We start from the raw sequence: 144,179 nt of genomic DNA, 5'->3' as shown, positions 1-144,179 counted from the left end.
AGGATCAGGTGTTTGAACCTTGCAGGTCAACATACACCTTCATGGCTGATATTAACGGTCAGGGCTTTCACGTTTACAATTAAAGGACTTCAAAGAAATGAGGATGGTTGGAGAGAGGTTGAATTTGACTGAATGAAAAACAGGAAAAGAGTAACTTTGTCAAAAGGTTTACTAAGCCAGTGTTAAGGGTTTTAAATTAGATTGTTGGAAGGTGGAGATCAAAGCTCTAGGGAAGCTGAGGAACAGGAAGCAAGGAGGAATTGACCAGAGGACAACATGATGGGGAAGGTTCTTTCACTTGCTTGGAGAAAGCAGAGCAACCAAGGGCCCAGATCTAGTGTCTGCAGACAAACAAACATAACAACAAAAAAAAAAGATCCAAACACAACAACCATAATAGGAATCAAGAGCTTGTATGTAGTCATAGTGACATGATAATAGACACATTTTATCATAGGAACATGGTAGTATGGTAAGACTGCATGGGTGGAGTACTTACATGGCTACAAGGTCTTTAATATATGGAAGTAGCTGCAAGTTGCACACTTGCCCAGAGCTTCACTATGAAGTGGGTAAATTTTAGTCAGATCAGAGGGAAGGTCAGTGAGGGAAGTGTAATGGTAGATGACTGACGGATCCTGTTGTTCAGAGCTGGAGAAAATTACATACAAGGAGGGGGTGAGGGACCCATTTTTGCTGAGTTTGGAGGGGTTCAGGTGAAGGAAAGACACAGTGCTATCTGCATCTGGCTAGCAGGCATCTACAGAGAAGATAGACATTATTCCCAAGCTGCACACTGAAAAGATGAGAAGCAATGGCAGGGAAATTCTGACTGGATTTAAAGAAAAAATTCTTCACCTATAATGGTGGTCAAACACTGATCGGGTGCCACAGGAACTCTAAAATCTCAATTATTAGGCATATTCAAAACTTAGATGGACAAGTCTGTTTAGTTAGCCTTATTTCAGGCAAGTATTTTGACCACTTGGCTACCCAAAGTATTTTCCAACCTAAATTATTCTACAAATCCGTATAACAATGACACCCAAACAAATGATATAATCTCATGGGGGGTGAAAACAGCCAGTCCTTGTAACTTTCTGTAAACAACTATCAGTAAACAAAACTGCTGTCACTAGATTTTATTTAACTCTATATTTATAATTCTTAACTAATCATAAGCAACTCTTCAAATTTAATTGGTTTACTTGTCATGAAATCAGTATTCAGATTGCAGTATTCACAATTATTTTATTATTATTCTAAACAGTATCTTCCTTTATTCTGAAATTCTAGTATGTAGGAAGTTTCTGTTCTAATAGATCCTAGCAATAATTTTACAAAAGTAAAGTTTAAATTATTTAATTTTACTGTTTAACAAGATAATTTCTGGCATTTGGTCCAAGCAAGACTCTATCCATAACCAAATGAAAAACCTTATAAATTAGACCGCTATTATAGAGATGGAATAAATACTTTCAAGGAGTTGGTGTTCACTGATTGTTACAGAGGAATCATGAATGAATAGCTAATGAATATCAAATTTCCACACAGATAGAGTTAAATGAAATAATTGTCATGTTTACTCCCTAATTATTTCTTGGTCATATAGTTGTAATCTTGTGAGCCTAAAGCAATATTAAACTAAGGTAAGAGTGAGTCTCTGCATTGTTGTAGGGTTCTCCAGTGGAGTATTTAAGTTGGAAACTCTGAACCAGTTGACAAGTACTAGATTGCATTAAACATTTGCTTGTGTTTGCATGGACTTTCCTTGAATTCTGAAGTTTGCCAGAGAGACATATTTGGTGTCAGTGACAGTTGCACAATGCCACAGCATAGGAGCCTTTCTCCAGGCACCAGATGGATGGTGTATGGACACTGCCACCCATGATGTGTGCTGGCTGGAAGTCGTGTCTACTCAGTGAAGCATCAGTTCATATATGAAGGTGACAACATGTGAGTGTGAGTGTGGTGTGTTAAGTTAGACACTGTTCGTGTGAACTAAAACATTAGTAATAAAATTTGAAATTATAGTTGTAATGCTGTGTGACTCAAATATCACTTTAGTTCAATTACTCTTTTGGTTCCAAATCAAGAGTAAGAAGCTTCTCAGATGGCTTAAGGCGTCTAGGTTTCAGTCTCAAAAGCAGTACAAATGTGCTAATTTGGCACAAAACCAAAGTGAGGACAGTTTCAGACAGTTGTTTGTACTGAGTCCTTTTAACCAGTTCTAGGCTGACTAGCTAGTTCAATTACTGCCGAACATTACATGATCACCTTCCTAATCTGCAGTGCAAAGACACTTCTACAATACTCAAAGGGGAAAAAAAAAAATCCCAAAAACCAAAAAAACCAGACCATATGCTGGAATCTACTTTTAGTTTGTTTGTTTGTTTGTTTTTAATTTTCAGGAGCATTCTCTGTTCAGAATAGGCACATTTACATCAAATTACATATAATTGTTTCCTTCCCTTGCTTTAGAAATTCCTATTCCTGGTAAATTTTGCTGAGCAAGATGAGTTGTTGCCCAACTCTAACACTGTGATCACTCAGAACAGCAAACTCATCTATGTATAGCCAGAATGAATGACTTCAGGTAGATGACAGATGAAGACATTGTAAGAATTTGGCTTAGATCCAGGACAAATCTGAAGGACTTCACAGTGACTCATCAGGCTGATTCCTTGTTGCCATTACAAGTTTAGTGTTTTTTTTTCCAGATTGCTCTGAGTTTTGTTTATGAAGAGAAGTCCTCTTATTTGTATTTGAGATTTTATTTCACTGATTCAGCACACTACTAGCCAATGTGAAAGTCATGTCCACATGAAGCACTTGGTGAGGAAAATTATCTAAACAGTAGTAGATAACAGCAGCTCACATATTTGATGAATAATAGCTTTATATAAAAAATCAACACATTCATATGCTGTGATTGTGGACATTGTGCAAAGCATACATATAGAGTAATAAAACAAGAAAACATGAAAAGAAAATTAAGGTATTTTCATATGTCTGACAAAAAAAACAGGATGTAATAGCTTCTTCCCATTTAGAAATACTGATTTGTTTACATATCAGTTTGTGAACTCCTGTGGTTGCTCTGTATTTTGACAGCATTAAGTGTTAGTATGTTCAGGTTTTAATGTTTATTATCACAGGTAAGGAAAGATATTCCTTGTTGAAAGAGTGAAAAATATACCTGTTGGATTTGCTAGTGAAAACAGATTATTTGTGTGCTGTGTTCTCTAAACTCACCAGGGCTAGTAATGTCAGAAGGTTGTGTACAAAAAGCAGGAGTAGGAGGTATTTAGTGTAACACAAGATAATGTCCCAAAAAGTAATAAGAATAATAGATATTTTAAAAATGCAATCTGGATATCAGCAAAAATACTGTGACATATAATATTCACTTACAGTAAGTTTTTGAAAACATCTTGTTTGACAAATTTTAAAAACAAGAAAAGAAAAGTAATCTTGATAAATGTACTATTGCAGAAAATGATTGTTTGCAGGAAGAAATCACTAGTCGTGTCTACCATTGAATTTCACTTTCATAAACATGAAGATCTACCAGGATATTTTCTAAAAATCATGGAAAAAATAAGCTACAAGAAATTAACAGTTTTCAGAGATACTTTTGACACTTTCTTTCCAAGCTGGTGAAAGAAACTGTGGGAGATGGACTGAAACGTGACAGTTGCACTGTAACTGTCAAGATCTAACCAAAAAATACAGAAGAATACACTAATGGCTGTGAACCACAGTTGTCAGAGCAGCTTCAGCCAGTCTGTGCTAATAACTGAGCAGGTACCCCGCAGTGGTGACACCATGCTTAATTTATTGAGCAACTACCACATGTAATAGGTTACCACCATCACCCTGCAACTGTGGAATTAAAACATCTAGACTGACAGAGAGAGATTTGTATCCCCTCCATCTTTATAAATAGCAGCCAAAAGAGCAATAAACAGCTGTCAACATGAATCTTATTCATCTGTCCAACAGCTAGCACTTTTCATGCCACTGAATAACTAAATGGGCAGGTTCTGTTCCTATGAAGCATTTAAAACAATTTAAAGAGGTTGTCATTCTGACACTTTAAATCAGAACATATCTGTTGTTTACACTGTGTGCGTTAGTGCTTGTGTATGTGTGTGTATTTATCCCTATATAAAGATAAACACATGCATACTTTTACCTCTCTCAACTTTCACTGAGTTTTTTTTCAGCTGAATAGATTATTTGCTTCCTGGCCAGCTTTGTGGTTCAATTTCACTCCAAAGGAAAAAATAATGGCTAACTTACAAAACCAATGAATTTAAGATGCAAGGAAGAAATGTTTATGAACAATGTCTTCTGCTACTGATAGGGAAAGAGGCAAGAGAAAGGTATTATAGTCTTATTTTAGTCATACACATATTAAACAGACAGCAAGAAGACCAAGTTCCCCAGTTATCTTTAATGGGGGACCAATATTGTTTTCACTGAAGTCAACATGAATAGAAGTATAGAAGAATAGAAGATAGAAGAGTATGGAAAGTAATGTAAAACGTGGAAAAATGTTTATTTATTTTTTTGAAATGTGATTATTTGCTTTCTATCAAAGAACTAATATATGCAGGACCCTCAACATATCCAATGCCTGATAATCAGTTTGTGACATCGTATTAGAGACAGACCATGAAGATACCAATAAATGGATTCTCACAATCTCTCCTATGCAGTCAAAAGAAGTCAATGTGCAAATCAGTCCTCTTCCTTATCACCTGCTGGTTAGTCTGACAGTGAGAATGGAATCAATTACATTTAAACAACTTTGAACAACCTCATGCTTCTTCCTTCTTCTGACACGTCTTCGATATTGGGTTACTCCACTTTTTGTGGCACTAATGTTTGTGTTCTGTAGTCCATCCTCAATGCTCATAGAGTCATAGAATCATAGAATGGTAGGAGTTGGAAGGGATCTTTAAAGATCATCTAGTCCAACCCCCCTGCAGAAGCAGATTCACCTAGAACAGGTAGCATAGGAACATGTCCAGGTAGATCTTGAAGACCTCCAAGGAAGGAGACTCCACAACCCCACTGGGCAGCCTGTGCCAAGGTTCCATCATCATCACAGTGAAATAGTTTTCTCTTATATTTAAGTGAAACTTTTTGTTTTCCAGCTTCATCCCGTTATCCTTTGTCCTGCTGCTAGCTACAAGAGAAAAAAGGGATGACCCAACCTCCTGACACCTACCATTTAGATATTTGTAAATGTTAATAAGATCTCCTCTCAATCTCTTCTTCTATGGACTAAACAGTCCCAGTTCCCGCAGTCTTTCCTCGTATGAAAGATGTTCCATGAATATATCTCATTTTAAGTTAAGGTGCACAATAATGAACTCAGTGAATTTATTACTTAATATGTGTTTGAATTAGACTCTGTTCATACAAGTATATGCAGATGTGTGTGCACAGATAGCCTTAGCTGAGCAAACAGCTAAAGGAAGGGCGTGGTGCTAAAATATGATAACAACTTCAAAGTCACTGTAATGTAGGCAAGAAGGATCTTTTTTTGCCTATGTGGTGCAAAAATGTGTGAAATTGAGGTTAGAGGTATAAAGGAAGTTATTTTAACTCCAAAGAGTGTTGAGAAGTTTGCAGGGTATGAAAAAAATAACTGAACTTTGCATTTCTGCAAAATAATTGTATATCTAATTACCAAGGATTGCATAAATCTACAATTAAGTATACATTGTGATAGGAAAAAAAAAAACAACAAAACAGAACAGGTAGGATACCAAAGAAGAAGAGTAAGGTGATATCAAGAAAGCAATGATATATTCTTCAGGCAAGAATTTTTGCTAGCACCGTGACTGTGAATTCAGGCTTTGGTGTGAATGCTCAGACTCTTTTAATGAAGCTACAGGAGTGTTCTCTTCCAAACTGTACTGCAACAGTGCAATTGTGTAACCTTGTCAACACAATGAGATCCAAACAAATGAAACCTTGAAAAAAAGAACTGTGAAGTGTAGGTTCTATGTAAGGTTAATCAAACTTATTTTTGAAATGTAATCCATTACAAATACTTAAAGGCAGACAAGTAGTATGGCTATGTAACTTGATTCATGTACTGTTACTGAAATTATTGGATAACTGTAACAAAAACTCAACAACAATATTTGCCTGCCATCATAGCCAGAAAGCAATATCCTTACATACTGTATTTTCAATGCATCTACCTTTGTGTGTCTATATGTGCATGACTAAATAATTTTATGCTTTTCTTGATTTGAAATGTGAAATGTAGGATGCTTTTTCAGATTGTACAAATACGTCACTACCAGGCATGGAACTGTATTGGTTTTCTAGCAAATCTAACTGATTTTTTTCTCTATAGAGGTGTTAATCTTTTAAAGTAAATATTAAGATTAGCTGCAATTAACCAACACTGGTTTAATTGATTACAGAGCTCCACTGGTGGTAGTGTGTCAATGAACAATGCTTAAAAGACAGGCTTTAAGCAACTGCATGTCACAGAAATTCTATTTAGATGGAAGAAGCAAGAACAATCCTGTTCCCTCTCATAATATGAGGAAAAGCCTGGTGATTAACCTCCTCAAACACATTCTTGCAGAATGTTTTTTCCATGCTATTGTAAAGAGAAGAGTAGTCACAGTTGTTACTGAGGTGTAAAAATAAATGTCAGTGTCAAAGAAGCATTTAAAACTTTTCATGGTGTGATTATTCATCTTTTGAAAATAGTGCAACTAATAATTTGTTTAAAGGTAGAAACATACCTTAAATTTCTAGTTACAGTATGAAATTAATAAAAATTAATTAAAATATTGAAAGTAAAATAAATTGAGCATAATTACTTACAAAAGCATTAATGGTAGTAACAACTCTGTTCTGGGAGCACTGGCACAGGCTGCCCAGTCTGACACAGACTGGCACGGTCTCCTTCTCTGGAGGTTTTCAAAACCCACCTGGATGTGTTCCTGTGTAACCTGATCTAGGTGGACCTGCTTTAGCAGGGTGGTTGGACCAGATGATCTCTAAAGGTCTCTTCCAACCCCTACCATTCTATGATTCTATAAATGAGACTAGGGTAGAAAACTGTGTGCTTTGAATAGGGATAAGACATAGATGCACATAGTGTTAGTGATGAAAGTGAACTCAGCACTTACTCCTACAATATTTATTTTCCTTTTGTTTATGAGTCTCCACGTGGAAGACTTAGTATTTGTATACAGAGAGGCTCCACAGACTCTGCTGCTCTTGATAGTAGATACATCAATCAGCTGCATCTCCTTCTTATTGTATGCATATTTTCAACATAGAGGAGAAACTGTGGGGGCATATATATGGTACAGGTATCAAACCAGTGTGACTAATGCTCGGGGCACATGAGTTGACGGTTTTGAAGAGAGATAGGATAATCTGGAAATGGGTGTGGTAAAACAACAAGATGATGGCATACAAAGACATGAGATGTCTCTTTTGGAAGTGAGAAGTGATACTAGTTTTCAATAGGGATACTCGACCAGTGACTTGTGGAGGGATTTTCAGATAGGATAAAAATGAGTGGTGTAAATGAAAAAACAATTTCAGAAAACCCTAAGATATTGCATAATGTTATTGTTACTATTCCAGATGACTACTGTATGGAGTTTATGTGGCAAGGTTTTGTTGGAAAGGTGGGCTAGAGAGATGGCTTCTCTGAGAAGCTGCTAGTAGCTTCCGTCATGGCTGAGAGAGTCAATGACAGGTGGTTCCAAGATGGTCCCACTGCTGTGGTAGCAACAGTGGTAGTACCTCTGTGAGAATATATTTAAGACAAGGAAAAATGTAATGTTGCCAGAGAGAGGAGTAAGAAAAATGTGATAAAAACAACTCTGCAGACACCAAGGTCAGCAAAGAAGAAGGCTAAGGAGGTGCTTCGGCCACCAAAGCAGAGATTGCCCTGCAGCCTATGGTGTAGCCCATGATGAGCAGGCCCTGCCCCTGCAGCCCATGGAAGTCCACAGTATAGCAGTACAGCAGAAAGCCACCTGCAGCCCGGGGAGGATCCCACACTGGAGAAGGTGTATTTGCATGAACAAGGCTGTGATCCTGTGGGAAGTCCACGCTGGAGCAGCTCCTGATAGGATCTTGTGGCCCTATGGAGAGAGGAGCCCATGCTTGACCAGGTTTGCCATCCAAACTTATGATCCCATGGGGGATTCATGGGATTCAGTTTCCTATTCCCATAGGAAAGACTCATGTTGGAGGAGCTTCTGACAGACTGTTTCCAGTGGGAAGGGCCCAATGCTCCTGCAGAGAAAGAGTGTGAGGGGTCTTCTCCCTGAGAGAAAGGGGTGGCAGAAATGATGTATGACAAACTGACTACAACCTCCAATTCCCTGTCCCCCTGTGGCCGTAGTGTCAGAAGAAGTAGAGAAACTGGGAGTAAAGTTAAGTCTGGGATGAAAGGAGGGCTGGGGAGAAAGTAATTCTCAAATTTTATTTTATTTGTCTGTATTGTACTTTGATTTCATTGGTAATGAATTAAATTAATTTCCCCAAGTCAAACCTATTTTGCCTTTGATGGTAATTAGTGAATAGCTTCTCCCTGTTCTTTTCTTAATTCATGAACCTTTTGTTATATTTTCCCTCCCTTGGCCACCTAAGGAGAGTGAGCAACAGAGTAGCTTTGGTGGGCATCTGACATCCAGCCAGGGTCAATACACCACAACTACAAATGCAAATATGTTATATTACTACACTTTCTTTAATTATCATTCATTGAAAATTATTTTAAGTCTGAAGGGAGCACACCAGAATTTAAAACTTTCCTGGAAACTATGAAATTCATTTTCCATTACCTTTGCAGTTATCTTCTGCCAGATGGAATTCTCATTGAACACGTTGACGGGTGAGTACTCTGTAATTTTAAAAAATGCTAATGTGAGCCCACCTACTTAGCCTGCAACTTGTATTTTAAGTTGCTTTTCCTGCATCTTTCAAATTGACTTCTTGCCTACCATAGTAATGAAAGAAGACAGTATATATGAAATACACACTACAGTAAAGATAGTGTTTAGTATTGGTATGGAAATGTTCTCAATTTACATGTTTTTCCCAGGCTATAATAAAATGAAATAATAGACTGTCAATTCTTTTTAGAGGGGGAAGTGTCTCAGCCCAGGAATGACAATTAAGCCACTTAAGAAACTGATTTTCAAGGCATTCATCAGGCATGTTGAAGTCCGTAGTCAAGTTTCTTTGGTCTGTAGCCATCTGAATAAGACAGCATACTAAGCATGTACTCTCAGCTTACCAGATACAACTCTAAAATATTATTCTGTGGACCAATAAAAGTACCTAACTGGGCAGAGCAGTGCCCTGCACTTTCAGCCTGCCGTCTCCCTAGCAAGTACCTTACAGATCCATAGTCCAAATGTAATGAATCATATCCAATTTAAATTTTCCTAGCTCAGTCTATCATGTAGTATGGCTGACAGTTGTGATTCAGCTTTTTTTTAAAAACTTACTAACAACTATGTGAGTTATATTTCTGAGGTGATTGCAGAGGTTTGAGAAGTATTCTAGACACTGTACTATGAGCTAAACTAGCTAGTAGCAGAATAGATCTCAGTACAGTAAATTTTGAGGAAAAATGTACATTGCTCTAATTCAGTCAGATTAACACTGACTTCGTCAATTCGTCAAGAAAATATCTATAATATAATTTGACACTAAATAATTCAGATGGCTTAGTAGTAGATGAACAAGCTTGGTAGCACAATATGCAGGATGTTGCTTGCCTTAAAATTTGATGTACAACATATCATTACTGTTGCACATCACAGGTAACAATAACTCAGAGTGAAAAAGCTTTTTTTTTTTTAATTTCAACAAAGGGACAAGTAAATGAGAATAAAAACAATCTAAAAGGAGGGACAGATGTTCTGCTTTTCAGTCTTGACTCTCTCCCACAGGTTGTGGTTAGTCTTTTTGCTCCAAATACCCTGTTCCCTCACAAGCCTTCTGCAGGGTTTTCCTCTGTATTTACATCTTCCTTTCTTTTCTGGTCTGACATTTTCCTTTTTTCTTGCTGGAGGATGACCTCCCCCTGTTTCTATCTCTAACTTTTTAGAGTAACTATAATAAAGAGTTGAACCATATTCACATACACTCAGGTAAAATCTTTTTGATTGTATTCTTCAACACAGGAAAAGTCATTAAAGAATTAAAAAATTGACATTTGCAGAAAATATTTTATGTAATCTGATTTCCTCCATAAAAAAGATTTATTAGTAGTTTGATGATTTTCCATTCCTAAGTTTTGGTGAAATTCATTGGCACTCTGTTCTAAGATTATGCATTTACATTAGACCTTCATTTCATTAAAGTCAAGGAATGCTCTTGTAGTCTGGGTCAGAGTTTGCTAGTGGGGGGCTATAGGGCTGGCTTTTTTAAACACATTGCTGCCAGAAACTTCCCCCATAGCTGACAAGGCCAATGTCAGTCAATTCTAAGATGGACTTGCTCCTGACCAAGGCCTGGCAAATTAGTGATTGAGGTAATGCCTCTGTGAATTAACATATTGGAGAAGAAGAAGAAATTACTGAGCAGTTGCTAAACTTCAGCAGCAGCGGAAAGGAGTGAGAATGTGAGAAGATCTCCACAGACACCAAGGTCAGTGGGGAAGGAGGGGGAGGAGGTGCCCAAGAACCAGAAGACCTGTGACCTGTAGCGAAGATCACAGTGAAGCAGCTGTTCCCCTGCAGTCCATGGAGGTCCACAGAGGAGCAGAAATCCACTTGCAGCCTGTGGAGGACCCCACACCAGATTGAGTGGAGGACTGAAGGAGTCTGTAACTCTGTGGGAAGCCTGTGTTGGAGCAAGTTCAAGACAGGAGCTGGGAATACACAGAGAGAGGAGCCCAATCAGAGCAGGTTTGCTGCCAGGACTTGTAACTACTGTGGGCGACTTACATTGGAGCAATCTGTTCCAGCAGGACTATTTTCCCTGTGGATAACCTACATTGGGGCAGTTTGTGAAGAACAGCATGCTGTGGGAAGTACCCATGTTGGAGCAGTTCATGATGAACTGTAGTCTATGGGAAGAACCCAGGCAAAGTCCATCTGTAATGAACTGACCATAACCCACATGCTCCATCCACCTGTGCTGCTGTGAGAGAGACCTAGGAAGAGAGAGAGGTGGGGGGAGATGTTTTAAATTTCAGTGTTATTTCTCATTTTCCCTACTCAGTTCTAATTGTTTGTTAATAAATCAAACCATTTCTCCCTGAGCTGAATCTGTTTTGCCCATGATAGTAATTGTAGAGTGATCTCCCTGTCCTTATCTTGACTCACAAACCTCTTGTTATATTTCTGTCTCTCATGTCCAGTTTATGAGGGAGAGTGATAGCATTACTTGGTGAGCATCTGCCACCCAGTCAGGGCTAAATCACCACCTCCATACAAGATCTGGAAGATAACTTTCTTAAAGTTAATGATTTTGGTCAGTCAAATCTATTATTATAATGGCAATACACATTAGAACACTTTTATGTGGTGCACAAATATTCACCACATACTGTTTTTGCTTTTCTTTCAACAAAACAATGCTTTCTGAATTCACTCCTAAGAAAACTAGGAAGTGGAATATAGTAAATGGTTGGTACTGCATGTAGACCAAAAGTCACATTCACCTATATTCTGATTCAATTTATCTGCAATTAAAGCTATGTTAAATTCAGACTGACTATTGTGATGCAAAAAGTTCCAGCATTATTTCATCCAGATGGTTTCAAGATGATTATATGCAGTTTGCATATCATGCCTTGGAACAATTAGAAAGCAATAGCACCTATAAATATGTGTTGTATTTCCAGTTTACATTTGTTGTGGTTTGACGTGACAGCCATTTCTGGTAATGGAGAAGGGGCTGTAAAGATGGCTCCTATAAGAAGTTGCTCGAAACTCTCCCCGGCTCTGAGCCAAACCACTTCTGGGGCTGAGTCAGTTGGACACCTCCATGATCACTCCTTAAGAATAACCCAGAAGAGGAGGGTTCTTCCTATTTCTTTCTTCTTCCGTCCCTTTTTCTTTTCCAGTTGGTGGTGGTGAGAGAGAGAAACAACCACACAGACTCCAAAAGGAGGAGGTGTTGTGGAGCAGAGATTCCACTGCATTCTGTGGAGAGGACTGGTGAAGCTGACATTTGTTTGCATTTTGCTGAAGCCCCTGTATCAAGGGCAGAGACTCATTTTGCTAAAGACCCCATGCAGTGACTATGGCCAGAGAGGCCGTGTCCCATGGGACTCTATTAACAGAGATTGTAACTATGGGGAGGAACCCACAACAAAGAAGCTCATTAAAATTATGTCCAGAAGAGGCCATTTTTTGAAGAAGGGACCCTGTATCAGCAGAAGCCACAGCTACTGAGAAGAACCCACACCAGAGAAGTTTGTTAAGGACTGTGTCCAGGGGGAGGGATCCCGTATCAGAGCAGGGGAAGAATGTGAGGAGTGGTCCTCCTCTGAGAAGACAGAAGCAGCAGAGCCCATCTGTGAGAGACTGACCACATCCCCCACTCCCTATCATCCCAAGATGCTGAGAAGGAGGAGGTAAAAATATCAGGAGCAGTGAGCTGGGCCCAAGAAGAAAGGAAGGATGGGGGAGGGAGATCTTAAAGTGTTGGTTGTAATTTTCTCTATCATTCTACTCTCTTTTTGTTTTTATTCTGTTTCATGGAGGTAGTAGAATAAACTTTCCTACTTTCCTCTCTAAGTCGAGTACTGGAGTTTGTTTTGCCTGGAATCGTAATTGGCAGTGAGCCCTCCCTGCCTTTTTATTAATCCACAAAAACCTTGCTTGTCTTTTTTTACTCCCACTTCACTCTGCCATCCTAATAAGGGTGGGGATGAATGGGGGCACCGAGCAAAAACTGTTGTGGTGCTTCTGTGCTAGCTGGACCAAACCACGACAACATTACTTTTCCTTTGGATTTCTCCTTCTGTTTTAGATCACAAGCCTAAAATGTATTGAACATCCCTAGTGAAACTATTGGCAGCTTCAATAGGCTTCTGATTTAAAGATGTGGAGAGAAAAAGAAGTTTATTTTGTTTAACATTAACTGTAAGCAATTTACCTATGTCATAGTTAACTTACATCATCTCTGTCCTTGTAACCCAAGAGACAGTTTGGTATATCCCAGGTGCAGAACAAGAGCTGACAAAATTCTCTATGGTAGAGGTTTCAGTGTGGCCTCTCCTGTGCTACGCCAGTGAAATGCGTCAGTGCTAGAACTGCTATCCCACTGCTTCTCCCCTTGAGTTTAAATTTATCTTCTTCCTGCAGTGTCAGAAGAAACAAAAATAGGGGCACAAGAAAGGTTTCATACATATATCTTTCCTTCCTCTTTGTATGTCTCAAGTGTCATCAAGTCTCGCGTGGATTCCATGTGAAGAATTCTTCCAGTCAGACATGCCTTTACATGTCCCACAGATGCTGTTTGGCCTCCTGGCTGTTTAGTAGCCTTCCTGACACAGCAGACACTTTAGCTCTGTTTTTACCATGATGTCAGATACAGTTATTCTCTTTTCAACTTGACTAGAGATAAGGAGTGTTGACCTCAATAATGGCTATTGACATTTGTTAGAAACCCTTTCTGTTTGAATATATTGTGTTTTTCTCAAGCATCTGCTTCAAAGATACTTAGACATATGCTTGTGTCTTTAGTGGGTTTTTAACTTTCAAATTCATATGCTGAAACAGAAATAGTTCTAGAACTGTAATTGACAAGGGTTGGATAAATTATGAGAATCCCACTAGGAAGTTTATAGCATGTTTAGATGTCTAAAAAAAAATTTTTATCCCTGCCTTTCAATCAGTACAGACTGATGGAAACCAATCATCTTAGCATCTTAATTCTAAGACATTTTCATTGAGGACTGAATATTTCAAAACTATCAAGAGGCTTTGAAAACTCAAGTACTGTTTCACAAGCCTGCTTTGATGATCGACAACACTCAGAGGAAAAAAAGTCATCGGAATGGCACTGGTGTATATGCAAAGTATCTCATTGCCAGCATGTATTACATAAATGCAAAAAAAATTCTCAAAATTTAAACGGAGAACATTAATTAAGGCAAAAAATTCTGCTTATAAAGACTATTGGGCTTGATAATAAGGACCAATGTGCATTTATTTGATAGTCAGGGAAGTCAGTTTCTTTGTCCATGTGTAATTTCTAATTTACATTATTAACTTTTCAGTAATGTAAGCTGTGATTTGCATTTCTAGCTTTTTAATAAGATTTTTATCTAATCCTGAAATATACTGCTGACAAAACAATCCACAAAAATTGAATGCTTGCAAGGGACCAATTACATATGTGAGAATTCTTTTAAGTACTGCAAAAGCAGAGTGGACTATATACTTCACATCTGTTTCTTCAAAGTAGTTACTTCTCTGTTTGTCAGTCATCAGGAGTAGAAATCTATAATGCAATCTGTGTTTGATTTTGAATGACAAGTGATTAGTAACCACTCTGATGAGAAGTAGCATCAAAATCTAAAAACCATGACACAATATGTACAGTCAAAACATTGCCCCATTCATCTGACAGCCTCCCCTTCTCTAAATGCATCTGGAAATACTTCATCCAGGGAATGGAAACTTAAAATGAGCAAGAAAAGATCTTACCTATATTCAGCATTCAGTGAAAGTCTCTGACTGCAGAAAAGCTGTTGTGTTCTCAATTTAATAAACACTTGATTTATCTTGACATTTTTGTATTCATTATTCCACAAACATTTCATATCTTCTCTACCAGTCACTCCTGTGCATACAGGAATAGTGGTTAAAGGTATAAGTGGCAACGGGAAGAGAATCTGAACAAACTTCTCTTGTGATCATGGGAGTCAAATGTTATAACATTCCAGTGATTCCACTTATATTCAGTACATAGGTATCACTGAAATTATTTATCAGTATCTTCTCCAAAATTCCCTAACCAGAAACTAAATAATCTTTACCCCCCTGGGTTATTTACATTCTATATGCAAAAAGAAACTTTTCTGTATCCCTGTAGCACATTCATAGCAGTGATAAATTTTTAGAAAATGTCTTTAAACTTTGTGCATTGTATTTGCTAAAAGAGAATGAGACATCAATGGGAAAAACAATGTTTTGATATTACAATCTAAAATTTGAAATATTTTTTTTTAAAACAAACACTATTTACACAAAGAATCAACATTTTTTATAACTATTTTTGAAATCATAGTCTCCTTTGTTAATAAACTTATCATTTCTCTTTTCTTCTCATGATTAGAGAATACAATTAGTAGGTTTTCTTGGCATGCAAACACTGCATGTCAAAGGTGGTTTTGTTGTTTTTTTTTCTTGAAGAAAAATCTGCTTCTAAGAAAATATGATTTGTTATGTCACAGAAAGATTTGCTGTTGGTAACAAACCCATCATACTGAAATCAACACCTGTCCAATTTTGAAAAAGTGCCTGACCTTGTTTGTTTGCTTCATAAAATCACATGACATCATAATATTTCAGTATTATATTTATTCTGGCTTTCCAAAAATAGTTTTCAAATGCAAAAAATGCAAAAGAACTGATAAATTATAATTACCTACAAATGTGATGAGTCATGAGTAAAGTGTGCAGAAAAGAAGAAACAGAATATTCAAGTCCTTGAATTCACTGCATCACCATGACAATAAAAGTAAAGCTGCTGATATAGATGAGATAGAAACAACTTATGTGGAATTAAGATCTCAAATGAAAGTAAGATCTCAAATCAACCAAGACTTACAAGGGAGTGTAGTAGAATTAGTGTTTTATGTACAAAATACAAAAATTCAAAATGTGTTCCACAGCCCACAAAGTGATAAGATCTAGCCTAATGAACATTAATAAAAAAAAAAAAAAATTTTTTTTGTTTGGTAGATTTTATTTGTCTTCTCAGGGTAATGAAAAAAAATCACTAGAGTTAAGAAATACTTACTACATCTAAATGTTTAATTTAAGTTGCTGTGCTCCTTTTTCCTTGATAAGGGTACATTGACGATAATTTTTTAAAAGATTGCTTTCTTCATCAAAGAAATTAAAAAAATTAATAGAAGGCTCAAATTTTTCAGAAGAAAAATTTTACATGGATTACAAGAAACTTTTCTAATGTCTACAAAGACCTTGTATTATGTAATCTGTAAAACTGAAGCACTGACAAAGAAAGAAAAGACTAGCAAAAGCCACTGTGTATCTTCTACTGGCAGTGATTCTGTGAGTTACATCAATTTTAGAACAGTACATGCACATTATTGGACTTCATTGCTTATTCCTAATTTAGCCTTCAAATTAGAAGTAGATCAGATTCCAAGTTTGGTCAGTGCAAAATACCATACTTTTGAAGCTGAAAGCGCATGTGGTCATAACCTTTATTGTTTAACATAGCAACACAAGTAGAATTTGACCTTTAAATTAAACAATTAAAATCAAATAACAATTCTTGATTTTCTAACTATTATCTCTGCAAGGCTTATTTCTAAAGAGTTCTGCTTTTCATTCAAATTCATTTGTGTCCTTGCTCATATCCTGTAAACTTTCCTACACAATAAAATCTCCAAATGACAGTCATAATTGTTTTTCAAAGTCATAAATATTTTTAACATTTATTCAATGTAAATTAAGTTGTAGATTGCACTTAATCCTTTATAAATGTGCATAAAATGAGTAATTATTTTAAATGATCTAAAAAAATTTTTTTAAAAACACTTTTGGTTATGTGGTTATGTGTATTGTATTTATTTGTCTATTTGTGTGTATTTTTAATAGCACAAACACACCTGTTAATTTGGTGTGATCTGAAGATATTTTCCCTTTTACAAAGTAGAAATTTTCAAAAAAGTTTTGAAATTTTTATCTGAAAATTCTAAGTTCTATTTTCATTTTTATTTTTAGACAGTTATGCTACTCTCTGGTTTCTTAGTGGTAAGACGTATTTGGTACTGATACCATGATATAGTCAATGTTGCTTTAGCTGATTTTTGAGTCATCCTTTGTAAAAATGGTTTTATTATACCAGAAAACTCCTCCTTTTTAATGTTAAAAAAATAGCTAGTGCTAACTTTACACTATTCTTCAATCTTTTTATTTTATTTTGGTTTATTTTGTTTTATCTTTCATTACAGTTAGAGTAGGCACAAAGAGAGAATAATGAAATAGCTCAAATTGCAGACATAATGCAATTCTAAATGAAAAAAAAAAAAACCCTAGAATCCAGAAAGTGAAATATTCTTTTATGAAAAAAATCCCCTCTTTCATAGAAGCAACAGTCATACTTATTTTCTTTCTTAATTGTGGATTAATAAATAATAATTAAAAAAAAAGACATTTCCTTCTTAGGATGATAAGAACAAAGAATGTCCAATTAGACTGAAATCGAACTACTTCACAACAATTCCATAATGCCAGGATTTAAGTGATGATATGGAAAATGCCAGAAAATTGTACTCAGCTTTACTGTAGTTGGAAGCACCAAGTGAAACATTCTTATATTTACAGGAATTGAAGTTCATATAAAACAGTGTGCATAAAGAATCGCAGAATCTTAAGGGTTGGAAGGGATCTTGAAAGATCATCTAGTCCAACCCTCCTGCAGGACTACCTAGAGTAGGTCATACAGGAACTCATATAGGTAGGTTTTGAATGTCTCCAGAGAAGGAGACTTGACAACTCATCTGGTCAGCATGTTTCAGTGCTTCATCATCCTACAGTGAAGAAACTTCTCCTTGTGTTTCTTTGGAACCTCTTATTTTCCAGCTTGTACCCATTGCCTCTTTTCCTATTATTGGCCATCATTAAGAACAGCCTGGCTGCATCCTCCTGACACCCACCCTTTAAGTAATTGTAAACATTTATGAGATCACCCCTCAGTACTCTCCAAGCTAAAGAAGAACCAGTTTGACATATATTAGTATGATCTACTATTGAGACTTCTATAAAGAGTTCTATAAATAATCAGAATTCTCCAGTCTGTAATTAAAAACAGAGGAGAAAAATGGGGAATTAAAAGCAGGAAACATAGGAAAAGAAATGAAGAAATGGGGAATTTCTCAATTGCTTATCTATAACATGAATTTGTTATATCCTGCTGAAATCGTTACTAATAGTATGAGTGCATGGGTTAGCACTGTTTCACAAAGTACTAGTTTGGTTTTGCCATTTTTGTACTGTGTAATGATGAACAGAAGGGTTTGTTTTTATATTTCTATTTCTACTGAAGATGATTGAAAACCAATTGTCTGCCATTTTCTCTGTCTGTGGTTTTATGTGTTTAAAATGTGCAACTAACCACTTCAAGCCAGAGAGAATCAAACAAGTAAACAAATATTCCAAGTTATGCCTACGTTTCTGTGACAAAGCTAGTTCTGTATACAAAGAATACAAAGGTTTTGGAAAATGCTATGTCAATACTATAGCACATGGTAAGGTGGTATACTCTTAAAAAGAATATGTATTCAATCATAGAATTTAAAAGTGTAGGACAAATATTGGTCTAATTCAGTCTCCTGACTCAATACTCCTTCATCTCTGCTGCCTGACCTAGGGAATATAGCTTTCAAGTTCAAGTCCTGTTGTTTTCAGTTCTTTACTCTCTTGAATAACGAGGTTATAATGTTTTCTGTCAGTAGTAAAGTGGATTTATACAGGAAAGCACTTCAGAAATTGTGGAGTGAAATTAAAAAAAAAAAAGAGCAGTAACAGACGACCATTGACTACAAGGGCATTTAACAGAATTTAATAGCTAGAATCATTCTGTTCTGTTTTAGTAGTCTGATGTCTTATTTATAGTTCCACAGTAAAATATTTGGGTGAAGTTTAGAAATTAATTATTTATTTTAAACTGAAATAAGGTTCCCAACTACAGGTCCAGTTGACTGTAACTTTACTTTTGATATAATTCTTCTGAGTCTGTAACAGTATAAAGCCTGTCATTGAAGAACAACAGCAGCTACAAAAATCCAGACTAAAATTCATCTCTATCTTGTGCTTTGATATTCTAGTTTACCTTTTAAAAGACAGGTGAGATCTCTGTTGGAGAAAGAAAGCTTTGTCTTTTTTTTAATCTTTATGTTTACCTGTGCATGTCTTAAGAAGAGTTTTCTTTGGGGTAAATAGGAGATGACATTCAGAAAATAATTTAAGTGGGAGAATTCCTTCCAGTTAAAGTCTGTAGTAAGGTCATAATCTCTACCTAATTCTATGGTGACCCTTACACATCAGTGGTACTACATTTCATACGCTGTGCAGCTTTTCATTGCCTTTGGTGCCCAGATACTTCTTTTATCATAAGGAAAATGTAATGTTTCACATGTTCTCCAGAATTCGTTGGGGTGAATATACTGAGAGGTAACTGGTTGGCTGTTTTAGTTTCAGTTGTTATATGACTACATATTTAACATATGGTCACCCATTGAAAACCCCATGTTGTGATTTAATCCAGCCAGCAACTAAACACCAAGTAGCCACTCATTCACTCACTGCCCACAGTGAGACGAGGAGGAGAATCAGGGAAAAAAAAAAAAACCAAACCTCAAAGATTGAAATAAGAACAGTTTAAGAATTAAAATAAAATAAAACGTAATAATAACTATAATAACAATATTACAGCAATCATAATTAAAATAAATATGACATAACCCCCAAATTTTTGAAAAGGGAAAAAAACCTCAATAAATGATGCACAATGTAATTATTCACCACCTGCTGACCAATGCCCTAGTAGAGATCTGCACCTAGTAAAGGTCAGCTGTCCTAGCCATGCTCCCTCCCAGCTGCTTGTGTACCTCCAGCCTGCTCACTGGCAGGGCTGAGTGAGAAGCAAAAAAGACCTTACTGCTGTGTTAAGTACTATGCAGCAGTAACCAAGACATCCCTGTGTTGTCAACTGTTCACAGCACAAACGTAAAACGTATGCTCTAGAGCAACTACTAGGAAAAAAAATAATTCTATCCCAGATTAAATCAGAATGCTCTGATTTAGAAAGCACTACCTGAGTATATAAAGATAAAAATAGGTTCCCATAAAGTAAATGTTCTTTCTTTTTTTCCTCATAAAAATATACTGGCTTTCTCTTTATTATGTTGTGTAATTCATCTTTCCTTGCTATTTTTGTGTGAATTTTGTCTCAACTCAGTTAGGAAGGGCTTCCAAGATAGGGAATTTCTGTGGGCTTCCCTTTCTCTTCATAAGAACACTTAGCCCTTCACCATTTTGAGCCTTATTCATGCAAATGTTGAGTTTCAGATATTCAATTGACCTTGGTGGAGTTATTGGAGTTTCTTATTAAATCTGAGCAGGATTTCCCCATCTCTAACGACCTCACCATCTACACTGCCATCAAAATTTCAGTTGTTTATAACTTTTTTGGTCATATGTGTTGATGGTGATCACTAAACAGAAATCCTTTACCAGCTGACTGATAATGACATGAATAATATATTTCTACTCAACACAAAATTCAAGTAAATTCATAATTTTGTTACAATATAGTTACTTTTTTATAGTTTCAAGTTTTCTACAGAAGAGGAAAAATTACTGATTTTCTGAAGGTTAAGATTCAGATAACTTATTTTTAAGGATCAAACAATTTCACATAGCTTTTTAAATAGCAACTTGTGTTTCACTGGACATAAATAAATTGACTTCCAACCAAATGAGCTGCTTTCAATGGAAAGCCAAGAAATGTTATTCTAAGTACACCAGTGAGTCTATTGCATTCCACTAACAATGAAAGTAATGGTGATGAAATCCACCTGACAAATGTGATATTTATTCAAATGTAATGGGTATTTTTGTGGCATAAACATTTGCCACAGATATTTTTCTTTCTCTATATCTATTCAAGGATATTTTATGAAAATTTCATAGAGCTGACAAAAACTGTCAATTTACCACAGTATTGACATGTATTATGTGCTATATACAGATAAACAACAGAATCTGTAGGGACTGCAACGAGAAATGGTACTGTCTCTCTGGTCCTCAAGCATGTGTGCCAATGCAAAGCAGAGATGTAATCCTTGAGTCCTATGTGGTGGACAACGAGAGATGGGAAATTTAACACCTTTTTCTGTATTCACCTGGGATTTATGCCTTGCTTTCCTCCAGTAGCCCTTCTCCACATACTCCTTGACTTCACATACTACTTTACTCAAATGCTTGACAGCTCTATCCTGTCATTTAAAGGGGAGGCCAGAAGAGCACAAACTCCAGTCCTTTGGCATCCACACTACTAGTGTCTCTGTGACAGCTAGTCTCCACATTGATAGTCTGCAGAGAGTATTTTCATAGCAATATACATACACTACAGACAATGCACACAGCTTTTGAAACAGGAACAAGAAGAGATCACTTTCAAAGAAACCATGGGACTGGGCTGGTTCACATGGACAAAAGTCACGCTAACACAGGGAAAACCAGAAAGTTCTGGATTTGGGATACAACAGCAACTATGGAACCCAACAAATATTATGCTATTTGATATTGCACATATTTGGGATGTCAATACAGTGTAGAAGCAGTGCTCTGGTACTGCCAGCTTGCTAACAAATATTAGCAAACATTTAAAGCTGTGCCATTCAAACCAAATAGTAAATAAATTTACTTTGACATTTCTTTCCAAAATTTTTATTTTCTTACCACATTTTATTTATGCATCAGAACTACAAAATTTTGACAGCTTTTCAACAATGACAATGTAATTTCTACAGATGATTGTTATTTGTCTTGTTTTAGGTACACAAGAAAAACTCAGGTTTAGATTTCCCAAAGTATTTCAGTAAGCCTATGTTTCTATTTCAGTTAGGGACTGTAGCATCAGTTTGTAAGTATCTATTCTGTATGCTATTATAAAATCTATTTTATCTTTACATTTTACCATAAATTTAATTGCTATTTCATTTAGAGTAATTTCTTAAGAAAAAGGGCTATAAAGTTTAACAGGCAATGATAACTTTCTTAGTTTCAGTTAACCAAGACATGAAATTGAAATTTAATTCCTGTTATATAATTAATTGACCTTGAAACTAGAAAGAAAGGCAAGAAATTGGATGAATTTTTAAGGCAGTGTGACTTCATTGTATTTAATGTCTGGGAAATATCAGGCAGTAAGTCAGGCAATGTAGGCTATTCCTTCTTTATAGCTGTACCTAAGATAGATCTCTGTTGTCAGTTAGCCTCCCTCATCCCCTCATCTCACTGGATACAAAATCTGTAGCTGAGTACTGATTTCTTTCATATTGTACAAGGCTGAAAAGGGAAATAATAGGTTATGGCTTTTTGCTAAGTACTAACCATTTCTGCCTCTTCGGGAAGATTCTGTTTGTCTCCTAAAAATAATGTTTTTCTGTTATCTTAAAATAATTTATTTATGTACCTCATAATGGAATTATTTGTCATTGTACTTTTACACTTCATTCTGAAATATTTGAGGAAGTCACATCATCTCAGGAGACCAGCTTGGCTAAACAGGACTGTCATGATCTTCTACCACTGCATTAGTTCAAAAGTCTGAATAGAGTAGGAAAATAGGAAATAAGTCTATTTCCCAGTGAGGATTTAGTAATTGCAGAGATTTAGTGACTGTGGGCACAGACAGGGCTGAGGGACTCAGTGCCTGCCTTGTCTGAGCTTTTGTTGGCAAAGTCTCAGAGATGTCTGATTACAGGAAGGATTCAAGGAGGAGAATGACCAGCTGTGGATGATAACTGAATTAGAGATTTCAACCAATGCATGATCCCCATGGTTGCCTCTGATAAGGATGATCAATGTATTTTCAAGATCTTTATCATCTTTGAAGGCTGTGGAAATTGAAGAGGCCACTGACAACTGGGGATAAGTAAATGCTGCACCCATTTTCAAAAAAGTAGAGCAGGATGATTCAGGAAACAAGATGGATGTGATTGGGCTATCTTGCAGACACCAGTCTCTTCCTTCAGTGACTAACAGTATCTTAGGGTTTGGTTTTGTTTTTTTTCTTTTTAAAAACAATTGTAATAGCTGAAAAAATGTATTTGGCTTTCACATAAATAACTGATAGCTTTCCTGTAACAGCCATTGGCACACTAATGAGGAGACACAGATTAAAATTACTGAGTCATTTTATATATAAATCTGAAATATACTTTTGCTTATTGGTGCCACCAGTATCTTACTAGTAACCTGTTTCATTAAAGAGCAGCAGACAGATTTACACCCAGGAAGTTCCTATGGTCTTAAAACTAGTCAAGTAATTTTGGATAGAGTAATGGAAATTAGTCAAGTAATTTTTCACTTCAAATATTTCTAAAAAGAGTTGTTCAAAACCACAATATTACTCAGTTACACAGGTAAAGGGAGATCACTTTTTTTAGTTTTTTAACTGAGATTTAATAGAAAGACTACAGGACTGTGCAAATAAATAAAATGATGGATTTCTTTGTTTTCTGAAAATGAATAAAATGTAATATTATTTTTTTTAATTACTCTGAATTTTATGTGTAACAAATAGGAAAAATAAAGTCTGAAAGTCTGATTAACTATAGTTAATTGGATTTTTTTCCCAACTATCTTTTTGTTTCTTTGCTTGTATGTTTATTTTTATTCATTGTGTAAAAAATGGAATGTCAGTAAACAGTATTATTTTTTAGAAAGAGTTTAGATTCTGTCAGTGTTTTTAGCAAAACTTTGAACACTGCTTTTGAAATGCATCTCACATTTTAAGTCAATCCCCCCTAACTTTTCTTTTCATGAACTACAGCTTTCTTTCTCATCAGATTAAACCAACAAATCAGGGTATTTTTCTGAACAGCTGTAACAAAATAAAACAACATTACTTTAAAAAATGTTAGAAAAATATGAAAAATACAAGTAGTAAAGACTTTTTGATCAGTTCCTAGTCATTGTTTTCCTTGAAGAGTCTCTTCATTGGCTTTACACTTGATTAATGCAACAAAACCTAATATTATTAATGTACTATGACAGTTAACCCCAGACCAGTTTTTTCTTCATTGCCATTACCAAAGTTATTGGTTTCTGCCCTGATGTTCAGGAAGAAAGCATACCAGGGGATGACATAGACAGTACTTTGTGATGATAATCCTATAGCTATCACACTTGCAGCTCGGAAATGACACTGTTTTGCCTACTGTCTCTATATGCCTGCTTGCTTCATTAATGACAATGAACAGTTGCCACATTGTCTGTAAAACAGCTTTCACATGGCCTGAACAATAGAGCTTTACCAACCGATAAATAACTAGAGATTAAATGAAGCTGCAAGTAGTATAAGCCCATTAAACAAGTCCATAGAACCAGTATAATAAGATTTTGTGTAACAGTTATAGGTCAGAAAATGACAGTCATGAGAATAATTTTAAAACCATGAGAGATGCTGTAATAGGCTTTTTTGTATACGATAAAATAATTTGCTGTTTTATAAGACAGTAATAGCATTTTAATGCAGACTTACAAGTACTTGATGTGTCCTGCATATTTTCCAAATTAATTTAATTTGTAATGTCAGATTATAGACATAGAGCTACGAAATTATTAAGCACATGAGCAAGGTATTGACTGGATAGTTTTACAGTATGCCAAATATTTTATAATAGGCTGACTCCCCAAGAGTTGATATATCTAATTCATCATCGACAAAAACAAATGGAAGGATAGGTACTAGCTGCCTTCTGACCAGAGAGAAAAAATTGGTTCACTAGGAGAGCTACACTAAGCAACTTGCTCCTCAGATTTGAGAGTTGTGACAAAGAAAAACTCTCCAAGTGTGAGAGCTCACTGCACTTATGCTGGTAGGCCAAGAATGAGGACCAATTTAAGTTAACTACCAATAAAAAAATGTCAAGCTTCTCCACTTAAGTGAGATACGTCAATAGAAATGATAATAGAGAGATCATCGTGTATGGAGTTTGCATGACAAGGTTTCAGTTCTGGGGAGGCCTATAAGGGTGTCTTCTGTGAGAAGCAGCTAGAAGCTCCCCCTATATCTGATAGAGCCAATTTCAGCCAGTTCTAAAATGGACCCATCTCTGGCCAAGGCTGAGCCCATCATTGGCAGTGGTAGCACTTCGTGGATAACATATTTAATAGGAGGAAAATGTTGCTTTGCAATAGCAACTGCAGACAGAGAGAGGAGTGAAAATTTAGGAGAGAAATATCTCTGTAGAAACCAAGGTCAGTGAAGAAGGAGGTGCTGGAGGTGCTGAAGCAGAGATTCCCCTGCCGCCCACGGTGCAGCCCATGGTGAGGCCCTGCCCCTGCAGCCATGGAGGCTGTGGTGATGCAGAGATCCACCTGCAGCCTGGAGAGGACACCACACAAGAGCATGGATGTCCAAAGGACCCCATGAGAAGCCCATGCTGGAGTAAGTTCCTGGCAATACCTGAAAACTCATGGAAAGGAGCCCATGCAAGAGCATGTTTGCTGTCAGGACTTGTGATCCTGTGGGGGACCTATGATGGAGCAGTTTGGGCCTGCAAGAGTGTGTATATGGAAGAGACTCACATTGTAGTAATTTGTAAAGGATTGTAGACTGTGGGAATAACTCACACTGGAGAAGTTAATGGAGGACTGTCTTCTGTGGAAGGGACCCCATGATGGAGCAGAGAAAGCATGAGGAGTCCTGCCACTGAGAAGAAGGAGCTGCAGACAGTCTGTGACGAACTGACTATAGAGCTCGTTACCTGTCTCCCAGTGCTGCTGTGAAGGAGGAGGTAGAGACCTGTGTAGAAGCGAAGGGTGAGGGAAAGGTGTCTTAAGATTCATTTTTATTTTTCATTATTCTATACTGACTTATGGTTGACAAGGAATTAAATTATTTTCCCCAATTTGAGTTTGTGTTGTCCATGATGGTAACTGCTAAGTGATCTCCCCCTCCTTATCTCAACTCATGAATCTTTTGCTATGTCTTCGCTCCTATCCAACTGAGGAGGGGGAATAATAGAGCAGCTTTGGTGGGCACCTGGCACTAAGCCAGGATGAGCCCACCGTACACATTTTGAATGATATTGTATTATTTCTCTGCATTTTTGTGACTGTATGCAAGTCAAGTGGAAAAGAAAATGAATGAACACTGAGAGATCTGAGAAGCATGAGGTAAATCTCTAAAAAGCACATCTAAATTATCACCTTCCTGTGGACTTAAAAAAGCATTATAGATGAATAAAAACTCATGCAAAATGGAAATGTTTGACATTTTTTCTTTGTATAAGGTTTTTCATTAATTGATAGTGTGTGAATTTGACAAAGTGTAAAAATGAGGGAGGAGTAACCTCTGAAATTAGTAGAATTTCAGTCCTCTTATCTATTTATTTCTCTGTTATTTTCAACAAAAAATAAGTTTAAATAAGACAAGTAGATTGAAGAAAACTTTCCTCTATTTTGTTCCCGTCTCCTCCCTTCCATTGCCCTCCAAATGATAAGGAGCACCTTTCAGAATGTGCACATTGCTCAAGAAAATATACCTTTCCTCTTAAGAGGATCAATCTCCACAACTCATTTGAATTAAAAAAAAGGTTTTCATAGAAAGAAACATTTTAATTTCGTGTTTAAACTAGAGCATCTATGTGAAAGGACTGCCTTATAGAGGATGTCATTCTGAAGAAACAGAATCTCTGATATGGAATTTCTCTGTGATATAAGAAAACATGTAAAATATTTTCAAAGGTGGCTACTTTTTAATTTGAGGTTACTGGGGTATAACTTAGAAAAATATTGTGTACTTTTATCTTCAGTGTTGGTCACTGAAAACTCTGCTCCAAGCACAAAGTACTGAATCATGCTACCATGGACTCTTTGTGTCCAAAATCATTACAAACGTTTAACAAATTGAGCTTTAAACTCTCTTTGATTTAGTTCCTCTGTTGTAGAAAATGAATTTATATTGAATTTTCCATAACTTTTGAGTTCTTTATTGTCAGTATTCTAACGATTCTTATTATTTTGTTTTATTTTTTGTAAATCTCTATTAGAAGGTATCTAAAGATACATAGCTAAATGGTGGAAAAAATTTTAAGGCTATTGTATTAATAGGTGGAATATCATTTCAAGCAGTTCCTAATAGGTGTTATTTTTCAGTATTTTTCTATACCTTTGCACAAAACTGCAATTAAAAATAGAGTTAATTTATAAAATAAAATTTATTCCCTCGAAACTCTAGCCATTCTGTGATACTGATACTCTAATTCCATGAAAACCTATAAAATCTATGAAAACTGGAAATACGATGAGGAGGCAACTACAATCTGTAAATGTGCTATGCTTGAAAGATAACGTCCCACCTCATTCTTAAAAACAGTGTTATAGTGAAAGTTAATATAAACAATATTTCCAAACATACAATCAGAAAAAAAGATAGTGTAAATGTGTGATAAATCAATATATTATTTATATATAAAAGAAATTATGAGAAAAGCTGTACAAGCTCAATAGTGATGATATATTCCAGATTTCAATGTACACATGAAGAAACCAGAGAAATTCAGTGGTAAAAGATGTGAAATAAAAATAAAAGAATGTACCATACTGAGGAAAAGAAAGGTAGTTGTTTAATTTGAATAGAAGAGGATGTCCTAAAGTGAAAAAATGCTAAAAAACCTTAAAAGCTAATTACAGACTCAAGCTTTACTAAGAAGGATATCATGGGAGAGAGTCTCTAGTGCACCAATAATGGAACAAACTGCCCTGAGATTATATGAAAACATCTTTTTAAGTGATAATGAAAGTTTAATGGAATCCACTTATCCCAAATATTGCTGGAAGGAGCAACAAGAGCTTTTCCCAGATAAAAGAGGAAATAGTGAGTATGTAAAGATTTTTAATAGAAAATTATTCTTTGCATTCTCTTCTCTTCACTCTGAAGCCATCTATGTCCTTTTTTTCATGAAATCAGGTTGACCACAGTTATACAACAGGAACTAAGATATAAAAAAACAGAAAAAAATTGAATATATAATAATTTTCTGTAGATAAGTAGTTCTACTATATGCATTTAAAATTTTTAAGAACTAAACCAAAATCTTTACTCATATGTTATTCTTAAAAATAAGTTATAATACAAATTTAAAAAAAATATTTGTTTTTACACAGAATCACACAATGGTAGTGGTTGGAAGTGACCTCTAAATATCATCTAATCTAGTCATTAATACTTCCTTTTTCAGTCAGTATGCTATAAGAATACTGAAAAAATTGACTAGTTAACTTCAATTATTTCTTATAGACAGTTTTCCTGATTTCCTTTGTCTTCATTTTTTTTCCTTTCCCTTACTATCATGAAGTCTCAGAAATTCTATGTAAGTCAGGGTTTCTAAAATCATTGCTTAGAAGTAAGGAACAAGTATTGTCCCCTTTTCTCCAGAAAGAGAAAGATAGTGAGTGTCCAGGAAACTGTTTTGTTTGTGATTATTTGTTTGCTTTGTTTCTCAATGTTTTTGCTTATTTTCAAATTTCACCATTTTTTTATAGGTGTAGCTCCTTAGTGGTCAATGGGTTTTTTAGAGCACTCACATTTGATATTCCCTTCCTCTCAGATAAGATAAATGGTTAAATAAACAATGCAATCTGTGAAATCTGATTCATAATACCTTGGCTTTGGTGAGTTTTCTCTACTTCCAGGGAATATAATGACCATCTTTCACTGAAAATAAGAAGAGTAAAGTGATTAGTCTTAAGAGAGTAGAAAATCATTACAAAAATTGATAATAGTAAGAGTTAACATAATTATAGTAAATGAAATCCCACTTCAAGGATTCATATTCAAATTTATCTTATTTGAATACTGAATATTTGAAACATATTTGTGGTTTTTCTTTTATTATCAACCATAACATTGCTTGCAGCACTTCTTAGAACAAACAAGGGTTCTGTGGATTGTGAAAACACATTTGTTTGCAGATAGTTTTTTCACTTGATGACATTAATTTCCTTTTCTGAGTTTTCCCTTCTAACTTTATTCACCTCTACCCACAGAGGAAAAATTATATCTTCCCAGAACAAAATTAATTCCCTAGTCTTTCTGTTTTCCTGTTTTGTACTAAAATGTCTTTCTTTTCCTCTTCTCAAGTACATCAACTTTCTTATTGATCAAACTACATTTCTGAAATTATGTTAAAAAGGTAAGATAAATTAAAGATGAAAGTGCAAAGAACTGTATCAAGGCAACTGAATTAGAGAAGCAATCTCCTAGCTTTATCTACGAGATAAAGAATTAGGAAAAAAACCCAAAAATATATGACAGTAACATAAATATACAAAATGAAAGAATGAAGAGGTATTAAAGAACAGGGAAGTTGAAAATACAGTAACTGGAAAAGGTCATAGGAGCTGTTGGAAATTTAAACACCCTTAACATTCCTAATGGAGTGCAGGAACACCAAGGTGGTAGAGCTGCATCCTTAGAAAAAAAATCTGCAGCCTAATTTGATCTTTCCAGGTAATTATTCAAAAGTTAACATTCCTGGAGAACCTGTAAGCCTACCTAATGGAGTGTAAAGGAAATATAAAACTCACAAGTCACTTCACAGTGACTCTAACTAGTAAGCTATTTTTTGTTCCTTTTTCCATCCTTTATCACTTCGTAATCTTATTCCTTTAGCAGACTGTTTAGCAAGAGAATGTTTAAGGGGCAAGGAAGGAGGATCTGGGTTATTTCTGTTTCAGTGATGAAAATTTAAAAATTAGTGAAGATTCATTAAATATTAGATTAAAAACTTAATGATAAAATATACCTGACATTTGTATTTTGAGAATAAAAAATGCAGTTTGATAAATCATAATATAAAATCAATTACAAAAACAGTAAGAGTGGAATTAATTCTGGAAACCTCAAAACTTACGGTGATTTAGACATTCAACATGGTGGACTTGCATCTGGAATATTGTATCTAGTTCTGGGGCCTTCAGTTCAAGGATAGGGAACTGCTGGAGAGAGTTCAGTGGAGGGCAACAAGGGTGATTAAGGGAGTGGAGCATCTGTCTTCTGATGAAAGGCTGAGGGAACTGGGGCTCTTTAGCTTGGAGGAGATTGAGGGGTGATCTCATTAATGTGTACAAATACTTAAAGGGTGGGTGTCAGGAGGGTGGAGCCAGGCTCTTCTCAATGATCTCCAATGATAGCACAAGGGGCAATAAACGTAAGAGGTTTCAAAGAAACACAAGGAAAAATTCTTCATTGTGAGGGTGTTGAATCTTTTTGAGATCCTTTCCAGCCCTTAAGATTCTGCGATTCTGTGACTGAGTAGAAAGTGTCCATAGGATTTTCCATAAATCTGTTTATTGCTTCATATTAACAGACTTCCAGATTAGTCTCAACATACTGTAGGAGCTCAGAAATGACAATTTAAGGTACAGAATGTTCCTCTAGACAGTTTGGAAGTGACTTTGCAAAGTTGTACCATGTATATGACAGCGCCTTTCTCTCTCTGCCTTTGAACTCACAGAAAGGTTTTTTTGTTTGTGTCTCCCATGTAATGGTCCTCTGGATGCTGTTTTAATTTGTTTTTCTCTTTGGTAAAGTTTGATATCAAGCAGCAATTTAACTATACTCTGGACTTTTCCCTTTTGAACATCCAATTTCTTATACCTGTATATTCTTTCCAGATCTCAGATTACAGAATCCCTTGAAAGTCTTACGTCTTTACCTATGCCTAATTCTGGGCAGAAACCAGAAACAAATGCATTCATATATGATCTCCTTTAAATAAGGAATACATAGTGTTTGACAACTGATTGCAGGGAAACTGCTTCTGTAAAACTTAGTGGAACTTGGAGAAAGAAAGGGAACTGTACAGAAATTACACATGCACTTTCATTTTTTTAGCACAGACAATATTTTCCTTGATGAAGAAAGAATGACAGTGCATTGAAATTGACAACTAATATTAGGGAGTTATAGTTAAAAGAGAAGCAAAATTAAAATTCACAATGTGCGGATTAATCTTATTTAGAACAACATTTCAGTCATGTTAGGCTAAAGAAGGAAAAAGGTACATCCTTCCCCTTTTTAAAATTTTTACTCATTGTCAGTTGATGAGTGAATTTCCTCTTAAGAGCTTAAATGTTGCAGTTGGATGCTGTAGACACCTGTGTAGGTGTGAAAAAGGACCCAAGTCAATGAGTGTGAAGAAGTCAAGACAAAAAGATTAAAAAAATATAGAGAGAAGTTTAAAAACAAGCCTCCATTTTATACCATTATACTTAATTTTCAAGACTTAACTAAGAAGGTCAGTACCAAAGTCTTTCTTGTGGACAGTTAAATAGCTAGTCTGTTTCTGCATCTGTTCAGTAATACTACTGAAATTGTTCATTACAAATGTTTGGTTCAATTGACTGTATAGTGAAATGATTCATCAAAACTAAATTTTCATTAAAAAATAAATTATATACAATTTATCATCACTTGTATTCACCAATATCTGTAGATTGCTGTAATTCAACCTTCACAATCCTTTATGTTCCAAAGAAGTAATATTCCTGTATTATCTCTTGCAGTGTGTGGTGTGTCATATGAGATATTTTGGTGCTTAAGAAACCATCTGAATACTACAGCTGGATAACTTTTTTTTGATGATTTTTTTTAATTAGAGAATAAGGATTCTATAAGTAATCTAAAATTTTAGTTGAATTCAATAAAACTTTTTTTACCCCACATTTCCAAGAAAAGCAAACAAAAATCAGTTTTCAGATTTTATGGTAAAATCTTTTTATAAGAAATTTTCACTTAGCAATTTCAGATGTTAAAACAAGTATATATTTAGACTTCTTATACCAAAATGGCTCAAACCCTCTAAATCTAAACCAGATTATTTTAGTTTACTTTGAAGAAAAAACATTTTAAGTGACCTACTTTTGCTTTTGATTTAAAAAAAATTCTAATGTATATTTGTTCCCATGCATATATGTATTGATACACAATTTCATACACATATCATATACAGCTGTTTCCCATCAATTCTCCCAGTTTAACTACTTCACATTTTAAAAGCTTATAACTTTTTTATCTTATTAGATAGCATTATTTCTGAAACATCCCAAAGAGCTGATATAAATGAGGTGTCTACCTTGCTTAGATGCACATCTAAACAACACATTAGAGGACTATCTATGTTTTCAGACACTTCGCTCTATTTTAAATGTGATGTGCAAAGCAGAACACAATACACATCAACATCTTCAGAAACAGCTAATGAGAAGAAAAATAATATTATGAAATGATATGCTCTAATAATGTTGTCTTGAAATAATGGAAGGAAGAAAAGTAAGATGTGAAATTGCAGGAGGATAATGAGAGGACAAACAATATCTAAGCTCCTTAGACAAAAGGCTTGAATAATACTACGTGGGATACTTTTCAACTGAGAAGCATGACAGTAAAACACTTCGATTGTCTCACATGAGACGCATGATTGTCTCGGGGTTTTATCACATGAGAAACGCTTATACATAAACAGAAAATAAGCTTTAAGGTCTGTGTCTGTTGTAAGCTCTTCCCTCATTAAAAGCCCGATAGAAGTTTTGATCTATTGACACAGTATGAATAGAAGCTGTTAAAGATCACAGCTATTTCTGTCATTTATTTTGCCAGTAACAAAAGGAATTGGATATACAGAACACAGAAATGAAGAACAGATGGATTACTCAAGAGTAATAAATTAACATGCATACTATGAGTGGCAATGGCAAGGAATTCCACCCTGGAAAAATAAACATTCTTCTTTTCATTTTTTTCAGCCTGAAATCAACACTGAAGCTGCCAATTTAAAGGTTAAGTGGGTGATTTTCACCTTTAATTTTTTTTTTTTTTCAGTAGTTCAAACCCCCACAAGATTCATTGGCATCCAACTCAAACTTGCCATGAAAGGTCAAATCATTTTTAATTTCTCATTTAAACAAAAAAAAAAAAGTTGTGTTTTAGTTCACAAAACAAAGCTGCACAAATTTGTAGAGGCAACGGCATTATGAGTAAAATTCCAATCTTAAATAAATGGCTAATTGTCTTCAATTTTCAGTAATGATCCCCAAATAAAGTCTCAACCTGCTCTCAGACAGCTCTCTTTACTCTGAGCAAGATCTGTTTAAGTATATATTCAATTATTTGAAAATATATTTATTATTAGCAGTGTCCACATGGTACTTGACAAAATTTAAGACAATGTAGAATTTGTATGACTTCACTAGAAGTTTGTTTAGGTTTACTGAAAGAGACATTCAGTGGATTAAAGCAAAGTTCTGCATGTGTTGATTTATAAGTTTAGCTCATAGAATTTCCTTGCGAATCAAGTACATTGAAGAGTCAGTGACTTTGACAGAACTTTCTTTAAATCTCAGAATAATTTTTTTAACCACTGTCGCCATCAACACTGAATATAAAGCATTTATAGGCTTTGTAGCCTGAGATCTGATAAATCTGATTATCAGTCCATAATGGCCTTCATGGACCTGGACACATAATGGCCTCTTCCTTTCAGATCCCTGAAAAGAGTCCATTCCAGTAGAATCTTGCTGAAGAGTTTCTGCTTCATCCTCATAAAAGAAAAGGCAAGATTTTTACTTACAAATTATTCATTTTTTTCAGATAATAAAACATAACTAAAGAAAAGAAATGTGTGGAGATATATGGGCTTTGTTCTACAAGATTTTCTGTTAATGAAATTATGACTTTGGAAAAATCAAGGGCAATCCTTTTGTCTTCCTCAAAACTATCACCATTCAGATGAATAACCTGAAGAAATGACATTGCCTATCTCAAGCAGATTTTTTTTTTCTTTCCTGGGTAATTTCACTGTTGAAAATTCTATATTGTTCCTGTTCATATCCACTGAATTTCATATGTTTTTATTCAACACTGTTATATAATGATGTTAAGCACTCTTTTAAGGACTGGAGTTACAAAGGAGGACTTTCAATATAATGCTTTGTTGATGATATTTTCATAGAATCATAGAATTTAATAATTTCTTTACAATTTTATATGTTTTTCAGATGGAGAAGTGAATTGACTATTCAGGGAAATAAATTTACTTTGACATCTTTCCTTTTACTATTATTATTTTTTAAATTTTAAGCTAGATGAATAAATAAAAAAAATGAATGTAAACCTAATACCGGCTATCCTCCCAAATATTGCCTTGAGAATATTAAAATTTCCAGTGCAAAGAAAATATTTTAAAATCAGGAGAGAGAGAATAGATGGACAGACAGATAGAGAGATAGATATATAGATCATATTGTCAAATTGATGTAATTTTATTCTGTCCTGGTGAAAACCTGATGCATTTAAAAGTGCATTCCTCTTCAACTAATAGTCTGAAAAAGAGATTCTAAAGTTGACTGCTTTGTGAATGGATAGGATATTTAAGGTCTGTATTCTAGATATCACAGTATTAGGAATCAGTAGTAATTACAGATATTCAGCTGAATTGCTAAAAGTGATCAAGTAACTATTTTTCTAAAAATGTTATTGAAAGATTGCTTTTTTAATGTTGTTCTAATATTACCATTCCAAGTTGGCTCAGGGCTGTAAAATTTCCATAGCTTTGAGAATTAGCCAGCTATAAGATAACTGTCTTTGAGAAACCAAAATTAATTTCAAATATCTGAATTTATAAGGCTGAATTTAATAACTACTATTAGCGAGATTTTTACCAAAGAAAGGAGTGAAAAATCACTGTCATTAAAAGCTGTGACCTATGAAACTAAGCTAGATCTTTGTTTGAAAGTGGTTTTATTGAAGACAGATTTTACTGGAATGTATATAGTTTAATAATCTTCACCCATGGATTTTATAGTTTTACTCATCAAAGTCAAAGGTTTTGATTCTAATGTAAAGATTTGTCATGACTGCTGTCGTGGTTTTGCCCAGACGGAGCAAAGAGGGAAAAAAAACTTGACTCCTCCCTCTCCCGGCAGAACACAGAGGGGATCAGGAAAAAAAAGTAAAAGAGCCCGCGTAAGTTGAAATAAGAACAATTTACTCAGGGAAAGTTGAAAAGGAACAACTATAACAAAGATAAGGGGATATGACAAAGAAAACTGGTGAGTGACCACCACCAGGGACCTGACCTAAGCAACTGCTCCAGACAGGTGACCGAGAAACTGCGACCCCAGAAGAGAGCTCCTTCTGCCTAGCCCCTACCTATATACTGGGCATGACGTTATGATGTTATCAAATATCTGCTGGCCAACCTGGGTCAGCTGTTCAGGCTGTACCCCTTCCTGGTTTCTCATGGGAATTAACTCTATCCTAGCTCAAATCAGGACAACTGTTTAAAAACTGAAGGGATCAATTGGTTAGAGATAGCAATATGAGCTTGAATTAAATTGAGAACTTCATTAAGTATGTTTGTGTGTACAACATAAGACATAAGTTCAAACAAAGACTGTTTGCTATTTGCATTGGTTTTGACTGGAATAGAGTTAATTTTCTTCATAGTAGCTATCATGAGAGTACAGCTGGGATTTGTACTGAAGACAGTGTTGAAAACACAGGGATGTTTTTGTTGTTGCTGAGTAGGGCTTACACGAAGTCACCCTGCCCTGACAGTGAGTGGGCTGCGGGTACACAAGAAATCGGGAGGAGACACAGTTGAGACAGCTGACCTCAATTGACCAAAGGACTATTCCATACCATATAATGTTATGACCAGGATATAAAGTCGGGGGAAGAAGAAGGGAGGGGCAGATATTCAGAGGAATGACAGTTTCTCTTTCCAAGTGTCCATTACATGTGATGGAATCCTGTTTTCCTGGTGATGGCTTAACACCTGCCTGACAATGGCAAATAGTGAGTAAATTCATTGTTTTGCTTTGCTTGTGTATGCAGCTTTTGTTTTATGTATGAAACTGTCTTTATTACAACTCACAAGTATTATCATTTTTTATCTTCTGATTCTCCTTCTCATTCCACCATAACTAGCTGGCTAGATGAGGGGAGAGCAGCGAATGTCATCTACCTTGACTTCAGCAAGGCTTTTGACACTCTCTCCCATAACATCCTCATCAGAAAGCTCAGGCAGTGTGGCTTGGATGAGTGGACAGTGAGGTGGATCGAGAGCTGGCTTAATGACAGAGCCCAGCGGGTGGTGATCAATGGCACAGAATCGAGTTGGAGGCCTGTGGCCAGTGGAGTTCCACGGGGACTGATTCTGGGGCCAGTCTTGTTCAACATCTTCATCAACGACCTGGATGAGAGGACAGAGTGTACCAACACCAAACTGGGAGGACTGGCTGATTCCCCAGAAGGCTGTGCTACCATTCAGCAGGATCTTGACCAGCTTGAGAGTTGGGCAGAGAGGAACCTCATGAGGTTCAACAAGGACAAGTGCAGAGTCCTGCATCTGGTAAGGAACAACCCCATGCACCAGTACAGGCTGGGAGTTGAACTGTCCAGCACAGGGCCATCAAGGTGATCAGGGGACTGGAACATCTTTCATATGAGGAAAGACTGAGGGAACTGGGGCTCTTTAGAGAAGAGGAGACAGGGGATATCTTATTAACATTTATAAATATGGTGGGTGTCAGGAGGTTGGGACATCCCTTTTTTCTATAGTATCTAGCAACAGGACAAGGGGAATGAGTTGAAACTGGAACACAAAAAGTTCCACTTAAATATAAGAAAAAACTATTTCACTGTGAGGGTGAGGGAGCCCTGACACAGGCTGCCCAGAGGGATTGTGGGGTCTCCTTCCTTGGAGGTCTTCACGACCCGTCTGGACATGTTCCTGTGCGACGTGATCTAGATGAATCTGCTTCTGCAGGGGAGGTGGACTAGATGATCTCTGGAGGTTCCTTCCATCCCCTACCATTCTATGATTCTATAAGACAGGTATATATTTACTGCATAACAGCAGTTGAAGAAAGGAATAAAAATATGTGAGAGCAACAACTCTTCAGATGTCAAAGTCAGTAGAGAAGGACAGTGACGAGATGGACACTGGAACAGAGATTCCCTTGCAGCCTGTAATTTAGTCCGTGGTGAGTCAGGTCCTGCCCATGCAGCCGTGGAGGTGCACAGTGGAACAGAGATCCACCTGCAGTCCAGGAAGGACACAGAGTAACTAGATGCTCAAAAGATGCAATGACTCTGTGGGAAGCCTTTCTTGGAGCAGGTTCCTGGAAGGACTCGTGGACATGTAGAGAGAGGAGCCCATGAGATTTAATATCAGGACTTGTGGCACTGCAGGGGACTCGTGATGAAGCAGTTTGGGAAGAACTACAGCCCATGGGAAGGAGACATGTTGGATTAGGCCATAAAGGACTGTCTCCCAAGGGAAGGAGTCATATTGGAGAATTTTGTCATGGATTGTATCCCATGAGTGAGAACTCACACTGAAGCAGGGAGAGAGCATGAGGAGGAGCATGTGTGACAAAGATGTGTGACAAAGACATATGACTGACCACAAGCCGCATTATTCGTCCCCGTGCACCATGTGGAAGGAAGGAGGCAGAGAAAATTTGGAGTGAATTTGAGCCCAGGAAGGGAAGGGAAGGGAGGGAAGGTGTTTTAAGATTTTTTTAAGTTTTTCATTATCCTACTCTGACTTTTGATTAACAATAAATTAATTTCCCTAAGTTGTTTCTGTTTTACCTGTGACAGAAATTGAGGAGTGATCTTCTTGTCCTTATTTTGACCGATGAGCCTCTCATTATATTTTCTCTTCCCTGTCATGTTAAGGAGGGGAATTATAGAAAAATTTGGTGAACACCTGGTGTCTGGATAAGGTCAACCCACCATAGAATCTCAGATCTTTTGGAAAGGAGGCAAAACATATGCTTAACCTCAGACATCTGAGTTTGAAAATGTCTAAATACAAGTTATGTGATTGTCTGACCATTCTTATTCATAGATACAGAAGGGGATGTTCTACTTTCTGCTTAATCTAATTTTTACATATTTGCACTTGCCATTTTCTTGACAGTTACTTTATTAGTGTAGAAGTGCAAGACTTGTTTGCAAGTAATGTGTAGGTAATAGAATATTAGAGATAAAAGTGGTCTGCTGCAATCTAGAGACAGAGTTAAGTTACAGAGCAGCAGACATGAATTCAGCAGACATTCACTAGAAAAAGGTCTATCAAAGGTATATGCGCTGACATATTATGATAATAGGAGTCCCTAAATGCATCTTTAGGTTAATTTTTACAAAGAATTAAAAGCCACTGTGAGAAGATGAAGACACATAGAATACCAGTAGAATATTTTTACTCTCTCCTAATAAGATGATTGCATATTTCAAAACATCTCTTGGTGTTGAGATTTTATTTTTTTTAAACTAAAGTTGAACAAAAAGGAATCAGGGCATTGATATTTTCAGAAGATACGGTGTTTCATATCTTTTCCTTCTTTTGAGAGAGAATGTTTATCTCCGGAGGGAAAAGATGTCAACAATGAAGTAAAAAGAAAGCAAGCCTTGGAGGTTAGATCACATCCTCTCCCCAGATTTACAAGAAAAAACGGCTATTAACTCAAGGAGTTGTGGGGCTTCTGTGTATATATGGATGTTTTTATCTCCCTCACAGAAATGGACAAGCTTTATAGCTGTTACTAAAGCTGTTTCATTGAAATGTTATTTCCCATTTGTCCAATATAGTTTTGCATAGTACACCTATGCATACCTTGATGTATGAAGCTTAGGCAACTGAGGCAAATATGGTACTGATCTACAGGCCTCCCAGAACTGTCAGTTCAGAATATTAAAACTTACATTAAAGTTAAAAATATTTCTATGTCTTGGTTGTTGGTTTTGCTTTGTTTTGGTTTTGAGTGGGTTTTTTTCCTCAAAAGAGAGATTCTCAGAAAATACGGTGCAGGTAGAAATCATTCTCTGCACACCAGCATCAAGGACAATAAGGGCACTGAACAATAGGACCTACATACTTTACTAGAGCTATAACCTGCACAGCTCTTGCATGTGTTATGTATGTGCCTTGAATGTGTTATTAATCCTTTTCTTTCAAGGATAGAATGCTCCTGAATAAAGAAAAAGAAAAAAGAAAAAGAAAAAGAAAAAGAAAAAGAAAAAGAAAAAGAAAAAGAAAAAGAAAAAGGAAAAGGAAAAGGAAAAGGAAAAGGAAAAGGAAAAGGAAAAGGAAAAGAAAAAGAAAAAGAAAAAGAAAAAGAAAAAGAAAAAGAAAAAGAAAAAGAAAAAGAAAAAGAAAAAGAAAAAGAAAAAGAAAAAGAATTTATAGGGTAAACCTGGAGTTCGTACAAAATATTCCATATAAAGAGCAATAGGAAGCATTTAATAAAGTCAGAGTGTAATTCTTCTGTTGGATAAAATTATTGAATGGTACTGCAGTGACTATGTATGTAAGCCATGTAACAGCTAATATCTAGCTATGGATATTAAAATATACTTGCTTCAGAGATGAAAGCATCTGGGAAGGAACAACCCCATGAACCAAGACAGGCTGGGGATTGACCTGCTGGAGAGCAGCTCTGCAGAGAGAGACCTGGGAGTCCTGACTGAAAATAAACAAAACATGAGCCAGCAATGTGCCCTCGTGGCCAAGAAGGCCAATGGCATCCTGGGATGCATCAAGAACAGTGTGGCCAGCAGGTCAAGAGAGGTTCTGCTCTGCCTCTACTCTGCCCTGGTGAGGCCTCATCTGGAGTACTGTGTCCAATTCAGGGCTCCTCAGCTCAAGAGGGACAGAGAACTTCTAGAGGGAGTCCAGCGCAGGGCCACCAAGATGATCAGGGGACTGGAACATCTTCCTTATGAGGAAAGGTTGCGGTAACTGCGGCTGTTTAGTCTAGAGAAGAGGAGACTGAGAGGGGAATCTCATTATTATTTACAAATATCTAAAAAGTGGATATCAGGAGGTTGGGTAATCCCTTTATTCTATAGTATCTAGCTACAGGACAAGGGGTGATGGAAAGAAGCTGGAACACAAAAAGTTACATTTAAACATAAGGAGAAACTATTTTACTGTGAGGGTGAGGGAGCACTGGCACAGACTACCTAGAGAGGGTGTGGAGACTCCTTCCTTGGAGGTCTTCAAGACCCACTTGGACATGTTCCTATGTGACCCGATCTAGTGGACCTGTTTCTGCAGGGGCGTTGGACTAGATGATCTCTAAAGATCTCTTTCAACCCCTACCATTCTATGACTGTATGATTCTATGAAAGACTTGGATATGAGACTAATCACCCAGAAACCTTTTACTGTCACAGAATGGGTCATTCTGCCAGACAAAGTATTTTTACAAAAGGGAAAATTAAAAGGTAAAATTAAAGCATGCACTATGTTGTGGTTGGTTGCTTTTTTTTTTTTTTTCTCTGAAGGCAAGTAACAGCCTTTGCTTTTCTATTTCTATCATTCCACCTTTATCTGTGTCCTCTATAATATCTGGAATTCATTGACTTCTCTTCCTAAACCATCATCCAACTTGTGCTAAATCTTTTCCTTGTTGCGGATTCCTTTCTTTCAATATCTTGTTTCTTCTCTTCCAGATTTTTCTGTGAGGCTTTCTGTAACTCAGTTTATTCTTTGCCACAGGATACCTGGACTGCAGGGACTAGCTCTAACCCTTTCTGAACACTAGCAAAACAAAACAAGCCTCGCACTTGCTTTTGTTCTTGCCAGGCATCAGTGATAGTGCTAATTAAAAGTGCAGTCTGTATTTCTCATATCACTCTGTAAGCTCCTCAGGATGAAGTCACTTCTTCCACTTAAGCTCTAGACAGCTTAGCTACAATCAGATATACAAGTGTATATCTATGGTTGACAGTCATATCAGAGACAACACCTATGTTGTCATCAGCATCAAAATCATAAGACTTTATTTCCAGTTAGGCAAAATAATGTGCAGTCACAGCAGCGTAAGGGCTTTATTACTGAGTGTAGTGGGTCTGGGATGGTAGTGATTTTCCACAGCAGCTCCTGCAGTGCTGTGCTTAGTGTTGATATCAATATTATGACTACTGCTCACACAGCATCAGGGCTGTCTCTCCAGCATTCCTTCCCCCACCTTCACCAATAGCTGGGGGTGGGCATGATCTTGGGAGGGACCATGACCAGGACAGCTGACCCAGGCTGACCAAGGAGATATTCCATACCATATGATGTCAACTCAGTAATATAAACTGGGGGAGAGGAGCAGGAAGGGGAGGCAAGATTCATTTCTGGCCTTCCAAAAGCAACCGCTACGCGTACCGCAGCTCTGCTTCTCGGGAGGTGGCCGGACATCGCTGCTGATGGGAAGTAGAGAGTAACAGCTTTATCTGCTTTTACTTTGCTTCCCGCACGCGTGGCTTTGCTGCTTCTTTATTAAACTGCTTTTATCTCAACCCACAAGATTCCCATCTTATTTTCTCCCCTTCCCTGGCTTGCTGAGGAGGTGGGGGATAGAGCGGTGTGGTGGGCACCTGGCATCCAGCCAGGCTCAAACTACCACACTGAGACAGAGGTTAAATGAGACTTATATGTCATCACCACATCATGTATCTAAATGGATTAGGAAGGAACTGTCTCAGGATGATTGAAAGACATATTCATACATGGGACAGTTTTGGGTTTTTTTTCTTATGATTATCAATGGGATTTAATCCATTGCAGAAAGTGAGTTAAAGTAGCTTTTAAATACTTTAAAATATGGTGACTTAGGAGCAGTAGTAGGCACCGCTATATACATTCTTAAATACAGAAATGGAGAAGGCAACAAGTGGACTCTTCTATTAAATAGGGGAACTGTGAAAGCAGAAAAAGGTTATGCTTCAATTGAATGCCAGAGCAGCTAAAGTAAAATCTCTACATATTGTCGTTTTGCTTCTAAATAAAAGTATAAACTCCAAATAATTAATAGCAAACAAAAAATATCCATGAGTTCTTAAGAAATCACATGAAATTCTGATTGTACTCTAACTCTTGTTTTAACATAGCTGTAACTTCCTCCATGCTTAGAAAACAGTATGGATATGTGTGAAGAAAGATTTTTATATTTTTTTCCTTTGTCATGTCAGCAAAAAACAATATACTGGTTTTATGATTCTTCTATTTAAAAGTGGAACTAAGGCTATGTTTATTTGAAGTGCTTTGTATTTTCCTCTGTCTTGCAAGAGAGAATTAAGGAACATGTTCCATTTTGCCAAATTTGGAGGGTTGCTTTATTTCTGTTTGTTTAGTTTTTCTGTTTCCATCTAGCAAAAGCCTCATCAATTTCCAGCTATGTCAATGATGGCTCCTGAAGCTTGGTCACACCAGATGGTTGAGAACTTCCTCTTTATAATTCAAGTAAATAGGCATTAGATGTTATATTCATACTGTGAATGTCTTTTACACTGTGATATTTCTATAAATTAGTAGATCCACTGGATATTTTGTGTTTTCATTCTACAAATCACTGTGAGTAGCACATGTATTCTGTTATCAGTTTTGTTTTTGCCAGAGCTATCTATGATTCTGTTTAACCATTAACAGAGGTTTATGGTTCTAATAACACTACGAAAAAAATAATTTATTGAAGAATCTATATTGAAATATTACTGGTTCTTCATTAACCTTTATTTTTTTTGTATAACTCAGAATGTCTCATGTATGATAATAGGATACCTGATGACATAGAATCACAGAATGGTAAGGGTTGAAAGGGTCCTCCAGACATCATCTACTCCAACTCCCTGCTAAAGCAGGTTTACCTTGCTTCAAATGCTGGAATGATCCAACATTTAAGGTTGGAATTATGAAATAAAAATATAAAATTTATATCACTTAAAATTTATAAAATGAAGCTATTCTGTATTTAGATGTCTGTATCTCTTTCACTGATGCTCAGATAGATCAATAAAGTATACCTTTCAAACTGCAGACACTAATGAATACATAAAAATCATGTTTGAAAGAGGCACATTTTAGAGCTTTTATAGGTATCTTGCCACTTCTCACACAGTACTCACCATTTCACCACTATAGGATTCTTAGTTTTTATCTATTTTTGAAAAAATGAAATACTGACTTTATCTCCACACCTACATTCTTTTTCTTCTGTGCTTTCATACCAGATGTCATTTACTTATTCTTTCTTCTGATAGGAGAAGGGGGAAGAGAAGGAGGAGGGTGAAAGGATACACAAAGTACTCACACTGAGCTATGTGACAACAGAATACTATGGTGAAGACAGAAGAAAGAGCAGCACTTTATAGTTCATGTTTTTGGGTGGACTTTCTGCCTAGCAACAACAGTTCTGTGGGTTCAGATGAGCCTCCAAGAAAGCTCCATTTCACAAAATATGGATCTCATCTTTGCAGGAAAATCTATACTGCCTGAGGTTTGGTTACTATGCTCAAATCATGTTCTCTGTTATGTAACTGGAGCTTAAGACTGTTGAGCTCCTTAAACTTCCTAAGGCTTTGAGCTTTACCGAGAACTATCAACTGTACCTAGTATATATCACATTGCTACATATGCAGTTTTACTACAGAACTGTGGGAAAAAAGGATCTGACCTTTAAATATTGTTCACAAGTTGTCTCAACTCACCATTTTATTGCAGCATCAATCTTAAATTACTACAAAAATATTTTTGGGATAGTCAGGAATTTCAATTACTTTAACACTAGTATTTCTTTAGAAGACATTACAATCAAAGTCAAGGATATTTTACTGTTGTTTAGCCAGTCTTAATTTCTTTCACATTATTCCACTGAAATATATATATTTTACAGTGAACATAAAATGTTTTCCAGTTTCTCATCTATTGTTTGGATCATGTTGACTAGTTATTCAAAGAAAAGGTGCTGAGACTGAAAGATGTTAAACAAATGATGAAAAATACTTAAGCAAAGCAATGAAATCAAATTTTGGCTGAGAAATTATTGTGAACACCAAGTACTATTTTTCACAGAATAGGGCTCTGAGGAATACCAATAGCCAGGTTTCAGTCTGGTTGATAAAGAAGTCATTCATTTCTTTAGAGAGATTATCATTCCTCCTACAGTTGTTTTTAGTTTCTACCGTGTTTGTGTCTAACAATCTAATATCTCACACAGTTCCCTGATGTAGTCAAATCTCAGTAGAATGATTCTTTGTTTTTTCTTTTCTTTGGAAATGATTCTTCTATGAGATGTATTTCCTTTACCTCATTACTCTTTTTTGTTTAGACTAGCATTTGTCTCTTGCCAATTCTTTGATATTTTCTTTGTTATATTGCTTTTGCAGAATGACTTTATACTCTTGCCATCTGTGACCACTTTTAAAAATTGTACTGCATGCTCCCTCATAGCACTGCACTGAGTTTCTTTTTCATGGGGTCTGAATGGGACAATATTTGAAAACATGCAAAGACCAGTTGTGGGTCAAGAATGTATTCAATACTGCTTATTGCTTCACCTGTTAGTATTTCTTCACTTTTGGAAACAGTATAATTAATACTCTTAATTTTAATTCATTTTTAACTGTGGGTCTGTTACAACTTATTTTGATTATTCAACATGTAGAATACTTAAACCCCAAAAGTAACACTCCTAACTTTCACCAGTGGAGTCACAATGACAGAAAAATTGATTCTGTAATTGGAATAGCTCATCAACAGAGCATGATGTTTCTTATCTTGCTTTGGCAATAGCTTTGCACCAGTCTCCAAATCTAATGTAAAGCCAATGAAAGTATATTTCTAAGTACATGTGGTTGTGCTAAAGAAACACTGCTGCCCTATTCTCCATATTGTCTGTTTCATGTTCTGTGTGGAAGTCTGACAAATAAAAGTTACTAAGTAGCACTGTGTTTTGTGTTTGACATAAAGAGGAATTTAAATCACTAAAATATTTTCATACTGTAATCAAATATTTCTCCATATTTGAATCTAAATCCAAATGGAATCTGAATAAATTCCAAAATATTATAATTTCCTGAATAAAAAATGTTACTTTTATGTGAATTACACAGCTCTTTGTAGTCTTTTCCAACTGACAAAAATCCAAGTGGTAATTTGCCAAGCATGGATGTTTGAGGATTAAGATGGAAGGTCGAAGAGTCAGAGAAGCATAAGTTCTATTCTTTTTGTGGGTTCATCTTCTCGGTCTTCCAAGCTAACTGAAGATACGTATACCATCACCAGTGATACCTTTGGTCTATCTGTAATGATAACTGGCCTGATGTACAGGCTCTTTCAAGTATATTTCTATGCTTAACAAAACACCAAGAGATTAAGAGAAAGATGATGAAAATTTCTGCCTATGTGTCATGTTTTAAATCCTACTAGCAACTAAACATCATGCAGATGCTCACTCACCCTCCCTGCCCCTCAGTGGGATGGAGAGAAAAGCAAAAAAAAAAAGTAGAAATTGTGGGTTGAGATAAGAACAGTTTAATAACTAAAATTAATATAAAATATAATAATAACAATAACATAATAAGAATCCTATTAATAATGTGAAAAAAATAACAGAGAGAGGAAAAGAAACATAGCCCAAGGGGAAAAAAAAAGGGAAAAGTGAGTGATGCACAGTGCAATTCTCACCACTTGCAGAACAATGCCTGAACAATAATACTCCCCACCCCATATACTGGACATGATGCTGTATGGTGTGGAATATCCCCTTGGTCAGTTGATGTCAGCTGTCCTGGTGATGTTCGCTGCCAGCTTCTTGAGTTCTTCCAGCCTACTCACTGTCAGGGCAGGGTGAGAAGCAGGAAAGACCTTGACACTGTGCAAACACTGCTCAGCAATAACCAAAACACACCTCTGTTACCAACATTCTTTCCAGCATAAACCCAAATCATAACACGCTAGTAGCTACTAAGAACAAATTAAATATACACCAGCCAAAACCACAACAGAAACTGGATTAAATTGTTCTAAAGAGCATTTTTTCAGGATCTGTGTTCTTAAACAGTCCTCTAGTGACAGAATTCATGAAAGATAAAGTTGTGAGATCTGACACTCCCTTAGCAATGCCAACTGTAGAATATGCTAGTGATGTACGAGCAGAACTGAGCTGAGAAGCTTGCAGTAACTTCAGCAAGACAGTTGAGCAGTTCAATGTCTCATCAATACCGAAATCCTCCATTTTATTGTGATTTTGAAGAACAGCTCACAAAAAGTGTCTCAATGGAATTCAACTTCATCAACGTTTTAGTTGTTAAAACTACAAAATACCAAGATAATCCCAATATGTTTCTGCTTTCCTTGCCATACTTGTGTTTTCTATGAAGAATATTTGTCCTGATAAACTGCTAGAGAAGAAAGAATAGAGATACGATAGAATAGAGGTAGACTACTTTAGTTTATCTTGCCATCTACAGTCACTACTTAGCAGAGTATGTTTTCATCAGTGGTGGAAAATTCTTCTATTAATAAAATTTTTAAAAATACATTAAAAAATCAAGTTGTCCTGGAGATTAGTCTTGACCTCTTGTTACTTACGTTCAAGCAAAAGGAATTTAAATACTGTGAATATTCAGTTGGTGTCTATTATTCTAGAAGAAAAGCCTGTTCTCAGGTAGCAGGAGATATTTTACCTGTTTTGACTGTTCATCTTTTCTACTTACTGATGATTACAAATGTTTTTGAACATTTTTCTCAGTTGGGAATGCTTGAACTCAGGCTAGACAACCACATCAGAAAAATGTTTCTGAGACTTTCTTACCTTCATTGCTGTGTTTGTTACTTCTTTAGTGTCTCTGTTTCTCATCATTTGAAAGAAATTTAACTTTCCAGCAATTCACTAAGATGTTTGTGTTAACCTAGGGAACAAGTGAAACGGTGATTAGTAAATTTCTTCTAAATTTTAAAACTAAATTTTACTAGCAATCCATATTGATAACAACGTGTGAATGAAAATCTAAGCTCCTTCAGATTTTCAGTCTTTCCCTGTGTAGCTCAATGTTGAAACAGCAGGAGTATAGTAAATTGGCAAACGAACACAAAAAGCAATTATATTGACACAAAATTATTTCCCTATATCCAGCAGATTACTTCATCATTTATTCTTACAAAAATTCAGAGTGAGCATTCAGTTCTGTGTTTAATTAGACTGATTGCAGAAATTCAGAAACAACAGCGTACTTCAATAACTGTTATTCTCTTTTGTCTCATCTAAAGGTGCCCAATGCTTCTGCTTGCATAACCAGTATGTACACAAGTGTGTATAAAAAATTGACTTGTGCTGCATCTTTACATACTCCTGTGGAACCACTTGTGGCAGTAAGAATCTCTCTGAAATATTGCTCATTAAATCTTTTTATATTTATGCATAAACACGTCTTAAATTTACCTCAAGGGCTAGAATAAAAATTCACCAACAAAAGCCATTGACTTCAAAGATTTTAGAGGTCAGGCTTTCGCCACAAAGCCAATCATGTCTTTGGGCATGGGAATAGGCTATCTGGCTCTACAGTAGCGTATCACATGTTTAAATACAAATAAACATGTTAGTGCTCTGTTACTTTAGGAATGATAACTGAACAATCATTGCCCTATTCTCCTTCACAGAAGATCTTTGTCATAATGTCAATACAGCTGGTGAGATTCCAGGGGAGTCCTCTCTAAAATAGAGGACCAATGCTTAGTTTCCATCTGGTGTCTATCTTACATCTGTCATTAGACAACGTTTACAAGGTCCTGAAAATATGAAAGCTTTTTCTTATTCAATTGAAAATATTAATTTCTTATAGGTCACCTATGTGTAATAATATACTTCAATTTATCCCCCAGAGACAATGCTGCTGGCTGAAAGTTGCTGAGCACCTACTCTCCATGATTCTTACAAGAAAATGCATCATCTGTTTCTTATCTCATCAGCTCATCTCAGTTTCATAGAGTCCTCCAGTCTCTGGCATTCCTGCTTCCTACTTACAGACAATTTAGTCCCTTCTTCAGTTGGGCCTTCTTGCTCTCCATGCCAGATCACACCTGTTACAATTACTTGTAAGTTACTGTTACAATTTGAATTTTCCCTTGTATTTTAATTGTCTTTAAAAGAGTTCTGTCACCTGTCTGTTATTCATAGACATCACATATGCTGGCTCCAAGGTCTAATGATGCTTGAAACAAAACAATACAACTTAGAGCCCAAATACTGCTTTATAACTTTCAGAAGGGTCAAACAGTATCTAAAAGAAATGCCTGTGACGAGTAGGAAAGTGACAATTAGGTTCTCAGCATCTGGAAGACCCGTCTGTCTCTGAATATTCTCTTTGACAAATTGTTCCTGAATCTGATATAATTTAAAGCAGACATTGGTCCCTCCTTGCTCTAGTTTATCTGACACAATAAAACACTGTCATTCCATTTCTGGCTCATATCAAGATGATCAGTTCCCTGTCATACCATCTTGTAGCATCATGCAACACTCTCTTCTGTCTCTGTGTTTGTCCACCACTGGGGATTAATTGCCAAGAAATACTGGAGAATAACTCACAGATGTAGCAGATCCGCATCTCCTCTTTTCCAGTCACATTTCTTCTTTGAGCAAATATGTCAATTCAGCTATGCTGTGATGTCCAGTATTCTGTACTTTCATCCAAAGCCAAGAACACAGCTCAGTTTTTCCCAGCAGCCAACTCTCTATATTATTCTAAACTTAATTTATACTTTTGTACAACCTCTCACACAGGAGGCAGAATGACTAAAGGGAGAAAAAATAGTGTTATTCTCTATAATATGAAAGTAAATAATGTAATATACCCTCTTATTTGGCTCAGCCACAGCGGGATAATTATTAATTTTAGATACTTTCTGATTTCTATATATTGAATTTGCAACTTGCACATATAATACTGGAGAAAAGAATCAACTATGTAATATATCCATGTAGAAAAACTCAGAAAAAAAGATGTAAAAATCTACAAAGTACAATGCTTGCCTACTACTGAAAATTTTCTACAACCTCAGTGTTATTTTGTAGAGACAAAACCACTTCACAGATGAGTATAAATCATGCAGTTAAAGCAATATTTATATGTTATATTATTCATATGAAATGTCAACGTTGTGATTAATATTTCTAAAAAAGAACTACTTTGTGACCAAAGTGTTGTCCTGTTATTACTATAAGTAAAACAGAAATGTGACAATATTGACATTGTGAAGACTACAAAAGCTTAGTAGGTGTGCCTGCTGACACTGACAAAGGTCTTGAAAGGACATAATTAGAAAGTGAGAAAAAAAGAAAGGGATTATAATTCTGTAAATATTTGTAGGCTCTAGATTAAAAAGAAAAATCAATGATGATTGTGTTTTTGCTCCTTCCAAATCTTACTGTAAGTCCTATTAAAAAAAAACCAAGAATAAAGAAAATATTAGTGCACTAAACCTAAAGCATCAACCAATCGATGCTGATTAGATTTACAGTTTAACTGCAGTTTTTTATAGTTTTCATCTAAGCATTTTCTCCCAGATTATGTTTCTGGACAGTTCCATACAATAGGAATTGTTTTAATCTCATTTACTGACAGGTTGACTACCACCATACAATGCAATTTAACTCTTACAAAGCCCAATATTTGTTCTCTCACTAATTTATAGCAAAACTCTCTTGGTTTCAAGTGAAAAATATTGTATAGTATTTTCTCACCAGCAGTCCCTAAATTGTGAATTTTCTGATCAATTCCTATCTGCAGGGATGATTATTTACATCCTGGTAGATCTTTCATGCTCCAGCGAACAATAAAGTTATGAATTGTATACTAACAGTTGGTGTCTACATGCATCTTTTCTGAGCCTTCCGGGTACTATATTTTTTGAAGAATAACACCCTGCCCAGAAAAAAGCTCCACTGCTAAACAGAGCTGAAGAAACATTTCCCATTCTGGTGCAGTAGGTATTACTCTTGCGACATTATCTAGCAAAAGGGCAAGTGATACATACATACAGCTTATTCATATCTCACATCACTTACACCTGAGGGTCACACAATGCTGAAAGATGGTAATTAGCTGCAATTTATAACCAGGTGAACCTTGCAGAAATGACATAGTGCTTCTTCCTGAACTGCAAACAGATCTTAGCCAGATGTCAAAATTCTGCTGGCCTTGCAACTGAGACCAAAAAATCTGTTCTCCCTTTGCAGAATTTTTCCCATCAGGATTGCATCTAAAAATCTTAAAATTCTCTCTGCATCCGGAGTAATCTTACTGGAATGTTCTGAAATAGTGACATACTGTTAAATATTACTATTAAATTGTATCTCAGAATTTTGTAAGCAACATGGTACTTGAGTTTATTGTAAAGATCTGTCTAATCATACGGTAATAGAGAAGAAAAATTAATGAAACACAAAAAGTATTCGTTTCTGAAAGTAAATCAAGTCTGAAAAGATGTGTGTTAGGAAATTAATTAAAGTAGTATTCATTAAGTTTATGCAGATGTAGCTAGTATGTTGATTGTTTAAATTAGCAAAATTTTCTATCAGCAACCAAGGTTTACTCTAGTATTTCTCGGCAGCTTCTAAGCCATCCTATGCCAAGACATATTTCTTGAACTAAGCTAGACATACCTTTAAACATGTGTTTAATTGCTGCTTGCTATCATAACCAACATACTTCTTTCTGTTTAATTTTAACTTCAAATTATTAAAACAGAAGTCACATAACTCTAAATAGTGGGGAGATAAATAACTCCAACACATTCATCGATGTTCCACCATGCTCACAGTATCCCAGCTGCAGTCTCTACTCCTGATCCTTAATAATCCATAATTTATAGACAACACAACCCTTCACAACAGCTCTCTCATATCCTTGTCACCACGTGCCAACTGCCTTTTAAAGTCTCTTCATGAGCTGAAGCCATGCTACCTTATGAATGTGAGACTGCCTACATTGGCAACACCTGACCTTGCTTTACCTCCTATAGATCATTTTAGTCACAGAAAACTACTGCATGGCAATGTACAAATGTTCCAAAGATCAAAATCCAGTGATGTCTAGTTGCTCTTTATATGCTATAGGGATCCCTTACTGCAAATTACATTGATCAGAATCTTTTCAGTTATTCAAAAGAGTAAGTTAAGGATCTAATATAGTCTCAATATTACATACAAACCTGAAAGACAGTTCAGGTACTTCCTCCTATATTCTTTTGGGAGTTTATGAAGAATAAATTGTTATAACAAAATCTATGATTACCAGTGATTTTACAACCTAACGTCTTAGGATTTAAATAGCATGATTGTTTCTTGCTTGGAAATTTTTCACCCACTTTTATTAATTCACTGCTGATTTTCCTAGTTCATATGAAATATGAGAAGACAAGGATAATAAAAAAGATAAAACTGGTTATAAAAGTAGGCAAATAAGGAGAAACATCATTTCAAAGGCAAGTGATAATTTCAGATATGCTCTAGTCCTCTTTTACTGTTTCTCTGACTTCCAGTCTTAAGCTCTTTAAGGGAACACCGCTAAAATCAACACCAATTTCTTTATGTGCTTTTTTTGGTGCTAGTTTTCTTCTCAGAAAAAAAAATGGAAAGATTATTGAACGGACATGTCTTTACAACAGCTTCCCCTATCAGAACTCAAATTTTTCATACATATACCACAGACTTGATTGTTTCTTTCCTTCCCTTACTAAGTATGCCCAATCCTTCAAATGATCCAAGGTCTGCAATTTTATTGTAGAATATTTCCTGCTTTCTACTTGGGATTAGAAAATATGTGATGTTTGACCCATGCCCATACAAATTTGAGTCCAAAGGCCTTGAAAAGTTATTTTAAGATATTTTGTATGCATAAAAAATTTTTGTGGTGACATGCTTACAATCCTGTGTAGCATTTTTCATCTCAGTCCTTACAATTTGGTTGGTTGAATGGTTCAACAATTTACTGATGTCACGGGGAATCTTTAAAGAGATAAAATCAGGATGTAATAGTTGCATCGCAATGTATATACTTAGATATATCCTTTTATAGATGTTTGTGAAAATTTAATGTCAAATAGACTACAAATATCAATAAACTTTCAATTCTATGTAGAATTTAGGTCATAAATATGTTCAGAAAGAGTGTCATCTATTCAGAAAGATGTCATTTTTTTCCAATTTACACCATGGTTCAATCATTCCAATTGGAATAACTAATACAGATTCTCTTGGATTGCCAGTGATAGTGACCGTCTGCAGAAAAAAAGCATGTGCAAAAATATGTATAGATATGACACAGCACGTAAAGTTATAGACAATACAGTCTGCCTGTAAAAAGTTAATGTAACTCTGTAGAGAGAGTTCTAAGTTTTCTACAGAAGCACTTAGTCTAAGTCTCACCCAAGGTGTCCCAAAGTGGAGGAAAAAGAGGCTCAGCCCATTGACTGATCCCAGAAGTCAGTTTCCCTTAACTTGTTCTCGATAGTGTCTTTCACCAGTATCCTCCTTTTCTTTAGTCATTTTTATACCTTTGTTTTACCTTCAAGGTGGAGTTTGAGTGACTTTAGTCATAAATACCTGTATTACAATTGGTGTAAAATTCTCTCACCTCACATTTAAAGGTGATAATTCAGTGTGCAGACTCAAGAAGGAGTGGTCGCACCTTGGAGGTAGGTATCTTTTGGGCTGGAGGTGTGTTTTAGTGTGAAAATGATATTATAATGAGCAAAGTTTGCACAATGGAGAGTATTTTGTCAAATTTTGACAGACCGTTGGCTCAGGGAACCATAAGTGCTGTTTATCAATTCTAGAGAACCATCTCGTTCCCATGTATCATCACAGAGTCTGACCACAGAGCCTCCACTCTGTTCCACACTCCATGGTATTTGTAGGGGATTGCTGTGTTCTGGATTCCTCATATACCAGCAGCAGCTGTATCCACCTTGTAAGCCGCCTTGATTTTATACCTTTCCTTAGTTGGTGAACAATGTTGATTTTTAATGTCAGTTTTAATTACCAGGCCACTTAAGTAATTATAGCACACTGATGTCTGCTGATCTCCAAATAGTTTAAGATCTCCAAATGTTATCTGGCTCAACAGATTTATGCTGATTTATGGCTGCTGAAGATCTAATCAGAGTTGTATTTGGATATAGATAATATACCTTTAATGAAAGCACCAGTTGTAATTATCAAATTGAGTTACTGTATACTGTAGGAAATAGTACTGGAATTATAAAATCAAAGATTTCTGTTTTTCTCTATTATCAAGAAACAAAATCCAATAACTTCTTTCCCTGTGCCATTTCCCTGTCCTTTTCTTTCCTCTAAAAAAAAAGAGAAAATGACAAGTAAAATGGATTTGAGGTTTGGATTTTATTTTTTGCTTTAAGTCTTTAATTTTCTCTGTTCTTAGTAACTGTACTGCTTATGCTTTTTCCTTGTCCCTTGTACCATTCCTGGCTTTGGCCATGTGTGGAATGGAGGACGTGCAAAGCTGTCTGGTCAGCTGCAGCTGCTGCCTGAACATCTGCTGAATGTTGTCCTGGGATTGTATATCTTACTATCCCAGAGTAGGGCCATCTGGTCCTCACGTAAGTAAAGCTATGAGATGTCTGGAATTTCTAAAGGCACCAGAAGTGAAAAAATAGGCTAACATTATAACTTTTCTTCATATGAACAAATTATTTTGTAATATTCTTTGTCCCCACAGCCTAGCACAAAACTACAATGTATTCACTAAAGCACAGAATCCTTTAAAAGTAATTAATATAACAATAAACATGTATTCACTGTGCCATGACAGCTAGACGGCTACCTAAGACACCAACCAACTTACATGGATTTTTAAATGGTATGTGACAAATTAAGAATTTATTTTTACAACATGTTATCCATTGAATGTTGTGACAGAATTTTGTAAGAAAAAGTATGACTGAATCATCATATATCAACCACCAATCTGAATGATAATGAGCTAAAAAAAAAATTAAAAAGTGGTTTGATCAAAGATGGCTCCTGTAAGAAGTTACTCGAAACTCTCTCCAGCTCTGACTAAATTTCTGGGGCTGAGTCTACTAGACTCATCCACGATCACTTTTTAAGAAGCCAGAAGGAGGGTTCTTCCCATTCTTTCTTGCTTCTCACTTTATTTTTTCTGGCTGATGCTGGTGCAAGAAGTGGGAAGAAAGTGAAGCAACCATGCGGACCCCAAGGTCAGTGAGGGAAGAGAAGAGAAGGTGTGCTGGAGCATATAAAAAAAAACTCACATAGAATTCACAGATCATTATTACCTTTAATACTGGCAATTGTGAATGTAATGTTACAAATTCATATTATCTTACTGAACAGAAAAGAACATACTGTTCTCCATGAATTATCAGGTACAAACCTGAAAGATATCTGGCATTCTCAAGAATTTTACAGACATGCCCCATTGTATTTATGACATGTTTATTTGGATATGTTTAGGCACGGGAAACTACATGCCAGTCAGCCTCATGTCTATCCCTGGAAAAGTGAAGAAACAACTCAACTTCAATGTTGTTAATAAACATATGAAGGAAAAGATGATTATCAAGAAATTCACCAAGGGGACCAAGGCTTTTGACACTGTCACCCATAACATCCTCATCAGAAAGCTCAGGCAGAGTGGCTTGGATGAGTGGACAGTGAGGTGGATAAAGAACTGGCTGAATGACAGAGCCCAGAGGACGGTGATCTATGGCATAGAATCGAGTTGGAGGCCTGTGGCCAGTGGAGTTCCACAGTCATCGGTTCTGGGGCCAGTCTTATTCAACATCAACGACCTGGATGAGGGGACAGAGTGTACCCTCAGCAAGTTGGCTGATGACACCAAACTGGGAGGTCTGGCTGATTGCCCAGAAGGCTGTGCTACCATTCAGCACGATCTCGACCGGCTTGAGAGTTAGGCAGAGAGGAACCTCATGAGGTTCAACAAGGAAAAGTGCAAAGTCCTGTACCTCAAGAGGAACAACCCCATGCACCAGTACAGGTCGGGGGATAACCTGCTGAAGAGGAGCTCTCCAGAGAGAGAGCTGGGAGCCCTGGTTGATAAACTGAACATGAGCCACCAATGTGCCCTCTTGGCCAAGAAAGCCAAAGGCATCCTGGGATGTATCAAGAACAGTGTGGCCAGTAGGTAAAGGGAGGTTGTCCTCCCCCTCTGCCCTGGTGAGGCCTCATCTGGGATCCTGTGTCTAGTTCTGGGCTCCCCAGCTGAAGAGGGATAGGGAACTTCTGGAGACAGTCCAGTGCAGAGCCATCAAGATGACCAGGGGACAGGAGCATCTTCCTTATGAGGAAAGGCTGTGGGAAATGGGGCTGTTTTGTCTAGGTAAGTATATAAATGGTGTTAGGAGGTTGGGGCATCCCTTTTTTTCCTATTGTATCTAGTGACAGCACAAGGGGTAATGGGAAGAAGCTGGAACACAAAATGTTCCATTTAAATATCAGAAAAAAGTATTTTACATGAGGGTAACTCAGAACTGGAACAGGCTGCCCAGGGAGGTTGTGGTGTCTCCTTCCTTGGAGGTCTTCAAAACCTACCTGGATGTGTTCCTGTGTGACCTAATCTAGGCAGATCGGTTTCTGCAGAGGAACTGGACTAGAAGATATTTAAAAGTCCCTTCCAACCCCTACCATTCTATGATTCTATGATTCTATGATTCCATGTCATTGACAATCATTCTTCTCTGCCAATTTTAATGTATCAGTTGACATTTAATGGGCATTGAAAGACAGATACTCTATAAACTGAGATCTTTACTGTAGATCTCTGTACTTCTGCATATTACAAAATTTCCTCCAGTGATGGTGGAAAAAAAAGGAAAAAGAAAGGCATATTTTATTTTATACTTTCATACTAAAACCCTAGGCCTATCATGTATTGTCTTCAAAGAAAAAAAAAGGCAAAAAGAAAAGCAATTTAATACATCATATGCTTCTTACACTTTAAGTAACATCAAAGAATACTCTTTTTTCTGACAGAAGACCTAATCTGGGTGACAAAGAGGCAAAATAAAGCAGTAAAAACATCCTATACTCAGTGAAAAACTTGATTAATTTTGTCCTGAGAAAGGCAGAAGCATGTCTGGTGGTGGCTGGAGCTGGGAAGCGGAAGGAATGAGGTAATCATTAGCTTAACAGAAGCTCAGCAAATCAGCTCAGTTTCCACTGGACTAGCAAAATATAATGCATTTCTATGAGATTTGCTCTATTACTCTAGAGATCCACACTTTACGGGCTACTGACTGTTACCTACTATCACTTATCCTCTGCATTTTGGACAGAAGTGACTGAAGGGCCACTTGCTTATGCTCTCCAAGTCCCCTGAAATTTCTTAACTGGCCTGTGATTTCACTCAGTGAAGAGAACTTGATATTTCACCAGTCACCAGGAGCATAGATATATAGACATTTATGAGTGCTTTTTTTCCTAACAAATTTCTTAGTTACATCTTATTATCATCATCTATTTTTTTAAACTGGAACATGAATAATCCATCAATGATTTCAGTTAAGTGAAATGCTTACAGTATTTAAAGAGATCTGATCTTTTAATGGCTACTAAGCCAAAAGAATATAGAAAATTGGTGAATTTTCTAGCCAAATAGATTAGGAAACTAAAAATAAATATTGACTGTTCCTACTCCCTGCACCACCGCCAACCAGAAGAAGAAGGGACAGAAGAAGGAAGAACCAGGAAGAAGGTGGAGGAAGAAACCTCGTCTTCCGGCTTCTTCTTAAAAAGTGATTGTGGAGGCATCTAATTGGCTCAGCCCCAGAAGTGGCTCTGTCTCAGAGCTGGGGAGCGTTTCGAGCAACTTCTTACAGGAGTCATCTTTACAGCTCCTTCCTCCTTATCAAAAAAGGCTATCATGTAAAACCGTGACAATAAATGATTTGGAAATCTGGTCACCTTTCCATATACCTTGAAACTCGTTTCTCTACACACATTAAAAAAGAATATTTGAATTAAAATCTGTCAACTATTCAACAACACTATTGTAGTTGTACATGTTTGGTTGCCATCTCATAACCTCAATGAAAAGATAGATGCTGATCTGAATTACCATCATTATGTCACGTAATGATCTCGACCCAAAATCTGCATGAGATGAAGTCATATCCAGGTCAGACTCACCTAACATACCTAAATTAAACTCTAGGCAAATAAAATCTCAGTTGATCTCCTTTTTTTTTTGATTTTCCCTCTACCAATCATACAAATTTTCATTTAAATTATTTCAATTTCCTATTTTGGAGCATCTTTTTAAATCATTTTGAGGGGCTTAATATGGGACGAAGAGATGTTATGTTTCATAAATGATCTCTTCAAGATGTTGAATTTTCATTATAACCATAATGGTCATTTGCTATAATTTTATAGTAATGTTCTTAGTTTAATGATAATTTTAATAGTAATTTTTCAATTTGGACTCTGCTAGATATGTTTATCCCTTTAGATTAACTACTAATTATTTCACTGATACAATTCCAGTTGTACTGTCTATGGACACACCACATAAATTAAACTACTCATTGCTTCTGGAAAAAAAACCCAACACTCTAAGTTATTAATGTGTTCATTTCTGAGTTGTTGTTTATTTCCTTTCATTATAAATGATTTATGTGATTCATTAGATTGTAGTAATTATCATTTTAGACTCATGACTTTGTTATTTATGCAAGCTTTGCTGGTGCTGATGAAGTACACTGCAATATACAAGTCAGGTTTGATAAGTAGTAGGATAAGTGTAGGATAAGTAGGATAAGTAGGATAAGTAGTTTGATAAGTGTAGGATAATGAAGCCAATCAAGTTATCTTTAAAGGACATTAAAATGTGTCGCACTTTATTCCTAGATACACTCTAGTTTGATATTACAAAACAATTGTATTCTCTCTTAAGAGCAGAGGGAAACTCTTGATTTCATTACTGTATAATTTCTAGAAGATGTAAATTAGTCCTGAAAAAATGTGAACATCTGTGCTATCATCAAATTACCTTTATTGTAAAGAAGAGACTATCCAGGTTAGTGTATCAGTGCAGAAAGACATCACATGGTGCGTTACTGGACTAACCAATGATTTGATCAGTTCTCTGCTTTTTCTCTAAATCATTCAGCCGCTTTTTCCTCCCCTGCTTTCTGCTTGGCAATGTAGTTCCAGCCAAGGCTATGAGTACACATCTGAGCCTATGGTCCAAATCAAGTAACCTACTCCTTTTAGCTGATCTCCCTCCTAAATCTCAGTCCACAAATCTGAATCTGTCATTTCTGTAATACTATGCCTCAGCCAGCTCTTCTGAATGACAAAGCTGAATCATTTATTTCTCATCACACCATCTTACTCTGTTCTGTATTCCTTTTTCAGAGGTTATCGTTCAAATTTCTCCATCTTTCTTCTATTTATTCCAAATAATTGATTACCGGTTTTACATAAAAATGCAGACAAGACATTATTCCGTTGCATGCTTGCATTTGCTAATGCCTAATTTCAGACATGAAGCAAAAAAAAAAAAAAAAACAAAATCAAAAAAACGATCCAAGTGATTCTATATATAGATCCAGGTATGTATATAGAGATATTCTGACCGTATTTCTATATGGTCAGCAAGGACCAATATAGTCTTAAAATCAAAGAGAAAATGTAACTTAGATTCGGAATCTGTAAAGTGGAACATTTGTTTCCTTTGAAAGCATAAGTTTTGTATCTGAAACAGATTTGAAGGAGGAAAAACGTCTTCCTCTTAAAAATTATCTTAAGATACCAGAGGGAGATTTTGATGAGAAGATTATCAAGTAGAAACATTATTTCTACTGGGAATTCAGATTTCTTTATTTATTTTAATCACTAAAAGAAAATAAAATCCACAATGGCTTCATACTAGGAAAAGATATTTTTATAGCCTAGTGAGCTGTAGTGGAGATATTTTTTAAATTAATGTGAATCAAACTAATCAGTAGAGAAGTTAAATTTTTGTAAAGGCAATTTGGCAAAGAGTTTACAGCTCTGGCAGCAGGGGAAAGAAAAAGCAATTTTTTGTCTTCCAGTTAACTGTCTTGAGTTACAGTGCAACTGACATTTATTGTTTTGCAGACTGGAAATGTGCAATATTTATCATTATTGTTTAGATTTAAACCTATAGCTTACAGTAAGTACACTACCTGAGAGACCATGGAAGCAGAGAATATCATAAAACATTCAAAGAAGATATTCATGTTAGAACATATTAGAAGTTACTAAGAAAAGATTTTTTAAGTTGTCAGTGTAAGACAATCTCAAATGTAGTCTGTACTGTACAGATACACTCTCGTGTCTTACTTCTTAAATTGACATTTCTCTTGTCCTTGTAGACAACCTAACATCTTAGAACTAATACATGTTCTGCAGCTCCCACAGTTTCACAAGTCACACTGTGTCAGTCAAACAGAAGCATTTTCCATATACCCTGTGAGTTGTTCAGCTTCTTTTGCAGTGAATAAGACCCAAACAAAAGGAAACTGCCCTGCATCGTTGGTGGATCAGTGTTTTGTAACCTGCTTATGTATAGAAGTCTTAATACAAGTGTAGGCATTACTTTGGCTCATGAGGTACACCGGTATAATAACATGTGGGTCTATGAAGAAGGATAGCAAGATCTCTGAGGCTCTGAGGTCTCACATGTGGCAGCACAAGTCTTGTTAAGAAGCCTCTCATCTGTAGACCTTTCATTTAGCATAATATTGGCTGTGCTTTCCTCACCACCGCCTTACCTGTGTACAAGGCAGGTAGTTGTGTGGCTATCAGAGTTTGTGGCACAAATTAAAGTAATGATTAACAAATGGTTCAAGGACTTTCAATAGATACCACCCCCACCTACAGGTGGTCGGTTCTAAACAGAGGGAAGGGACACTATTCCCTGTTTGGGATGAAAGGTGCAGGGATTGTTTTTGTTTTATAATGAACAAGGGAGATCAAGCTGCAGTAGGTGAGTCACAACATGCTCTGATTATTATATCAATGTATGCTGGAAATTAAATACTTACATTTCTGTTTCTGGCTTTGTTAGCTTTTGAATAGTGGAGAAGTAGGTAACAGTTACAGCACGGAACATATCGGAAAATGGTGTGTTTGGATTCCGTTTCTCAAGAAGAGTCAATATACGTTCCTCAAATCTCTGTATAGGTAACAACATTAATTTATGTCATAAAGCACAGTCAATAGGTGTCATTCTCCATAGCTGTGTATTCAGAACATAGAGTCATTGTGTACTGAGTCTGGCTGGAAGCGAGTTAATTTTTCTTTTTTGTAGCAGTCTTCACCGGTGACCAAAACAGTGTTGATAACACACTAGTGGTTTACCAATTACTAAATAATGTTTACATGGCACCATGGCCTTTTCTGTTCCTCACTCTGCACCACCAGTAAGGATGTCAGGGATGGACAAGAGTCTGGAAGCAGACACAGTTGGGACAGCTGACCCCAACTGACCAAACAGATATCCCAGACCAAACGATGTCATGTGCAGCAAATAAAAGCTGGGGGAAAAGAAGAAAGTAGGGAAACATTTGTGGCTACAGTATCAGTCTCCTCAAGTAACTGTTAGTGTGATGAAACCCTGCTTTTCTGGAAATGGCTATCTGCCTGACAATGGGAAGTTCTGAACAAACTTCTTATTTTGCTCTTTGAACCTTTTATTAAATTGTCTTCTTCTTCGCTCATGAATAATTTTTTGCTTTTGCTTTTTTTATTCTCTTTGCCATCCTGCTGGGGGGAGTGACTGAGTAATTGGGTGTTGTTAAGCTTCCTACTTGGGTTAATGGATAACACCTGTTAATATCAGTGTATACATAACCAAATGTATATTGAATAATTGAATACTAATTACTTTGATGATGGTCCATGGGTCCTCTCTCAATTCTCCTTTGGTGTCTTAGGGGATAAAAATGAAAAACAAGAAGACTTGAAAACTATGATTTGCATAATACAGATCTTTGTGTTTTCAAGCTTGCAACCCTATATTCCTGAATTGAAAATTCAACAAATTTCTTGAAGAAGCAAAAGGTGAGAGGTTAAATTTCCTTTTAATGTTTTATCAATAATTTTAGAAGGTAAGGCTACAAGGCAGGAATGTTTTCATTTGATTAACTGAGTTGTATTTGGCTATTATGAACTTTATTTTTAATTAAACATATCATAAACCTATTGGGAAAGTTGAGTTGTAATGTCATTTGAAAGTCACTGAAATAAAGTTCAGGCATTCACTCTTGATGAGGTAATTAAATTTTTTTTTTTTTGTGTTTGTATATTTTTGCTATTGACCTCCCTGAAAACTGCAGTAGAAACATGAGTAATAATAATGCAAATAGTAGAACTTTAACATTTTCTGCTTAAGGAAGACTTTGAGAATCTTGTTAGATTGAATTAGAAAGCTTTGCAAATGAGATCATTCACATTTAGGAGAGGGGATGAGAGTGAAAGATAATATGTCTACAATGTAGTTTCCTCTTTTACTTGGTAAATTAAATTTTAGTTTTAATTTTGAAGTTAGTTCAAAGGTTAAGGTAGTATGACTTTGAAAAGGTATAAAGTCTTAATAATATACATTGCTTCATAGTTTATATCAAGTTGGTATATAATCTTTTTTTTTTTTACTTGTGAATGATATTTGTTTATATGTATGTGCACCAAATATAAATTTCTCATTCTATCATAACCTTAGCTTAAAGCAAAGATATTATTTGAACAAATAAAACAAGGAATAACTGGTCCATAGTAATGGAAAAGGAAATAACTTTTATTGCATATTTCTATATTAGATGTTTTCATTCAGTTTTTCACAATATTAAGTTCTCTAAACATTAAATATTTTAAATTGTTAAAGATTGATATTACAAGAAAATGTCATGTATTTCAATAGAAATAATTCAGTCATAATAACAATAAAGAAAAGTGAATTAAAATTGTATGTCTACCATTATTTATAAAATATTCATTTAGAGGGTTTAAAGTAGTTTTAGTATGCTCATGCCATGAAACAGAGACTAAAAGAGCAAAATCTTCAAATACAGGAAAGGCTTGCTCAGCAATTAGAATCCTGGAGAAAACAGACAGGCTTACTCGATTTGGAGGAGAAAATTAAATCAATTTAATCTTCCACTGACAAAAAGAAGATTCACTAGATTTAGAAAATAACATCTTCAAGGATCTTTGAAAGATTTTATATATATTTTACTCTCCATACTTCTTAAATGGGGACTGAGAAAATTCAGGCACATGTGAAGACCTCAAGTGATACTGAGTAGCACAGAGCTGGAGAAGATGCAACTCAGAAAAGACCTCTGCCTATCAGCCATGCTGCAAATAAAATATTTGTCTAGTAAAAGACAAATTGATAGTGGTAAGGAGTTGGCACAGTGACCAGGAGTATTCAGACTAGATAAAGTGTTAAAGGGTGAGAGTAGGATTTGTACTGGAACAACTGCAGGAAGACTCGGTAGCGGGAAATGGACATGAAAGAACGGCAGTGGTATCTACAGGTAGACAAACATTTTTTCGAACAGGTATAACTGAGTCTTGTTTATTCTTCAAGATCTGAAAGTAATCTACCTATACTTTGAAGCATCTGGAAGCCATTTATCTCTGTGACAATGTCCCTGATCCAACAGCAGTGTTGAGGGGCAGGAAGCATAAGTCCAGATATCTCAGTGTATCCATTTAGATTTCTGTACTTCTGCATGAAGTTTTCTGAAAAATGCCCTGAAGCACAAGCAGAATTAACTCTACTTTCTGAAAAAAAAATCCCAAACATTCTAAGTGTAGTTTGCAAACCTCATTCTGAAAGATGTCTTATCTTTCAGCTTTCATTCACAAAATTAGGACATGTATTTGTGATAGATTTCAATGGGCTACAGAAAGTATCACTATCCCATGGCCATTTGTCACTGCCCTGTGACTGATCCCTACTGCTTCAGTGCACAAGTAATTGAAACTAAAATTAAGGCAGATAAAAGTATTGTGACTTTACATTGATTTTAAATTCAAATCCTGTCATACAAGTAATAGAACTCAGTGGCAGACACATGAACTCCAGCAGGTAGAAGGAACTGATCTGTGGGTACAGTAGCTTCTTCCATTTCTACAGCTTTACCCACAACAATGCAATTATTTACATCACCAGATGAAGCAGCTGAAACCTTAAATTTATCAAAACTACTGATGATGTTATGTTTGGATTTTTGGGGTTTTTTTTGCAAAAAATGCAAAGGAAAGAATGATTTCTCATGAACTACTTATACTGGGAAGTCAAGAGCTTGAGTGAAAAAAGAAGCTTCATAACCTGCATAGTCTTTAACTACATGGTCATAGCCAAAAGGGGACGGAAGGAGATGCACATACAAAATGTTCTAACAAGCTCTAGCAAGTTCAAACAAGTTCAAGCAATATTATTTTTCCATAGAGGAACTGAGTCTCTTCAAGTGCTCAAAACAGGAAGATTACTGTATAGCAAGGGTTATTATTCCCTGTAGAATCTCTAGATATCTTTTCTCGAAGACTGGAAGATATGCCTAAAGAATAGGTTGTGGTAAACTGCCTTATATCAATTTCAGAGTTTGTAGACGAAGCTGTATACTTTAATGAGCTTTAATACTTCAAGTGGTGTACTGTATAAGGAGGACAATCGATATTCCTTATTTCCTGATGGCAAATGTATAAAAATGAAGACTGCTATCCTGTTACTCTCCATTCTTGCAGTTTTATATCCATAAAAGGGGAAAATTGTCATACTACATAAACATGCTCTGAGTAAAAGTTAGTAACTACAATGTACAATTATGGTAACAATATGCTATAATAAAACCAAAACAAACTGAACAAAACCAAACCAGCACAGCTCTGTAAGGGTAAAGACTAGGATTATCTCTTGAGTAATGAGAGGAAAATGTGATAATGAATATTCTATGATTATTTGAGATTTTTCCCACTAACCGATGCATCAAATTAAGAGCTTAAACAGAAATTAAGTATGACACCACAACCAGAGGCTATACAAGAATAGCTTTGTATCTTTTTTATGAGAACTCCTACAGATAAACTACTTTGAAATACTATGGGCACCAGCAAGAGAAAAGATGCAAAATGCAGATAATTTATATCACATCTGTGAAGACATAATAGTAGAGATATTTCAGACATAATCACACAGCTCTGTGATACTGTTAATCAACAGAAATTAAGCATGAAATATTTCAGACCTGCTGAGAAATATTGGTAGATTTAAGTACAAATCAAAGAATTCTCAGGTAACAGGTTACTTATCCTGGAGCACTAAGGACATAATTTTGATCTTAAATGTAATAGTTTTTATGTGCCTCCTTGGAAATTCCAATTGCTTAGACAAATCGAGATACTGATGACTAAGTTTGGATCATGTCTGATTTTGTGAAGCTTGAAGGATTTATTCCTCTGTATGGTGTTTAACATAAAGTTTTGATCTCTCTTTGGGCTTACTCTTCATTCTTATAAACTTATTAGAAGTAACCCTGTAAAAACACTCACTCTTCATTCTGAAATTTTACCCTTTCCATTTATTATATATCCCATGTGGCCTACAACACAGAAGTTTTTAACTTTGATGACAAAGTTCTTAGGATAATCAAGATTTTTTTGTTTACATATGGGAGACTGAGTAGACTGTTTTCCTGTTCTTTAATTTTGGATCTAGTCTGTGAGATTTCTATTCCTTTACCAGAATGAGCACTTTGCACATTTCCCATTCTGAAGGTTCAAACAACCATAATAAGCCAGCAAAGTTTATTTTGAGTGAAATGATTGTTAGAGACTCATACAACTCCACTTGTAAGTATTTCATTGCTCTTACTTTTTTACTTTCTTTAGCAGCCTCCTGATTGATCTTATGACCTACAGTCATACAGCATTAAATTAGTGAACTGAATTTAGTCTTTGACTTTGTGCTGTACATTGTAGAACTGCATAAAACCCAAAAAGGCTTGGTTTTTTCTTTGTTTTATAACTTAATTTATGAAAATATAGCGTAAATATCTTATAAGTCATCTTTTTCAGGCATATTGTTCATAGAATCATAACATCACAGAATTGTTTGGTTGGAAAAAACCTTTAAGATCATTGACTTCAACTTTTAACCTAACACTAAGCTCATCACTTAAACTGTGTCCCTCAGCACTTCATCTATATATCTTTTAATTTTCTCGATAGGTGGTGATTTCATCATCTCTTCTGACAGCCCATTCCAGTGTCTAACAACCCTGTCAGTGAAAAAGTTCTTCCTAATCTCCAATCTAAATCTCCCCCAGCACAGTTTGAGACCATTTTCTCTTGTCTTATGTCTCATTACTTGGGAGAAGAGACCTCTTTTCATTTGGTTCTGATCAACAAACAACACAAATGAACAAACCAACCAACCAAACCAAAACAAATATCAAAAAAATCTCAAAGAAAAGAAATCTCAAATTTCTGCATCTTATGTCTGCCAGTGAAGATGATCAATGCTTCAAAGTCTGGCATGGAGGTATGTAAAGGACCTGAATGCAGCTTCAGTTTGCATCAATAAATTACAAGAAGAACTGGAAGCATCATATTAGAGATCACAGTTAGAAAACCAGTCTCATGCTTTGTTGCTCATTAAACCCCTTTGAAAAGTACTCAAGGGATTAAAAAGTTTCAAGAATGCATTCTGATATTAGACACTATTCTTTAATATTAATAAACTCATATTAAATTAAAGTTCATAATTCAGTGAGAATTTATACTTCCCACATGGATAAAATAAATGCCTCCTAGCAATTTTTTTAATAGCTTCGTTTTGAGAGTGAATTTTTTCATGACTACTGTATCTCATAGCAGTAACTATAATAATTCTGGAGATCTCAACAGTTCAGGGTAGAAAAAAGCTTATTGGTAAATATCTGTGATATTTCTTTTTTATTCAACTTTTATGTGTACTTCTTACTGAAATAGCAGCTTTTCAGAACCACTTTTTCCTTCCCTCACCAAAAAATCAGAATTTATAAAAGTATCAACCTACAAAAACATACACATAGCGAACAATTATAAGCAGCTTAGGATACTTGAATTCAGCTCTGTCGAACCTGCCTTTTTAGCAAACAAGGGGTTTTTTTTTTAAAAATCTAAATGTAAGAAATTGTTGGTTGGTATACATCTACAGATACAGATATAAACATATACACATACATAAGTCTGTGCTTCAGAGGACCAGTTCCTTATGATCTATTTTGGCAACCACATTAAATGACTTAATGTTTTTTTCCTGAGCTTTGCCTCACACTCCAATGAACTCTTCATCTTTTTCTTCTTAATCAGGTGCATGACTTTAAGCTTGTTGTGAAAATAAAAGACTCTGGATAAAACCACATGACAAGCCATAATCCTTTTTTGATAACACAGTTTGAAGCCAGAAACACAGCTGCTTATTAAATTGGATTTTTTTCCAGTTTTTGCACTCTTTGAGTTTCTGAGTTGAATAGAAGTTGAAAGATAATTTTATAAACTTGTTGAGAAATCCAGACTGCCTAACTCTCACTAAAGGGGATAATATTTAGAAGTGAGTTGATCTAAATATCAGTCTGAAAGAGTATATCCTAATATTCTGTATCTGGAAAATTTAGGTAATAACAAGAAGTTCACATTCAAAAGCCAGTACACTACTGGAACTTAATTATCTGCAGTAGATAAAGGAGGTAAATGAACAAGGAAAAACTCCTCTTGAAAAAGTATGTGTCTTAACTCAATGGATAGTTGTAGATAAAAAAACCCCAAACTAAAACCACCAAACAACAATACACAAACCAAGAAAACCTTTTTTATTCTGTTTTTTCCTTTTTTTTTTTTTTTTTAAAAAAAAAGAATGAAGAAACCTGAATATCAGCCCCCAGCAGTGTAGAGCTTTGTTCCCATAAAAGTCAGCATTTCTGAACCATCAAACCCCAGTTCTCATTTAAATGAGAGAACACAGATTGTTTTTAAATGCTAGATTTTAAACATATTACCTTAAAACGTACTCAGTAAAAACTTGGTAGGATACTAAGAGAAAACTGTTTCTTTTCACAGAATCTCTTTAATAAGTAAGTACTCACTTTCAGTTTTTGACCCCAACCTTAAGTAGCCCTGAATATAACTAATGTCATAAATTCTCACAATCAATGAAAACTTACATTGTTGTAGTTTATCAACAATTGAGGAAAAATGACAAGGCAGGAAAGTGTGTCTAATTCAGTGAATGGAGTAGATCATATTGGGAATGCATTGTGATACATATATCCGCCTTTCCTTTGTACTTAAAAAACATTGAGAGTTGGTCATTTTTCCTGTGGACGTGAAATGCTGAACCTCAAACAGACAGGCTTCTGCAGAATTGGTGAGCTCTCGTTTGGGATGTATAGCCCAGTTAGTGGTCAGTTAAGCTGTTTCTATGGTTACAGTTATATTCAGTGGTTAGAGAGGCAACCTTCAGTAAGTATTTCACTTGAACTGAGAACATAAGTGAAAGTTGAGTACCTTCAGGGACAGCTGCTTTTGTAAGCATGGACTGATTATCAAGTGACAGGCTTTCAACATCTGTAATTTCTTTAGTCATGTTAATAAGCAACTTTCTCATTGAAAAAAAAAAACAAACAGATTTGTTTTTTCAACCAATATAACTGATTAGGAAAAACTTAACAACACTCCAACCTCCTCAGTTTACTTCCCCAAAACAATTCAGGGAATTATTTTTAAACCAATTCTTAAAGCCTTAGGAAAACAATTAAAGACAAAGATAGAATTGTAGTTTCTACATGACATGTAACCATATAATGTGTGCTATTTGATTAAATCTCAATTGGATTAGAATTTCAATAGTATTCTTTATTAAAGTGTGGTTTTGGGTAAAATCATACTCATTTTAAACTTTACTTTATGTGTGACATTAAAGAAGTCAAAAGTCTCTTTATAAATATACTTACTGAAACGTGATTCAAAAAGCAGAGATTTATACAATCCCTCTCAAAAACTAAATTAAAACCTCACATGATTTATATGAAAACGGTACCAACTATGGTGACTATATGGTACAGAAATACTAAAAATAAAAATCACTATTTAATATCTAACAAAGAGAAAACACAAATTATCTTAGTGCTAATGATATTTTTTCCTCTCACTTAAACAGCCTCTGTGCAAGAATCATACATTGCTTACCAGTGTTAAACATGAAAAAGTGTCTGTTATTATGATCCACTGCAGGAATAATGTTCGTGTCCTTCTGGGTATGCATTAGTAAGAATAGACAATAGATTTAGCATCAGAATAGTTTATCCATGCTTAATTCATCCTAGACAGAAAAGTCTTTGCACAGAAAGTATTTCTGATTGTGATGGTTTAGTTAGGTGTCCACCAAGTCAAAATCACTCCCTCTCTCAAACTGGACAGGTAAGAGAGAGAGAAATATGACAAACGGCTTGGGAGTTGAGATAAGGACAAAGAGATCACTCAGCAATTAGAGTCATAGGCAAAACAGACTCATCTTGGGGAAATGGTTTGATTTATTAAAGGAACAGTAAGAGCAGGAAGATGAGAAGTAAAACTGCCTTAAAAACACCTCTCTCTTCCCAGGACTCTCTTTCCTTCCCCCCCAGCAGCGCAGAGGATGGGGGCTTAAAGTCAGTTTATTACAGATGGGCTTTGCTGCTGCTTCTTCTCAGGAGGAGGCCTCCTCACACTTCTCACTGCTACAGTGTGGGGTCCCTCCCCACAGGAGACAGTCTCTCATAAACTTCTCCAGTGTGGTCCTTCCCATGGGATACAGTTCCTCACAAAGCGCTCTGGCATGGGGCCTCCCACAGGGGCAGCTCCTCACACCCTGCCCCAACGTGGGTCATCCACCAGCAGAACAGTCCTCAGGCACCAACTGCTCCAGCCTGAGTCCCTCACAGGATCACAAGTCCTGACAGCAAACCTGCTCTGGCATGGGCTCCTCTCTCCCCATGGGCTCCCACATCCTGTCAGGAACTTGCTCCAGGGTGAGCTTCCCAGAGTCACAGCCTCTTTCAAGCATCTACCCACTCCGGTGTGGGCTCCACAGTGGTCTGTGAGTGTGTCTCTGCTTCCCAGTGGCCTCCATGGACTGCACGGGGGCAACCTGCTTCACCATGGCCCTCACCACAGGTCACAGGGGAGTCTTTCTTTCAGGGCCTAAGCACCCTCCTCCCCCTCCTTCTCTACTGACCTTGGTGTCTGCAGAGATGTTTTCACATTCTTCCTCTCTGTTGCTGCTGCCATTTTTCCACTGTGCAGCAACTTCTTCCCCTTCTCAAATACATTATTCACAGAGGTGTTACCTCAGTCACTAATTGTCCAGGCCTTGGTCAGCTGCAGGGTCCATCTTAGAACTGACTGGCCCTAACCTTATCAGGGGAAGCTTCTGGTAACTTTCTGTTTAAAGAAGCCACCCCTGTAGCCCTCCCCATGCTCACAAAAACCTGTCCCAGGCCAAAACCACTAAACTGATTAACAATTCTGTCAAGTGCTGATACCATATCTATTCAGTGGTAGATTATGATACTCTACCTGTAGAATCTGAGGAGATACTGAAAAAAATCATTCAGAAAAGAACAAAACTAACAGAGAAAATGGTATTTTGAGGAAATATACCTACATATACAAAAGGATATGGAATCAAATAAGGAAAATATTATTTTATAATTTTGTTAGATATGCATCAAAGATACCTGTTTAAGACCAAGATCCTTTGTAAAATATCTGAATAAAGGGTCCTGTAGGACCCAGGGTACTAGACAACGGGAGACAGTCTGGAAAATCTACCCTCTACTTCGGGGCAGCTTTATACTGATGCAAAGTCTAGAAAGGCACTACAGAAATTCCTCTAACCCATCTAACAGTTGGATGATAAAAGTCCCAGAGCATAACAACCAGGGAAATCACTGGCTTGGCTTTTTTAAAGTTATTTATGAAAAAGCGTATTAAGATATCACAATACCTTATACATAAAGCATTTCATAAAAAGAATATATATAAATGATCATATATGGTTTTAAAACGTTGTATCCAGGTTTAATACAACATGTAATATATGATAAGAGATCTGACACTTTCTGCAGCACCTTATGAAAAGTATGTACCATGAGTTGAACTGTTCTTCATATTGTGCAAGGTAGATGAAAAGAAAGATGGAGAGGTGTGACTTGAAAAGGCACTTAGGAACTACAGTATGACTACTAGAGTGTATTAATACTTTGAGATCAGAGAAGGACTGTGTAAGTGTGAAGTAAATAGGTTGTCTCTTATCTCATATAGAAGTGACAGTGATTAGTAGTTACCATGAAGGTACAGAATGATACATTGCACCTTTCCCATGTAGCTTCCTAAGGCAAATGTATATATCTTCATGAGCCTTCATGAGAGTAAAATCCAGTCAACTCAAACTTTGCCTATACATATGTGCCTAATACTCCATGTCCCAAATGGTTAATCCAGCCTACTGATTTTGCAGGTTTTCCTGGCTGTGAGCTCAGATTTAGTACAAGAATTGATACAAGACAGAAATACAATACATTTCATGACTGTATCAAAGTGCATGCCATGAACTGAATTGATCTTAGAATTGTGTTGGGCAGATGAAAAGAAGGTGAAGAGGATACACGAAAAGAGGGAGAGAGATGTGAAGTGAAAAAAAAGCTTAGTAGCTATAGCATGACTGCTAGAATGCATTCCTGAAATGGTTTAGAAAAAGTAGTCTTCTCTTCTATAAAACTGCTCATTCTAGAGATGGGGGAAGGGGAGGTGTGAAAAGTGACAATATGGCCAGAACATTCTTCTGAAATGTGTTTTAAATTGTAGCACAGCTGGAAACAGAGGAGCTAGCATTTCTTGCATCCTTAATGGAAAAGAGAGACCCTCATATTAAGCAAGGTTGAATAAGCTCCCTACAGACCTTCTGTGGCTCTTGCTTGTCTCTATGGAGAATAAAAAGAACACAAGTAGTCAAGTGATTGAATTTCAGTAAGGCAAAACCTGAATTGCATATCAATGTTAGGCAATCAGAATTTTATCAGTAGCTTATTTCAGCATAAATCTTGTATGAATTTGTTTTTATGATAAACTTTTTTTTCCTCTTTTTTATATCTTAATAAAGTATTTAATTGACTTTACTGCAGCACACACAGGTACAGTAATACATACTCATGTAATACAAAGTATTGAAAAATTTAGAAGACTAAAGCTGTTCAGTCTAACCCCTTCAGAGTAAGCCCTAAGAACTTTCTTGATGAGAAGTCATTGTAACAGAAATTGGTCTTCCTAAATCCAGAAATCATACTCTAAAACGGTAGTTTGGCCATGATTCAGGTCTTTAAAAATCAATGAGAAATATGTTTCTTACAAAGGTAATTGTCTAATTATTCTACTCTAGATGGTATAGATCTTAGACTATAAGAATAACACAAAACAAAAGCTTTCATATACAGAGACCCTAGTTAGCAGAGCTGCTGTGTCAGAAGGAAATAATATTAATTGATAGTTTTGGTAGGAATAAAGCCTACCAAAAACTTACTTTCATTGAGGATGATTTGCAAAGTGCAGCTGAGAAATTAGAAGAATCTGTAACTGAAGATAGAAAAGGAATTAGAAGAGGAATGAAGTTTTTTTAAAAAAAGAAGAAAGATGAAGACTCCATTTTCATTTCTAAATAGCTAAAATGCACTGATATGCCAACAGTGTCAGAGGTTTCTTTAACTACATGAGTTTCACTAAGACTAAAAGTAATGATCACTAAGGTGAATGAGCTGTATGAAAGAGCAACATGTTGTAAAATTAATTATTTTTACAAATAACATTTTACTTTAACAAATAATTAATCATAAATAATGATTTTATAAGCTCATAGTACCTACTCAGTAAAAAGATTATCGTTTGCTCCGATGACTCTGGTGATTATTATAATATCAAGAACTTCAAATGTTTTCCTAATTTCATTTATATTAATATTTCTGATATTTTATAATATTTCTTACCTTCTGTGTGTTTGGAGGACTGTGGGTGAAAAACTAAGTGCCTATTGCCAGTAATGTTGAGTATTATTAATTATTTTATTAATTAAAATATTAATTAAGAAAATTTATTTTAAAATCCAATTTATGGATTTTAAAATTGTAGTAATATATTCTGTCTCTCAGCCTTAATAAATAAAGGTGCCAGACATGGCTTTGTAGTATAACATTTGGAATAGCTAGGCTTCCAAATACCATTACACTCAGGTTCCAGCAATATTGAATCAACACTTCTTATCAGAGCAGATATATTGAAAAATGAACCACTTACAAGCCATATGACACCCTATGTTGTTCTTGACACAGTTTTTAGATGCATTCTCTTGCTCTTTTTCTACAAATGAGTGCAATATGGTTGCGAGCAATTGTTATAGCATGGACTAAAGAAAGATACAACACTCAAGTTTCAATCTCTCCTTCCACCTTGCTTTCAGGCTATTATACATTAAATTCCAGCAACAGTCTTCTATTGACTTAATAAGAGTACAGGACTAACTGAGTCACTAAGTCTAAAAGGAAGCATGACAACTTACTTGACCCTGCCTTTAAAAAACAAGACTACAAAACCAAATAAAACCAAACAAAAACTTCACTAACTTTTAATATTGTGCCACTATTCAAGATAAGACAATGGACCTGCTTAAGTTTAGCTTGATCACCTGTGGTAGATATTACCTTCTTTATTTAGTGACCATGTGACATACAGGTAGGATCCACAGCCACATACACACTCCTGAAGTTCTTAGGACATTTCTTTCTAAACAAAAAGGCTAGATCTACCTTGTAGCTGGAGTCAGTGATATTCCTTTGTAGGTAAATAGAATATAATAGTAAGATATAGGATGTTCAAATTCCATGCCTCTACCAAGGAAATCTAAGATTGTTCTGCATGGTGAAGCCCCATTAATTCTTGAAGAATAAGTTATTCCTAGTTTCCTCCTCACAAATAAAGAGAAGGAACAATAATGAACATGATTTAACATTAATTTTGAGTTTTCTGCCCTTAGTGGTTGAATAGAAACAACTACTTTGCCAAGACTTATAGGCAATGTGTGAAGACTGATGATAATGAGGAAAAGATGCTTAACATAGTACTCTTGAAACTGAATTGATTCTTGTCAGGTCTGGAATCAGAGTTTTAGGAGTTTAAATAACTTTCACTAAAGTGCTCTAAGACAAAGGTTCCAAATTTACTTCCAAGGTCTCCTTATTTTATGTTATATCTTTGATAGACTACTTCATACATTGTGTACCTTACAGTCTCTCTGGCAATAACATCAAGTTAAGGCCATCACCCATCTTTGTGCTATCACTGTAATAACTACTGGAATTAATAAATCCATTTTCTTACAGGGATTCCCAAAATTTCTTTAGTTTAGTTTGGCTTTGTTAATTATTGACTCTCATTCTTATCTGATCTTATGAATAATGCATTTATTAGTGATACGTTAATTGTAAATTATCTTTCTGAAGAGATAAGGATGACAGTGAATTCAATTTGACAGGGAACAGGCTAGTCAGTCCTTAAAACAGACAAGCCTATTTTATAGATTGTGAGGACAGGCCAGAGATATCAATAAGCCCTTTTGTGCACTTGTAATTGACTCTTTCTGAATTGTGCCATCTGTTCTTTCTTAGGTGAATGATTGATTGACTGCGAAACATGTGATTAGTGGCTTGCCTTGCCACTGTACTGTACAAGTTGTTCCAGAGTGTGCTCTTGACAGTCACCATCTGTGAGCGTAACAAATCAAGCAGGGCCATGTTCTGCTCCGTGCCATCCTTGTAGCTGTTGGGACCTCTGTCAGGTTACTGACCTCTTTGGTCTATGGGGCTGAGGTAAATCTGAACAAAAGGATTTTTATTTGTATCTCATTTCATATTAATACTGTGACTTTCCTTACTCCCTCCCCCATTCTCTTTCTCTCTCCCTCCTTCATCCCTCTCTACTTCTTTCTCTTTCCTTCTCTCCCTTCCCTTCAAATCAATACATTTTTCCTTTATCTTTGTTTACTAATACTTTGAGCTTTGTTCTTTTTTATTGCAGTTTAATTTTTATTTTCATCATAACATCATTTCTCAGAAACAGATATCACAATAGGGAACATTTCACTTGATGCTTGAAGTTAGAAGAGAAAATGAAATTATAATGGGAGATAATAGGAAAATTTGATGGTAACCTCAGAATCACAGAATAGTTGAGGAAGGGTCTCTAGAGGAAGCCAATTGCCTACGACCATGTCCTATTTGTTTTTTAATATCTCCAAGAATAAACACTCCTCAACTTTCCTAGGCAACCTATGCTGATGCTTAGTAACCCTCACAGTAAAACAGTGTGTCCTGATGTTTATAGGGAATTTTCTGTATTTTAGTTTATTGTAGTGGGTCTGGGACGGTAGTGATTTTCCACAGCAGGTCCTGCAGTGCTGTGCTTACTGTTGATATCAATATTATGACTACCGCTTGCACAACATCGGGGCTGTCCCTCCAGCATTCCTTCCCCCACCTTCACCAATAGCTGTGAGTGGGCATGATCTTGGGAGGGACTATGGCCAGGACAGCTGACCCAGGCTGACCAAGGAGATATTCCATACCATATGACGTCAGCTCAGTAATATAAACTGGGGGAAAGGAGCAGGAAGGGGAGGCGAGATGCATTTCTGGCCTTCCCAAAGCAACCGCTACGCGTACTGAAGCCCTGCTTCTCGGGAGGTGGCCGGACATCGCTGCTGATGGGAAGTAGAGAGTAACAGCTTATCTGCTTCTGCTTTGCTTCCCGCGCGCGCGGCTTTGCTGCTTATTTATTAAACTGCTTTTATCTCAACCCACGAGATTCCCATTTTTTTTTTTCTCCCCTTCCCTGGCTTGCTTCTCGGGAGGTGGGGGGTGAAGCGGTGTGGTGGGCACCTGGCATCCAGCCAGGCTCAAACTACCACAGCCCTTTTGGCGCCCAACGTGGGGCACGATAATAGCAGATTTACATTAACTGCATTGCAATTACAGTAAACCAATGAGAGCAAAGTTCCTGTGCTGGTCACGGAGCCTTGCTGCTATGCAGCTTATCTTACACTTTCTAATGTTTGGGAACACGATGCTCCTAACATTGACTCTCGGCTGTGCTTTAACCTTAATAGCTTTGCTAAGCTGGCTATATAATTTTGTGAAGAGGATGAAAGGGCCTGGGAACATGATGGCCCAAATAATAATAGCAAGTCTCATTCTGTTACTGATTAATTTAGTGTGCTGTGGGAGCTATCTTGTGGAGGCCATGGGGCAAAGCACCTCTTTCTCCTCAGCTCGGACTGATCTAGACAATTCTGTTACACAGACTTCCCAGGTCCTTAGTCACCCTTATACGAGAGTTTTAATATTACTAATTAACATGGTTGGTATATTATATATCTTGTGGAATCTGGAGTCATCTGGGTATCAGAGAGTACAAATTTGTGATGGAAACATGTTAAAATGCCCCCTGAAGCGGCCAGTCCCTGGGTGGCAGGGTATGTGGATGAATTTAGGCAAATTCCTAGGACGGTTATCACCTCCTGTAATCTGGGATTTTACATCTGAACAGATAAAAAACCCTGCTTTACTGACACGCTACCTGATAGAAGGGTGTCTTACCTACCCTAATGAGGCCCATCAGGTTCAGGCACTATACTGGGGCCTAGCCTCTGCCTACCGAGCTGCATTCCAGTCCTCTCAGAGAACTGTGATTGAAATGGAAACACAAACGGTACCTGAGACCAACATAGTTGAGTCAGTCGCAGTCCAGCCCTCTCAGAGAACTGTGATTGAAATGGAAACTCAAACGGTACCTGAGACCAACATAGTTGAGTCAGTCGCAGTCCAGCCCTCTCAGAGAACTATGGCCGAGGTGGAAATTCAAACTATACCTGAGACTACCATGGTTGAGTCAGGGAACCAAACAACAACCACAGTGGTTGCCCCAGTAGTGAAAAAGAAGCAGTGGGATAAAAATTTAGCAGAAGCCACTTGGCTGGTCAATAGCAGAGGTTCAACTAACCGTCCTGGTCCTGCCCAAACAAAACCACTACATACTGTGGGAGGAGATAAGGTCCCCGTAGTGCACCCAGGGAAATGGCTGGGGAAGGCAGTATGGGTTGCACCTCCCATGGGAAAAGGCAAGCCCATTCGTGGGATTGTCTTTGCTCAAGGGCCTGGCTGTACTTGGTGGGTGATGAGAAAGGATGGGGAAACTCGATGTGTACCTCAAGGAGACTTAACCTTGGGGGAAAAATAACCTGTTATGTGAGTTATCTGTTGTAGATGAACTTTGCAAGAAAAACCGGACAAGTGGACAAACCAAGCCGGTGCTGGTGCCCAACACTGAACATACTGTTTCCCCTGGCCTGGATATTCATCTTGATGGATGAGACAGAAGTTATGACCTGCTCCAGTGAACATCTACAGAGGATGAAAGATATAAGAATGTTGTTTGTTTGTTTGATGCAAGATGCAAGAGGGAATACAAGAATGATGGTTGTCTGTTGAAGAGTGGGGGTACTGGTTAATGAGAGTATATAAGAATGTATATGGATTGTTAAGATGGTTTGTCTGAGCATGACATAAATGGTATGGAATAAGGGGTGGAGACTGTAGTGGGTCTGGGACGGTAGTGATTTTCCACAGCAGGTCCTGCAGTGCTGTGCTTACTGTTGATATCAATATTATGACTACCGCTTGCACAACATCGGGGCTGTCCCTCCAGCATTCCTTCCCCCACCTTCACCAATAGCTGTGAGTGGGCATGATCTTGGGAGGGACTATGGCCAGGACAGCTGACCCAGGCTGACCAAGGAGATATTCCATACCATATGACGTCAGCTCAGTAATATAAACTGGGGGAGAGGAGCAGGAAGGGGAGGCGAGATGCATTTCTGGCCTTCCCAAAGCAACCGCTACGCGTACTGAAGCCCTGCTTCTCGGGAGGTGGCCGGACATCGCTGCTGATGGGAAGTAGAGAGTAACAGCTTATCTGCTTCTGCTTTGCTTCCCGCGCGCGCGGCTTTGCTGCTTATTTATTAAACTGCTTTTATCTCAACCCACGAGATTCCCATTTTTTTTTTTCTCCCCTTCCCTGGCTTGCTTCTCGGGAGGTGGGGGGTGAAGCGGTGTGGTGGGCACCTGGCATCCAGCCAGGCTCAAACTACCACATTTATGCACATTAACTTTTTTTTTTTAATTCACTGGACACCACTGGAAATAATCTGGCTCTGCTCTTTTCACACTATTCTTTTCAGGTGTTTACAAACATTCAATCACCAACATGCACAGATTGTGGAATAAGCAGGAGGAACCAGAGATGTGGGTGCAAATGCAGGGCTATGACCTCATCGCAGTCACAGAGACATGGTGGGACAGCTGCTATGACTGGAACACAGTTATGGAGGGCTATGTATTTTTCAGGAAAGACAGGCCAAGGCCAGCAAGGCAAGGAGGTGGACTTTCTCTCTATGTGAGAGAGTAATTGGTGTGCATTGAGCTCTGTTTGGGTGAGGATGAAGGACGGGCTGAATGTTTGTGGGTGAAAATTAAGGGGCAGGATAATGTAGATGATGCTGTTCTGAGAGTTTGTTACAGGCAATCTGATCAGGAGGAGGAAGTGGATGAGATCTTCTACAAACAACTGAGAGCTGCCTCACGGTCACAATCCCTGGTCCTTATGGGGAACTTCAACCTCCCTGATATTTGCAGGCAAAGCCACACAGCCAAGGGCACACAGTCCAGGAGGTTCCTGCAGATTCTTGATGACAACATCCTGTCACAAGTGGTTGAAGAACCAACAAGGAAGCGTGTGCTGCTGGACTTAGTGCTGACAAACAAGGAGGATCTGATAGGGGATGTGAAGGTTGGAGGCAACCTTGACTGCAGTTACCAGGATATGATAGAGTTCAAGATCCTATGCAAAAGAAACAGGACATCAAGAAGGATTGTGACCCTGGACTTCAGGTGAGCACATTCATGGAGCACAGGTAAGGTGCCTGAGGACTGTAGAAAGGCCAATGTCACTCCAGTCTTCAAAAAGGGCAAGAAAGCAGACCCAGGAAACCACAGGCCAGTCAGCCTCACCTCCATCCCTGGAAGGATGCCCTGGGTGCGAGACTCTGTACTTGCCCTCGTTTAACCTCATGAGGCTCCTTTCTACTCAAGCTGGTCAAGATCCCACTGAATGGCAGCACAGCTTTCTGGTGAATCAGACAGTCCTCCCAGGGAGCCCTGGCACAGGCTGCCCAGGGAGGTGTGGAGTCTCCTCTGGAATTTTTCAAAAGCCACCTGAACACATTCACGTGCGACTTGATCTAGGTAGACCTACTTTAGCCAAGGAGGGGGATGGACTAGATGCTCTCTCATGGTGCCTTCCAGCCCCTACTATTCTATGATTCTGTGAGATCCTCCTCTGAGCCTTCTCTTTTCCACCTTAAAGAATCTGTGCTCTCTCAGCCTTTAATTGTGGGACAGATTCCCTTAATCATCTTTGTGGCCTATTGTTGGACTCTTTGTACTATGTCCACACCTATCTTGTAATGAAGAACACAGAATTGAAGTCATCACTCATGTGACCTCACCAGTGCGGAATAAAGAATCCTAGAACACATCAGACCCCTATAAAGCATCCTGGAACCATGATGTGAAAACATACAACCCTATTCTCTCTGTTGTATTCCTTGTCTTTGAGAAAAGCAAGGCTATAGACATTATCATAAAATATGGGTTCTCACATTGGCTAAACAGGCTATGATGGAATGCTTAACAGGTGTAAGCAATAACATTAGATTTCTGGATTAGACAGAAGAGTTTCTCATTAAGTTTCTCATAGTTATTAAGTATATGAAAACTAATGTTGTAATAATTAATTTTAAAAGTTGTTATTGCTAGTAAAAAAAAATTCATTATATTACTCCAGTCAATATTTTTGTTAAAAGTTTACAATTTTTCAGTTATTATTTTATAAGAGAAAAATATGTCTGTTCAAGAGATATTTGGGGCTTTTTTCTTCTATAACTGCATTTCTTTTTAAAATATAATTTGGGAAAAGGATAAGAACACTTCAAATTCATGAAAATACAAGCTTCCCTCTAATTCTCTTTCTTTCATACATTTTTTTTGCTACATAATGAAAAAACAGTGCTTAATGTAAAGCCTATGGACTGGTCAAACCTGAAACACGTCTGTTTTTGGGAAAAGGCTGCAGTATCTTTAATTAGATGTACTTGTATTGAGACAGAAGGGGAATTATATTACTGGGTCAGATAGTTCCCCAATGTTGTTTGATTACAGCTATAAAATATTACATTCTTTTAAGTTGGCAATGGACCAATTAAAATATGGACAGTAAAAAGGTATGAGCTAGAAAATAAACTCTAAAAATACCATCTTGTTAATGCACATATCTGCCTCCTCTGTAGATTCTGCTTCAGGGGTTTATTGCTGTCAATACTACTGACAAAAAGCTGTAAAACCAAAAGCTGTGCTCTATTCTGCCTTGTGCATCATCAACAAAGTTGACAGTTAACACTGATTTTAATATCTGTATTGCTGGTGGGTAAAAATGTATATCAACAAATATTCAATTGCAAGACAGCCTGGGGTCCTGTGCTGAAAACAAAAGAGCTAGAAAACACAAAAGACAGTCAGAAAATGGAAACAAAATAAAATTAAGCTTTTGCCAATATGACTTTCTTAAAGATCTTCTCTGTCTGATAGCTTACAGTTCTGTGTTCCTATAAGCCAGACTGATTAATATCAGTTGAGAGAAGAATGACCCTGCTTTTCCCTTAGCTATGTTTCTTTTCTTAGCACACTGGTACATAGAACACAAAGCAAAGCAGAATGTCATTAAGTTTACATGTTAATTTCTTCAAAAGACAGATGTTAATTCCTGTATTTTCTTTTGCAACTATTTCAAGATGTCTGTCAGAAGTAAGCAGCTTGTATTCTCTCACAGGCAACTTCACGGATAAATGTCAGAAGGTGGGAATCAAACTGAGCTGATACAAGTGTCTATGTAATTTATTCATTGACCTTTAGCTTTCCATCTTATTGAGATTCTGGTAAGGCCACACCTACTGTACTGTGTCCAGTTCTGGATTTTCCAGTACAAAAGAGATAAGGACACACTGGAGCAAGGGCAGTGAATAGATGGCCTTAAACATGATGAGAATGCTTGAGCATCTGTCATATCAGAAAAAGCAGAGAGCTTTGACTGTTCAGCCCAAAGAAGAGAAGGCTCAGGAGGCACATTAATAAGAAATCCATGTATATGAAAACCTCAAGGGGACATTAAAGACAAGGGAATCAAACTGTTCTCAGTGATACTCAGTGATATCCAGCACAATTAAAACCCTATATTTAAAAAGTATGCTTATCTGAATGTATGGAAACACTTTTTTTTTATATTGACTCAATGCTGGAGCAAGCTACCCAGGGAAGTTATGGAATCTCTTGTCTTGAAGATATTAAAAAGCTGACTGAATATGACCATTTTCAACCTGCTTTAGCTGCCCCTGCTGTTTGAACACAAAATATTGAACAAAGTGACCTTTGGATGCACCTCCAAACTCCAGGGGTTCTGTGACTGTGTTGCTTAGCAGTTTGATTTTCCAGACAGTCTATGACCATACATTAAAAGTTCTTATTTAAGAGGTATTTTCATGCTGAAGCACTCAAAGATCTCTGAATAGAAACCACTGAATGGAAAAAACCAAAAAGGAATAGGTATATGGAACAGCATATCATAAGATCATAGAATATTGTGAGTTGGAAGTGACCTACACGGACCATCAACTCCAACTCCTGACTCCATGCAGGGCAACCTAAAAGTTAAATATTTAAAAGTATTGTCCAAATACTCCTTGAACAATGGTAGACCTGAGGCTCAGACTCTGGGAAGCTTGTTCCAGTGCTTGACTATCGTCTCGGTGAAGAACATTTTCCTAATATCCAGTCTGGAAATCCCCTGATGCAGCTTTAGGCAATCCCCTTGCGTTCTATCACTTGACACCAGAAAGAGGAGACCAGCACCTTTCTCTCCATTCTCTGTCATAAGGAACTTATAGATGGCAATGGAGTCACTCCTCTGTCTCCTCTTTAATCTGAAAAACCTAGTATCTTCATCTACTCTTAACTTATGCTGTCTAGTCCTTTCACCATCCGTGTTCTCCTCCTTTTGACCCTTTCTAATAGTTTTGTATTCTTCTTATATTCTGGAGCCCAAAGTTGCACTTAGAACTTGAGGTGAGGCAGCATCAATGCTGAGGTATAGTGGGACAATTACTTCTTTTGACTGGTTATCTATATTGTGCTTAATGCACCCCAGGATGCAGTTGGCTCTTTTCATTGTTAAAGCACATTGTTGGTTCATATTGAGCTTACCATCAACCAAAACCCCCAGATCTCTTTCTGCAGGGCTGTACTCCAGCATCCTGTCTCCCAGTCTTTTCATGCACCTAGACACCCAGGATTACGCTGGCCAAGGTGCAAAATCTAGCATTTGTTCCTGTTAAATTTAGTATTATTGGTGATTACCCAGCACTCTAATCTACAAAGGTCTCTCTGTAAAGCTTCTTTCCTCTCAAAAGATCCAATGGTTCCTCCTAATTTGGCATCTTCAGCAAACTAACTTAGTGTGACCTAAGTCCCATGTCCAGGCCACTACCAAAAATATTGTAGAGAATGGACTATTGAATCAAACCCTGAGGAACACCACTAGTTACTGACTGTCAGTCAACTGTTACCTCAACTACTACAGCTCTTTCAGCTCAACTCTTCAGACAATTGTTTACCTATCATATTGTGTGGATGTTTAGCTACATGCAGGATATTTTTTTCAAGGAGAGATAGTATGAAAAGTTTTGCTAAGATCCATCCAAAAAACCCATGACTATCACCTTCCTTTCATTCATGAGGCAGGTAACTTTGTTATAAAAGTATATTAAGTTAATAAGGCATGTCTTTCCCTTAATCAACCCATTTTGGCATTGACAGATCACTGCATCACCCTTTGTGTGGTTTTCAATAACTTCCAGAATAATCTTCTCCATAATTTTACCAGAGAGATGGTCAGGACTAGGATCTTTTTTTGTGTCTTTCTTGGAAACAGGAATAACAATTGTCAGCTTCCAATTGACAGAGACATCTGTAGATTCCTAAGTTTCTCAATAAATAACTAAGGTAGATCTTGCAGTAACACCAGTGAAATCTTTCACTACCCTGCAATAAATCCCATTGGACCCCATAGAATTATATGCATTCAGTTGCAGGAGCCAATTAAAAGTCATTGGGAGTTTATAATTTCCACAGTCCTGGTCTTCCAACCCAAGGCTTCGAGAATCCCAGAGATCATAATTTGTGTTAAAGACAGAAGAGAAAAAGGCATTAATTGAGTCTGCTTTATTTTCATCCGTATTTGTGAGATGATCAACCTCATCAAGTAACAGACTAATGTTTTTTTAACCCTACTTTTGTTGTCCACATACTAAAACTCTCCTTTTTTTTTGTTATGCAGCAACATACTGGTCAGTTTTTACTCCAACTGAGTTTTGGTTGCACGAATTCTCTTCCTTCTGTAATTCTCCTGTATAGCCTGATCTTGCTTTCACTGTCCTTACACTTTCTTCTTTCTGCCTAAGTTCTGGAGGAAGTCCCTGCTCAGTGAAGCCAGACTTCTGCCCCTCTTGCTTGACTTCTGACACATTGGAATTGCCCACTTCTGCACTCAAAGATGATTCTTAAGAAATGACTAGGATATGTGAGCCCCATTACATTCAAAAAGCAGATTCCCAGAGAACCTTACTAGAGCAGCCTGCAGTCTGCTCTCCTAAAATCCAGGGTAGTAGCTCTATAGCAGATTTTCCCCATTTTGGTAAAACAGTACACATTGAAATCTAAAGGGATTCAGCCCATTGATTCTGAAAATATTGGAGTAAGTTCAGTAGAACAACTTTTGTCAATGTATTTCAGACATATTATTCCATCCTAGGCCAGTGAGTATAAAGACATCAGCATGCTTTTTCTTTAATGTTTTCATTAACACTATCTTGCTTGTCTTTACAACAGGTGTTTGCAGCTTAAGCCAATTGGGGATTGATGGATTATTTCATAAATATATCTGTGAAATTAGTTTATGATGTTTCTCCTCCCAGTCAGTTGTTGACTTCTCAACATGTCTCATATAGCTCCCAAAAGCATACCTGTGATTTATTAATTCTCCTGTGGCAATTGCCAGTGTACATTTTCTAAAGCTAGGAATTAACTATTTTCTCAGTTCTACAAAGTCATAGGTAAAGTACAGATAATTGCATTGTTCTCCTACTGTTTACGTTGCACATTAGAAAAGATCTATCTGTTGACTAACTTGAAAAGACTGCAGGAATGGTAAAGGCACAGCAAAGCTAACGGTGTGCTTCAGAAACTTGCATACGCAGCTCTGGCAGTTTCGACTTAAGATCTAATTTGAAGAAGGCAGATAAAAAGAATATAGATTCATAATATTTCTGGAATTCAAAGTTAAGGTTTAGACTCCAAAACAATATCTAAAAAACCCAGAGTAGTTGTCGACAAAAGAAATGTTAAAAAATAAAGACTTTTTTCCTGCTGTAGATAGATCAACCTTGCTGATAAGCAGCATGTTGAATCACTGCTGGAATCAGTAATGAAATCTATGACAGTTAGAAACAGGAATTTAACCAGTAATTGATCCTTTATTTTTTTTAATATTTTAAACATCAATTCTGAACAAAATATGTTGTCATCCCTAATAGAAAGAACAAGTTTCAGCTGGAATATAGAGGTTATAAATCCACCATTATTACAAACAGAAGTGTAACAATTTTTTTAATACTTCTGGCAAATTATACCCCCCTCAAAAGGGACAGGTATGATAGGACTATCTAAATTATTTTCTTAGTGGAAAGTGGCTTTTTAAAACTATGAGAAGAACTCTAAATCCTGGCCAATTTTCAGTTGTCATAGATCAAAAAATTAGGTGATCATATGATATTTTTTTCAAGTGATATAGTAAGTAATTACAGTAAGTAATATTTCTCACTGTTGTAGTCATGATTTATTTAGCTATAGCTTCCAATGTACCATCAATAAAACATAAAACTTCTACATGGAAAAAAGAGATAGAAATTATTTAGACTTACTATGAACAAAGATTCTTTTTAAAGTAACTATTTCAATATGTTATGTGAATTCAATAACTAAGCTAGCTTAATTTTTAAATCAACAGAATTAGTAAAGAACATGTAAGATAACCTTGAGCAATTAGCCAGAATTAAAGGCTGACTTAAGTTTTGTCTGTCTACATACTTTATTATTTAAGTTTTGCCAAAATTTAGATAATTTAAATCTTATTTGTATATACCTGTCAGTATAGAGGCAAAAATAACAGGTACAAATCTATTTCACTTACAGCAGAAGCTACAATGCAGAAGCAATATGGTTACCAAATAGTACAAAATCCTAAAAGGTAATTAGATAATAATATTTACTAATATGGGACACTGATGCCACAAGAAACTTACAGATGTTACATGTCACAAATACTGTTTGTACAGGTTTTTATACAGTAAAGTGAGACTAACAATGATAGCTAAAATCTGAAAGTTATTGTGAAAAATACACATGCTGTCAAGTTAAGAGGAAGATGTCCATAACTTCAATGGACTATGAACCAAAGCCTAATCAAGTTAGGTACACCACTGTCAGCTATTCCTAGATGATACAGACACTAAAAACTGTTATTTTCCTGTATTTGCCAGAGCACATACAAAGGGTCAGTAAACCAGAAGAGATCCATTTTCTCTAATTAGCTCAGCAGACTTCACTATTTTAATGAATTTGAAGTTCTAGTCTGCAGTTTTCTGGGTTTTGATCACTGTGTCTAAAATTTGAGAAATATTTGAACCACCAAAAATTGCTGAGAATTAATGATGAAATATATCTCTAGTTTACTTGAAAATGAAAGACTTTCTTATCTTCAATCAAGAAGAAATAGACCCTTTTTTAGCCGATATGCATCAGAAAATATATTACTTAGAATGAATGTACAAGTCTCTTCTTATTTTGAAGGATTATTTCACTGCCTCTTATTGCATACAGTGTAATTCTGCAAAGACTCTGAAAATTGTGACTAAAGTCAATGAGGCTTCAAAAGGTATGTAGATGTTTCTATGGTACTAATGAATGTGGCATAAACCATTATCTTTTAATCCCATTTTCCTCTCTACCCTTGGGTTCAGAAATTCTTTTTAAATGGTCCTTTTCAGAGCTAATTATGAAAAAACATCTGCAGAGCTAAACATGAAAAAAATCCTTTATAATTAATATTTAAAATTCTAAAAGGCAGTCTAGATATTGCCACTATACTTTGTGAAGGAAACCAGACTCCTACCATGCTTTTCCTAATTATTCCTATTTCTATAGATTTCTGTACATCTATTTCTTTAGATCTACTCTGTTTTGCAAATTGAGACTCTTGCAACACCTGCAATATTGGATCCATAAATAAAACAATAATTTGTTGATTTGAGTAAATTTCTAGTTTTAACGGAAGAGAATTCAGAGTATGAAGACTAAGTCTCTGCACTGTTGCTGGTCTGTTGAGGAAGTTTTTGACAAGTTGCTATGGAGTCTATGTTTTAATTTTGTCATTTGAAGAAGATAAATAGTGTTGCTTGCATCACAAGTTTGTCACAGAGTGTTTTTATTATGTGAATATAAAAAGCAAGCTACCTGGATGGTGTTAATTTTAGCACATTCAAAGGGGAGTTCATTAATGGGTTCTGGCAGATAATAGGTGAATTAACTATTGAGTAATTCTTACAAGAGACTTATTTAGACAGAAAGCAGTTTCATGATGGGTAAAATGTTATGTCTTTCTACCATGCAATGCACAAATCAGTGTGGATATTGCACTTTCCATGGTACCATGCAAGAAAATGCTTTCAACTCATTTATATGCTCTTTGGGTCAAATACTCCAATTAGGACATTTGTGGAAGTTAACAATATGCAATGAACAAATGACAGCATCTGGTAAGCATAATTATTGTATCTCTGGTAATAACAAAATGGAAGAGAAAATAGTCTTTTTATCCTAACAGTGGTTATAGTCTCAGTCATTAAGAAACAGGAAAGGTATTGATATAGAGTGGCTATCTTTGAAAAGAAAGTAAATTAAAATAAGATGTCTTTCAGGTACATCAGCAGCAAAAGGAAGATTAGGGGGAACATGGGCCTGCTGCTGAACACAGAGGGTGCCCTGGTAACAGAGAATGCAGAGAAGGCCGAACTACTTCTTTACAGCGAAGACTAGCTCTCAGTAAGCCCAGTCCAGCAAGGATAGTGCTGGACTGCACAACAGAGGACTTGCCCTTAGTGGATGATGAAGAGGTTAAATACTTGTGGAGCAAGCTTAACACTCAGACCAATGTATCCTGATGGGATACATCCGAGAGTGCTAAGGGAGCTGGCTGATGTGGTTGCTAAGCCACTCTCCATCATTTTTAAACATTCATGGAGCAATGGTGAGGCTCCTGAGGACTGGAGAAAGGCCAATGTCACTCCAGTCTTCAAAATTGGCAAGATCAACTCGGGAAAATACAGGCTGGTCAGCCTCACCTCCATCTCTGGAAAGGTGATGGAACAAATAATCCTCAGTGTTGTCACTAAACATATGAAGGAAAATATGGTTATCAGGAGGAGTCAACATGGATTCAAAAAAGTGAAATCCTGTTTGACCAGCCCGATAGCCTTCTACGAGTGCATAACTCGCTGGCTAGATGAGGGGAAAGCAGTGGATGTCATCTATTTCAATTTCAGTTAGGCTTTTGACATTGTCTCCCATAATATCCTCATCAGAAAGCTCAGACAGTATGTCTTGGATAAGTGGACAGTGAGGTGGATCGAGAGCTGACTGCATGACAGAACCCAGAGAGAGTTGATCAACAGCATAGAACTGAGTTGGAGGCCTGCAGCCAGTGGGGTTCCACAGGGATCTGTTCTGGGGCCAGTCTTGCTCAACATCTTCTTCAGTGACCTGGAGGAGGGTACAGAGTGTGTCCTCAGCAAGTTTACTGACAACATTAAAATGGGATGACTGGCTGATTCACCAGAAGAATCTCATGAGGTTCAATAGCAAGTGCAGAGTCCTGCACCTGGGGAGGAACAAACTAATGAACCAGGACAGGCTGGAGACTGACCTGCTGAAGAGTATCTCTTCAGAGAGAGACCTGGGAGTCCTGGTTGATAATAAACTAAACATGAGCCAGCAACGTGCTCGTTGCGAAGAAGACCAATGACATTCTGGGATGCATCAAGAAGAGTGTGGCCAGCAGATCAAGGGAAGTTCTCCTCCCTCTCTCCTCTGCCCTGATGAGGCCTCATCTGGAGTCCTGTGTCCAGTTCTGGGCTCCCCAGCTCAGGAGCGACAGAGAACTTCTGGAGAGAATCCAGTACAGGGCCACCAAGATGATCCAGAGGACTGGAATATCTTCCTTAGGAGGAAAGGCTGCAGGAACTGGGGCTGTTTAGTCTAGAGAAGAGAAGACTGAAGGGGGATCTCATAAGGAAAACTATTTCACTGTGAGTGTAAGGGAACACTGGCACAGGCTGCCCAGGGAGGTTGTGGGGTCTTCTCTGCAGTTTTTAAAAACCTGCGTGGACACATTCCTGTGCAACCTGATCTAGGTGAACCTGCTTCTGCAGGGGAGTTGGACTAGATGATCTCTAAAGATCCCTTCCAATCCCTACCATTCTATGATTCTGATTCTATGAAAAGATGGGAGGGGTAAAAAATGATGAGGAATTATCAAGCAGTTATTCTGTCTGTCACAAGGCAGAGAGTGTGAACCAGATATCAAATATTAACTTCAAAGTATAGATGGGACAGTAAGGAAGATTTAAAATAAAACCAAAATAAAATGAAAAAGTAAAACTAATTAAAAAAAAACACCAGCAAACAACCCAAAAAATAGAGCAAATTCAAATTTATTTCTTTAATGGGGCAGCTAGAGTAGTGTTATAAGAGAACAAGAAGCAGAAATGAAAGTGACATATATAGCTTTTGACACTCCATCCTTCCACAGAAACATTAAAACTACCCCCATTCGCTTTCAGTCACTATAAAAGCAGATGTGTAATAGTTTAAAACATTTCTACAGAAGTGCTCTAATTTGTATTCCACAAAGGCCTTCAGCTTAATCCTTTGAAACATTTTTGTTAGCAACCTGAATGATTAACACTTAGAACATCCAGAAATGGTAAACAGATGGGTAGTTGCAAACACTCTTTAGGACAGGATGAAAATCATTTTGATAGAGTGGAGAAAGGTTTGAGATCAACACAACAATATTTAACAAAAGCAAGTGTTAAGGACTACACTTTAGATGTAAATAAATATGAAATTAGGAATATATAACATACTGATAACAACATCATTGTCTAGATGGGACTGCAGGCTTAGTAGAAGTTAACAACTCCATGTTCTATAAGTGAGGCAAATATTCGGAGCTGTGCTAGTAAGGCTGACAGATAGAAAACACAGGACATAATAGTTCTACTAATTGTGATTACAGTTTAAGAAAGCTTTCATAAATTTAGGCTTCAGGAGAAGCAAGACAATTGTTTTAAATTATCTCAAAAGGCGTATTATTTGGGCAAGGAGCTTTATTTAGAACAAAAGAAAGTGATATAGAAAGGTAACAGTATGATATGTTAAAAGGGTTGTTATAAAAATACCAGTGATACATTAATTTCTTAAGTTTAATAGTCTTCACTAAAACAAAACTGAAGTTTGAAAAAAAGCTTTCTAATGATATAAATGGGAAACATTGCAGCAGCATGACTGATCAGATGTAACCTCTACTAGATTTCAAAAACTAGGAGTAACCAAGGTGTATATAACCTCAATATTTGACAAAAGAATAGAGTAGCTGAGCTGTATTTCAAGTTCAGATTTATTAAATACTTCCCTATTACTATATTAAACACTAAAAAAAAATAAATGTTGCTTCACTTATATGATTTCCCAGCATCAAAATACATATCCTCATGCACAAGATGCACAAGATCATGAATTAATATTATTTTATGAGTTATACAATGCATATGCAAGTAGAAATGCAAAAGGTTACAAAGGAACTATTTTTTTTTGTGATGTACTCTTTTTCTAGTTTGTTAAAGTACACAATTGGAACAGTATTATCATAATCAAATGAAGATTGTAAAGATTTTTGTGTAGATTTAAATTTACACATCCCTTTCCTCAAAGTACTGAATTCTGTTATTCAATATACTTTCTTAAGGAATCAATATTAAATAGATCATTAATAATTTAAAATTTATTTAAAGTTCATTGACATTTACTTTTATGTGTAATGAGGCACAGAGATGAAAAATTAAATATTACATACGAGTATTATATGTAAATAAGTGATCAAAATACAAACAGCGCTTTTTTATTTTTTTAAAGGGGGGACAAAAAGGAGAAAAAAAAAGAGGTAATAAATAAAACAGCTATACTCTGATGGATGGTAAAAATGTATTTTTCCTTAAAATGTTAAGCCCCCTGCAGAAACAATATTATTAGTTCGATCTTTTAATATTAATAAGCCAGCCTGTAATATCTACAGCTATGATTTTTAGAAACAAATTAATTTGCAATCAACATTGTGATTACAATTGTTATGCCAAAGGCATAATTTGACACTAGGAATGTTAATCATTGCTAGTACTGCAAGGAGGAAGGGGAAACCCTAGGTTTATGCATAATTAAAGAACAATCATGCAGATTACTATAGAGCATGTCAGGTAAAACAAATTCTCTTACACAGTAATTCTGTGGAAGTTATCTGCTTGTTCCCTAACATTTCTCCTTTGTAGCAAGAAGTATTAGAAGACAGAGTAAACACTTTGATGTCATGATCTGTTTTCCCCATTCATATTTTCATAAAAACCGATGGCTGGTGTTCAGTATCCACACACTGCCAGAAGCCTGTCCCAGGTCTACAGGAAACATAGCTATAAAGATTTTTCTGTATCAGTTCATTCGTACATTCAATTGAGTACAACTTGTACAAAAGGAAAAATACTAGCAGAAGGAAAGGTTAGTAACAAACTACTATTTGGAACAGTACTTCCACGGCTTCCCAGAAATAGGAATATGAAAAGGAAAACTGGATTGTCCATGTATGTGTCTACTGCAAATGTTGCAGGTTTTTAAAATACATATGCTAGTGAACTATTAAATTGGAAGTGTTGCATTTTGGGCATAACATAAAGTACACATATAATGAAAAGGACAACTGGAAACTTATGGATAGAAGTATGTTTCTATCAACTTCCATTGAATTAAGAAAATTCTTTTGAGAAAAATAGAATCATCTAAATTTAAATTACAAGAAAATGTCATCTTTTAAAAAGATGAATGGTGCTTTTAATTTATACAGAATATTAAAATTAACCTTATTGTGATAATGGGAATAGCTTGTTTGATTCAATGTCTAAAATTCTAATAGACTTTTAGGACAATGCACAGTAATGTGTAAAAATGCTTTTATTTTTTTCTAAGACTATATCATATGTGATATACAAAGTCACCTACATCAGAATATTTAGATAACCAAGCTACAGTTTATATTTTAAATAAAATAATCATTATTTAGTATTGTCCGTCAGAAAGCTGATGGGAATTTTTGATGTTTTTATAGGAAAGCAATAAGGAAAAAAAAATCTTCTAAGCAAATTTATTCAGTTCTCATAGTTTCAATTGCTTGAAACAATATTCATTATGTCAAAATAATTGTATGAGTTATGGTCCTATCCACCAGAGAAAAAATTTTTTAAAGCATAAAGATGTTACAATAGAACATCTTTGGCTTTGAGAAATTGCAGAGTGGTAGCTCATGCTCACTCTGAGTAAGGATCTGATGTAAAAGTTACAGGAATCCTCATAGTGACAGGAAATGTAAGTTGTCTAAACTGTTGAAGATGTTCACAGAAGACTTTAACAGGTTTAGTATAAAATGTTTAAATATAACAAAATATGCTGGCAACAAGCTCTCCACCTTAAAGTATAATCTTTTATTAAAAAAGATGAAGTTTTTAAATTTGTATAAGTTATTGCAATGTTTTGGTAAGTTTAGAATCAGTTTTATTCTGTCAGCACTTCAGAAAAGAACAATTTTTTTTGTTGTACATCCCACACAGCTATACTGTACTTTACACGTGTTGATTTCTATGTATAAAAGAGTTTGATTTAATTGGTAAAATAACATTTTATATTCACCTAGGCTCAGTTTTCTTCTGTTTGATCCAGAATAGTACAAAGCAATAAAGCTGGAAGTTGTTAATCTGCAATATGTTAGAAATTCTTCAGAAAGCTTGCTATCTGAGATTACAAAAGATTCATGAGAGGAAAACAAAGGTATTAGTGCTTCACATAGAAATGTGAACTATTCTTTTTTAAACATATATACACAGGAATTTGGGGTTTTTTATTTAGATCTTCCATGTTGAAAAAATCCAAAGCATTTAGTACTTCAATATATGACTATGACTATTTATTGACATATATTTATTTTTATAATTAATGTTCTACATTGATTACAATTATACAATAATACAGGATTACAGTGTAAAGATGAATTAAGATAGATTAAAAAAAATAGAAATTATGTTATTCAAAATACTGAAATACCTTTGACTTTGACAAACATACACAAGACTCAAACTGAAAAACTAACAGAATGTTTACCGTGATTAAAAATTCAGATAAATATTGAGACTCATAAAAAACATGATATCTCTTTTGTGGAAAAACGTATGTCAAGTTTTGGTTACATACTTTCATATATCCTTAATGCAACTGAAATATTGAGAACATGCTTACTGAACTCTGTTTCATTGTGCTAGGCAAGGAAGTGATACTGTTAGGGCTGAGTCTGGACCATGACCTTTGTAATAGTATCCAGAACCTTAATTGTTTTCTCTCTGCAGACTTGGGAAATAAATGGATAAATGAACAAATAACCAGACAAATAAATAAATCTACCATCTTTTGTCAATGATGAGATCAACTGTTAAAAAACAGTGTTTCATTAACCCTGACATAATCTTTCATTAGCTACTGTTACCAGAGTTTAAGCAGGGACCTAACCAAAGGTCCAAACAGACAGACAAACAAGAAATTGATAAACATCCACTCTCTCACAGGGCAAGAACTTAATGAGAAGTTCATGGCTTTATCTAAACTAGTTTCTTTTATAAGTAGATATAACTACACAAAATCTACAATGAATGGAGTCAAGTATCAACATGGATAGTCACCTAAGACTAGACTGGATGAGTGACTATCCTATTTCCATGTTTTTGGGCTTTTCAGTATGAATTGTAGATTGGATTGGACTGGATTATCATAATTTTTGGAAGGCCAGTCTCAAGTCGAGTGATGTTAAGAATCCCAAATGAAAATGAAAATTGAAAACATAAAGGTAATAAAAACCAACAATTTCACCGTTATTTAACTATTTCAACTAATTCCTGAAGATTTTACAGAAGACAAAAGTCTGCAGTATTTAATAATATACTATTTTTGCAGTAATAAAAGACTTTCATGTTAGTGGGGCTAAGAAAAACAAAAGTATTATATAAATAGGTTTCAAAATTCTTTGTGACTTTTTTCTTTTTTTTTTTGCTAAACCCAATCTTTTAAACATTTCAGTTGCTTTCAAAATAAATAAATAAAAAAAAACCAACAAAAAACCCACTTTATTTGGCTGTAAAATGCTCATTAGAGAAAATGAGTATTTCCTGGATGCATTCCTGTGCAACCCGATCTAGGTCGACCTATGATACGTTAAAAGGGTTGTTATGAAAGTATCAGTGATACATTAATTTCTTAAGTTCAATAGTCTTCACTAAAACAAAACTGAAGTTTGAAAAAATGCTTTCTAATGATATAAATGGGAAACGCTGCAGCACCATGACTGATTAGCAGGTAAGTTGGACTACATCATCTCTAAAAGTCTCATCCAACCCACACCATTCTATGATTCTGTAATGACTTTAAGGCAATACCTTTCCCGTTTGTCCTGGTTTAGGCCCATCAGGGAACAAAGGCCACGATTAGCCTCGAGTACCGAAGAGGCTGAGAATTGCCCAAGGGCAGGGAGAGCTTAATTGCTGCTTAAGGTTCAGGACAAAACACACCAGGCCACTCGGTTTGGGGAAGAAAACAGAAAATAATTTAATGCAACATCAACTAAAACATACTCCCAAAACATAACCAAAATGAAACAACACAGAGTAATACAACAATGAAGAGTCCAACCAGCCTTTTTAAGAACACCTTCTTGCCACACCTCCCCTCTTCCCAGGCTCAGAGCCCTGATCCCAGGGTTTTTACCTCATCCCCCTTGAACGGTTTGGCGGGGGGGGGGGGGGGGCAGGCAGTGGGGGTTTCAGTTAGTCTGTTCCCCATAGCTTCTGCTGTTTGTCCCTCCTCAGGACAGGTGAACTCCACGCCAATACCTCCCTGCAAGTCCGTGGAGTAACTCACACGCGTGGCAGCCCTGCACGGGCTGCTCCGACTCCCACTTACTCCAAAGGCTGCAGCTCCTCTTTGCCTCTTGTGTGGGGCTGCTCTGTGGCGTGCAGGCTCTCCAACACGGCCTGGGCCATGGCCGTCTCCTCACACAGTCCCTCGCCCGTTCGGGCTCACTCACATGGAGCTGCTGGTAACTCTCAGTCCTGCCATGGATCTCCATAGGTTGCAGGGGCACAGCTTGCAGTCTCGTCACGACTTGCAGAGGGATCTCTGGTCTATTGCTTCTCCTTCCTTCCTCCTTCTCTGGCCGAATGGTCCGTGTGGTCGCCTCCATCTTGTATCACTCCTACACTTCCTACTAGCACTTCCAATTCCTGTCCCCTAAATAGTGATCGCAGAGGCGCCAGATTGGCCCAGCCGGGCTGGAGGTGGGTCTGAACCCAGGAGCTGGGGGAGAGTCCACAAACTCTTTACCGGGTCTTTACTGCAACCTGCTCCCCGTGTTACTAAGCCAAAAGCTGCTCCTTGCTAAACCAGAACACGGTTTAATCCAAGATCGTCAGGGAAAAATACTTATGGAAATTTTAGAGGAAAATCATGTGTTAAGCCCATAACATTCATTAAAATTCTTAATTAAAAATCTGAGCAAAAGATCCCATATAGTAGGATATTGAGACAATTGGAAAATTTGATTCACTGCTACTTTATGGAGACTGAACTTTGGAAACAAAACTTGTTTCCTTTGGAAACATTCTTAGTATTTAAAATTCCTTCTTAACATTTACCTAGAGGTCTTTAAATGTTTTGAAAAATACCATCTCTCACACACAATCCGATTTTGAAACAAAGCATTATAAAGCATACGTTACGTTTTAAGAGTTAAACAGACAGACAGCCTATTGGGACACTAACAATCGTCATCTTATGTACACCTAGGACAGCTGCAGATACACTGTCAGTCACGGCTGACTAATAAATGTACTGTAACTGGTACTAATGTACTGTCTGGGAAAGAAACTGTGCACCTAGAAAAAACCCAGAAACTGAGAGCATCCTCTTTCCCTAGGGTCACAAGGATTTAATAATAGCAGTATGACATTGATCCTTAACAAGATAAGTTAAAAAAAAAAACAAAAACAAAATAAAAGAATTTGTCACTTAAAATATATTAATTAATTAATTAATTAATTAAAAATGAAGTTTAACTTGTATGTCTCCACAAGTTAATGCCCTGTGAGCTCAAGAAACTGAAAAGATGTTGGTTAAAAAAAAAAAAAAAAAACCTGTACATGAATCGTGGAGATTTCTCAGAGAAGCAGTATTAGATCATAGAACAAATCTATACCACTCATGAAAGTCTTGAGAAATGAAGCAAGGATGGTTAAAAAGAAGGGGCAAGGGAAATTGTTTGAAAGCAATCTTCAAAGAACTAGGATCATGTCCAAATGAAGATTATATCTGGAAAGTTTAAAATTCCATAAAGCTGGGTGAAAGAAGAACTAGAGGTGCAACTAGCAAAAACCATAAAAATTAATAAACCTTCCTTCAAACACATCAGAGACAAGAATTCTGAGAGACTTCAAATGCCCCAGATTATCAAGGTATAAAAGGACCCTTCCGGAAAAATGAAGTCACAGCAAAAAGCTGAATAGACACTTTGCTGATGTGTTCACTGTGGAAGAACAATCCTTTTGTTATTTTCTTCTTTTTCTTTATCATTTTTTTTTAATCAGGAAATTACTTTAGACTACGTGTTTCAACTTGAAGTTCCCCTACAAGTTATAGAGATAATAATGAGAATCCAGGAGCAGATAATTTTCAACCAAGGCCAAGGAGATCTGATGGTGAAAAGGATGAACCAGAAGATGAGATGTACAAACTCTCTCTCAAAACCTATGAAGTATCTGAGAAGTGAAGGGGAAGGGCAGGAAGTTATCTAGCCATGAATGCTTGAAAATTGGCAGGGAAGTACTCAAAGCAGTTACTGTTCATGTTTTCCCTGTTATTATAGTCTTCCTTAGGCATCTGCTTTTCATTATAGGACCAAACGAGTACATTTGATTCCATTTTAGTACTTATTCTTTTCTGTTCTTGAGTTGAGATGGGAATGACAGTTTAAGTATTACAAAAACATGTAAAATGTACATAAATACCATGCTAAGCTAGCCGTTAACTACCCATAACAGCAAATTTAATTTGACATTATACCCATTAACAATTATTGTTCAAATAATGGATTTTGTTAATCAGTTTCAAAAAAGCACAGAATCATAGAATACCAGGTTGGAGGGCACCTCAAAGATCACAGAATCTTAGGGATTGGAAGGGACTTTGAAAGACTATCTAGTCCAACCCCCTTGCCAGAGCAAGACTACCTAGATTAGGTCACACAAAAGTTTGTTCAGGTGAGTTTTCAATGTTTCCAGAGAAGGAGACTCAACAGCCCATCTGGACAGCCTGTTCCAATGCTCCATCACTCTCACTATGAAGCTTTTCCATATGTTTCTTTTGAATCTCTTATGTTCCAGCTTATATCCATTGACCTTCTCCTATCATTGGACATCACTGAGAAGAGTCTGGCTCCATCCTCCGGATACTCACCCTTTATTTATTTGTATATAATAATGAGATCATCCCTCAGTCTCCTCTTCTTCAAGCTACAGAGTCCCATCTCCCTCAGCCTTTCATCATAAGGGAGATGCTCCACTACGGTAATCATCTTGGTGGCCCTGCTCTGAATTCTATTCAGCAGCTCCCTGTCCTTCTTGAACTGAAGATCCCAGAACTGGACACAATATTCCAGATGCGGTCTCACAAGGGCAGAGTAGAGGGAGAGGAGAATCTTTCTTATAATACATCTCAGGGTGACATTGGCCTTTTGGTCCAATCTTTCTTGGCAAAACCACATTCCAGACAAGAATCATAGAATCATACTATCATACTATCATATAATCATAATGACTGGAAAAGACTTTTAAGATCATCAAGTCCAAACAGTAACCTCACACTACCAAGTCCATCACTAAATTAAACCATATTCCTCAGCACCTCATCTATGAGTCTTTTGAATATCTCTAGGGATGATGACTCCACCACCTCCCTGGGCAGCCTGTTCCATGCTTAATAACTCTCTCAGTGAAAAAGTTTTTCCTAATGTCCAATCTAAACTATCCCCAGTGCAACTTAAACCCATCTCCTCATGTTCTATCATTGTTACTGAAGTTTGACCCCCACCTCACTACAACTCTCCTTCACGTAGTTGTAGAGAGTGATCGTGTCTTCTCTCAGGCTAAACATTCCCAGCTCCCTCAGCTGCTCCTCGTAAGACTTGTTCTCTAGATCCTTCACCAGCTTTGTCACCCATCTCTGGACATGCTTCAGCACCTCAATGTTTTCTTCTAGTGAGGGACCCAGAAATTAACACAGTATTCAAGATGAGGCCTCACCAGTGCCAAGTACAAGGCAACAATTACTTCCTTGGCCCTGCTGGTCACACAATTTTTGGTACAGGTCAGGATGCTGTTGACTTTCTTAGCCTACTGAGCACACTGGTGACTCATGTTCAACTTGCTGTCAATTAACATCCCCAGGTCCTTTTCTGCCAGACAACTTTCAAGCTGCTCTGCCCCGAACCTGTAGCAAGACCCTTCACTTGTCCTTGTTGAATATTGTACAATTGACCTTGGCCCATCAATCCAGCCTATCCACATACCTCTGAAGGGCCTTCCTGTCCTTTAGTAGATCTACACACTTGCCCAGCTTGGGGTGAGCCCTGGGGAACACCACTAGTGACAGGCCACCAATAGGATTTAGCTCCATTAACTACAAGACTGACAGGCTTGTAGTTCCCAAGATCCTCCTTCCAATCCTTCTTGTAAATGTGTGTCATATTTGTCATCCTCAAGTCTGCTGGGACCTCCCCGCTGAGCCAGGGCTGCTGGTAGATGATGGAGAGTGGCTCAGTGAGCACTTCCAGCAGCTCCCTCAGCACCCTCGGGTAGATCCTGTCTGGCCCCATCAACCTGTGTGTGTCAAGGTGGAGCAGCAGATTGCACACCTTTTCTCCTTGCACTAGGGTGGCTTTAGTCTGTCACCTGTCCCTGTCTTCTGGCTTTGATGGATGAGCGCCCAGAGAAGGGCTGGTTTTAGTATTAAAGACTGAGGTAAAGACAGCATTAAGAAGGCCCAGAATACTTTCCAGTTGAATCTTAGGTGTCCAATGTTGGAGAACATTCCATTTCCCTAGGGAGATTATTCCTATGGCTGTTTGTTCTCATTGTGCAAAATTTTCCTGTTGTGTTCAAACAGAATTTCCCCAGGAATTTTTTGTACCCGTTACCCTTATAACATGGTTATAAGGTCTATTCTATACCTTTTCTCAAGGTTGAACAAAATTAATTCTCTCAGCCTTTCCTAACACAGAAGGCTTCCCAGTCCTTTGGTCATTGTTGTGGTGGTTCTCTAGACCCTCTCCAGTCTGTCCATATCTTTCTTGCATAGTGGGGACCAAAACTGAACATTGTTTTCTGAGTGTGGCCTGATCAACATGGAGTGGAATGAGATAACAACTTCTTTATCTCTGCTGGTGATGACCTAGTTGATGCAACCCATCACTCTCTTGGTTTTCTTTTCTGTGGCAACATATTGTTCACTCATATTGAGCTTATTGTCCACCAGGACCTCCAAGACCCTTTCTACAGAACTGCTCCCCAGACAGGTAGATCCAGCCTGTGCTGCACTCCTGGATTATGTTTTCCCAGGTGCAAGACTTCATAAGGTTCTTGTTAATTAACTCTTCCAGCCTATCCAGGTCTTCCTGTAGAATGACTCTCCCTTCCCCACACAGTTTGATATTACCAGCAAACTTCACCAGTGTACACTTGATCCAACCATCCAGATAACTTGTGAAGATACTGAACAGTGTTGGGCCCAATATCAGTCCCTGGGGGACTCCACTTGTGACAGGTTTCCAGTCTGAAAAAGAACTATTTATCAGCACCCTCTGGGTGCAGCCTGTCAGCCACTTCCCCACCCACCACACTGACCACTTGTCTAAACTGTAACCCACAATTTTTTTTCTAGAAGGCTGTGGGAAATCATATCTAAACCGTTGGAGAAATCCAAGTTGACAGTGTTCACTACTCACCCTACATCAACTGAGCAGGTTACTTTGTCATAGAAGATAATCACATTTTTCAGGTATGATTTGTCTTTGATGTGCTGGCTTTTCCCTATCATGTGCTTCATTTAACTTGTTATAGCTCCCAGGAGGGTTCTGTAATATTCCCAGGGACTGAAATAAGACCCATGGGCCTATAATTTCACCTGACCCATGGACCAGGTGAATTCCTTTAATAAACCTTTTGATGTGCATAGGGAACACACAGAGATGCGGCTTGGCCCACAGAGATAACTGGCAATTATAGCCACTGGTTTGTTGGGGTTTTTTTTGCAGAGGTATTTACTTTTATGTCAGTACCTCTTCTCTTCCCCCTTTTCCTTTTTTTCTCCACTTCCAGAGATTTTGCAGAAAAAAGTGAAAGACAACTGTGTTGGAAAGATTTGAGAAGTAAGAAACTTGAAATTAAGTTTCTTTTACAAAAAAGTTTCAAGAGCATGAACACCTAGACAAAATTTCATCTGTATGTTACCCTCTCAGTGGAAGATATTACGACCAAAGGCAGCCTTAAAGTTGAAAACAAAGATTATTAATGTTCCATGAGAGCAATTCTGAGAATCAGCCTTAGCCTTGTGTTTATTTCAATATACTCTCAAGGATCTTGCTTCTAGGGTGAAAGCTGGGTTTATGCATCTAGAAGATGACACAGAGAGGTTATGAAGTCTCCATCCTTGGAGACATTCAAAAACAACCTGAACCTGGTCCTGAGCAGCTGTCTCTAGGGGGCCCTCCAAGCCGCAGCCATCCTGTAATTCTATGATTATTAACCTTCCCAAAAGTCTTACATTCTGACTCTCATCTGCCTAATGTCTTTTAAGAAAAGCTGAGGTCATATAAAGTAAAGTGGTGCTTATTTTTTCATTTTCATTGCTGAATGTGGTAATAGTATATGTAGTAGCAAAAATAAACATGTTTGAGTATTTGCTAAATTAGTGATATCTAGATTTACTTGTATTGAATTCACCTATGATGCTGTTTTGTAGGTGGGTCTTCTGCTCCTAACTTATCACTACTTAAAAATACATTGCATTGCAGTACTCTTTTGCTGCTTATTAGCCTACACTATAGTGTCAGAACCTTCTTCTGCCCTACATCACAACTGATATAAATTAAACTTAACATGAACCACAAGCACAAAGCCTGGAGAAGATATCCTATATAATAATAACATTTGGTTTTGAGAATCTTTTTAGCCTGGTTAATTTATGTATCAAACTTTGTGCGGCAAAGAGATTCCAGTCGGAATTACAGTGGTAATCATATTAGAAATGATAATGTGTCATGCTTCATGATTACTCTTCATTTTCATCATTAGAAAGAAATAGATAATCATAATGAAGTTTTTATTCAGTTAGAGTGTAGACCAGTGTCAGAACTATACAGAGAGAAAGGAAGGATAAGAACTAATTACAAGTCCTGCTGCACTTTGAATAGTCCCCTAATTCCAGATTGTGAGTGTGTCAAAATTAATCCATCTGACCTGTATCTCAGATGAACCTCAAGAGTTGTAGGCACTAGGACTAGAGTGCAATGAGGCATAATATATCTGAATCTCCACAAGAAACATAAAACAAAGAATTTTAAAGGAATATTCTTATCAGATAAACTTTCAGAGTGAAGGCCTGGGGTAGAAAGACTAGGCATTCTTGCTGCAATATACAGATCTTTATTATTTAAGCTTCTTCTAAGCATTCTCCACTTCTCCAATTCCCTAATGAATGCAATAGTGAGAGCATCAGATGAAAGTCATTTCTCTGACAGAGACAGCTTGTATCTAAAAATATTTCACTTCTTGAGTATGATTAAGTGACAGAACAAACAAAGGATGATTTCAAAATTGTATATTGTATTTCTCTAACAGAGACAGCTTCTATTTATAAATATTTAGCATCTTAGTTGAAATATAAGCATGAATGGAAAAAAGTTAAGAGTTGGACATGTAATATCTGGCAATTAAAAAATTACCATTATAACCAAGTATATGACTGAAGTACTCTATGTTTTCAATAGAGCATTAGCTAAATGGGTTTTGAGAAGTGATTTGCTGAATTTCTTAATGGAAAATATTTAGCTTATTATTTTCATCTGGACAAATTTTAACAGCAGCTGTTTTTCTACTATGATTCCCTCCAATCTTGAAATGCTTCAGTTCCTTTCAAAATGAAAATATATGAACACTTAGATGAAACAAATACTAAGGAAGTTAACCGGCAATTAATTCAGTTAGTGTAAAATAAACTGGAAGCAAGATTTCTAAAAGGGTGTCAACTGTTTCCTCCAGGTGACAAAGTCTGCACAATTCCTGCAGACACTTTGTGAATTTGAAATTTAATGTATTCCTAACTAGCCTACCAAAACAATGAGGAAAACTGATCATATTAATGATGGTTCCAGTAAGAAGATACTTAACTGACAAGAAAGCGGGAAAGTCTAAAACAGAGGCCTCTAGAGCTCAGATTTCATTTGGGTAAAGGGAAGTGTTATATGCTTTGGAACTGCTGGGAGTTAACCCCTAGGAGACAACCATTGTACACAACATACTATAAAACAAATAAACATGTGATTAAAATACTGCAAATTCCTTGACACATTACATCAGCTTTAATCAGAAAGGAATATTTGGTTGTTTGTTTTATAAAAAGGAAAAGGATAAGAGGTTCTGTTTATGTATGCAAACAGGAAATTGATGTACAGTAGATGTTTGTGAATCTTGTTTAGATTTTGTGATTGAACATACAATAAGTGGTCTTTTTTAATTTTAAATACATCATCCAATGATAAGAACAGCAGCAACATTCTTCAAATGCACCTGAAGTGTTCAGTTGTGCTCCACATGCATGGAGGCCTGTGGCCAGTGGAGTTCCACATGGATCAGTTCTGGAGCCAGTCTTGTTCAACATCTTCATAGACGACCTGGATGAGAGGATAAAAGGTACCCTTAGCAAACTAGGAGGGCTGGCTGATTCCTCAGAAGGCTGTGCTGCCATTCAGTGGGATCTCGACTGGCTTGAGAGTTGGGCAGAGAGGAACCTCATGAGGTTCAACATGGACAAGTGCAGAGTCCTGCATCTGGGAAGGAACAACCCCATGCACCAGTACAGGCTGGGGGTAGACCTACTGAAGAGCAGCTCTGCAGAGAGAGACCTGGGAGTCCTGATTGATAATAAACTGAACATGAGCCAGCAATGTGCCCTCGTGGCCAAGAAGGCCAATGGCATCCTGGGATGCATCAAGAAGAGTGTGGCCAGCAGGTCAAGGGAGATATTTCTCCCCCTCTCCTCTGCCCTGGTGAAGCCTCATCTGGAGTCCTGTGTACAGTTCTGGGCTTCTCAGCTCAAGAGGGACAGAGAACTTCTGGAGAGAATCCAGCACAGGGCCACTAAGATGATCAGGGGACTGGAACATCTTTTATAAGAGGAAAGGCTGTGGGAGCTGGGGCTGTTTAGTCTGGAGAAGAGGAGATTGAGGAGGGATCTTGTTAATATTTACAAATGTCTAAATGGTGGATGTCAGGAGGTTGGGGCATCCCTTTTTTCTATAGTAGCTAGTAACAGGACAAGGTGTAAGGGGGTGAAGCTGGAACACAAAAAATTCCACTTAAATATAAGAAAAAATTATTTCACTGTGAGGGTGATAGAGTCCTGGCACAGGCTGCCCAGAGGGATTGTTGAGTCTTTCCTTGGAGATCTTCAAGACCCATCTGGACATGTTCCTGTGCTCCCTGATATAGGTTGACCTGGTTCTGCAGAGTGATTGGACTAGATGATGTGTAAAAGTCACTTTCAACACTACCATTCTATGATTTTATGTATGGAGAGCAGACACAAGTTCCTCAGTGAGCTCATGATGCAACTCGATGCAGACCCAGATGCACCACAAATATGAGCAGGACTTTTTGTCACTGGACCCAAGAATACTGCCTTCAAACTTACACTGTCTTCTACCTTGATTATTTAGTTGACTTTGAAAGATCATTCATCATTCAGGATCATTCCTGGGTGAGTGTCAGGAGGTTGGGACATCCCTTTTTTCTATAGTAGATAGCAACAGGACAAGGGGTAATGAGATGAAGCTGGAACACAAGAAGTTCTACTTAAATATAAGAAAAACCTATTTCACTGTGAGGGTGATAGAGCAGTGGAACAGGCTGCTGTCCTGGTTTAGGCCCATCAGGGAACAAAGGCCACGATTAGCCTGAGTACCGAAGAGGCTGAGGATTGCTCGAGGGCAGGGAGGGCTTAATTGCCGCTTAAGGTTCAGGACAAAACAGACCAGGCCACTAGGTTTGGGGAAGAAAACAGAAAAACAATTTAATGCAACATCAACTAAAACATACCCCCAAAAACCCAAAACATAACCAAAATGAAACAACCCAGAGTAATAAATCAATGAAGAGTCCAACCAGCCTTTTCAAGAACACCTTCTTGCCACAACTCCCCTCTTCCCGGGCTCAGAGCCCTGATCCCTGGGTTTTTACCCTGTCCCCCCCTGAACGGTTCGGGGGGGCTAGCAGTGGGGGTTTCAGTTAGTCTGTTCCCCATAGCTTCTGCTGTTTGTCCCTCCTGAGGACAGGTGAACTCCACACCAGTCCTCCCTGCAAGTCCATGGGGTAACTCACACGCATGGCAGCCCTGCACGGGCTGCTCTGACACGCACTTATTCCAAAGGCTGTAGCTCCTCTCTGCCTCTCGTGTGGGGCTGCTCTGCGGCACACAGGCTCTCCAACACGGCCTGGGCCATGGCCGTCTCCCCACACAATCCCTCGCCCGTCCGGGCTCACTCACATGGAGCTGCTGGTGGCTCTCAGTCCTGCCACGGATCTCCATAGGTTGCAGGGGCACAGCTTGCAGTCTCGCCACGACTTGCAGAGGGGTCTCTGGTCTATTGCTTCTCCTTCCTTCCTCCTTCTCTGGCTGAAGGATCCGCGTGGTTGCCTCCATCTTGTATCACTCTTACACCTCCTGCCTCGCATTTCAAATTCCCTTCCCCTAAATAGTGATCGCAGAGGTGCCAGATTGGCCCAGCCGGGCCAGAGGTGGGTGTGAACCCAGGAGCCGGGGGAGAGTCCGCAAACTCTTTACCGGGTCTTCACTGCAACCCGCTCCCCCTGTTACTAAGCCAAAAGCTGCTCCTTGCTAAACCAGCTAAACAGCTGCCCAGAGGGGTTGTGGAGTCTCCTTCCTTGGAGGTCTTCAAGACACTCCTGGACATGTTCATGTGTGACCTGATCTAGCTGAACCTGATTCTGCAGGGGGGTTGGACTAGATGATCTCTAAAGGTCCCTTCCAACCCCTACCATTCTATGATTCTATGATTCTATGATCATTCACAGACACCAACAGGGTGTTACTTGGATATCAAACCATTTGGGACATAGACTTTCATAAACTGTGAATGAGACACTGTAGCTGTTGCCACAGCTAGTGCATCATCTCCATGGATTTTAGAATAATCTGTGAAGGGCTCTATGTGTAGCAATACACAGACACAATTTCAAATTAGAATTTACAAAACAAGATTAAATGCCCAAATTCCCTCACGAGATTAATGAAGAGAAGTGAATGCCCACCATTAAAATTAAATTTTCTGATTGGATTTATGACAGCAGATAAGTTTTATGCTTCATCTCTACCTACAGTACTTGCTGAAACTAAAAGAAAATGCTTGAGTGAGTACTCAAAACAGAATAAAATACATCTTCCTAGAATAGAAATCTGCCTCTTTTCTTCTGAACACAGATGACTGCTCTTTTTCAGTGCAATTCAAAGAATCTCTTTTGTACGAAATCACTGGGCTCCAACTGGAAGGAAAGAAGAATCCATCACCCCTGCACAGCTGAGAGCCAGGTATGCAGAGTACTCTTGGAAATGAATGCTGGGCTGGAGGTGGGTAGGAGGGGGAGTGAATTCATGCAGGAATTCTACAGAAGTCTACAGGTGAGTGAAACACCTCCTCCTTTTCTCCTTTGAATGTCAGTGAAAGCTTCTTTTCAAAATGGAACAAAAACAGAAGGAAATATAAGGCTTGCTAAAAATGTCTGTCAAAATAGTAGAAAACTGAATTCAACTGTCACTTTCTCTTCTATCACAGGACATAACACACCTGAATCAACAGGGAAAAGACTAATTTGCAGAGAAAAGATATTTGCAAAACTCCTGTTGTGTTCTCTCAGACTTGGAGAGAGCCCCATTCTTTTAATACATTGACTATTTTAAGTGTTGATTATTTTAACACTAATTGATCCTAAAAGAGAGCAGATCCTGTAGTACAGTTCACAACTCAAAGTCAATATTCCTAGGATTCAAAGTCTATGTCAATAAATACTTAAAATATATGATAGCAATGTATGTGATAAATTAATGAAGCCCATTACGTTGTCCATGGAATTCACTTTTAAGAAATGGGGAGCTGGGTTTCTAGCATTTAATTATGAATTTGAAAAACAAATGCAGCAGCTAATTTACCAAATAAGATTTAAATGTCATCTCCAAGTGTACAGCATAACACTCTGTGAGTATAGATGCAGGGATTTAACCACAATATTAAAAGAGATATATTTAAAGAGGCTGAAGTAGTACTTTGCATGTCTCAGTGGTGGAAGATTTTACAGAGCACCACAAGTTTGAATATAGGTACAATTTTAAGAGTAATAAATAATTTCTTATTTATATTACTGTCATGTTTTGACATGGAACTGTTTCTGATAATGGGGAAGGGGCTATAAAAATGTCTCCTGTAAGAAGTTGCTCAAAACTCTCCCCAGCTCTGATCCAGACCCACTTCTGGGGCTGAGCCAGTTGGACACCTCCACAATCACTTTTTAGAAAAGGAAGGCAGAGGAGGAGAGTTCTTCCTGTTCCTTCTTGTTCTGTTCTTCCTTCTTTTCCTGCTGGTAATGCTGCAAGGAGTTGAGAAAGAGAAGCAACTATGCAGACTCCAAGGTCAGTGAGGGAAGAGAGGAGGAGGTATACTGGAGCAGAGACTCCTCTGAGGACTGTAGAGAGGAGCTATGAAGCAAAGATTTGTTTGCACTTCATTAGAGACCTCACATCAGGGGCAGTGGCTATGCCCACAGAAGGCCGTGTGCCATCACAGAAGTTGTTCCCATAAAAATCAAAACTAAGAGGATATCAACACTTGATATTTACATCTTCTTCATATGAAACTGTCTAGAAGAACATTTCTCCTTCATAAAGACTGATATTATTTTGCATTATTTGTATTAAGAGTTGAGCTGGAGTAACAGCAATCCACAGAAACATCTGAAGAGGATTTTGCTGGCCTTGGCTGACATAAAAATTTTAAAAACCATATAGCAATGAAGACTTTAGCCAAATTCTTTTTCAAGCTTTAGGTTGTTGTAAGAATTTGATGATCCAAATTCTTTTCTTTCATAATCACCCAATGTGCTTAATATGAACTTACAAAGTAATTCAATGTGAACGCATTTATTGCACTGAAAAGTATAATAGAATTTAACCTAACTACTTAACTGCTACTGAAGAACAGCTAAATGCTGATTTCTGATTTTTTTTCCCCTTCTGTACTTATCAGCTGCAAAAATTCTGACCTTACCCTTGGTATGCCTCTGTGCTCCTCACTCTTTTAAACATATACTTTAAAAATGCCTCTCTTAGAAGAGCAAATACACAGGACTGCACACCAAAAAGTAAAGGAAAAGGAGGACTACAAACTCAAAAATCAGTGTTATTTATAGAACTGATTACTACTGTCAGGTATTCTCTCTAAGGTCAGATGTTCCATTTTGAAATATTTGACCAAGCAATTCCTTCACTCCTAACACTCTTACATAGAACTTACCCTTTTCACTACGGTTCTGGATGTAGAAGCTGGAAATATATAAAATAGATAATATAACAATACACAAAAGACGTGATCCTAAACAAAAAATCTTATGAACGTTATGACCTGCATTTACAAAAGCCAGATATTTCTCGCGTCAAGATTGTCACAATAAAGACAATATTCTACTTTCTTCACATTGAGTTTTATCTCTCCTTGCAAGATGTTGTCAGTAAAGTAGTTGCAGATCCAGTGTGCCCTGTCATATTACCACCGCACTGATGCAAATGATTTTCTACCTTAACAGTCAAGGGTTAGTCTGGCAGAAAAATTTACTGAATCATGATGGGAATTGTAACTAAGAACTTTCTGGTATAAGGAGTAAAAATGGACCTACATATCAGATGCAACAGCTGACACCACAGAGTGGTTATTCTTGTAACTAATCATGTTTCTAAGCTGATATAGAGCCACTGGATTAATTGCTTTACATTTGCAGTTGTATTTGAACAGAATCTGGTCTAGAATATCCATCAGGATATATTATAAAAAGACAATAAATGCCTCTTTCAAAGTAAAATTTGATAGAGTTTAGGTTTCTTTTTTCAATTTTTTCTTTTGTCAGCTAATACAAACTGATGTTGCACCCCTAAGTCCAGTGGGGACACACTGGCTTTCGTCATTACAGCCATGTTATGATTTTAGTTTATAACTTTCCCCTCACAGTAAATAACATTGGATAATTACACCTAAGTAAAAGTCTGTTCAAGAAAGACAAGGGAAATTTATGATTTTTTTTTTTTCTAGAATATCTACAGACCTTCTTAGACCATTAATTTTTGATCCTTCTTGCACTGTATATTTGTCCTACAGTGCAGCTGTACTTAGTATTATCTACTTTATCAGTCATTTTGCTGTGTTAAAACCCTGAATGTAAAAGTTTTACATCCTTTTGAAAGAGAATAATTGTGACTTCAAATAACAAAGGGGTTGCTTCAGAGCTAACCCTACTGCAATCTTTTTTTCTGCTGGCAATGAACATTCCCATTTATTAAATGCCTGGAAATAACATTGTTCTCTTATTTAAACACAGCCAAAACACTTTTTTTTTTTTAATGGAAGAAAACCAAAATTAAGGTCAAGATTCAATCTATTCAGTCCAGAATACAATAAGAAAATGCTGCAGTCTTTTTCTTCATGAGCAGAAGTTTCATCTTTCCCTTTATACTGTCACAATTCTCTTCTATAATTCCAGGGGCTACCTGCCCTTCACACAGCTCATTACACAGACACTGTCTCCCTGCTAGCCATTAGCAAACGAAGAAAGGCTATTGCAGAAGACTGTTTTGGAAGCGGTGGGCATGGATGCTTTGACTGTCTCTACTGTCTTTGATCTAAAGATCTTAGACTGCTCTGGGAACATAAAAAAGAAAACCTCCAAATTGCCCAAAATTATGTGTGGGAGAGAAAATGCTCTGCCACCTTCCAAAAAGCTGTTTAATAGTCATTATCGTGCTGTCATACATGTAAGATTCCCACGAAATAATTCATTTTAATTGGACTATTAATAAGTTCAAAATTACACACACATTGACACGTCTGCAAGAGCTGCCACTGCCAGTCTTGTAGTAAACTTATCCAGTCTCTGGATGACATGGAAATATGTAAAACAGGGACTCAACTGAAACAAAACACACACACACACACACAAAATCCAAACAAAAATCCAAGCAAAACCAAAGAGAAAAATCCCCAGGAAACAAATAAACCCCTTCTACTCATGCAAAGAGGCCTAGTTTTGCTTAGTTATGTTAACTTATTTATAAATTTTACTAAAAGAATAGCTATTCAACCAAGTTACTTGAATTTTTATACCTTCTATAACATGACTATATATGGAAAATATTATCTGAAAATATGTTAGTTACATAGTGTTATCCAGATAGCCAAAAACAACTGCAGTACAATACTGTTTCACAGTATCTCTACGTTCTGTGCTGTTGTTTCATTTTTAACTAGCTAAAATTGGCAATTCTGAGTTTTCAATTTTTTTTTTTTTCAGTACAAATTTGATTTGGGTTAAAAGTGAATCAGATTCAGCAGTTTTCAGATTTTCACCAAACTGAAATTTTCAGGAAACTCTCATTTCTTGGGGGAAAATCATTATTGGTTCAAAAATAAGATTGCTTCTTTGGGAAATAAGGAGGCTTTTCTGGAAAGTATATATTTTATATTCCTTGTTGATCCTCAGCAGTCTGGTGAGACTTATTCCCTACTGTTGGACTCTTTCCTACCTGTCTCAGAAGGGAAGACTTGCTAAGGTATTTGGGAACCTTGTTTTACTTTAACCTGGGATTGTGATGGACCTAGTAGAGCCTTCATTTGGTGGTTTCATGCTGATTCAATCATTCTGTAAAGGGTAAATAATTGGGTAAAACATATATTGAACTGCTGAAAACTGAAGGTGCTGATTATAAGCTGAATGACCTGATACAGAAAGCTTGCAAGAGAAGTAAAAATGTAAGTTGTGCTAGCTTTACTCTTAAACTGATTTCTTGTCTGCTTTTGGGGTGCCTCAGTCTGAGTGTAGATTCTAGAACCTAGATAACCTTGCAGAGGTGATGACTCAGTTTTTGTGTCACCCTGGTTACTGAACTCAATATGATCACTGAAACTCAAGAATGGCTGGCATCTGCCTGTTTTAGCCCATAATTGTGAATGTCTACACTTTGTACTTCTTTTAAATGCAAATGCTTCCTCTCTGTGACTCATCTCTCACTACATTTTGTCCTTTCCTTTCATCTTTTTTAAATGGTTTGTTTTAGAACTTTTGTAGGGGAAAAACATTGCTCCCATCTGGAATCATGATATGTTTGTACATATAACTAGTTTGATGTCCAACACATTTTTCCAGAGCAAATTCAGAACAGTTTTCAGAACAATAGTACGAACAGAAGAAACAATTTTTAGAACAGCAAATTCTTTTTATGAGAAAGTTCTAGGAATACTTTTCTCCTAGGTACAAGCCCATTCAGGATCAATCTGCAGCTGCCTTTCTCAGTCAGTGAATGTCATCTTTGGGCCAACTTGTTTTTCTGAACAAAATAGCTCTCATAAAAAGTATCTGTTGATGACATTGAATTCTATCATTGTTTCGCAGCAGCTGATAGGTACTATCAGTGAAATCTATGTGGATTATTAATTTTATCAATTCCAAGAGAACACAGGTAACCCTGCTGTGATAGAATCTTCTGAACTACAGTCTTTGAGACTGTATTTTTCAATAAAGCAGGTGCAAGGTCTGTTTTTTAGTCCTGGAGCCACATGGTATGATCTGGGCCTTTCAAAATACATGGCACTAGGTCCTAAGTATTTATTAGTCTATTTAGAACTGTGATTCCTGTAATAATATGTACAGGTTCCCCTTCTCTCATGCATACAAACACACACATACTTTTTCCATTGCGTTACACAAACTACTCATGGAGTTTTATCCTCTGTATGTTGAGAGCAGTCTGTAGTATGTGCTACTCTGCTTTGATATAAAACCATGTCAGGAAGCCTACTATCAACAGAATGGGACAGACAGATGGCCAAGCTGTGACTGAGTTTCTCTACCTTACTAAGTAGGTTAGACACAGGCTGACTGATAACTCTGCAAAGTCAGAAGCTGTTGCAGTCCAGACTCCAGTCAGAGTTTGTGAAGTTAGGATTTTGCGAGGTAAACTTATAGAAGGTATAAAAATTCAAGTAATTTTATTGAATAGTTATGTTTTTAGTAAAATTTATAAATAAGTTAACATAACTAAACAAAACTAGGCCTCTTTGGTGAAGCTACTCCCAAAGAGAACAACATGCATGAGAGATCAGATACAATGGGAGTAAGAGTGATAATGAGGGGGCTTGTTTAGATCAGTATACCTGAAAGCCATAAAACATCTAAGAACAATGTTGGGAATGATTGCTTCAGAGGAAGAAAGGAGTTTGTTATCTTAGCTATGAGGCTATTCACTGTCCTGAACCCCTATAACTTTCTGGTCCAGTGTGCCAGGTAACATTCTGGTCCAGAGCGCCACATATATAGTACCATTCTCGTCCAAAACACCAAATAATCAATAGCTGAAATAAGTTAGTTGGCCAAGTGATTCTGAAATATATACATGAATATGTATAACTTGTGTAATAAGAGACCTATCATTAAGAGTGATGTAATGTGTAAGAGTAACAAATAACCAATCAAGATAAAGGGGAAATTTAATGAACAATTGTATTGGGTTTAAATATCTGTTAATTTTGATGCTTCATTGGACATTCTTTCAGAATGATCTGTGTCCCTAGTGAGGATTGTCAACTAAAGGACATCTCTGTTTTTCTAACTTTGTTTAGATAAGGTTTCTTCACAGCAGATTTGCAACAGTCATGATTGTATTTATTCCATATTTTTTCTAATGTCAATATTGTTTCATTCATCCAAACAAATTTATGATGGTACAGAAGACTTCATTACTTAAACACCCTATACCTCCACAATAAATTGACTAGCTGTGTTTTTCTCTTTTCTCTAAATTACTGTTTCACTAGTCATTGTTTAAAAAAGTATAAATAAGCCTTGATTAATAGTTAATTTTCATGTAAAGGAAAAGGGCATGAACGTCTCATTATTATACGTGCAGAAATCTCATAACCAGAACATTTAGCCCAATACTAAAAAAAGGGGGAAAGTTTCAGTTCTTGAGAACAAACAAAAAAAAACACAAAACAAAAAACCAACCCACAAAACCCCTCACATCAAGATATCTATGAGATGGAGTACTGTGATTAACTCTATTTGTTTCAATAAATGGAGATTATACAGTGACCTTTACTTCAGCTGCCTTGATTTCTCCACTTTTAATCATTATGCAAGATTTGGTAGGATTTGTTGCTGACATTCTACTCCTCAGGGGGCAATTAGCAGAGAAGTGAATTCACTAGAAAGTCAGCAGATCTTTTCACTTTGCTACCTAAAATGACAGGAAGGAGCCCAACTTTGTTGGATTGTCATAATACTCATCTATGGCTGTATCTAACAGAATCCAGACAATCCATTGCACCACATAATCATATAAATCTCTCTGAATTAAACATTGAAGATAATGAATGCTAATGATACAAAATGTGTTCTGCAGTGCTGCAATTAAAAGTTTCATTGTACAATAAAAGATTAATTTAGAAGTGTATTCTCTTCACTTTGCCCTGAAACTTTTAGCATCTCTTTCTTTCCCTAAAGTACTACTAATATTGAAATTTCAGGGATATGTTAAAGATTTGTGCTTTAAGCTTTACATTTAATTCCTGCCACCTTATGTCATGCAGGCAAACACATTCACCTTTACATCTGTCACAAAAACCTCTGACAAATGTCTTGTGTATGATATTAGTTTTATGTACATAGTTTTGCACCTTCTTAAAAGTGCAAATCTAAATTCATGGTGCATGCATAACTAGTAATGTTCTTACAATATACCGTCATCATTTCAGTGTCATTAATATTACTCCATTTATATCACTCTCTAATGCTTAATATGTATTTGTCATCTTTTAAAGGCTAAAGTGAAGTAAAGTAAAAATCAGGTAGTTTAGTATTTCCAAAGAAAATAAAAGTATTTTCTATACTATGCTTATCAGTAGAAAAAGTTAAGAAAGAAAAAGAAAGAAATCTTCTATAAAATTTATTTCTCTCAGGGTTTCAAACACTTGAGAATCATAATTCCAGGAACTCTTTGGGAAGAAGATAACTAATCCTTCCTTCTATGATGATCCACTCCTGCCAAGAACGATTATTTGATCAGGAAAAAGCATAGTGTCCCAAAGAGTTATGAAAATGAATATAGTGTCAAAAACAAACCCACAGGGAAATGAAAGTATGTGCTTCATTTAGCAAACACTGTAATAGAGAAGTGTTTAAAGCCAGTTCCCAAAAACCTTGAGAATACTTAATCACTGGAGTGATTAAAACATACTTATTTATAGTAGAAAGAGAGGAAAACAATCCTGTAACATTTCCAGTTTCCTCTGAAAAAGAATGCAAGCCTGTGAATTAGAACTTGTCAGGTGTTTTTGGTCAAATCAATAGTGAAAATTTGACATAACTATGAAGCCATATGGAAGTACATGAACCAGATATGACAAAATAATTCTAAAGATTCTAAATAAATGCACTTTAAGGTAAAAAAGGTTAAAATGTAGTATAGGTGGTGTAAATATAAGTCAGTATAGGTATAGGAAAAAGAAAATCCTTTCAACAGGTAAAAAATTGCATACATTGCTGTAAGAAAAAAATTATACCCTCTCTTTAAAATGTACAAGTACTTCAGTGAGAAAATATGAAAAATTCATATTTTAGAATTATCTATTTTTTTTTCTCTTTTTTGATATAAGATTTCTTTTTCCTACTGTTGTTGGCAAAAAAAAAAACCAAAAAACCAACAACAAAATGTTAGAAGAGACTTTTTTTTTTTTTTATTTAGTAGATGTATTTTTTTGGTAGCCTTCTAGGATGCTGAATAACAGGCATACTAGAATTGAAACTGAAATATATTTAATCAATTAGGTTTTCAATCAAAGTAGGACTTCATGAAACAGTTCTGTTACCTGACATTTTTGTTCTTTAAAAACATTTTTCTATCAAAGAACCATGTTTTTTCATGTTTTATTTCATTACTTGGCTTAAGGTTTTCATAACAAAACTGTATGTGCGATGGTTTGAATAATGCAGTACAAGTATTACTGCTAAATCTGAAGTAAGGGAATAGTAACATTTCTTTTAAAAACTGTAAACTGTGAATTACTCATCTACATTTCTCACTAACTCAGTGTGTTTACTTCCAGAGATATATGAGTGTCACTACAATGAGACTGTTCCTTCAACTATCAAACAGATTTTTACCTGGGAGAGCATATATTTGCTTTTGTCATTTTTTACTTGAAAGTTAACATGAAAATTTTGAAATGCTTAGTGATCATTGTTGTTATAGAACAATATCCTGTACTTGCAATTGCAATATATGTTGAAAAGCACTGCTACACAATGAGATACTGTACACAACAGATGCAAAGACAATATATGTTTTCATAATATCTAACTATACAAAACAAGAAATATCTTAAAGTACTTATTAAGAATTAGTCTTGTGTTTTAAGACCACAGGTATCTTTGTGTAAATTACTGAAAACAAAGGAAAGCTCCATAAAATAAATTATAATTGTATTGGTAAACCTGATCTGCAAAAACAAGCTCATCAACATGTGTCTTATACCTGCACATGTTACCTGAACACTATAGAATCATAGAATTGTTACATTTGGAAAAGAGCTTTAAGATCAAGTCCAACCACTAACCATACACTGTCAAGTCTGTCACTAAACTAAACCATATCCTGAAGCACCTGATCTATGTGTCTTTTGAATATCTCTAGGGATGGTGACTCCACCACCTCCCTGGACAGCCTGTTCCAATGCTTAATAAACCTCTTGGTGAAAAAGCTCTTCCTAATGTCCAATCTAAATCTCCCCTGGTGCAACTTGAACTCATTTCCTCATGTCCTATTATTAATTACTGGAGAGAAGAGATTAACCCTCACCTCGCTACAACTCACCTTCAGGCAGTTCTTTTTGGAACTTCTTGTAAAGTTCAATTTAAGACAGATGTATACTGATTCTTACTCATGGCAGCAGATGCCTTTCTTTTTTTTTTTCAGGAAACTTGAAGGAGTTAATTGACAGCTTATGTATTTTCAAAAAGTGGAAAAATGCATTTGTGTGGAGGTAAGTATCCAGATTATTCAGGGGTATCAGAAAAAAAGTCTTTCAAAATTTGTTAGCAGTATTCTCAAGGAGATATAAGTCAGCTCTGGTAAAAGATAATACTCACTGAATGCATTGTCAAGAAATACGTTACCTTGACAATCAAAGTTATATTAAAAAATTATGTTGGTGACCTAGTTTTCTCCTCATTGATCCTGTTTAGCCCCAGTGATGAGAAATCACTGCTATCATGGAGAGATTAGAGTGGGGTGAAAGGCAGTTTAAGTCCCAAATAGCCTCTGCGCTCAGAAGTATTAAAGGAGGGGAAGGAGGTGATTATAGCTGTTGAATCTGTGCATGAATATTTTTGGGCAGAATGATGCATCATTTGCACCTCTGCACCATATAAAGGAGATCCCAGTAGAGCTAGGTATAAGTCTTTGTTATCTAATCAGTAATTAGTTACTGTTTAAGAGCCCCAAGATGTTTCTTCTAATGACCACAACCATAAAAAATCACATCTGATTTGTTTATTGTTTTAATTTTACATTAAAATGACAATCATGCTTTCCATCCTCAGCATGGCTGCATCTAGCTGAATAAAAACATCTAACACTATAAACTAATCAGAATAAATTTAAATACGACCCCTGATTTCTTCCACAACCTATTTATCAGGTCAAGCTCAGTTCAAAGAAAAGTACATTATACACAGCGAAAACAACAACCAATTCTTTCAATAATGACAAAAAAAGAGTGTGCAATTAAGAATTAACTCAATAGAATAATCAAGGTCATAATGTGAAATGATCATGTGCAAAATGAATGTCCAATGTTGTATTAAGATAATGGTCTTCAAAATACTTTGCCTTCCATCAACCTTCCATCTTGAAACAATCTTTGCTTTTAACTAATTAGAGTTCTGCACTGATTAATTTAATGTATAAAATTTTTTTGGTGAAAACAATTGTGGGTTTTTTTGGTAAACCACAATGTATTCAAATAGTTTTTCTAGGCTGAGTTCTTATAAGGATGTGAACACATCCTTAGAGGTTTTAGACCAGCGGAAGTATACCAATGTGACAAGTAATGTCTAGAAAATACAATCTGTATCACTTTTTTAAAATAAATTATTCCTGTCCTACAATATGCATGAATCAACTCAAACCATTCAAATCTCATTTGACTGAGCAAAACAGCATTTTCTACATATATATTTTAATAAATATTTCACACTGGAACCTGTTATATTGCTCATGTAATTTATGAAGCACTGAGAGAGTGCTAATCATCTAGTTAGATAGTTTAGATAGAAATTCCTTAAATACTTTGCAGATGTAATTAACAAAAAGATACACTATGATGCAGATGTAATTAACAAAAACATACACTATGATACAGATGAGATTTATAACATACCTGCATTTAAACAATGACACGATTTGCTCTTATTTTACTTCATAATAATTTACTTCTTATAAAATATCAGTAACACAACATTGGACAAACAAATTATTATGTCCAGACAGATGTACGAAAGAGTAGGAGAGGACCATTTGCGTTCTACATTTGCAACATTATTCTTCCATTTTAAAATACAGTGACTCAATGTTTTTGAGGAAAATTAGAATTCGTGATGACTTGATAGATGCTGATCTCTACTTTAAAGATTCATTTACTGTATTAAAAATAATCATTTTTAAAAGATATTCAACATGGTTTGAACATGTTGCAAGTCATCTTGAAAAAGAAATAAATAGTATTAAAAAATCACAGTGCAGCTAGATAAGCAATATGAACGTTCAAGCTATTAAATCAGGGTAAATAGTGATGATCAAATTAATTTCTATCTACATTGTTTTGATGGTTTTCCCTGATAATTTCCTTGAAATTATCCAAATCTGTTCAGAGATCTGAGATTAATTCAGGTCTACAACATAGCCTTGCACTCCATTACAAGTATATGACAGATGAATTTCAAAAGTTAGAGGAATCTGAACAGGACAAACAGGCCACATAGTTCTTTCATAAAAGGAATCTATTGCTTAGAAATCATTGTTTGGTCTTAATTTTTACTAGTTCAAATATTTATTTGATGTTACTGGAACTGCTATTGTGTGGGAGATTCCAGATTCTGGACGACTCTTTCATATCTTTGTAAGATTCTTCTGCCTTCCTAGGCTGCTCTTCCTCTTCCTCTTTTTGCTATTTTGTTTTTCTGAATTCCTTGCAACATTTCAGGAATCTGAGGATGTAGCCCAGCTCTCAGTACTGTGCTAGTTTTTTTCAAACCCAGAAGGAAAGAATGACTTTTAGCATTTGACTTGTTACTGAAAATAATAGACAGGACTTAGCCATTGTTAACATTGTACATATAAAAATAATAAAATGCTTATTAATACAGAGATTTAAAATTATTTTAAAGTCTTAATTTTACTAACTCATCATAAATTCCACTGAGTTTCATTTCCAATAACTATTGTCTCTCTGTTTCTCTGCAGACATATATTATTCCCCAAATTTTCCTGTCAGGGATTCATTCTATGACATAATTCCATTTCAGTAACCTCTTTTCCTCCCACTTTATGCCAAACATCCACATACAGGGGAGAAAAGGTGATAGAGGTGTCACAGTGACCACACCAAACAAGGACTAGGGCATCCTAATGCATCAGTCTCCTTTTCCCTGCCTGGGAAAGGCCCCTGATTACCTGCCACAGCATTTTACTCTGATAACTCAGCCCCACATTAATCTTTATGTTATTGGCTGGATGATCCATTCACCCTCCTTCCCTTTCTTGGCAACACTAACCAGGGCTTGTCTAACTTTCTGTTCCTTCTCCTCGTACCGATTAAATAAAATCCACCAACAGTGCCGTTACCATATTTATCTTCTCACTCACATAAGTACAACTTTTCTTTCAGCTCAGTCTTTGTTTCATGCCAGATAATTTTCATGTGCATGTTCAAGATATATATCATTGTGGTTAAGTTAAACCAGAAACGAAGCTGTTAATAATGAGATGAATCTTTCGGCATTGAATGTATCATTCAGCTAAGGATATTTACTTGGAACCAGCACAGTAGGAAAGACTAGAGAAAACTATAGCTAGGCATCTATAGTATGCAATCGATCTCAGTAATTGTCTTACATAACTTTGAATTATGCTTCAAATTATTTTCCTTGAGCAGGAAAGCATCATAACTTATTTTTCACTGATGTCTGAGATTTCTAAGGAAGTGAGATATGTCTGAAAAACTTTCACCCTAAAACAAATAAATGATTCCTCTTTTTTTTTTATTATGCTCTTTCTTTTTTTTCTTCTTTTTCTTTTTCTTTTTTTTTTTTTTTTGTTGTCGCTCATGGCAACCAACATCCTTGGCAGGAAACTGCCTGGTTCCAGTCTTTCTGCAGGAAAGAAGCATCTCACCTAACAGTACTGATTCACAGTATAAATTGTAGAATGGTTTGGATTGGAAAGGACCTTTACAGGTCACTTTGTCCAACCCCCCTGCAACAAGCAGGGACGTCTTCAACTAGATCAGGTTGCTCAGAGCCCTGTCCAATCTAACCTTGAACATTTCCAGGGATGGGGCATAGACCACCACTCTGGGCAACCCATTCCTGTGTCTCATCACACTTACAGGAAATAATTTCTTCCTTAAATCTAGTCTAAATCCACCCTTTTTTAGCTTAAATACATTACCCCCTGTGTTATCACACCAGGGCCTTTAAAAAGTTTTTATCTTTTTTATAAGCTTTGTTAAGTTCTGAAAGGCGGCAGTAAGGTTTCTCTTAGGCCTTCTCTTCTTGAGGCCGAACAACCCCAATTCTCACAGCCTTTCCTTATAGGAGAGACATTCCATTCCTCTGATCATTAAGGCTGCTTAGCTAGATTTCTCTATAGTCAATGAGATCAATGAATCAGGCATAGAACACAGTTCACTAGATTTAATTATCTGTCTTAGGAAAAGATGAAATGTGTTCTATGGAGACCTGTCTCTTTCACTGACTATAGACCATCATTTGACATAAATATCTGTCTTTGGTTGGCTCCTGCTCCATATTTGGATGAGTATACCAGGAGACATATAGAGTGTACAAAAAAAGGGAAATTGACAGGGAAAAAGAAAATTCAAACTTTTCCATCTAGATAAGCTTCTCAAAACTATAGTTCTAGCTATTAGGGAACATCGTTCACTTTTTTTTTCCTTTTTTATTTTTGAGGGTTTTTGTTTGTTTGTTTTCCTAAACATAGATCTTTTTATTCAGAAATCTGCATTGAGGTCAAGATCCTGCAGGTAATCTAGAGCACTCTTTTTGGAGAGGATACACTGCCCTAGCAATAGATATGACTTCCTGGAGAGATCTCTGCTCTTATTAACAGAAAAATAAACTCCAGGTTTGTTGGACTGGACAGAAATAGTGAAAAGAAACTCATTAGTGATGAAAAATCCTGGATTCTAGTCCCTGATCCAAATTTTATTTGCGTATTAGATGTAGTTTATCACTGTTTAATGAGAAGGAACTTTAAGACAAAAAAAATAACAAGCTGTGCCTATGGCTTTCAGATGACTATTGCCATCATCTGGAAAAGATCAAACAATTTGAATTGAAAAACTAAATTTCCATATTTTGTAATTATAACTTCTGAATTAGATACATATCTGTATATTCTATAGCACTTCAGGCTCAAAGATTAGAAGTGAAACAGATTCTTCTCACTGAGAGAAAGTAAAATATGCACAGAGGAAAACAGTGACCCGGTATTGGACTCTATGCCATAAAAAAGATGATGTATAAGAAGAAACAAATTATTTTTCTTCCTGAAACCTTTCAACAAAAAGGAACCTTCACTCTTGAAAGTAGAAGAAAATACCAAAGCCAAAATAAATATTTCCTCAACTATCCGTTTATTTCCTACTCACCTCTCTACTCATTAACACTCCAACCTGAAATCTTCTGCTTTGGACTGAGTGACAACAGAAGCAGAACTCAACCATCTATTTTAACTTTAGTCTCAGAGACATTCCTAGATAGTTCTCAGTAACTTTTTAATGTCATCTACAAAAAGTACCGACTACTCCACAGAAGCCGAGACCCATTCTGACACAATAGTCCGTGGAAGTCAATCATCCAAGGCAGATCAGATTCAAAATCATTACTGCCAAATGAAAGAGAATTAGAGGGAACTGAAGGAAATTAGAACTTAATATTACTACTGCTTCATCACATTAGCTTTCAAAGTCAGTGCCTTTTGCCTATGGGTGCTCACTGCAATATGAGAATCAGCCTGCTCAATGCCTTTTTGAGTGTATATATGGTGAAGACAATAGCTGTGTTTGTTTAAAATTTGATCTCCTCAAACTTCAATCTATTATCTAGAGATTAACATCTTCTCACACTGAGAAAATATTACATACAGAAATCTATTTTAAGTCAAAAGAATTTTTTTTTTCACCTTAACACAGATTAAAAAGAACTCAAAATGATCTATATTCCAGGCTTGGTTAGAGTTTTTTGTTGAACAATTCCTCATTGAAGGTCTAGTTTATGTATGATAGTAAATAATGCCTTCATTATCCTATTGATCAGCTTACATTTTAGGTTTAATCTCTCCAGCTAGTAGCTCATAAAATCTTAGATCTTACATTATGACATGCAAATTCATCTGAAAGCAGGTTTAGCTCATTTTTAAAGGATTTGTGAACTCTATACATGCTTAAATGGAAAAAAATCCATTCTTTCCACAAATTCATAAAAATTACTATTTGTAAAATATTTACAGTTAAGTTGACAAAGTATTAAAAAAAAAAAAAATCTTGTAAAAAGCCCTGTGGCAGGATGGCAAAAAAAGTAATTAGTCATTTATAAATTTTCCTACAAGACATACCCACAATGAAGACATAAGGACTAGTAATGTTTTACAAATGGTAATATTAAAAAATATATTATATGTTAAAAGGTAAACCTTTTTTGCTTGTATTTTCTTCACATGTGGAAGAGAATTCCTAATGAAGTTGCTGAAGTAAGTAGCCTGAAACACTGATTGAGGGAAATACATGCATACACATATAAATTAAGAAGACTGAGTCTTGACAAGTAATAGGAAAAGTAGTTCATTAGGGTAATTTCAATAGCTTGAGTTCATTCGACGGTTTAGAAATAAAAAAAAAAAAAAGAGATTTTATTCTAAGAAAGTAATGTGGGATAATTGTACAAAGATCAGAAATTAAAACATGGAAGAGATGTGGGTGGAGGAAAAGCAGACTCAGGAAAAACTGTATGTTTAAAATTAGCAAAAGTGATAATTCATAGAACAAAAAAATAATCACCTATATATTTAATTGCTGTATAAAGACTGAGTTTTCTGACTACTTTGCAAGTCTACCAACAAAATTAGCATGCCTCTAAACACAGAGAAATGTCCTACCATATGCAAATAAAAATTGTTCTTCTCTGTACTGGCTCTAGCTAGAGTTGATTTTCTTCACAGCAGCCCATATGGTGATGTGTCTTGGATTTGTGATTAAAACTGTGTTGATAAGACATGGCTGTTTTTGACTGTTGCTTAACAGCACTTACACAATATCAAGCTTTTCTCTCTTTCCCACTCTGTTCTGGAAGCTAGTATGTTGTGGATGTGTGAGGGGACCCAAACAGGACAACTAAACCAAAAGATCTAAAAGGATATTCCATACCATATAACATCATGCTCAACAAGAAACCTGAGGGATACGAGTATTTTGGATACGTAGCCATTGCTTGGAGGCCAACTGGGGATAAATCTGCTTGTGAGAGATGGTGAGGGCCTGTTTTTGTATCATTTATTCTGTTTTGTTTTCTTTCTTCTTTATGTTTCCATTATTTATTAAACTATCCCTAACTCACAAATGTTTTTGATTTTCATCTTTACATTTTCTCCCCTTTTCTGTTAGCAAAGAGAGTGAATGATTGGCTGTATGGTGCTTAGCTGCCAACTGGGATTAACACATAGCATCCTATATGTGCCTGGTGTTTAACATTTATTTGCCACTGCAGCAATCATCATCACCATAAATCCAGAATAATTTGACTGAAGTGAGTATAACCAGTCTGCTTCAGGAAAAAAAAAAAGCACTTGCAGCGTAAGTTATGCAGATAGGTTGACAAAATCAGGTCCATTGAGCTAGTAGCAATGAAAGCACATTTATAATGGCTAAATATATCATTCATCAGTAGAGGGTCATGAAATGACCATTTTACTCATTTAGCAAAAGAGGCCATAGAACATTTTTTTTAAAAAGTAGTGACATTTCTCCTGGAATACCCTGCAGATACATGTAGCTCAACATTACTTGCTGTACTTACTCCATCTTACATTTCTGTTAAAGTATCTATGACACAGGGATATCCATGGAGTATAAGATGAGTAAGAGAACAAGACTAGGGAGGAAGAGCTTAAAAGACAACTTGCAATAGAATGGTTTTACTTATAAGGTAGGATTATAGTTAGGCAAAAAACATAATTTGATAGTTTAAAGGACTGTAAAGTCAGTTACCTGTTTCTAGTTTGGCTCAGTCCTCTGTATTACTTTTACAATCTGACTTGAAGAGGATTCAACAGCTAAATCAGGAACTATGAAAGTAGAAAGTGTAATATTAAATAGATGGAACAATAAGACAAATGTGGCAACCATGACACATTTTAATTGCTCTTATTCAACAGCAGCTGCAAGCAGCTGTTGTAATGTGAAAACAGATAATTTGTATATTCTTCCTTATTGTTTGAAAAACATTTCCAACTGAAGGCAGATGTACTGCTTGTGTGAAGAAGCACACCTCAGTTGGATAACACTGCCTGCATGGGTTGCACTAAGTTCACGATAAAGATAGCTCTAATACTAGATTGTTACATATACTCTTACTGAAATTGAAAGATGTGTCTCATCACCTTCTTAGGTAGTGCTGAGCTCTCTAAATGATATAAATAGAACCAAATATATCCTTTTTTAAACCACTGAAATGAATGATGTTTTCATGGAGAACGATCCATTAATTTTCACATATGGTAAATATCCTGAGAGACACTGTACCCCATAATTCCTTTCAATTTACTGAGATTGCCTGGTTTTGCTACCATTCATAGTGGAGTTTATCAACATTGACTTTGTATTCTATTCTTATAGCACAAAAACAGAGTGATCATGCAAAAGACTTTCATTTTTCTTTTTTCCTTCTTAATAATAGCTATGAATGAATTTCTTTGAAACTTCACCAGCTCTAGAGATGTGCCCTGGTCCCAAGACCAATTATTTGCTACCTGATTCTTTTTGAAAGTAGAGAGAAAAATTGCTTATTTGTGAACAACCAGTGTTCATAATTAGCCAGAAACAAGAAGAAAAGCAAGATATTTGAATCTGTTGTTATAGATGGCAACTATCCTTTTGCATTTATACATTTTTAAAGGGAGATTGCCTCTTTTGACAATTGCTTGGCTTAGCTTACCACATGATTAATTATATTGTGCAGTGACACATTAGATCATGTTAATAAATGAAGTCATTGTATGATATCAAGTCAGAACAGAGCTCCTAATGTTTTCTCAATATTTTGCATGCAAATAAAGCTCAACTGTTAATTCATTAATCCTTCCTCACACATACCCAGTCCATCTTCACTTACCCCAAAAGTCTTTTTAAATTTCACAGTCAAAGCTCTCTTCCTTTCTTAGGAAGATTTTATTCATTTTAGCAACTAAATAGATATTTATGAAGGCAAACCCCTGCACTAATCATAGTTTCAAACAATAAGTTCTCCACAAATTTCTCAGTTAAACTGTTTGTATGAGAGAAATAAATACAACTTTAGAGATATAACAAACAAAATCTGATAGAATAACCAACAGTTGTTAAACAGAAAAAAAAAAAAATTGCTCTCTTCACAGTTGCCTAGAAATAGCAGCTAGAAAGCAGATGGGCCTGAAGTGAGAAGTGTGTAGCAAAATTGCCATTATTCATGTTTACGATGTACAATTACGCTTTCAAGAACAAATTCTGTGAATTACTGTAACCTGATAAAAATGTGCTGGTTTCTATATAGACTGAACTCTTCACTTCTCTCCATGTGATTATGAAAGATATACTGACTTCAATAGACCCTTGCAATATGTATTGCAGATCCCTATGGCATTTTTGTATTTACATGTTTTTCCTTCTCACCAGCTTAAAATGATTTGGCTAAAGGTGACAAACTCTGATGGAGGTTAAGTTCAATGTATCAGGCTAGAATGAAGCAGATTTTGGACAGAGAATCAATTTACCTGATTTTAGGTTGTTTTTTTTTTTTTTTCCTTGCCAGCAATTTATTATATTACCTGAAATAAATGGCTTAGTGCTTTTATTTTTGTTGTTGTTTAATAACCCATGTCTAAAAAAGATAAAATATCACCTCAAAAAGTGTCGTTTTGGTGAGAGATGAAAAATGTAATGTTAACGTAATAAAACTTGTGTTGTTTTTGGCTGGAATAATTTTCTTCATAGTAGCTAGTATGAGGCTATGGTTTGGATTTGTGCTGAAAACAGTGTTGATAACACAGGGATGTTTTAGTTACCACTGAGCACTGCTTACACAGAGTCAAGGCCACCCCAAGAGTGAGTAGACTGAGAGTGTACAAGACACTGGGAGGGACCATGGCCACAGCAAAAGACCCTAACTGAGTAAAAGGTTATTCCATACCATATGATGTCACACTTAGTATAGAAACTGGGGAAAGAAGAAGAAAAGGGTAGACGCTCAGCATGATGATAGTTGTTTTCCCAAATAACCATTACTTATGATGGAGCCCTGCTTTCCTGGAGATGGCTGAACACCTGTCTGCCCATGGGAAGTGAGGAATTAATTTCTTGCTTTGCTTTGCTTTTGCCCATGGCTTTTGCTTTACCTATTAAACTATCTTTATCTCAAACTGCAAATTTTCTCACTTTAAAGATTCTCTCCCCTATCTCACCAAGTGGAATGAGCAAGCAGTTGTGTGGTGCTTAGTTGCCAGTGGGGTTAAGCCTCACAAACTAGAAATAAGATTTAAGGACAGAATATGAAAAAGGCACTCATTGGATTCCCACCAATGGTATAAAATGTTTAAGTTACTGCTGTTGCAATTTTCTGTTCATATATCATCCTATCAATCTAGGCAGGTTGAAAAAAGTGTAGACAGTGCATTTGCTTTATATGGCCCTTAACAGAGAAGATCTATTATGCTGCTATTCCTATTAAAGTACTTGTTTTGAGGACATTGCCATTCAGCTACCATTCTCCTTTTCCCTTAGTCTGGTTCAAACACCCTCTGACGGCTTTCTTTCTTAAGCGACTATACATTGCTATAGCGAGTTAATGTTATAACCCATACTGAAATGTTCTCTTTTAAAAAGTGTCACGGGGCTCAATGACCCAACTAAAAGGCTTACAATTTTAAAATCAATTGATGTTCTAAAGAAATAAAATAGCAATGTTAAAAGAAATATTTAGTTGGAGAACAGACAGGGGATCACAGGGAGAAAGGCTACACTTTTTCATTGCAGTGCTGTCTCACTCAAAGATGTTTATTTTGTCCTAATTATTTTTTTCTCTGAAAAACTACATCTTGCCTGTGTAACTGTGAAGTGTACCAACAAGAGCATGGCAAAACTGCATATCCTATTCCATTCAAACAACTGCAGTAAAGAGCTCACAGCATGTCAGAGAGGTTACCTTACATCAATTTAAGAAGTTGGCACAAATACGAAAGGATTTGCAGTGATTGCAAATGACAATTAGCATTTTAAAATATACTGAGATACATAAGCCAAATCAAAGGCTATCAAAAATGTGATTATTTTAAAGATTGCTTATGAATTACTCTTATTTTATATGAGGAAGAAGATCACCTAAAACCAATACCACAGCTTCCTGAGCACAGAGTATGTTCCACTTATTTTAATCTATAAAGTTGTGTTATCTGCAAATTGAAATATTAATCTAGAAATAACTTTCTTGACAGTAATGACAATACAACTTCAGAACGGTATACAGTCGTCTTTTGATAATTACAGAAAAATTCGTACTTAATTAAATGATCCTCTAGTCATCACAATTAAAAAAGTCCATTAAGTTTCTCTATTTCGACACTCGTGCAATTCAGATCATTTTAAATGAGCACTTCTATTTTCATTCTTAATTGAGTTTATTAGACACGAGGAAACCAGGCAATCCTTCCAGTTATATTAAGGTTACATAAATGCCAGGAATAAAAAGCATTGTAAGATTGGACTCATTGAAATAAATTGATTGAAATAAACAGTAGATTAAACTTTGTCAATATACATTTGCTTACACTTTCTGACAATTCATTAGAAACTTCAGACTTAAGGACAGAACATAAAAAAAGACACTCATTGGATTCCCACTAATTGTATACATTTTTTGTGTTCCAGTTTTTGTCCATTACCCCTTGTCTGTAAATGAGGTTCTGTAGTGGGTTTGTGTGGCCAGGAGTGACTTCTTTAAACAAAGAGCTGTTAGAAACTTCCCCTGTAACTGGTAGGGCCAGTGCCAGTCAATTTTAAGATGGACCCACTGCTGTGACTAAGGGCAAGAAAACGAGTGATGGAAGTAACACCTCTATGATAAACTTATCTGAGAAGGGGAAGAAGTTGCTGTGCAGTTGCTAAACTGCAGCAGCAGCAGAATAGAGTGAGAATGTGAAAACAACATCTCTAGAGACACCAAGATCAGTGGAGAAGGAGTGGAAGGAGGTGTCCAGGCTCTGGAAGGGACACTGGCCTTCTCTCAACTTGCAAACCCTTTTTTATATTTCTTTTTCCCCTGTCCAGTTTAGGAAAGGAAGTGGCAGAACAACTCTGTGAGTACCTGATACCCAGCCAGAGCTAAACCACCACAGAGTCAAAAGAGAAATGCAAAAACCCCAAACACCTCTCCCAAAGAAAAAAAAAGGAAAAGAACTCATGGCGAGATGCTGTGAGCATCTCCAGACCAAATCTAAATTAGCCTGGCCAAATATCAGGGAGTGACATAGAGGTGAAGTAACTGAAAAAGAAGAGAAAAACTAAAGTGCATAAAACCCTGAAAAGAGAGAAATAAAATATAAAGAGGGAAATGTTTCTGCTCTCCTGAGTTTTGAAAATATGTTGAGGCAGTTATAAAAACCCACATAATAATAATAATATTTTCTGATCTTTATGCAAATTTTAAACTTTGATGAACTTTAACCTTAACATCATCTAAATTCTGAGGTCTTCAGCAGCACTGACAAACATCAATAGCTTTTGAGGAGCCACAAAAATAAGGAAATTGGTTTTAACAGATCATACTTAGCACAGGGTATTTAATTATTATATGATGTAACATCTTACACTAGTAGGATGAATTTACAGTCTTCAAGATCTTTCAGTCCCATGCAGATCTGAGCAAGTGAGGAAGTTCCATTCAAATCTAATATATGTATACATACACACACATAGAGTGAAAACAAGAAACCTACTAAGAAAACAGTAATTCAGAGAAAAAAAAAATAAAGCTGCAAACAATTGACTGTAGAAGTTTGGAATAAGTGTTATCCCCTCTGCATGTTAATTTCAAGATTCAAAAGTGTTAAAGATAGTTTTTCTTTTACTGATGAAAAATGCTATTTTTAATAGAAAACTCAAGATATAGAAATGATTTAAAATTATCTATCTTCAGATTTGTTTACTGAAATGACTAATGATTTTTTTTTTTTTCTAGGGAAAAATATTTTAGTATCTCCAAATTTTCCTTACTTTCCTCTCCTCAAAATTTTAATAGGAAATTTGTACCCTGAATTTTTCAAGTATTGTGTTTGGAGAAGTTCAGTCTTACAGTAGAATAAATTATCATTAGAACAAGTTGCAGATTTAAAAAAAAAATAAAAAGGAAATAAATAACAAGCTTTTGTGAGATTCTAAAATAAACAAGATAAATATGGACAGATTTTTCAAACAGTTGAGAGTATTTCAGCACAAGGTGTCCATCTGGTGCATCACATGTACAGCTACAGAACCATATTATCATAGAAAGCACTTACATCTTACATGGTCAAAGCCTACGTGAAGAAACACAATGGTATTGAAGTAAATACTTCCCATCAGAAATAAAAAGAGGTATCCAAATACACAAGATCAGAACAAAATAACCCAAGGGAAGGCAGAAATAAGGATCATCTCTTGAAGGAGAGAGGAAACTTTTTAAGCATTGTGAAGAGTACAGATCCCAATGTGCACAGCACTACTGCACTCTCATTTAGCCTAACTCAGCCTAAACCTACAACAGGTCTATGAACAGCCTGTGCACAGTTTAGACAAAGCATCATGGGAGTAGCCAGGTAAAATACAATAGTACAAGACAGGAAACCTATGCTTAAGTGAAGTCACAAAAGACTGAAAAGACAGTGATGTGGTTTGAGTCCAAAAGCCCTTAAAGACCAGTAGGCTTTAATGGCTTAATAAGGATCATGTTCCTACAAATACAAGACAAGAGGAGAAGATGAGGGTGAAAATTACAGCTTCAATATATTTTTCCTTCAGATAGAGCAGAATAGTGGGGGGGGAGGAGCAGCTTGAGCCATGTAATCTGCGTGTGGAAATTTGCTTATGGTGCTGCAAGGGATTTTGCTTCAATAGGACATTTTCCAGTTGTCTCTGTTCATTTATCATTTTCATAGACTGTTACTATGAGTTATACAACTTTCCTAAAATGAAGCTACAATAAATTAAGTTCTTAGAAGTAAAAATATTTCTTTTCCTCTCTGCAAGAGAACTACTTTTCCTCTACTATCAGAAACATGGAAGAGGCAAAATCAAAAATACTTCTTTATGCAGATTGTTAAACTGATTATAACATTAAAATGTTATCTACTCTAAGTAGAAGTCTGATCATCCTCTTCCTCTGACAGGTGCTGTCTGGAAATGTTTAGGGTCTAAACTGCTTTTCTCTTGCTGCCAGATCCAATAAAACAAGGCTTAGTGACTTTTTAGGTCTGTTAGACAATAGAATCTCAACAGATAATGAATATGGTCATTTAAACCTGACCAATCAACCAAAAAGACAATCAACCAATAAACCAAAAGACTACTCATGCATTCAAGCCATAGATCAAATTCTATTCACATGTCTCATTTAAGACAACAGCAGAACAATTTTGTGAAAAAGCCAAAAAGCTTTTTTTTATATTGGTTTGTCTTTTTGACTTATAGTAGATTTGGACAGAAATAATTAAAAAATATCTTCTGATTCCCTGCTGTGAATATACCCATTTATCTGTAATTCCTTGGACAGTTTAAACCAGAATATCCACTTTTTTCACTAATGTCATAACTTGAGTTAAAAAAAAAAGGAAGAAACAAACAGTGGGAAATTCCATATACTCATGCAGAAAAAAAGGATCCACAGTGGATAAAGAAGTGATTTCTTATATCTATGATGTGGTGATAAACTGCATAACATTTCCAACAAATATAGCTTTAAGCCCTGTAACTGGAGAAAGAAGCAGTTCATTGAAGTGTCATTATGTGTTGATGTCTGAGACTATTTTGTATAAATATTATGAGAAACTGTTTTCTATGTTTACAAGAAATACATAAACACAGGCTCATTATAAACACAATTGTCTGGGTAAATGAATCATGATGAATCAAGCTAGCATACTGAAAATTATTATGAAGTTCATAGGATCACAGAAAACATCTGTAAATTTTAAAAATGAGCACTAAAAGCCTTTGCCTACTCATGTGAAACTTAAAGATTCATGTTACTCACCATGTAAAAATTTATTTACATTAGCAGTGAAAATGAAAGTTTCTACAAACCATGTGCCAGATCTCAGAGTTCAATTCAAAAAACATCTTGCATTTGTCCATTAGACTCACTACTGGCAAGCCAAAAGCATCAATACTATCAATTGTTTTAAGACTATATTTATTTTAAGTTTGACTTCCTTGCCAAGGACCTCACATAGTTTCAGGGTACGTTATCAGGGAGGAGAAAAAAAATCCAAAAGTATTTAAGCTGCAAAGTCTGCTCTAGGATGAGGAAATAGATGATGTATTCTATAGACCATTAGGGAAATTCTCATGATAGTCAGTCTTTATTCTCATGGGGAACTTAACTGACCAGATATCTGCTAGAAATACAACACAGCAGAGAGGAGACAGTCCAGAAAGTTCTTAGAGTTTATGGCGGATAACTTCCTCATGCAACTGATAAGCGAGCTAATGAGGGAAGACATCTTGCTGGACCAGGTGTTTGTGAACAAAGAAGGTCTTGTGGGAGATGTGATGGTTGAAGGCCATCTTGGTGATTGTGAAGTTATTCAGTTCCTGATCCTCAGAGAAGTGAGAGGGTTGAGCAGCATAGCTACCTTAGACTTCCAAAGGGTAGATTTTATCATATTTAGGAAGTTGATTGCCAGTGTCCCTTGGGAGGCAGTCCTGAAGGGCAAAGGACATTCTTCAAAAAGGAAATCTTAAAGGTGCAGGATCAAGTTGTCCTCATGTGAAAGAAGATGAGACAGCAGGGCAGATTATCCTAATTGATCCTGTTTATGCTGGAGCTCAAGAGAAAAAAAGAGAGTTTATGATCTTGGAATCAGCGGGACTACAAGGAGGCTCTGAGGTTATGTAGATAGAAAATTAGATGTTCCAATGCAGAACTGGAAATTAAGGTGGCCATTGCTGTAAAAGACAATAGAAAAATGTTTCTATAAATATATTAGCAACAAAAGCAGGACTAAGGAGAATCTCTATTCTTTAATGGATGCAGGGGAAAGCATAATGACAAAGGAGGAGGAAAAGGCTGAGGTACTGACATGGTTTTGTGCGGAGCCGTTTCTGGTAATGGGGAAAGGGCTATAAAGATGGTTCCTGTACGAAGTTGCTCCAAACTCTATCCAGCTCTGAATCAGACCCATTTCTGGGGCTGAGCCAATTAGATGCATCCACGATCACTTTTCAAGAAGAAGAGGAGGATTCTTCCTGTTTCTTCTTTCTTCTGTCCCTTCTTCTTTTGCAGCTGGTGGTGGTGCAAGAAGTTGGAAGAGAGAGAGAAGCAACCATGTGGACTTCATCATCAACAAGGGAAGAGAGGAGGACGTGCTGGAGCAGAGACTCCCCTGAACCCTGTGGACAGGACTGGTGAAGCTGTGATTTGTTTTCACTTCATAAAAGACCCTTTGCCAGGGGCAATGACTATGCTCATAGGAGGCCATGTCCCGTGGGAGGGATCCCGTATTGCAGAAGCCGTAGCTGTTGCGAAGAATCCACACTAGAGAGCTTCATAAGGAGTGTCCCATGGAAGGGATCCTGTATTGGAGGATGGGAAGAATGTGAGGAGTTGTCCTCATCTGAAAAGAGAGAAGTGGCAGAAACTTTAAATGTTGACTAAAAAAAAAAATTCTTCCAGTAACAGCTACTTTTGAAAGCAGATTGTTAATTAGACAGGGTTTGTAATTTCTTTAGCTTACCATTATGTAACTTGGAACAAAATGACACAACATTTCATAAGGGCTGTTTGATTAATGTTTGTATTATGACTATGCAATGAACATTTCTAACACTGTAAAGATACAGCATTTAAAAAAGAAACCAAAGCAAAACAAACAACCATGAAGGTCATGAAAATACAGGCACAATAGTAACAATGCTGCAAAGACTAATGATCATTCTCTAATCTTATATCAATAAACCACTACACTACTGTCTGTTTACTTATATTATGACACATCTCACCTGTGTTACCACAGAATATCAAAAGGTAGACAAGGGCTTTTATGGAGAAGACTGTTATCCCTTCATTCCCAGTGATTCTGCGGCATCTATAGGAATGTGATAGATCTCTCCTACAACAATCTACAAGGAAAGAGAGGATCTTCCTTTACCCAAAGAAATTAGATAACAACTTTCAAACATTCTCCTTGTACTTTTTTCCTGTGAATTTCTAAGAACTTCTGTGTCTATACAAAAAGCTGTGGAACTAATGGTACATGAAATTTTGAAAGGATTTCTGTAGTGCAAGATAAATATTACTAGTCAAACTCTTCTTCAGCAAAGACAACAATTTTTCATTTCATGAAAAAAAGTCAGAGCCTGTATTTGTCTGTGATGGAGGCAAACATGACAAAAAGAAGGATTAAGAGGTTCTGCATGTGACGAGGGAGTGGGTGTTAAAAAAAATAGGGAAATATTCACCCCAAACCTATTGTCAAATAGACTTTAAAAGAAAGCAAGACAATATTAATTTTCATTAAAATATATGTATTAAATGTCTACATGAAGAAAATTTCTACTACATATCAAGTTTTCCCCTGAAATGTTTGTGAAATTTTAAAGTAATGAGAACCAGCTTTAAAAGTTATTGAGAACATAACATTTTTAAAATATCTATCCTGCTGGCCATATTTAGTTTTTCTGTCAAAGTTATCAAAAGCTACTTTTTGGTCTGCAAAGGCAGATTTTATTAATTTGAGGATTTCTGTGTTCAACTAAATGGTGCTTCTTGACCAGATATTCTCCGGCTCTTCAGTCTTCCTTTGAAGCCTGTTTGTACAACAGAATTTATTCTAAATATCCAGTCTGAATTTTCTCACATTTCTTAAACATCTGCACTGGTTTTCCAAGGCAGGTTACTTTCTCCACAAACCTCTCCTACATTTTTACAGTGACTCAGCAAACCTCCTTGCTTTGTTATTAAATTTTTACATTCATTTGGAGCTCTTTGCAAGTCCTTTTTTTATGATAATTTTTACTGCTCTATGATTCTATTTAATAAATCTTTCCAACATCACCAATAAAAAGCAGAAAAATCATAATTAAAAATTCTCATTTTGTAAAAATCAAGAGATAAAAACAAATTCTCAACTACTAAAGCAATACTAAGCAAAAAAATGAGAAGCTTAAGAGACTCTTCAGTAGAAGTATTTTAGTATTTTGTTACCTTGATTTAGATTTTCTAGGAAAATTTTATTCATATGTATTTATTTTATCCACAAGAGCTGCTAACTGTTTATAGGACTGGATGACAAGAGAAAGAGGCCAAAATTGGTCATGTAATGGAATTTATCTGGGCAGAATATCTGAGGAAATTCCTTGGCAGAATAACCAGGCACAGAAGAAAAAGAGGTGCTTTTCCTGATTGATGAGAAATTGGTAATGATGGATGATGTCCCATTTGTTAGGACAAGCTTAATGAGTGGCACCAATGATCTGAATTTAAGTATTAAGAACAAAAGCCTTAATGTTGGAAACTTTTTGAATTCTAATAAATTCAGTGAGCATTGTGAAATTAAGAGGGATTTCTCATGCAAATTGACTTAGAATAGGAATGATTCCATCTAGTCAAATAGTACTGAGGGAGGAACAAAAAGTTCCATTTAAATATATAAAAAAAAATATTTCACTGTGAGGATGAGGGAGCCTTAGCACAGGCTATCCAGGGAGAGTATGGAATCTCCTTCCTGGGAGGTCTTGAAGACCTTCCTGGACATGTTCCTATGTGACATCATCTAGGTGGACCTGCTTGGGCAGGGAGGTTAAACTAGATGATCTCTAAAGGTTCCTTCCAACCCCCACCATTCTATGACTCTGTGATCTGAAAAAAGGAATATCCCATTGTCATGGTGTGGCATGACAGCCTTTTATGGTAAGGGGGAAGGGGCTGTAAAGATGGCTCCTGTAAGAAGTTGCCCACAACTCTCCCCAGCTCTGAGCCAGACCCACTTCTGGGGCTGAGCCAGACGCCTCCACGATCACTATTTAAGAAGAAGCCGGAAGGGGAAGTTTTCTTCCTCCATCTTCTTTTCTTCTTCTGCCCCTTCTTCCTTCTTCTGGCTGGTGGTGGTGCATGGAGTAGGAACAGTGAGAGAAACAACCATGCGGACTCCAAGGTCAGTGATGAAAGAGAGGAGGAGGTGTGCTGGAGCAGAGACTCCCCTGCATTCTATGGAGAGAACTGGTGAAGCTGAGATTTATTTTCATTTCTTTAAAGACCCCGGATCAGCAGTAGAGACTCATTTTGATAATGATCTCGCATCAGGGGCAGAGACTCATTTTGCTAAAGCTGGCCCCAGACCAGGGGCAGCAATTCACTTCACTGCAAACCCCGAGACAGGAGCAGTGATTTTCTTCTTTAAAACTATGGCTGGAGCAGGCCTCATCCCAAGGAAGTGACCCAATATCCACAGCTGTAACTGTGAGGAGGAACCCACAACAAAGCAGCTCATTAAACTTATGCCCAGAAGAGGCCTTGTCCCGAGAGAGGAACCCTGCAACTGCAGAAACTGTAACCGCGATGAAGAATCCACCCCAGAGATATTCACCAAGGACTGCATCCCGTGTGAGGGACCCTGTATTGGCAGAAGCCACAGCTTCTGCTGGGAACAACCCACACCAGAGAAGTTTGTTAAGGACTGTGTTCCAGGGGAGGAACCCCGTGTTGGAGCAGGGGAAGAATGCAAGCAGTCATCCTCATCTGAGAAGAGAGAAGTGGCAGAGCCAATCTGTGAGAGACTGACCACATTCCCCATTCCCTGCCCCCCTGAGCCGTTGCAGGGGGAGGAGGTAGAGATATCGGGAGCAGTGAGCTGGGCCCGGGAAGAAAGGAGAGATGAGAGAGGGAGATCTTAAAGTGCTGGTTGCAATTTTCCCATCATCCTACTCCCTTTTTGCTTTTGTTCCATTCTGTTTCTTGTAGAATAAACTTTCCTACTTTCCTCTCTAAGTCAAGTACTGGAGTTTGTTTTGCTCAGAACTGTAATTGGCAGTGAGCCCTCCCTGCCCTTGTCTCAATCCACAACAACCTTGGTTATCCTTTTTACTCCCATTTCACTGGGTCCTCCGCCATTCTAACAAGGATGGGGGTGAATGGGGGCACCGAGCAAGAGACTGTCGTGGTGTTGCTGTGCTAGCTGGGCCAAATCACAACACCCATATATTTTATCATGCTCAGTAATAAACATGGGGACAGGTGGTGGTGCCTGACTGTGGTTGGTATTGCTCAGCAACTAGTTATGTGGTGTTTAGGTGCCTATCAGGACTAAATTACATCAGATGGAAATAATAAGTGCTCATAACCACACCAGTATAACTCAAATTTAGGGTATCATCATCAACAGAAATCTGTATCAGTGACTCTTCTTGATGGTTAATTTTTACAGTGATCATTCAGTATTTCATTTCTGGATCTCCGTGGTCTTCAAAAAAAAGATAATAAATAAATAAATAAATAAATAAATAAATAAATAAAAGTCTGCAAACAATAAAAGATCAAGCTATGATAATTGCAAAACTCACTTGTTTTGAAGTTCTATTAGAGATTGTTTGATCATGTCAATGCAGTTATTTCAAGTATCATCAACATTACTCTCAGACTACTGTTCCCTTGGGTTTGAGTAAATCAGAGATCCTTGGAAAAGTTTCCTAACACAATATTTAAATTGTGTGTGTCTGTTATAAATGTTTTAACAGCCCTCTTCAGGTCTTTTAAAATCAACCAGTTCATCTGTGCATAATAAAGAGTTTTTGATTCCTGCATCCTCAACCCATGACATTTCAGTAGAAGAAGAACCAATACAGCTCCAAAGTCCTGTGGTGTCTTGTGAAAATCAGAAATTCTGCACACAACATGTTTAAGAGGAAGCAAAAAGCATCTAGGAAAGAGATCTGCCCTATCCTGAATGATAAAATATGGTTCTCATATTTCTGCAAGATTCAAGTCAATATAGACCCCCATCAATGAGATAATATATTCCTGTTTAAAGTCCAAAGCACATCTCTGATGTGACTTTCTTATATAAGGATTCTTTGTCTTCACATTTTGTCCACCCTGCCCTACTCTCCCCCTCAAAAAAAGGATAAATATCTTCCTCTAACAACTCCTGTATATTAAATTTGCTAAACTATGGCTAGCTCTCCAAATAGCTTTAAGTGACTGTCTTCTCTCTTGAGCAAAGTGTTTAAGCAGATGTTGGTCTTCAAATCAATCTTGTGAACAGATAAGAAATCTTTGTAGTATAAAGCAGGTACATTAATGAAGAAAGACCTTGCAAGAGCACAAATTTCACTCATGCATGTTCGTTTACAAGAAGTAATTACTTTAGAAATGTTACAGAAACCCTGTAACTACTAAAGCTGTGTCTATCTTCAATTATAATTAATCCTCTAACAAGTAATCAAAACTCACAAATAGATCTCCTAGTCTTGATTTACCTGTCTCTGTCAGTCTTAATCTCTGATAATTAGGTACTTAGGCTTTTAGTTGTTAGCTATTAAAGAGCAGTTGTTCCAAGGAAGGTTTCTTACTCAGGAAAGAAATGGTGGGGAAAAAAAAAAAAAGAGAGAAAAAATATAACTTCTAATCCTTTATTACAGAAGTACTATCAAGAAAGACAGATCTCAAAGATTAATCTAGAGGCAACCACTACACTAGTTTTTAACTTCTTACTGGTTAACTTCTATACACGATTCAGTAAAGTATAGCTACATATTAAATAGGAGATATAGACAATTCAATCACAAGTGAATAATAAGTACAAATGATTAAAGAAAATGTGAAAAATCATTTTCTCCTTTCCCTGAACTTATATGAACCTTCCTAAGAAAAATACATTGGCTCATAAATTTATTAAAAAAGACCTTAAGATAGGTACATTATAATTTTCTGGTGAAGTGATGAAGACAGAATTTTGACTATCTAGCATACTAACTATTATTAAATTTTAATTTTCTAACTAGACGCCTGCTTTTCTCCTTATGTCATAGAAGTCTGTTTACCACAGGCCATTTTCTCAGGCGCATAATTATTTTGACTTTAAATATAGTAGCAGTCATTTGTTATGAGGCATAGAGGCTGTTTAGGGATGTGACAGCTGTGGCATCAAATTACATTTTTCTAAATCACTTAAGTCTGCTGTTATACAACAGTCCACTTTACCTTAACTGCAAATATAAATTATCTTTAAAATAGGACATCTATCCATAAATCTGAAAAATTCTGCATGCAAGTACAGGCATGTGTAAGACACAAGAATTAATACATCTCTCAAGAAAATGAGTCAGAAAATTAAAAAAAAAAAAAGCATAAAGAAGATTTTCATTAAGTCCAACCACAACTTCCACAAAACAAAACAAAAATCATCTTGCACATACAATTGAGAAGTACTATGTTTAGCACAGTTCAATGCTGCAGAATAAACCCTGTGGATCTCTGTTAAAAGTTGATAAAAATTCACAAACACTGTACAGATTTTACACTGCTGAACATCTATATCGGCAAGTAATTCTTCAGCAACTTAAATGTTATATACAGACTTCCTTTCGTTGTGTTGAAGGTACACATAGAGCAGAGTTCTGGTTTTTTGTTTTTTTTTTTTTTTTTTGTTAGAATGATAGAATTACCATTTTCTTCACAGCAGAAAATGGCTATTTAAAGTTTTTTTCTGTACCAGCTGCAGAGTTAGCAGGTGTAATAGTAGCACACTTCATAGTAAACAAAAGTACTTTGCTTTGTTTTAAGGAGGACTTTTATTCGAAAGGTGGAAAAATTAGAGTTTTTGGGGTTTTTTCTTTTACTAAAGAGCATCCATGACTGCAGGAAATTAACTCCTCTTTAAAAAAGTTTTCGAAACTCTATGAATATCCCAAGGTACAAACCTTTTGACAAAACTTTAGTAAAGAGCTGATCACAACTATAAAAGAGCATACAAGATAAGAAGGTACAAGCTTGAAATTTTAGGATAGAGGTGTAATAAGCAGAAAAGTCTTCAGACAAATACTCAAACTTGGCCAGTGTCTTCTTGAGAAAATGTCAATGTTAAGTAAGAGTATTTTTTAAACAAATTTTCAAGTGCTTTAGTTGACTTCATCAGGAAGTCCATGCTCACCCCTTTGCTTTTACTGGCTCTTATGGTCAAGCAAACAAGTGTTTGAAAGAGGAAAGTCCATTTAAAGTTTTATTTGTTTGCTTGTACTTTAATTTGGACTTTTAAATGTTTACTGGCCTAAAGGCAGTATTCAATACTCTTAGTAGGGGTGGGTTAAAAGACTGAGGTATTCTAACTTAGGATTTTAATTACAAAATAATAATTCCTTAGTTATCCTCTTAATTCATGGCTTCTGTGACTATAATGCATATATGCATTCCATATATGATGCACTTCCATGAAGGATACAGCAGAGAGATTTCATTGACTAATGGGGAACAAATAACTTCACTGTCTTAGAACCACCCAAAAAACTCGTTACCTGAAGGGACTCATAAACTCTCGCTCTGATTTTTTTTGACAGAGGTAGAATCATCCATGATTTTTAATCTGAAGTTACTATGGAATATATTTCAGTGAGGCCTCTGGTTGTGTCAGTATGGTCTTTCTGATGCTCATGCACAAAAGCAGGTTTATTGAAAACTAAAGTAGGTGTCTTTTTCTGAAAAAGCTAGTTTTCAAGAAAGCCATTTCACAAAGTGAAGGCTTCATCACTTCTTGTCAGCAAAGACTTATTGTTAAAATCGACAAAACTGTTTAATCTAATTCTTCTGCTATTTTATTGCAAGCTAGGAATTTAAATAGGGTTCAAAAATTTCTGAGGAGAACAGGCTAAAGCTACTGATGCAATTGGACCATATAAATTAGAAGCATATGTTCAGGTGTTTTGGAAAGGATTATTGAGGAGGCTGGAGCACAGGGAACTGAATCAGAAACCTTCAAACTTCCTGAATGCTACAGTAAACAAAAGAGGGCCAAAGCTACATTTATTATTGAACTTTCGAGTTCAGAATTGTAACAGTAGAAGTGTCTTCTGCTCCTACGTTCATTAGTAGTTTCTTTACAGGATGGTAAAGAAACTTAAAATAGGAAACTCAACATTATACAGTTTCCTCAAAAGATGCAGAAAAGCTGATGAGTGGTATTGCATGGAAACCAAAGACAATTGTCGCATCCAGCAGCAAGTTCAAAATGCATGTATTTGACCTTCCCTAGAATAGATATACAGTATTATGTATATTGTTTTAAATAAGAGAAAATGAACAGTAGTGAACACAGCTCATTTCAATGCAAAATTTCAGGAGGTTCCTGAGAGAGAAAAAGTATAGCATGAAGAAGCTGTTGCCCATGTCGCTGTAAGTATCATAACACAGTGCTTGAATTATACAGTAAAAGTATACTTTAAGAACTCTGCAACTGAGGAAAAAGATTTAGAGTTGGGATCGATTTTTGGTCCTAGTCTGATACCCTTTACTGTGCTACCATAAGAGAATGATACCATATCTGTTCCTGTGTGACTTACTCTAGGAGGTACTGCTCTGGCAGGGAGTTTGGACTAGATGGTCTTTTAAGGTCCCTTCCAACCCTTAAGATTCTGTGATTCAGATTTCATTTTTTAATTAATTTAATAACCATACTTTTTATCCTCAAAGGAACTTTATGATGTCCATTTACTTTATATTTCTAAATGGATATTGAATATACATTTTTTAGAACAGACTTGGAAAAAGTAAAAACTGTCTTGTTTCAAAGTCAACAAACCCATATATTGATTTACTTTACAAGAAAATCCTTCATTTATGTATAATTGAGAAACTTAACTTTCTAGAAACCTACCAAATAATAGCACAAAATACTGGATTAATCCAGCCATTCAGATTTTTAGAATTATGCATTTAGGCAAATAACCTGAGACTACTAATTCCCCGGGACATAAAACCATTCTAGGTACATACTGGAGTTTAAAAGGTAAAGAAAATTTGAGACAACAGAGGATTTTATTAATCATTAAGAAAAGAGGCCCCTGACAGCTGATTTTAATGTAATGCAAAAGGTTAAGTGATTAAAAATTCTGCTGGAAATCTCATCAGACCTTCTGATAGAAGGCCAGTAAATTTAACTGTGTGGTTTCGACTACTACAGCAGTCCTTTAGGACCTATCAAGAGAATGAAAGACTTTCCTTAATGCTTTATTTCTAACAGCAGATTGTCTCTGAGGCCACATCAGCTTTTCCCAGCACTGATGACACCGATGAGATTGTTAGTTCTAGACGTCCTGCCTAGAGCAGATAACAGTCACGGGGTTCGCTGTACCAGCATAACATTTGCACCTCATCAGTATAGATCAGGTCAGCTGACTTTATACTATCTTACTCTTTTTCAATCTCTCTCTTTTATCACAAGCAAACAGGAGGTGGGAACAAAAGAAGAAAAATAAATTCAATACTTAAGGAATGAATTTTAGATGTCTATGAAAAACTCATCTGCATCTTGCTAGCATAGTGTAAAATACTTGTTCTTATGTTATATTGGGAGGATTTTAATGCCTCTGCAATTTGCTCTGTAGCACTTTCCATAACAAGCAAATGAAACTAACATTGTCCAGGTATTCCATATTCCTCAGAAAATCGAGTAAAAAACTGAAGTCATACTTTCCTCACCTAAAACAAAATAGCCTAAGAGTGCAAATATAACCTCATCAAAAAAGACAGCAAATCTAAATGGCATACGAGGCTATGAAATAAACTAGATTGGTCCATAATAATAAGAAACATATTTCACATCTGTTGAACACTTCAGAGCTTTTAACAAGTAATAGGCACACTCCTCTGGAAAATAGTTGTTGTTCTCCATCAATATATCATTGGCAATGGCTGTGCTGTCTCAAAAGAAGCACTTATCTCATACACTTTATTGCTTGATAGCTTGCTGATTGCTTTTACAAAGCAATAAATTGATGGCCTGATTCAGCAGTGACATTGGGTTATGTTCATTTTCTGTGATTGATGCTTTGAATTAGAACTCTTACATTTTTATCTGTTTGGAAATATGAAATTCCAAACAGGCAAACCTGATGTCACAAATAAAATGACACAATATATGTCAGATGAGTGAGATTTGCACATCTAAATATCTAACTAGCTTTCCTCTTTATTAAGGTTTTCATAATTTATTGTTGAAGGGATTGTCTTTTACTTAAAAGAATGCAGCCAAACAAAGAGAGAGAGAAAAAAAACCTGAGAGTCAGATTTTCCACACCATAAATTACTGCAGTAATAGAAACGCACGTAAAGGTGAACAAGAACATATTAATTATTTAGGTCTCAATTAAATAAATTGAATTATTTAAACATTTCTTGTAAGTTATAAGGTAAAAAGCAATTTCATTATTTTTCACTTGTTAAAAAATTCATCTATCAACTGTAGTAACCTTTTATTACACATCATTTTGAAATGATACTTAAAGTAGCAAGGCAAAATAAAAAAATGTGAAATAAGAAAGGGTGACTGCTAACTGTCTTTCATTATTTCTTCATGATAAATAAATTAAGCAAGAATCAGTGTGTTAAACTAATCTTAAATGCGGGGATAAAATTCTCAAAGAAACTAAGAATTTCAATTTATCTGTCTAATTTTATGCCTAATGTACTCTCCTGCCTCCTAGGACTCGTCATCTTAAAAAAAACCAAACAACCCAACAAAACAAAACAAAAAAAACATCCACCCCCCACCTCCCAATCTACTGACCGTCACAGCTGTTTGGAAGCATTTCTTCTCTCTAGATGCTAAACTTCAGAAAAAGCATTGGCATGTGGGGAGCAAACCTGGAATAATTGTGTTTTTACATATTCATCATCCAACTCATTTTGTGACATAAGCAGATCCTTGATACCATGTATAAAAGGCATTCCCGACTGCAATGTAACCTAACAGCTAAAACAGGACAAAGATATAAGCTCTGCTTTGCCAAAGCTGATAGTATTTTTATGTGTGCATTGAGGCTGGTGGATAAATATATTTAAATTAACAGTTTTAGCTTCAATGGGCTCCTTGATTCTGACTGTGGCTTGAGCAAGATTGTGACACTTCTGTTTCTACATCTGTAAGTTGAAGATATTATTTACTAACCTCGATGCTAAAACTGTGCACATTCATTTGCCATCTTTTATACTGGCATTTTAAATTATGCAGGCAACTTACAAGTAATAAATATTTATATCAAAAGGCAAAGCATGATGGGCATCTGCTCACAGATTGATGTTCTTATCACTAAAAGGGCTATGAGATACAGTTGCTTTCACTTTTGGGTACAACATAATTCTTAGGCCATTCTTTTCAATATGCTTCATGTCAAAAATGCTGTGGATAAGAATGAGCTGTACTTTCCTGCCATACCAAACATAGTTTTTTGTCATTTTTGTTATTATCCCCTCCTGCTAGATATTAAATCCTAATATAAAGCGAAGAAAACATTGCTATTTTGACTTTGTGAAAGTTCAGTTACACATCAAAACAATTTATATCAACCTATTCTGGTACAGTTCAACTTCATATTAGCGTTGTTATGTCCTGTCCTCTAGGGCTTTCAAAATACATACGTATTTTCAAATTATTGTCAGCATGCTTTACTCCACCACAGAAAAGCAGCATCACAAAGTTCCTTCTAATTATACTTTTAATTTTTATTGTTGTTTTAAGATTTCTTTACATAAAAAATGTAAAATATTTATACAAAGGCTTCAAATACCTACTTTCGTGACCTCTTACTACCCTTCTCCTGAGGAAAGAAATATATTCTGCACATTCTCATAAGGTCTACTAGGTCTCTTTTTACATAACCACAGCACAACACAGCAGAAGAGGCCCATGTCAAGAACAGCATCTATCATCTCTCTTAGGGTGCAGCTACCCTGCAGGACAGGGTTCTGTGCTGCATCTGTAGTCCTTAGTCTCAAATACATGCTGCAGCTTCACAGCACATGAGTGTTCCCTAGAAGCATCTGGGACACAAATGTTCCATCCTTGTCCTGATATTAAAGTGCTTTCAGAGAGCCAGGGTCAATTTCTCCTTTCTTCCTTCCTCATTTATTTCAGCTGCCATGGCACAGTCTTTAGTCTTGCTGCATTTCCTCACACATATATGTAGGAAGTATCTGGAACAAGAGATCACATTCCAAGTGTCTTTTCTATCATCTTGAGGGGACAGTTTCATCTTACATGAGTGCCACACATCACCACCAACATTAAGAAACCCATACTGATGCCCTTCCCAGAGAAATCAGCCTCCAAATAAATGAAACATGCCGGTCACTCTACATGGAACTAAGTATACACCAGAATTTACAGGATAAGTTTGATTTCGAGATTAATTATGATATATCTAATGATTGTGTAGGTTGGGAAATAACATGGACTGTTTCAAGTGCAAGGTGAAATATCTGAAGTAATCAATCAAAATTAGTTCCTAAAATCTAAAAGTGACATTGAGATTTTCTTACATGACTCAAACAAATCCTCTAGGAAAAAAACATAAAAACAAAAACAAACAAAGGAAACTAAGTAACAATAATAATAAAGAAGAAAATCCACCAAACAGCACCCCACTTCCCTCAAAAAGAAAGGAAAGAATCTTTTGGATTAAAATCATATGAACTAGAATACATTGTAGAAGTGTTCAGTAATTGCATTTACTGAATTTTTAATGGCTATGCTAAGCTAAGCAACAGTACTATAATGTCTTCATAATCACACAAATAATGCCTACACTTTAGACAAATAAAATAACAACATTAGAAAACTTTTTGGAGAGCCCTGTTAAGCTTTTTGGGTGACATATATCTCCACAAAGAAAAACAGAACAATGTCGGTAAAACTAGAGAGGAAGAGCTATTTCCTGATAACTCTGCCAGGATATGCTGAAGAAAGACTGAATCATTCATATGACACAAAAAAATTTAAAGACATCAGGGGAAAAGATTCTTTAATACATCCACACAAACATGAAATACTGAAGAATAATATTTACTGAAAGATAAGATCTTACCACTGCTAAACAAAACCACTTACCTGCACCTTAGAGTTGGCTAAACTGTCAGATTTCCTCATTTGACCCTGTCTGCTGAGTGCTGCAACTTTGTGGATCACAGGTAAAGACATATTGACCTAAAATCCCTGCAAATAAAATAGCACTGAATGAAATAACTTATAATGAGACAAGGACTGTGTCCTGTTGAGAACAGGACAAAAAAGCCAAAAGATCTCCAATTGGCATGCTGCAACAGGAGAAGGAACATTTCATTACATTTCCATTATTCTTATCAGCATGGGCGTTACTAACCAGGAAATTATAATCAACATGCAGCCTGTTAATTCTTGAGTTATAATATTTCCCTGAGCCACAAAGGACGGTAGAGTAATTATTGTCTCGGAGCAAGAAAACACAATCTCAGTATGTCAACTGTTGTTTGATTTTGAATTACCAAAAAATCAAGTCTACATTCCAAACCAATATGGAACTCTGCATCTATTTGTTTTGTGTATGGAAAAATGTTAACCGTAATTTGACATGAAATACATATATATTAAAATAAGACTTTGAGACTTTTGTTGTTAACAAAATTTTTATTCTCTTCATTTAAAACTTGTATCCCTTCTTCTTGTTAGGTATAGCTTGAAAGAGGAAAGAGTTAGCTCTGCTACCTGTTTTAGTCAGGTAAATTAGAATGTTTCATAAGTGGACACATATGCAACTGCAAAATGAATATAGCTTGACTAAAAAAATACTCTTATATTTTAGTATTCTTACCCTTTTTAGCTAATATTTTTCCCCATAAGTTTAGTGAAACATGGAGGTATAGTACAATACCATAGTGAAATCTAGATAACAAAATTCCAAAAACTTTTTACATCTTGAACATGGCAAATTATAGAGTGAACACAGAAATTAAAAACTAATACATTTACATTCGTGACAGGCAAGACTACTTGATGCCCATATACTACCTGATGGCCTAGAAATACTTTTGCAGGTCCCAAAAAAGGAAAGCAATAAGAATTAAAAAGATGCACCGTAGAACATATGAAATAT

This window comes from Colius striatus, chromosome 4, assembly GCF_028858725.1.
Source record: "Colius striatus isolate bColStr4 chromosome 4, bColStr4.1.hap1, whole genome shotgun sequence".
Lineage (NCBI taxonomy): Eukaryota > Metazoa > Chordata > Aves > Coliiformes > Coliidae > Colius > Colius striatus.
This window is presented reverse-complemented; position numbering follows the sequence as displayed.